The 144,179-nt window shown below is 38.7% G+C and overlaps 4 protein-coding genes across 6 annotated transcripts in view; all 4 read right to left on the bottom strand.

Moving 5' to 3' along the window:
- Positions 1 to 16,426: 16,426 nt before the first annotated feature.
- On the bottom strand, positions 16,427 to 16,951 carry LOC143850611 (uncharacterized). The gene has a single exon (XM_077359841.1). It carries the CDS (start codon positions 16,949 to 16,951, stop codon positions 16,427 to 16,429), a length of 525 nt encoding a protein of 174 aa, XP_077215956.1.
- Positions 16,952 to 29,673: 12,722 nt separating this feature from the next.
- On the bottom strand, positions 29,674 to 76,839 carry LOC143851776 (uncharacterized). The gene is made up of 7 exons (XM_077361260.1): positions 76,623 to 76,839; positions 52,857 to 52,987; positions 52,559 to 52,744; positions 51,956 to 52,051; positions 51,799 to 51,870; positions 49,418 to 49,534; positions 29,674 to 30,807 (listed from the first exon to the last, which is right to left on the bottom strand). The coding sequence occupies exons 1-7, from the start codon at positions 76,792 to 76,794 to the stop codon at positions 30,007 to 30,009; spliced, it is 1,575 nt and encodes a 524-aa protein (XP_077217375.1). The 5' UTR covers positions 76,795 to 76,839; the 3' UTR covers positions 29,674 to 30,006.
- A 29,924-nt stretch (positions 76,840 to 106,763) lies between these two features.
- On the bottom strand, positions 106,764 to 108,177 carry LOC143851016 (uncharacterized). 2 transcript variants are annotated; one of them, XM_077360333.1, is made up of 2 exons: positions 108,013 to 108,177; positions 106,764 to 107,900 (listed from the first exon to the last, which is right to left on the bottom strand). In XM_077360333.1, the coding sequence occupies exons 1-2, from the start codon at positions 108,157 to 108,159 to the stop codon at positions 106,998 to 107,000; spliced, it is 1,050 nt and encodes a 349-aa protein (XP_077216448.1). In that variant the 5' UTR covers positions 108,160 to 108,177; the 3' UTR covers positions 106,764 to 106,997. The 2 variants fall into 2 exon arrangements, with proteins under 2 accessions (XP_077216448.1, XP_077216449.1); XM_077360334.1 differs by having other exon boundaries at positions 108,009 to 108,138.
- A 15,840-nt stretch (positions 108,178 to 124,017) lies between these two features.
- The window catches only part of POK2 (phragmoplast orienting kinesin 2), a 20,648-nt gene continuing 486 nt past the window's right edge, over positions 124,018 to 144,179 (bottom strand). Inside the window, exons 2-39 of one of the 2 annotated variants that reach the window (XM_077359189.1) lie at positions 143,161 to 143,851; positions 142,574 to 142,729; positions 142,398 to 142,481; positions 141,743 to 141,862; positions 141,539 to 141,652; positions 140,852 to 140,944; positions 140,598 to 140,758; positions 140,436 to 140,510; positions 140,234 to 140,321; positions 140,088 to 140,146; positions 139,518 to 139,581; positions 139,342 to 139,407; positions 139,060 to 139,242; positions 138,064 to 138,168; positions 137,736 to 137,971; positions 137,581 to 137,650; positions 137,422 to 137,487; positions 136,976 to 137,035; positions 136,803 to 136,882; positions 136,591 to 136,672; positions 134,753 to 136,465; positions 134,233 to 134,298; positions 133,310 to 133,798; positions 129,784 to 132,498; positions 128,887 to 128,994; positions 128,617 to 128,783; positions 128,302 to 128,389; positions 128,137 to 128,211; positions 127,763 to 128,005; positions 127,546 to 127,644; positions 126,826 to 126,900; positions 126,483 to 126,541; positions 126,262 to 126,373; positions 125,753 to 125,863; positions 125,481 to 125,651; positions 124,963 to 125,028; positions 124,754 to 124,873; positions 124,018 to 124,331 (exon numbers count right to left, since the gene is read on the bottom strand). In XM_077359189.1, the coding sequence (XP_077215304.1) occupies positions 124,230 to 124,331; positions 124,754 to 124,873; positions 124,963 to 125,028; positions 125,481 to 125,651; positions 125,753 to 125,863; positions 126,262 to 126,373; positions 126,483 to 126,541; positions 126,826 to 126,900; positions 127,546 to 127,644; positions 127,763 to 128,005; positions 128,137 to 128,211; positions 128,302 to 128,389; positions 128,617 to 128,783; positions 128,887 to 128,994; positions 129,784 to 132,498; positions 133,310 to 133,798; positions 134,233 to 134,298; positions 134,753 to 136,465; positions 136,591 to 136,672; positions 136,803 to 136,882; positions 136,976 to 137,035; positions 137,422 to 137,487; positions 137,581 to 137,650; positions 137,736 to 137,971; positions 138,064 to 138,168; positions 139,060 to 139,242; positions 139,342 to 139,407; positions 139,518 to 139,581; positions 140,088 to 140,146; positions 140,234 to 140,321; positions 140,436 to 140,510; positions 140,598 to 140,758; positions 140,852 to 140,944; positions 141,539 to 141,652; positions 141,743 to 141,862; positions 142,398 to 142,481; positions 142,574 to 142,729; positions 143,161 to 143,850 (9,231 nt within the window). In that variant the 5' untranslated portion in view covers position 143,851 and the 3' untranslated portion in view covers positions 124,018 to 124,229. The remainder of the gene's footprint in view (positions 124,332 to 124,753; positions 124,874 to 124,962; positions 125,029 to 125,480; positions 125,652 to 125,752; positions 125,864 to 126,261; positions 126,374 to 126,482; positions 126,542 to 126,825; positions 126,901 to 127,545; positions 127,645 to 127,762; positions 128,006 to 128,136; positions 128,212 to 128,301; positions 128,390 to 128,616; positions 128,784 to 128,886; positions 128,995 to 129,783; positions 132,499 to 133,309; positions 133,799 to 134,232; positions 134,299 to 134,752; positions 136,466 to 136,590; positions 136,673 to 136,802; positions 136,883 to 136,975; positions 137,036 to 137,421; positions 137,488 to 137,580; positions 137,651 to 137,735; positions 137,972 to 138,063; positions 138,169 to 139,059; positions 139,243 to 139,341; positions 139,408 to 139,517; positions 139,582 to 140,087; positions 140,147 to 140,233; positions 140,322 to 140,435; positions 140,511 to 140,597; positions 140,759 to 140,851; positions 140,945 to 141,538; positions 141,653 to 141,742; positions 141,863 to 142,397; positions 142,482 to 142,573; positions 142,730 to 143,160; positions 143,852 to 144,179) is intronic. The other variant, XM_077359190.1, reaches the window with a different exon arrangement.

The following is a 144,179-nucleotide window of genomic DNA, read 5'->3' on the forward strand; positions in this document are numbered from 1 at the left end:
TTTCAGAGTTGACTGAAAATTATAAAAAATGATGGAAAACAAATCTGGACAGCATATAATTTTGAGGTTTTCAAGACATTTCAAAGCCAAAATCCACATCTAAGAAGCCTAGCTCTAAACCTTTGCATTAAATATATTTTTGGACTTGAGTTAATGAATATTAGGATCAAATTCCAAACTTAAAATGATAGAAATGAGAAAAATCAAGGAGATTTTCCATTTGAACCTTTGAAAATGGATGAAATAGTAAAATAACCATAACTTTTTCATTTCTAACCCGATTTTAGGTTAAAATATGTCAAATTGAAGATCTTGAAAAGCTCTACAACTTTTACGTGTATCGCTTTTTCAAATTATAACCGAAATTTATTGAAAAAGCACAAACACAAATCTGGACAGTATATATTTCAACATTTTGAACATCTTACAAGAGCATTTCTCATCAAAACCCTATATCTATTATGGATTTCACTAGATATTCATATCACACACATATTAACACATTCATTTTTTAATTCCAAAGCATAAGTCATAACACATCAGATCTAAAGATTTTTACAAAAATCATCCAAGAATTCACCATTTTAACCTAAATTTTCAGCTGACATCTTAAAATTTGCATAACTTCTTCGTTTCTTGGCCAATTTGGGCCATAATATGCCAAATCGAAATTGGCATATTGATGAAAATGGCAAAACCGAGACTGGACAGTACCTAGTTTTGCTATTTTCATATCGAAATTCAACAACAACTCAAAATCTGAGGCGAATTGCTTTAGATCTTCATATGAGACATGTTTTTAAACATATTTTGGTAGATTTTAGCCCTAGGTTGCTAGATCTAACCATTTAAAAGCATTTTCCACTTAGATTTTTTATTTTAAGCTAAATTTTCAAAGAAAACTCAAAACCTACTAACCTCGTGCTCTTCTTTTGGATCTCTCCTTGAAAGCTTCTTCTCCTCCTCATTTCTCTCTCTAGATCTCCTTTCTCTCTCTAAAACTCTTTCTCACTCTAGAATTCTCTCTCTAGAATCTACTCTCTCTCTCTAGAAAGCTTTCTCTCTTAAGCACAAACCCTAGATTTAGAAGAGAGAGCCCCAAATGAGGGCCCTTGATCTCCTATTTATAGAAAAAATGTGTTAATTTTTTACCCCCATAAGTTTCCCCAAACAACCATCTTTTAAGTATATTTTGTGCTTTGACTAAAAAATAGGTAATTTCAAGTAAAATTCTTCATGGGCAAATTTACAAGGATAATACACCCCACTTTCTGCTCTAGTACAAAAACTTGCTGGTTTGTAGGATATTTCACTCTCTTTTTGCACTGCAATTCTAACTCGGCTCGTCTTATTAGGCAATTCTTATCCGATTTTTTTTGAAATTTTACGAACACCTACTTGAGAACCTAACCGACCTTAGGGAGAAATTTGGAACCCTAATTCACTTATTTGGAAGATTTTCTATTTACACAAGGATATTTAGGGGCCGGTCAAAATGAGGTGTCTACAGATGCCCCTCTTTGGTAGAGCGTGCTTGTCGCTCAAATTCCAAAGCTGAACAAACAACACACTTTTATCGGCCCCAGATTGGTTAAAGAAAAAATAAATAAATAAAATGATTTTGTGAAGATTGAACTCTTAGAAGGATCAGATGCCTCAGGGGTCTCACTCGGATTAGATGCCTCAGGGGTCTTACACAAAGGGGATGCCTCAGCGGTCTCACACAGAAATGATGCCTCAGGGGTCTTACACAGAAGGGATGCCTCAGCGGTCTTACACAGAAGGGATGCCTCAGCGGTCTTACCTAGATGGGATGCCTCAGGAGTCTTACACAGAAGGGATGCCTCAGGGGTCTTAGAAGGAAAGAATAAATAAAATGATTTTGTGAAGATTGAACTCTTAGAAGGATCAGATGCCTCAGGGGTCTTACACAAAGGGGATGCCTCAGGGGTCTCACACAGAAAGGATGCCCAGGGGTCTTACACAGAAGGGATGCCTCAGCGGTCTTACACAGAAGGGATGCCTCAGGGGTCTTACCTAGATGAGATGCCTCAAGGGTCTTACACAGAAGAGATGCCTCAGGGGTCTTACACAGAAGGCGGGATGAGAATAGATTTTTGCTGGAATGGCGAAACAGACTCTTGATGGGTCGGCGAGACAGGCTCTCAATAGATGGTGAGACAGACTCTCGATGAGATGACGAGATAGACTTTCGATGAGATGACAAGACAAACTCTCGATGGAAAGATGAGACAGACTCTCAATGAAAATGGTGAGACAGACTCTCAAGGGGATTGTGAGAGAGACTCTCAATTGAAGGACGAGACTGACTCTCGATGGAATAGTGAGATAGACTCTCAATGGAATGGTGAGACAGACTCTCAATGAAATGGTGAGACAGACTCTCAATTGAAGGACGAGACAGACTCTCAAGGGGATATTGAGACAGACTCTCAATGGAATGATGAGACAGACTCTCAAAGGAATAATGAGACAGACTCTCAAGGGGATTTTGAGACTGACTCTCAATTGAAGGACGAGACTGACTCTCGATGGAATAGCTATCTCTTTCCAAGAATAATAGAGAGTGCATGATATGTGCTGAAAAGAGAATTCATGTAACTTGACGGGTTTTTCAGGTACTGACTCTTTTCAAAAGGTGAACAGCATTCTGCTTAGGTTTTAGAGACCGTGGGAGCTAATTCTAGACTCCGTTGGGGAAATTGATTTTCTGAACATTGACTTTGCTGAATATGATTTCAATTGAGGAATTTGGCTCAAAGAAATGTGCTAAAGCTTCTCTTATCTCTATCTGCTGAGAATAGCTATCCCAGTTATCTTTGTGTGCTTGGTATCTTTTATGACCTATAGGTAATAAAAGATGCCCTTAATGTGATGTACTTTCATGACAAAAGTCTTAAGAAAGCAGAACCAGGATAGGTAGGAAACTTTTGTGTTTGCAAGAGTTCTTTCTTTAGTTTAGTAATAGGTCAGTCTCCACAATGGCTAAGTCTAAGAATTTCCTTCTGTTACTGCTCACTGCTTGAGGCTCTGATGTCTTTGACGAGTCTAAACAAGATATCTCTTTCCCTTCTTTAATTTCTAAACCAGGATCTACTCTGGGTTTTTCTTTTTATTTCGGAAGGTATACACCCATTCTTTCCAGTGCCAGATGGCTTCGGATTTTGGAAGAAAACGAATACGAATGAGGAACAGACTTCCAAGGACTCGATCAGGAGGATTCAGAATTTTCAACAAACTTGACTCACTTTGAAGAGACTTAACATTTATTTCAAGAACTCAACTAACTTTTGATTCCCTCTCAGATCTGATATTTTATTATTTTTTATGGTAAGGTTAGTCGCTCTCAGAGTAATCTCGAAGACCATGTCAAGAGGCTCTAATTTTCTCCATCGGATTTTACGTCATGGTTATAACTCCCTTAGGATTGCTTAGTCTTAATGCTCCTAGTTTAAAAGGATATCACAGTAAGTCTCGCTGACACTACTCGGATTTCGAGATTTTGCTCTAGGTTGAGATTGCTTCTCCATCTCCTCGATTCTACTTTGATGGGAACTCATGACTATTGCCTTCCAAATTTTTGATCTTGCAGACCACTCATCTTAACTTTCACCTGCACTACTTGCACTGCTCAAACTTTGGAATTCTTCTTAACTGAAGAACTCCTTCTGAAACTCATCATCTCTCTCTTCATGGGAAGTCTTTGCCTCTGACTGGATTGCCTTCTTGAGTTTTCAATCTAGCAGACCGCTACACTTGCTTTTGCATAAGAAAGCCCTTTTGGTTGTCGACTTAGCAGGTACATGACTTTTACTTTTCTCTAGTCCGCCCTTTTGGGTTTTCAACCTAGCTGGTCCTCAGACTCTCGTTCTTTTCTTTTCATTCTGTTTTTGCTTTTCTTTGCCTTAAACCTTTACTCATTTTACCAGAAGGACTTTCTAGGTAGGCCTGGTTTCAAAAGGGTAGGATATTTCTTTGGCTCAAACGATTTGGACCGGATCTGGTCTTGCCAGATTGCCTACGTACACCAAAAATGGAGGATCAGATCTGTGTAATTCATTTTTTGGGGCTTGACAAAGAATGGTTTAGCTTTTCGCTTCAAAAGTTGAAGGGAAATAATTTGAATTTTATTCCCTAGATTGACCGAACCTAGCAAGCCAGGCTGCCTACGTACCCCTGAAAAACTGGGGATCAGGTCTGACGTAGTTCGGGTGCAGGGTTTATAATGTAGTTAAAATAATTATTTTTCTTTTAAATTGTTGGCTCAAATGGTTTACAAAAGGATTTTTAAACGTTTGGATTTTAGCTATAAAGGCTAAAACAATCAAGGATGGCCTCTTGGTGTTTTGGCGGACAAGCTTTTTGAGGAATAAGATTCAACGGCTTTGAATGTTTTTGTCGAGTAGTCTGGCGAGTTTTCAACGACTTCAACCACGGTGTTCCATTTGAATATATACTTATCTCAAAGATTTTGAATTTGTGATCAAGATTCCACCATTCTCATTAGTCTCCAAATAATGATGACGATTTCCATATTCAATCTATCTCATTGACTCCACCATCTGGATCTTTGATTTTCTTAAAGAGTTGTTGCATGGACTCATCCCTTCTCCTCTTTGTTTTTCTCTCATGCTTTCCTTTATTCTAGATATTTTCTTTCATTTGGACATAAGAATTGTCTCTTCTCTTGAAATATTCCAACTCGGAATTTTATTTAAAAGATGTGGCCCAAGTGCTCTTTAGGGCTCAGATCTATGACTTCATTTTCTGAAAGTCTTCACTCAATATCTCATCACCTCCACTGGATGCTTGATGTTCACTCTCTTGAGTTCTTGCTTTCGACTAAATGTCTAAAGCTGATAGAGTCTTGCTTTGCACAACGATAGGGCATTCACCCGGTTTATCCTTATATGATCAAGCAAGGCTACCCTAAACCCCTCTAAATAAGTTTATCAATTGGGAGATAAAGTTTTGCCAATCCATCTTTTCCGAGTTTCAGATTTCGATACCACTATCAATAGCTTCGATTTCTTCTTGAAGTGACTATGCTAGACGCTCTTCCTCTCGTTTGACCTTTTTCAGATCTCGAGGAGAATTTCGTCTGCGCTCTCATCCGAGAAGGGTATCTTTAGTTATTTAAACATTAGTTCTAAGAGTTAATCATAGAATATCAAAGATACGAAACCAACAGCTTTATTGAATTGAAGACTCTTAAGTATATCAGTAATTTCTTTGACGCGCCTAAATGGGCTCTACATTGGATTTGACGAAAGACTGGAATATGGACTCAATGAAAAGAACTAACAGACTTGACACACTTAGGACTGATATTGACACGACTAGACTTGCCAACCTTAAAATGAGAGTTGGCTAATACTCAACAAAAGACAGACTCTAAAAAACATGACACTTTTCCATGAGCAAGAGACTGGTAATGAAAGTTCACGCGTAACATGCCTTCCTCCATGATAACGATAACTACTGAGTTCGATCCTGTAGTAGAAATCTCAGAAAAGGTAACCCTACAAGACGTAGGTTAAGTGAAACAATAAAAGGCTATATTGGCAATATAGGGGAAGCACTAGATTGCCTGGATCAAATGTGTTTGGAAATGGTTAGTCTTTTGGAATGGTAGTCATTTGTTGAACTCAGACTTTTGAATTGGAAGTACACACACTAGATCAATAGTCATGGGATAAAAATTTTGAACAAATAGATATAAGAGCGATCTTGAGCATATTTATTGGCATTTTGAAATAGAATGTCAGAAAGAGACTGTCTATAAGGGTCAAAGGAAGATAAACAGTGATAATATGACCTACACCAACAGGGTCCCAAGGAATCCCCAATCTACTCCTTTAAGTCTCCTTTGGATATGACCGCTCTCTTTTGGGTATGAAAGAGTAGGAACAATAAACACCCTAATCTAAATAAGTTTTGAATCTCAGCAATAATCATGCACTCGTGAGATAGATGGGCAAAATATAACCAATACATTAGCGATCATGATATAAGAGTGGTACATCTATGATAAAAAAAATATGGATCAATTTATGTACAATAGATCAAGGAATAGATTATGACTAAAGGCCAATAATCTAATGATAATCCACAGAATGGATAAATATGAATAAATATTAGATTAGGAGGGCAAACCTAACTAAGAAGTAGACCCTAAACTAATAATCAAATAATGTGATGATAATCCACATAATGGATAGATATGAATAAACAAAAGGATCATGGTAAGGTAAACTCATGGTTTATCACTTACTTTGAAGGATAGAGGCTATACTCAAAACGTTTTCGGTAAAATCCGGCAGCATGACGGCCTTACAAAAGGAATCCCAAAGCTCAACATAAGGATATATGAATTGAAACTCAGTAATATGGGACTCTTAGCAAGGATACTTGCTTTCAAATAATGATAGCAAGATAAGCATACAATCGGTAATCGGAATATGGTCATTGAAGAAAGGTAATCAAATAAAAAACTGACTATAGATGATGGCATGTGACAATGGGTCAGATCTAACGATCAAAAGATAGAAGAATAGATCATGGCTATGAGAATGATGACTTAAAGACCATTGATCTGATCATAACTTGAATAATGAACAAATTGGTTGATTGAATTAGATAAAGGACCATAACTAAGAGGAGAGCCATAATCTAATAATTAATATATATATATATATATATATATCCTAACCAGTGGCACCAACCCAAATTCAAATCTAGGGGAGTAAAGGAAATCTTGACTCAAGACTGACTTGTGAGTGTACTAGACAACGCGGCGGGTAACCATAGTGTGACTTACCCTTCTACACTACATGGGCAGGTTGACTTCTATCCTAGGCTCACATATGTCTCTATCACACATGTTCGTCTAAGCACATGCACCTCCTAGTTGGGTTTCACTAAGTCAGCAAATATATTTATGTACATAATATATAAAATGAAAATATGGCTCCGGACTCAATCTACAGGGCATTATGCATATGACTATACTCTTGTTGGATAATACAAGTACACCTAGTATTATACAGAGTATGTTCACTGCTCACTGGCTGCTGCAGAACACAAGTACACCTAGTGTTCCACGGCCACAATACCGGCGCATAGCTTGGAAATAGATTGCAACGGTTCCATCAGGGTCATGACCTCCCATCTGGTACGCGCCGTATCCACTCCTGGGGCCAATTTATTTTGAAATTCATTTTTCTTAAAATAAAGAAGAAAAATTAAAAGAATAAAAGAATATGATAATGGATTCTAACGATAAAGTTCCCATTTAACTTAATTTTGGCCTAAATTTCTTCAAAATTAATTAAAATGGCATTTTAATATAGTTAAGCAATATCTCGAAAGTTTCCCAGCAGAGTCGCCAGCCTGTGGACTCCGATCCCGAGATTGATGAGGGGTGAGCCCCCAACTGCCTCTAGGATCTCCACATGTGAAGGAGAGCTCTACCAAGGAACTCTCGAAAGAGTGCCCCCACAGTATGAGTGGCGATGTACATGAGATACCTCTTGATTCGGGAATTAGTCCGGAACAAAGACGTACCTAAAATAAGAAAGAGTCGTCATCCAGGGAAGTCAGCCCTAGAACCCAAAAGATACTCAGTCGCAATGGATAACTAGAGATCAAAGGTCCGTGCCTGATTACGAGTTGGGAAGGTGTTAGGCATCCAACTCGCCCGAGCGCACTCGGTCTCTTATGCCATTTTCATTATCTTCAAAGAGTTTTGAATGAAAATCAAATGAAATGAGAACAGATATCCCTAAGAAGACGTCTACCAAAGCATGCATGACCCGGGGTTGGGTAAAAGAAAAATAAACATCCAAGTCTTAAGGAGAAGTGATATCAAAATCATCTTACATTGGAATGAACACCAGAATTCGTCGTCTCTCACAAAGGTGTAGAAAACTAGAGTTAATCCAATATTCAATAATCTTGCTACTTATCTCCACACATCACATCTAACATCCATGCCTAAAGAGAGTTGTTATCAGTATCATCTGTCATTAGAATAAACACTGGAATCCTCCGTCTCCTAGAGAGGCGTAGAAGACTAGTGTTGATCCAATATCAGATAACCCTGATATATGTCTCATCACATCTCATCTAATCCTAACTTATCACATCAAGGAAAGCAGTAAACAAACACATGCACATCTACAGCTAAACAGATAATGGCAATAATAATGAGCAGATATGATAAGCTAGAATAAGCAGGAAGGCAGTAAAAGAGCTACAGCTAAGCATATGAATGATGAGGTAAGCAGAGCAGTAAAGAGATAATATACTACAGCTAAACATGTGAATAAGCAGTAAACTAGATAAGATAAGCATGCAAATGCTACAGCTAAGTACGTGATAGCTACAGCTAAGCATGTGAGTAATCAAATAAGGAAATAATCTCAGTCTGAAAGAAAACACACTATTGTGGTCCTGTGTAAGAAACAGTGATAACCACAAATACAAACCCTAAAACACTAACAGCAAACCCTAAGACTCTAATTGTTTCGCCTGAATCTTGGATGGTCTAATTTTCATCCGAAGCCGCCTACGTATCCCCGCCTCTATAGGAATCAATGCCACGTAGTTCTCGCACCTATTCTAAACTACAATGCCTAACACATCTAGGACTGCTATCCTAGACTCAATTAACTAGACTTGACTAATTGTTAACAGCTTATTGAATGTGATTACTTAGGTTCCAGTTGTTTGTGAGTTTTAGGACTCACTATATGCTCTTACTAATGCAAGTTAGCTCTAAACTAATGCAGGTGGTTCCTACATCATATGTGTAACTACGTTGTGTCCCTAAGCAAGATATGGGCTATCTAACACATCCTATTCTAGTCATCAGTCGACGATGTGGATCGCCAACTAATCGGACAGAGGCGAGGACAGACCCTTAGCTAGGACAGACTCCTATACACTCAAGCAAACACATACAAAACAATCAAAACATCCAGGACACACTCCTAACTCTAAGACACCCCAAACATCTAGGACAGACTGCTAACTCTAGGGGAAGATCTTTTCAAAAATAGTTTGTGAAGTTTGGAGTGGAAGCTTTTTGTATTTTTGAATGATTTGAACATGTTTATTTTGAAAGGTTTGACTGGACTTTGGATAAAGATCCCAAGCTGCCTACGTACCATGTAGGAGGGGATCAAGCCAACGTAGTTCGGAAACAGATTTTCCTAACTACTCTCCTAATGATTCATGACATTTAAAATTATTTTCGATGTTTTTTTTTAGATTTTAATATTTTTACATTTTCAAGTGTTTCACCCTTTCAGCTAAAGGGAACCTATAAGACCACACTCTGTGATCCATAGCCTAGCGGAGTGTCAACGCTAAGGACATAATCCCTAGAGCTTAAAGGAAAACTCCCAAATAAAGACAAGCTCACAAAAGGAAAGGACAGACCCCTATACTCTATAAGGGCAGGACAGACTCATAACATCTATAAGGGTAGGACCGACTCCTATATTTATAAGTGTAGGACAAACTCCTGAACTTTGCAGGGGTAGGACAGACTCCTGAATTCTACAAAGGTTAAGACAGCTTCTTAAATTCTGCAAAGGTAGGACAGGCTCCAAAACTTTGCGGGGGTTTGACAGAATCCCATTACTTTATAAAAGGTAAGACTAGATCCTAACTCCTTATGATAGTAGGACAGACTCCTGAAAGACTGACTCCTAACTAGAGGACAGATTCTATACTAAAAAACGAACTCCTAACTAAAGGGTAGAGTCCACTCCTAACCTATAAGCTCTAAGGAGGGTGCTAACTAGACTAGAGAAAATCTCCTAGAAGAAGAGGAGACACAGAAGGGTGCTAGGGAGACTGGGCAACTCCCTTAAACAAAGAGGTGGGATCCAAGTATCCCTATCGTTGCCCTTGCGATGATAAATAGGATAGGGCAACTAACAGACCAAGTTGGTCTCCAAGTAATAGGGGGTACAAGTTGGGGTACAACTTAGAAAGGGTTCTATAAAGGCAAAGCATGTCTCCTATGAGTAACTTTCTAATGTAACTGAACTTGCCTCCTAACATCTCTTAGTTAATCATTTCTACATTTTTTATTTCAGTTTTGATTTTCACTTGCATGCATTTAACATTTTTGCATCACAAAGCATTACACAAAGCATGGAATTCAAGGCATCCAAACATAATAAGACTCAAAACAATTAAGTTAAGCATGAGTGAAAGCCTATAACATGTAAAAAAATATGGACAGCATGTAATTTTGAGGTTTTCAAGACATTTCAAAGCCAAAATTCACATCTAAGAAGCCTAGCTCTAAACCTTTGCATTACATATGTTTTCATACTTGAATTAATGAATATTAGGCTTAAATTCCAAACTTAAAATGATAGAAATGAGAAAAATCAAGGAGATTGTCCATTTGAACCTTTGAAAATGGCTGAAATAGTAAAATCACCATAACATTTTCATTTCTTACCCGATTTAAGATTTAAATATGTTAAATCGAATATCTTGAAAAGCTCTACAACTTTTACGTGTATCACTTTTGCACATTCTAACCGAAATTTAATGAAAAAACACAAATACAAATCTGGACAGCATGTATTTAAACATTTTCAACATCTTGTAAGAGCATTTTACATCAAAATCTTAGATCTATCATGGATTTCACTAGATATTCACATCACACACATATTAACACATATATTTTTGAATTCCAAAGCCTAACACATCATATCTAAAGATTTTCACAAAAATCATTCAAGAATTCACCATTTTAACCCAAATTTCAGCTGAAATATTAAAATTGGCATAACTTCTTCGTTTCTTAGCCAGTTTGGGCTATAATATGCCAAATCAAATATCTCAACGAGCTCTACACCTCCACATGAGAAATTTTCATGAATTTCAACCGAAAACTGATGAAAATAGCAAAAATGAGGCTGGACAGCACCTAATTTTGATATTTTCACATCGAAATTCAACTAGAACTCAAAATCTAAGGTGAATTACTTTTGATCTTCATATGAGACATATTTTTAAACATATTTTGGTAAATTTTATGCCTAGGTTGCTAGATCTAACCATTTTTAAGCATTTTCCATTTAGATTTTTTATTTTAGGCTAGATTTTTAAAGAAAACTCAAAATAAACTCAAATCTACTAACCTTGTACTCTTCTCTTGGATCTCTTCTTAAAAGCTTCTTCTTCTCCTTCTTTCTCTCTTTAGTTCTTCTTCTTTCTCTCTCTAAAACTCTTTCACTCTTGAATTCTCTCTCTCTCTCTAGAATCTTCTCTCTCTAGAAAGCTTTCTCTTTTAAGCACAAACCCTAGATTTAGAAGAGAGAGCCCCAAATGAGGGCCTTTGATCTCCTATTTACAGAAAAAATATGTTAATTTTTTACCCCCATAAGTTTTCTCAAACAACCCTCTTTTATGTATATTTTGTGCTTTGACTAAAAAATGGGTAATTTCAAGTAAAATTCTTCATGGGCAAATTTACAGGGATAATACACCCCCTTTCTGCTCTAATACAAAAACTGGCTGGTTTACAGGATATTTCACTCCCCTTTTGCACTACAATTCTAACTCGGCTCGTCTTATTAGGCAATTCTTATCCGATATTTCTGAAATTTTACGAGCACATACTTGAGATCCTAAGGGTCCCTAATTCACTTATTTGGAAGGTTTTCTATTTACACAAGCATGTTTAGGGCCCGATCAAAATGGGGTGTCTACAAGTACATATTGTAAAGAGCATGAAATTGATCACAACTTCTCAACACGTAGAACCTCCAAACCCCCAAACAAAATGGTATAGTTGAAAGAAAGAACAGGGTTATTCAAGAAATGGCTAAGTCTATGCTTCATGACAAAAATTTGCCTAGAATCTTTTGGGCCCAACCCGTTAATACGGCTTGTTATGTAATAAACAGAGTCATGATTAGACCCCATATACACATGATACCTTATGAGCTTTAGAATGATAGAAAACCCAATATTAAGTATTTTAAGGTATTTGGATGTAAGTTCTATGTCTTGAATATCAAAGATAACCTTCACAAATTTGATGCTAAATCCGATGAAGGTATATTCCTTGGATACTCAACAAGAAGTAAATCATACAGAGTATTCAATAGGAGAACACTGTGTGATGAAGAAGCCATTCATGTGAAATTTGATGAACTTAGTGAAGAGACCAAAAATACACATGATGAAGATGATTATGAGGTAATCCCCCAAGATACAAACCAAAATGAAAATGAAAATAAAGTGCAAGTTGATAACATTAATGAGACTTTAGAGACACTAGGCATAGAGAATCCTCCTAAAGAGGTTGAGGATCAAAGGAAAGGAAAAAGGATTTTATTTAATCACCCAAGTACCTAAATCATTGGTGATATCTCTCAAGGAGTTAAAACTAGGTCCCACTATGAAAATGTTTGTGAGTTTGCCGCCTTTTTGTCACACATAGAGCCCAAAAATATAGATGAGGGCGAAAAAGATGAATTTTAGATTGTTGCCATGCAAGAGGAACTGAATCAATTTGAAAGAAACAAAGTTTGAAAGTTAGTTCTTAGACCTAAAGACCACCCAGTGATTGGTACTAGGTGGGTCTATAGAAATAAGTTAGATGAACAAGGGGAGATACAAAAAAATAAAGCTCGATTAGTAGCCCAAGGTTATAATCAAGAAAAAGGTATCAATTATAATGAAACATTTTGCACCTGTTGCTTGGTTAGAAGCCATTAGGATGCTTCTTGCACTTGCTTGCCATAGAGACTTCAAGCTATATCAAATGGATGTAAAGAGTGCATTCCTAAATGGATTTATCATGAAGGAAGTTTATGTTGAACACCCTCTCGGTTTTGAAGATTTCAAATTCCCTAACCATGTCTATAAGTTGGACAAAGCTCTATATGGACTAAAGCAAGCTCCTAGAGCTTGGTATGATAGGCTTAGTTCCTTCTTATTAGACAAGGGCTTTGATATGGGCAAGGTTGACAAAACTCTTTTCATCAAAAGACAAGGAGATGACATACTCATTGTGCAAGTTTATGTTGATGACACCATTTTTGGATTAACAAATGAGAGTATATGTAAAGAGTTTGCCCAATACATGCAAAATGAGTTTGAAATGAGCATGATGGGAGAACTAAAATATTTCCTAGGTCTCCAATTCATCAATTGAAAAATGGCATATTCATAAATCAAGAAAAATATACAAGAAAATTTCTTAAAAGGTTTGGGATGGATAGCTCTTCAACAAAGCCCACACCTATGAGCACATCCACAAAACTAAGCAAAGATGATCTTGGCCCATCTGTTGATCAAAAGATATATAGGGGCATGATAGGGAGTCTACTATATTTGACTGCTAGCAGACCCGACATTATGTCTAGTGTCTGCTTATGTGCTAGATTTCAGTCGGACCCTAAGGAATCCCATTTACGTGTTGTCAAAAGAGTATTCAAGTACCTCAATGGGACTCCTAGTCTAGGTTTATGGTTTGAAAATTCCAAAGAATTTAACCCAGTAGGGTATTCAGATGCTGACTTTGCCGGATGTAGAGTGGATATGAAAAGTAGCAGTGGCACTTGTCAGTTTCTACGTAGATTTCTTGTATCTTAGTTTAGTAAGAAGCAAACTTTGTTGCCCTCTCTACTACTGAAGCTGAAAATATTGCAGCCGGAGCTTGTTGCGCACAAATCCTTTGGATGAGAAACACCTTAGAAGACTATGGTCTTAAATTTGATTGTGTTCCAATTCACTGTGATAATACAAGTGCGATCAATCTAACCAAGAACCCCATTCAACACTTTAGGACTAAACACGTAGAGATTAAACATCATTTTCTTAGAGATTAATCACAAAAAGGTGATATATCCATTAAATACATTAATACAGATGAACAACTTGCCGATATATTCACTAAACCACTAAGTAAAGAAAGATTTTGTGATCTTAGGAGTAGTTTGAATATATGGTCATTTCATCAAGCAAAAGAACTTGAATAAATTATTGAATGTCTATACATACATATATACTATGTACTTGATTGAATGTGTGATATTGACTGCATGGTCATGATGTCAACTTTAACTTTGAAAGCTACTCAATTGGTGCTCTTTACCTTCTTACTTATTAAGAGGGAGACAGTACATTCACTCCTAATCAAGACATCTAATCCGTTGTCTATATGCCTCATCAAGACCATGAACATGTCTACTTGCTTTATTGAACAATATTTATATAGGCATGTAGTTAGTTATCTAGGGGGATAGATGATTTAAAAAAAAGGGGTGATTTACGCCTGTATTATCTTTCCCCATTCTTTTTTAGACTAAAGGGGGAGAAGAATGGTAAATTGATTATGTTCAAGCATGTACTTACTCACTCTAGCAATCACATTTTATACACCATGCATATGTTTCCTCTAAGTCACTTTACATAGCTCTACCTATGCTTATCTCATGCTGAATGTTATATTCTAAACTCTTGCATAATTTCTCTCAAAATTAAGATTATGATAAGCATATATTGAGGGGAAGGCACAATTTACATAATTGTTTTATTAAGGGGGAGCCTCCATCGCCACAATCAATTTCGGGGAGAATGTAAGCCCAAGGGTACATCCCATTGATGTTTTGATGATCAACAAACCCAAATTGATGGTAGTTGGCTAATGGCTTGTCTAGTGTTGTGTTTTAGACAGGATATATCAATATCAACACTTGAAGCAAGAAGAACAAGGGCTCATCTTGGAGAAAGTCAAGTCTTGGTGGTCCTCCTACAACTCTTAAAGTTCATCAAAGAATCAAGGGAACCACAAGCACGAGAACAAGGTTGAAGACTATCTCAAGACAAGGAACGACTCATGCAAACGCTCAAGAAGATTGAATATCGAGAAGACTCAAGGTCCTTATATGTTATAATGCATTAGAGTCCTCTTGACACTTAGTATTGCATGATTTAGTGTTTTCAAAACTCATTGAAAATCATTTTTATAACTATAAAAATATATTTGAAGACACAAATCTAAAGGCTAAAGACTATGGCCCAAAGCCCTATGGACTCATATTTTAAAATCAAGTTTTCAAACCAGGGGCGGTCGACCGGGGACTCCCGGACGACCGCGGGATGATGGCTGGAATTCTAGCCTCAACCCAACTTAGGCGGGATAGGCTTCTAGAAATCCAGAAGTAATCCAGGAAGGTCTTGACGGGCGACCAAGGAAGCCCCGGCGACCGCAGAATGATTTTGAACAAAATATTTGATCAAACAGAAAGCCCTCGGCAGGCGACTGCGGATACCCCGGTCGATCGCGGCAGTTTGAATTTTGAAAATAAAAAAGAGCCCATACCTCGGTCGACCGCCCCCATCTGGAAAAATAGTCGTTGGGGCTTGCGCAGGTTACTTTTCTTTAACTCGTTTTTTACAATTTTGCTCCCAACGGTCTTAAACTTGCTAGGGCTATATATACCACATTAACGACCTTCTACACAACATTTTGAGATATCATTTATGAAACCCTAGAGCTTCTAACTTTCAAAATCTAAAGGATTCCTCTTCAACCTCTTGAGCATATATTTTTGCATTCACTACTTGTCAAGAGGATCTCCAAGAGCATTTAGTTTCAATCATTAAGAGAGTTATTGAGCTTTGAGAGTTGTATTTGCCTTTAAGAGGCTTGAGAGCTTTTGTTCTTTTCTTCCTTATCATTATTGTATTGCAAAGAGGAGTTTCATCCTTCAAGGCGGTGTGCAACGAAGGAGAATGTCCTCGGAGGAGGATTGTACAACAAGAGTTTGTTTCCTTTTGGAGGTGTTGTTGTTTGTAATGCTTGGAGAGACGGCGTATTGAAGTCTCGCAATAGTGGAGAAAATCCCAAGAAAATACCAAGTACTTGGGTAGTGGAGTAGGTCAAGTTGTGACTGAACAACTATACATCGTTGTGTACTCTTCTTACTCTACCTCTCCTCTCTTATGGTGTATTGGTAATCTCTTTCCTTTACTCGAATATATTTTGAACAAGGGATAGAACTAATTAGATTAATTTCACATTTACTTATAGTTTAAAAGAAAAATTGTAAAACACCCAATTCACCCCCTCTTGTATTGCCCTTTGGGATTTCAGGTATCCCCTCTTGATCAGTAGTTCGATTTCTTCTTTAAGATGCCTGCACTCATTGGTGTCGTGCCCATGGTCCTTATGGAATCGCAAGTACTTTGACTTGTCTCTTTTATTTCCCTTCGAGAGCATTTTGGCTGGCCATCTGATGAAGTCTTGTTCTTTGATCGCGGCCAGTATGCGAGTTCTAGACGCATTAAGAGGAGTGAAATTTTCTTCCTTCCTCTAGGGGCTTCTTTCTCTCCTTGGAGCCTTGTCGTCCCTACGTTACTTTGTAGGGTTCTTCTCTTCTTCAGAGGTTCTCCTCCAGTTCGAATCCAAGGCGGCCAGCGTTTCTTCTACAGAGATATACTCCTCCGTACCAGCCATGAGATTCATTAGGGAGTGTGGGTTTCGTCGAGCAACTGCTCGCCGGAATTCATTAGATTTGGCTCCAACAAGGAGCGCATTCGAGGCGGCGGATGGGTCTAAGTGTGGCACTTGAAGGGCTTCTCTGTTGAATCGGCTCACGGATGCTTTCAGAGGTTCGCCGTCCTCCTGTCTTAAAGCCATCAGCGACACCGCTGTTTTTCGTGGTCTCCGGCTACTCATTAAGTGTCGGACCAGATCATCCCCGAAATATACAAAATTGTCGATGGAGTTTGGTTTAAGACGTGCAGCTCCTGTTAGAGTGGTTGGGAAGGCCCTGCAAAAGAATCCATCAGAAGCACCATGGAGGAACATCATAGTTCTGAACGTCTCTAAGTGATCCAGGGGATCAATGGTTCCATCATAATGTGGGACCGGTGGCATTTTGAACCCTCTGGGTGTTGGCGCATGTAACACCCTGTCCGTAAAGGGTGGTTTGCTTGAGAACGGCCTCAGGATAGGCCAGTTATGATATTTTGCCAGTTCTTTGATTCGGTGATCTATTTCTACTAATCTTCGTAGCATTGGATTGGCTCCTCTTTTTGCTCGTTTGGCTAGTTTGTTCCTTCTCTCCACAGTGGGACTTGCTGCTGAATCTGAATGACTTTCTGAGCTCTTCCGACGGTGCCGGAATCTCGCCTGTTCTGCACGATCCTCTCTAGCTCGGTGTCTATGCACTCGCGAGATCAGGATCGGTGACGGTGATGAGGCTCTGTTTGTGCATGTCTTGTTTTGGAATGATGGACTCGCCTCGAAAAGGAGTGGCGGGTCTGGTCATGGAGGAGACGTACAGGCTCTTCCCTAGGGGGCTCAACCTTTCTTGTGCAGGTCGGGAAACTTCTGGAAGATGCTGCTAAGGCAATTGTTGGATCAGGTTCTTGTACTGATCGACAAGGGTTGTCATCTGTAGGAAAAGGGTTTGGATTTGCTCAGGTGTAGGAGCTGAAGCGGGAGTTAGATGCTCTGAGTGAGCAGGACTCCGTTCTGCTGTTGCTGAGGGAGCTACTACCTGTGAGGCAATTCGCTCGCTTTGAGCCTTGTGATGCGCTTCAGGTCGGACTGTCCGCACAGGAGGTACCTGAGCACTCCTCTATCCTGCCATTTATAATGGGACTGGAACAGCTTTAGTTCTGAGTCCCACGGATGGCACCAATCTGTTACGCCCAAAATCGGTAACAGATAATCCAGTGACAAAAGAGCTGATCTGGCGAGTCGAAGTCGCTGAAATGATTAAAGGATTGCGTCCTGCACAGAAGAGCACAAAGTCAGAAGACCGACCCAGAGTCGTGGCTCCGGATGGGCCCTTCAACACTCAAGTCAGTAATGGGCACAAAAAGGGAAACCAAAGCTTGGGATGGTGATTCTTTGGGATTTGGTCCCTTACCTTGGCATTTGTGATGGCTATTTATAGTGAGGGTCCAGGGTATTGGTTTACCCTTTTACCCTTAGGACAAGTGTCGGCCTGGTAGTGGGCCAAACCCCATCCTTTCTTTTTGGATTACCTTTTTACCCCTAGGACAAGTGTCAACCTACCAGTGGGCCATCAATTGGGCCACATGTCGACAACTGATTGGGGGTTACTTTTTATACCCCATCAAGTCCCTACTTGGCAAAATAATTGCTTAACAATCCCTAAGAAAAGCATATTATCTTAATAGTCCTACTTTTGAAAAAGAATTGCTAAAAGGTCCCTAACAGTAACATACGTCAATCTACTCCGTTAAGAAATTTAAAATGGCAAATTTACCCCCAACCTCCTTTTTAGCCCTTTTTCTATTTCCCTTCCAATATTTTTGAGAAAAAAATAGAAAATTGGCAAAAATTGTATTTATTAATAGGATGTGATCCCCACTTCCACCAAGATAAACATCCAAAGAAATCTAATCTGCTAGGATATCACCCCATAAAAGTCTCATTTGGGTTTTTACCAAGGAAAAACCAAAGATGTGTTATACGATTGATAAAAGAACCAATTCACCCAAGAGGGGGGGTGAATTGGTTAATTAAAAATTTTGGGCTTAATTAGTTTGATTATTAAAATTAAATTACTAATTAAGCATTTACATTCCAACCCTTGTTCAAATATTCAAGATGATGAAAGCTAGGGATTAGATGTTACTTTAAGCATGCATTCACTAACCCTTGTTCGACTAATACATAAACACAAGTTAGGTTAGAGATTACCAATCACCATACGTGCAAGAGAAGAAGGAGAAGAGAAGCAACCACAAGGAACACACGATTTATAATGGTTCGGTCTATCACAAGACCTACTCCACTCTTCCAAGTTTATCTCCTTGGGATCTCCACTAAAACTTAAGATTCTTCAATGGGCAAATCTCAAAGCCGTACACCAACCCCTTCAACTCCAAAGGGGACACACCCTTTCTGCACGAAGCTTTGCCGAGGGATCACACCCTCTTACAGTGATTCACCTTTGTTAACGGGCCGAATCGAAGACCCTCGGATACAAATGAAGAAGTAAAAGATAAGAACTCTCAATGTCTCTTAATAGGCGGATTACAAACTTTGAAAGCTCACAAACTCTCCCAGGAATAGATACAAATGTAAAGCCTATGGAGATCCTTTTGATAGAATGTAAAAGTCCTAGTTCAAAGAAGTTGAATCTTTCATAAAAAATTTGGTTCAAGAAGATAGGATTTGATCTTGCAAAAGGTTATTTAGAAAGGTTTTGATAGTGTATATATAGCCCACAAGAAAATATGACTGTTTGGGGGTAAAACTGTAAAAAACAGGGTTGAAAAATCAACCTGCGCAAGCCCGAACGGCTAGTTTTCCAAGCCGCGGCGGTCAATCGAGGCGCGGCGGTCGCCCGCCCTTATCGGGCTCTCTATTTAAATTTCATACCGGCGCGGTCGACTGGCCCTAGGGCGGTCGCCCGGCGAGGATGTGGGACCTGATCCCGCGAGAGGGTCGCGAGCGTGACATCACACTCTCTCTTGGTCTCTCGCACCCACGCGATTGGCGCGTGTCTTTTATTATTATTATTGATTACCCAACTAAGCCGGCAACAACCAAGCCATAGGGTGCAAACAAACGTGCAACCCAGTACCCACAAGGGCAATGGTAAGCCGCCGAGCCTAGTAAGGTGTGATTTAATTCATCCTTTCCGTGAACTTGGGATCACTCAAAGAATCTGAATTTCACACAAAGGTAAATGACAAAGTCGCCACCTAGATGAGGGATCTAGGACCCATAAATAACCAGAAATCTAGACTCGTTACCTGGTTACGAGAATGGAAGGTATGGGGAGTTACCACCACATGCACTATCTTCGCCTGATAATCCGGTCTTCGATTCCAAAAGTTAACTCTCTTGAATTTCTTTTAAATGGCTCATTTAACTCTATTGAAGTGCGAACAACGTGATATGCATCCTAAAATCTAATTTTAATGGAATTCCTAAATGTGTATCTTGATTTTCTTAATTTATTTGAATTTGACCAAAGTGAAAGTTCTCCTAAAATTCTAATTTGAGGGAAATCCTATATATTTTAATTAATTTAGTTAAGAATTTAGAAAAAACTAATATACAAAACCCCGCCATTTGTGTGTGGGGCCGACTCGTGATTGGTATGCCATCAAGCATCCAAGCTGCCTACGTACCCAAGCCTCACTGGGATCAGAGTTGACGTAGTTCGGTGCACCTGAACTAAGCTACTTATGCCTAACTCATCTAGGACACCGATTTATACTGGATTGACTGTTTTAACAGTTTGAGAAAAATTATTTAATTCAAGTTGAAGATTTTATTATCCTAGGACTTCATCTAAGATGCTATATGGTCCTATCTAAGTGCAAGTCGTCCCTTAGACTAATGCAGGTTAACCTACATCCTAGGTAACTAGGTTTGTCCTAGGAAAAAATTGGGTGACTAGTATAACTAGATCTATGGCACGGTTGCTATCCATAGCAAACGGTCGTGATGAGGCTGGACTCCTAACTCTATGACTCCCTAAAACCTATGACACAAAGTGACGTAAGTGTTCCTAAGGGGACTTAAAATGTTCCTACGATAGGAGACCGCAATCCAACGGCTCCTAAGACTTTGATTAAGTTAATTCAATTTATTGATATTGGTGATTTTTAGATCGACTGATTTTTTTTTCAAGAATTTTCGATTTCTAAATATCTAAGGGATACCAAAGGTTCTATGGTTTGCCAGTTTCAGCCTCAAATTGCAACCATGGATGGGAATCGTGCTCTCAACCCTTGTTTAATTTAGCACGTAAGTTATAGTATCTTATTGCCTGACATGTTTCTCAGGATTCCGTGGACAGTGGACCTCGGAGCCAATATCATACTATAATTTACGCACTCCAATTATGCAGGATTAATCGCAATTAGTATACGATTGTGGTTACGATCTCGGCAGTTAGACTATCGCGGTATAGCAAATTTACATGGGAGATCTATGAACCCTAAGGTTTCTGTTTCAAAAAAGTTGGAGATTAAATTCATGATGTAAAGTTAAGATTTGTTGGAGGTTTTTACTGACTTTTGTGTTGATTTGCTATTAAATTATGATTTATTAACATTAAGACCAGATTGCTAGGATTACACATAAACCCTAAGCAATTGAACTCTAAATCAGTTGAAATTTTTTCAGTAACAAGATATGGATGATTGTGGCATACTGGAATAATTTCATGAATTTTCATTAAGATTTGATATCAATCCCCGATTTTTTAAAATTCAAATCAGTTAATAGATTAACACAGCAACTTATAGCATATCAATTTCAAATTACTCCAAACTTTCAAAGAATAAAGATATAGATGATTATAGCTTACGTTGATCGCGATCCTTGTCTCTAGGGTTGGTGATCCAAGATATAAGCTTTGTCCAACCCTTTTATACGCTCCAAAAGATCAAAAGAATACTCCAATAATCCTTGATTGTGTGATGCCTTGGAGAAGAAGCAGAAAATCAAGAAACCCTTTTGTGAAGAGAACTTGAGAGAGATGAACACACTTGAAGAGATAGAGGCTTTTTTCTTTTCTTTTTTTTGAGGAGAGAGGAGAGAGAAAATTGGAATTTTCTTGGGTGGGAGAGAGAGAGGGACGATTATGGTTCTCCCTTTGTGTTGTGTGGTGTTTTCATAGAAAAAGGCTAGGGTTAAGAGAGAAATAATAGTTTCCAATGTGAGAGCTCCCATCTTTGGCTTGTTTCCAATTTTCCCCTCTTGCTTTCTTTCTTTCTTGTTTCGAAATTGGATTTGATTCCAATCTTAATTTCTTGTCAATCAAGACATGTTATTCACATTCCACATTGCTTCTTTGGAAGAAAATATTTTTAAGCAATCATTCCTCTTTTCCTTCTTTCCTTCTTTTCTTTTTTATTCTTTTTATTTTTCTTTTAACAAATATGATGTCACCATTGTGACGTCATCAAGGTTGAGTGCTCAACTTGTGTGGGTCAGCCATGTGGGGCACCCACCATGGTGGTCGAACCATATGGGTGAACCCACATGAGCTCCATCTTTGCGGGCTTTAGCCCAATGGGCCATTTCACATGGGTTTCGGGTTTTTCCGTAAAATTCAATAAAATCTTTCTAAATTCAACATTCTGTATATTGACCCAACCCATTTGACATTTATGATGCATCCCTAACAAATGATCGAACCATCTTTTTTTTTGGAAAATAACTTTTCGGACCAAAATGCCCCTATTTGACCATTAGACATTCAAATGCGACCAAAATACCCTCAAATTGGTACGCCCCTAATGGAAAAAATTAAAAATGGAAAGTCTTTGTGGTCAAACTTCAAAACTAGAAACTTTTAAAGTTGGGTCCTTTCGGTGAGCAATATCAAACAAGATCATTTGGTATCCCCTGAAAATACCCAAAATGTCCTCAACACTCAGAATTTCCAAATTAAGCGAAACCCCTGAGAAATTCTAAATTTAGCAGGTTTTCCAAAATTCAGGAAATCATTCATAATCTCTCAGACACATTTCGGGGATCAAAAGAATTACACAGGAAAAGACCAAATTACTCCGAGATGTATGAATTTGGTGAGACTAGGGAAATCCTTAGAAATTCCAAAAATAACATATTTTCGAAAATTTATGAACGGACTCAAGATTTCTTAGACACAACTTATGGACCAAATATGACATATTGAAAATGTCTAAAATACCCCCGAAGTGCAAGACTAAGAGAAAACCTTGAGAGATCTAAATTTAGCAGGGTTCCCAAATCTTACGAAATTACTCGTAATTCATCAGCCGTACCCTCAAGATGATTTTGGATACATGAGAAATGATTGAAATATTCATAAGATGATAAAAACGTGGAAGCCCCATGAGTTTCTAAAAATAGCAGGTTCCCTAAAATACTTGAGATTTTCGAGGATTCTTCTATCATACTTTAGAGATAGTCTCAGGCACACTAGAAATGACCAACACAACCCCCAATATACCAAAATTGGGGAAAAACCTAGAGAGTTTTTAAAAATAGCAGCTTTTTCAAAATTCGTAAAATCACTCAAGATTTCTCAAATATAACTCGGGGGTCAAACGGAACATATCGGGAATGACCAAAATACTCCTGTAGCGTAAAAATGGGCAAAAATGAGGGAAATCCTCAAAATTCTAAAAATAACAGGTTTTTTCACTTGCTTGGAAACTTGAACTTTCATCTTCCAGATACCATTGGAACACCCTAGAAATCTTTAGGATTGCGAATCAACTTCAGAATTCCTTCAACGAGGCGAAATCTACCCTAAAATACACAGATGCCTAATCCTGGTGGAATACGGACTCGAAACTTGACAAACTACCGAATCTTTTGCTTTTTAAAGTGTAGCAAAATTGGGGTGTCTACAGATGCCCCTCTTTGGTAGAGATGACGTAGTCATCAAATGCCAAAGCAAAAGTGACAGAACCATTTTGCGTAGCTTTAACCAACAAAATATTCACAACTTGAAATGCAACCTAAATGCTTCCTAATGCAAGACCCTAGATAAAGTCCTAGAATTAGAAAGTTAAAAGAATCATTTACTTTGAACACCCTGAGTTTGGTGGTTCAAAATAATGGGAAAAGTGGATTCAATCTGACTGCCAAAAATTTCGCTAGTCAGAAAGGGACGCAACGCCGTTTTCGAATGGGATTGAGGAAACGAGAGATCACTTTTGAATGGACCGAGAAAGGATGAGATACTGTATTTGTACAGTTCCCAAAGAAAATGAGATACCACATTTGTATGGATCCCAAAAGGAATAAGAGACCATTTTTTAATGGACTAAGAAAGGATGAGATACTGTATTTGTACGATTCTAATGAAATGAGACATCATAATGATATGATGCTCAGAGATCATTTTCAAAAGGGCTTGGAAAGAACGAGATACTGTATTCATGCAGGTTCAAAAGGGATGAGAGACCATAGTCGTATGGACTCAAAGAGAATAAGAGACCATTTTCGAATGGACTGGGAGAGAATGAAATACCGTATTTATACGGACTCTAAGGAAATGAGACATCATATTTGTATGATGCTCAAAGAGAATAAGAAACCTTGATTCTGAACATCTGAAGGACTTTATAAGTATGATAGGGCTTTTCAAAGAATGGCTTAAGGTTGAATAAAGATTTCGACCGAATCTGTGAACAAGTTGCCTATGTATCCCACGGTAGGAATCAGGTCGTGCGTAGTTCAGGGCGAATGCCCCTAGTTTGAAGCTAAATTGTTTTTTCTTTTTGTTCTTTCTCTCTTTTTTGTTTCTTTTTGTCTTCTTTTTTTCCGATTGACTTCCTTTTTCTTTTTCTTTTTTTTTGGGACAATTGAATTTCTTTTTTTTTATCGACCGAACTCGGTTTGACCAAGCTGCCTATGTACCCCAGCGTAGGGATCAGGTGTCGCGTAGTTCAGGGCAAATGCCCCTAGTTTGATGGGTTTTAAAAGGAATTTTATTCAAGCTCAAAGGAATTTTATTCATTTTTGAATCTACTCAGATAGAATGAAATACCGTATTTATTCGAATTCTAAGGAAACGAGACATCATATTTGTATGATGTTCAAAGAGAATTAAGAGACCATTTTTTAATGGACTCAGATAAAATGAAATACCGTATTTATACGAATTCCAAGGAAATGAGACATCACATTTGTATGATGTTCAAAGAGAATTAAGAAACTATTTTTTAATGGACTTAGAGAGAATGAAATACCGTATTTTTACGGATTCCAAGGAAATGAGACATCATATTTGTATGATGTTTAAAGAGAATTAAGAGACCATTTTTTAATGGACTCAGAGAGAATGAAATACCGTATTTATACGAATTCCAAGGAAATGAGACATCATATTTGTATGATGTTCAAAGAGAATAAGAGACCATAGTTGTATGGACTCGAAGAGAATGAAATACCGTATTTTTACGGATTCCAAGGAAATGAGACATCACATTTATATGATGCTCAAAGAGAATAAGAGACCATTTTCAAATGGACTCAGAGAAAATGAAACACCGTATTTATACGGATTCCAAGGAAATGAGACATCATATTTATATGATGCTCAAAGAGAATAAGAGACCATTTTCGAATGGACTCAGAGAAAATGAAACACCATATTTATACGGATTCCAAGGAAATGAGACATCATATTTATATGATGCTTAAAGAGAATAAGAGACCATTTTCGAATGGACTCAGAGAAAATGAAAATGTGGAAACCCAATGAGTTTCTAAAAATATAAGGTTCCCTAAAACACTTGAGATTTTCGAGGATTCTTCAGTCATACTTTAGAGATAGTCTCAGACACACTAGAAATGACCAACACAACCCCCAATATACCCAAATTGGGGAAAAACTTAGAGAGTTTCTAAAAATAGCAGCTTTTTCAAAATTCGTAAAACCACTCAAGATTTCTCAAATATAACTCGGGGGTCAAACGGGACACATCGGGAATGACCAAAATACCCCTGTAGTGTAAAAATGGGTAAAAATGAGGGAAACCTTGAAAATTCTAAAATTAGCAGGTTTTTTTACTTGCTTGGAAACTTGAACTTTCATCTTACAGATACCATTGGAACACCCTAGAAACCTTTAGGATTGCGAATCAACTTCAGAATTCCTTCAACGAGGCGAAATCTACCCTAAAATGCACAGATGCCTAATCTTAGGTGGAATACGGACTCGAAACTTGACAAACTACCGAATCTTTTGCTTTTTAAAGTGTAGCAAAATTGGAGTGTCTACAAAGGGCAATCTGTTTTGAATTAAATTCTACTCAAAAACACTATCGCGGTCGATCGGCCCCATGTCGGTCGCTCGCCAAGACCAACCTGGAATTGTTCTGTTTCGATAGAACCATTTTCACGGTCGCCCGGCTCTCCCCGGTCGACCTGCCCGATGAATTTCGAGATGTCCTGGAATTTCTGGTTCCATCCCGCGGTCACCCGGCATAACCCGGTCGACCTGCACTGTGTAAAATTCCATTTTTAACTTTAAAATCTAGAGGCTTTTAGGCCATGGTATTTGGGTTTAAGTCCTAGGTTTTCAAACACATTTTTGGGCGTGTGTTTGGTTTTCAAAAATATAAAAACTTAAGTATGAAAACCATTTGAAAACCTTTTGAAAGTGCTTTTAACATAAAATCAAGAGGACTCCAAATACATTCTAATAGTGTATACCATTGAGTCTTCCTTGAACTTCTTCGGCTTGAGAGAACATCTTGAACTCTGTTTTGGCTCTCGTGACTTCCTCCAATCTTCAATACATGTTGTGAGGTACATGAGGTGTCACCATGGCATGTTCAACTCTAAGCTCCTTCTTGACACTTGCTAGGGGAACTTGTAGGATCTTTCATCTCGAGCTTCTTGACTAGATCATCTCCATATTGTGATGTCTTCATTGTAAGTGCAAGCTCTTTGTTCCTTTGATCCTTGATCCACAAGCCATGTGTTGAGAAGAGTTGTGTAATGGCGATTATGACATGAAATTCCTGTATATAACACAACACTTCAAAGCAACACATTAGTCCATAGATGCTAATCAATTTGAGTTTGCTAATCATCAAAACAAGAAGGTAAGGTGAATGATTAACCCATAGGAACCGATTAACCCATAGGAACCCTAGGGCTTACATTAACCCATTATGATAAATACACCCTCTAAAATTTAACAAACCATACACCTTATACATCAGGCCCCAATTTTTTATAAATACACCTCATACAACTTTAACAAAATTTAACCCTGGAGACACTCACCAAATTTTTACACGTTGGGACCGGGTATTACATGCATGGTCCGCAGAACCCCTTGGCTGACACCGAGGCCCTAATTTAGGTGTGCAACTCATGTCAATTTTTGGGAATTCGGGTTGAGGTTTTACCTTAAAATCGGATCGGGTTCAGGTTGAATCCTACTCGATCCGACCCAAGTTGTGCACTAGGGCTCATTACCTTGCATGAGTTCAAAAATATAATTTCCCTCAAAATTAATCAGTCATATAATTTCCCTCTTAAATTATTGAATGAAAAAAAGATAACTTTATTTACACATTAAGATCAAGATCAACAATCTTGATCTCAATCATTTTGAGTCCCTGTTCATTTTGGATTTTGAGAACTGATTTTGCATCTAGAACTGTGTTGGAAAGTTGCCTTACTTCCAGCCAGTTTACTGATTGTGATGGAAAGACAATATAGTAATGGTTTTAGGTTTTAGAAAACCATAGTATATAAAAGCCGAAAGTACTCTTGTGTGAGGAGCCACCGCAAGAGGTTGGGCATGAGGCTCATTGTGTGTCCAGCTACAGAGAGAGAGAGAGAGAGAGAGAGAGGGGGGAGGGAGGTCAGTTTCTTCTGGGGTTCCTCTTAGGGTTTCTTCTCGGGTTGTCTCTTGGTAATCTTCTCTAGGTTTTCTTCTTGGTTTATTCTCAGTGTACCATCTCAGGTGATAGAAGCATGGAAAAGAGTTGTGGGTTTTGGGTTTAGTCCATTGTAATCCTTGTATATTATTTTCTCATAGTGGAAGATCGTGTTTCTCGCCCGGGGGTGTATGGAGTTCATCTTGTGGCTTATTTCTTGTTTTACTTTTATGTTAATGTTTTCACGATCGGATTGATTTGACTGGCGGATTTTCTCAAACATACAGATTTTCTCAACAAATTGATTATTGGACTCAAATTTGGGTTTAATTTTCAGGGCACAGCTTATTTACATTGGTGCCCATAAATGAATGGTTTGGATCATCGGATAATGTGATCCCACTGTATCGCATCTTACTAGCCTGAGTAGAGCTATGCAATCCAATTCATACTCTCCACACTCTCTTTTCTATATAACAGTGCACATTAGCTCTGCTGATTATTCTAAAGCAAGCTATTGATTGCACTGTTAAGTTGTCTTGATCAGTGTGCTTTTTTTAGAAACAATAATAATAAAATAAAGGGACTTTTTCCCCTTTTTTTTACAATAAACCTATTGAAATTCGAAACAGTAAAATAATAATAAAATAAAGGGGCTTTTTCCTAGAAATTTCTAATATGTAAAATATGGGATTTGCAAGCATCCATTGCTGAAGGCATTTCGCAGATGGGCCGTTGCATGTGAGAGCAGCCACCTCATCAATGAAGACATAATCTGCTGAAAAGTGAGCATGTGTGGCTGCTCTCACATGCAACAGCCCATCCATGAAATGCCTTCTGCGATGGATGGACGCTAGAAAATCCCGTAAAATATATTCTGGAATCATCAGGAATCATGATTTACCAAAAAATTTATCCTTTTTAAAAAATATTTTCAATGAGTTTAAAAATACTACTTGTGGGATTTGCTAGGAACCATCGCAGAAGGCATTTCGCATATCACATATGGTCTGTCGCATGACAGACCAGCCACCTCGTGAATGATGACAAATCTGCTGAAAAATAAGCCATGCGACGGACCATTTGCGAAATGCCTTTTGCGATGGTCCCTACCAAATCCCTGCATAACTATATGGTGCAAACTCACGCACGTAACAGGGTGCGACATAGTTGCCGCCTTACACTGTTTGGTTGCATGTATTTTACCTCTGCATTAATAGTGTCAGTAGTCAACAAGGAGGAGACAAGCAATTAGATTTACTTGGAATTTATAGAGGTAAGTAGTGTTTGGTTGTCAACATGAAGTGTTATGGGATGTCATTACTAATATAGAGAGAGAATAGGAATAGGGAAGGGAGAAAAATTATAACCTTAGCTATATTTCCAACCGAATAAGGGGTTTTACCTGGTAGTTTCCTGGGATGTCAATTTTATATTCGCAATCAAACAAGGGATGTGTTTTGTTCCGACGACAGCCTCTTATAACATCAGCAGTTGTTGGATCAAAAATCAAGGTTGGCACCATGGCTACGTGCAGGTACGGGCGGGCACCATATAAAAATCCTACTTATGTTAATTTACATTAGAAGATAAACATTTGTCATAACAAAAATGCCCTTCGAGCAACTCAAAGCATGATATTTTTTTGGGAAATGATTTCAGCGCTCAAATGTTTTGATAAACATGCGCTCACTTTTTTATGCGCTCACTTTTTTGTCCTGTAGTATTTAAAGGACTTTAAGAGCTTTTTGAGAACCGTAATATCCTCTGACATCCCTTTAAATACTACACGACAAACAAGTGGAGCGCATGTTTATCAAAACACTGGTTGAATTTAAAATGTTCTTGAACATGAGAATTTAAAATGTTCTTGATTTCAAGACAAAAAACTGGAGCGCAGAAATCATTTCCCTATATTTTTTTTCCAAAAAGTTTTTGTTTTTTGTATCACTATGAATTTAAAATGTTCTTAAACATGAGAATTTAAAATGTTCTTGATTTCAAGACAAAAATCATGATTTTAGAAGTGATGAGAGGGCAATTTTATACCAAAAAAAAAAAAAAAAAGCAGGGGATTGATACAGTAAGTACTTTGCAGATTAGGACTAATAGGAAAACCCCCCTAAAATAAAATACCAAAAAAGACTAGACGAAATTAAATTAGTAGTTTATTACTAAAGATGGATTTGTATGGTTTCCACAAGTATTTTTCATTTTCTAAAGGAAAAATACTAGAGACAAAAGAGCATGCTAGCTTCAAAATACTAGAGAATCTATTGAACTCCATTTCATACCGGTGTAAACAACCAACTATTCCTGCTACAAAAGGTTCTTAGAAACTCCTAAACATGATTTGAGGATTTAGAAACATGTGAAAATAAAGCCTACAGTAATACCAACTTGGTACTTGATAAACAACATCTAATCCATGATCTAGTAATTTGCTAAAGAGAAGAAAACAAAAAGATTTAAAAGAAAGAAAATTAACAATATTGCCTAAAGATACATGAACGAAATAGAAAATTCCAAACTAGTTACCCTGTTTTTACTTAAAATGAGAACCCAAAACAAAAAGAAATCCCTTAATCAGTACCTTCAACTTTGAGGATGAGTGGTTTCCTGTGTGGCTGGGGCAGAAGCCACAGTTCTTTCACTGGTGTAAGCCGACTGAGAATACACAGTGGATGTGGGTTGTGGCTGTGGGTGTCCATAAGCAATAGGCTTAACGCCCTGAGTATACGGATACCCACCTTGTCCATAACCAAGTTGCGAAGTTGGGGGTGGTATATGTGGCTGTTGCGGCCCCGCATAACCTGTCTGAGAAACACCCATCTGATCATAGCCCGGCTGAGGTGGCAGTAAACCTGAGTAAGTCTGAGAAGACGTGTATCCAATTGGAGGAACATTTGGCTGTTGAATGTATTCATACAAGTGAGATGGTGGAGCACTATAAGGTTGGGATGTGGTTGTTCCATCCACAGTCAAAGATGGTTTTTGTTGATCATGTTCTTGGCCTTGGGCTAGGGCATCTTGCCCGTAATTTTGCTGTTGGTGAGGGTAACTTTGATCATAAATATAGTTAGTGTCTGGCACTGTTTGAGTGTAACCATAGTTAGCATTGGCCGTAGCAGAACCCGTTTGAGGTTGTTGTGTGTAGTAATCGTAGCCGACAGTTTGTTGAGGCGGTGGTGGGGCCGTTGAAGTGGGTGTTTGATCCCATCCAGTTGGTTGCGGAAAGCCACTGTAATATGGAGGGGGTGTAGGATATACACCTGGCTGTGTGTAGTCATACCCTGATTGTTGCATTAGAGAGGGACCTGGTGGGGCCCAGTTTCCAGGAGGGCGATAAGCCTGCTGAATGTAATTAGCTGACATCGATGGGTTTCTTACGCGATTCTGCATTTGAAAGACATAATCGGAAATGCCGAAAGTTAATCAGCAATCATAACTGAATAATAGCACTCAAGATTGCTTCTGGTGGAAAAAATTCAAGCAATAAATGACGAATTACATGGTTTGGCATGTCATGATAAATGACTCAATAATGCACAGTAGCTCTTGAAAAGTTAACTGATCAAGATTAAAGACCACCACTGTGATGTATTGAATGAATGAATTCTATTTCAGGTATTAGAGATTCAGTGGACCACCACAATCTAATGAATAAAAAAGAATCTAAAAAGATCAGGAAGGAAAAAAAGAAGAGATAAAACTAAAACCCGTGAGGAAGAAAAGAAAAAATGATGAAAGTGCAAATATTTAAAAATAAAGATGAAATAGCAAGATGCAGCAGAAGTGTGCATAGATCTAGCCAGGACGGAAAAAAAGAAGAAGCAACAATTAGTCTTAAATCTTTATCATTTTAAAGAAGAAAAATTGAAAAAAAAGAAGAAACAAAATGTTTTGGATCAGCTTGTAAAACCAAATAACTGTTAGGGTAAAAAAGACTAAATAATGCCTTCTCCAACAGCTTAAGCTTTTGGAGTAACTGGTTGATTCTCAATAACAATTACCCATTAAAATATAGCATATAAACAGTCAGTAACTGCACAAGAAACGGTTTTATAAGATGCTAGCTCTTAAGACAGCTTCCTAGCACATACGGAAGACTTAATGCTCATGCTAGCTGGCTTGAAATCCTTCAAGGTAGACCTTAAGGAACCCTAAAGGTAGACTTGGCAAAAAGTGACCCGGACCCGCGGGTCCACCCGGCCTGCCCGTAATATATGGGTTTGGGTCACGTCGGTTTGGATCATCCTTTAGTGTGGGAATAAAAACAGCAGCAAAAAAAAAAAAAAAAAACTGGATGACCCGCGGGCCCACCCGTCCCATACGAGTGGGGTCTAGGTTCACAATATAGTGACTAGTAAGATTCCAGGTCATTTGTGACCTGGCCCCATACCACCCGGACCCATACGGGTTGGGTGAAACCTGGCCTGGCCCACCCGTTGGCCAGGCCTACTTAAAGGTAGCTTAAGGCAGGCCAAAGAAGATTTAAAAGGCACTAAAAATTATTGCACTCGAGTCTTGCTAAAGTGGCATAAGTCAGAAAGCTAATTGTCACGAGGAAACTAGTTGGTTTCCCGTGATAGGCGCATGTGTGCCGTGGTGCCATGGAGAGCCATGCTAGGCCCAAGGTTGGGACCATTGCCCAAGCTACCTGGCTATTGAGAAGGCATCGAAGGTGCTTGGTCAGGGCCTATAGGGCCACAAAAGGTTGCTTCATCCCCTTATCCCAGTAGGTTGTGTGCCAAAATCTTAGTGGTGGCTGAAGAGCCATGCGGGGACCTGGCATGTGCACAGGGTGCCACGAGGAACTGTGGTGCAACTCATAGGTACCCTAAGAGAGCATTGGGTGCGGGCTGTGAGTTACCCAAAGGAATGGGGGTGTGACCTAATTGTCAAGAAGAGAAAAAAGAGAATCAAAACTTAAATCCCAAGAGGAAAAAGAGCAAAAAAGGGGAAGTACAAATATTTAAAACTAAAGATGAAATAGCAAGATGCAGCACATGTATGCATAGATCTAGCCCGCCGTAAAAAATAATTGACAATTAGTCTTAACTCTTCACCATTTAAAAAAAAGAAAAATAATAAAAAATGAATATAAAAATAATAAAAAATTAGAGAAGAAACTAATTTATCATGAAGGAAGGGGAGAGGGCTATGGTGGGTTTGAAGGTCTTGAAGCATGACTCAAAATATGATTGAACATCTCCGGCGTGGACGCTTTTTCTCCGGTGAGCTAGAGGGAGTGTCTCCTTCTCCGGGGGAATGGTTTGTCCTCTGAGCTTGTTGATCATGTTGACGATTCTCTCTTCCAGTGATAGCTCGTTAGGAGCGCTTCTGGGTCTTCTTCGTCAGTGTCTTCTTCTGTTTTTTTTTACTTCCTCTCCTTCACCTTCTTCTCCATCTTCCTCTTCGTCTTCCCATCTCTTTTCCTTAATCTTCTCTGAGTTTTCCTCCTCGTCTGCGTAGCTTCTTTCATTCTTCTCGGTTTCTTCTTCATCATTTTCTTCTTCTTCTTCTTCTTCATCTCCGTTGTCTTCTTCGCCCCCTTCATCATCTCTCTCTTCTTTTCCCTCTTCATCGTCTCTCTCTTCTTCTTCATCTCCCTCGGTTGTCTCTTCTAAAGAGGTAGTCGCCTCTTCCCAAAACACCTCTGGTTCTCCAATTTCTTCTTCAGATTTAGTGGAGGAAGAGGCGCTAGAGTCGGAGGTTGTGGTGAAATCCAGTATGTGTATCCCTTTGCATATTTTCGATTCACTGAAATCTTCTTAGGTTTTTAGCTACTGCTGGGGGTTTAGGGCCCAAGCCCTTCAAGTCTCCTCTCTTGGTGGAATTGTTGTCTGCCTGTTTGATAGGCGGGGGTTCTTCTGGAAATATGACTGGTCCTGGAGCTTGGAACCCTCCTAGTTTTGCTAGTGGGCCTAATTTAATCCCTTTAGGGCGTGTGGGAGAAGTTGAGGATGATCTCGCGTGGGTGGAAGCTCGCCGGATGAAAACTGGGTGGTTGCTAAAGGTAAGAGAGCCAAGAGGGTTGATAGGGTAGCGAACAGGCGTAGGGGTGTTGGTTTTGGGGATTGGAGGTGTTGTAGATGTGGTTTCAAAATTTTCAAAAAAAGATTGGAGGTGTTGGATGTGCAAAAAGGTCTGGTCCAATAGGGATTTCAATTTCCCTCCTCAACAAAGAAGGGCAGAATCATGTTCTGGATCTTTGGGAGGAGTAGCACCAAACTTAAGCAAAAATATGAGGGTTTCCCCAATGACCTCCAAAGGAGTGGCTTTTAACATTGAAGTGATTCCATTGATTGATCAATCAGTAATGCGGATTTAGGGATTTGGGGGAGGATCAAGGTGGGGTGCTCTGGAAATCTTCAGGCGATGGAGTTATGGCTTTCGTGTCGAAGTGGTATCCCTGGAGATGTAGTTGTTTACAAGATTTCCGAACTGGAGATCTTGATCACTACTCCGGTAGGTGCTAACAGAACAAAGCTTATGGAGGTATGGAAGAAGGCTGTCAATTCTCCTTTCACTGAGATCACTTTGTGGGTTGATAAATTTCCGATAGAAGGGAGTAATCAATGGTGGCTTATTGAAGGCGTACCGCTGGAAGCATGGTGTGAGGAGAATTTAAGGAGGATTGGGGAAAGGATCGGAAAAGTGGTGGAGATGGATTTGTCGTGTCAAGCGGGATTTGGGTATCTGAGGGCCAAAATGTTAATTGCTACAGAAGGGAAGCTGGGGAAGGAATTATCTTTCCAAGTTTCTCTAAGGGGTTCTAGCAGATGTAAGGGTTTTCCAGGAGGAGGAAGAGAGGGATAATGTTTCTGAAAATTGTAAAGAGTTAGCTTTTAGGGATAAATTGGGGTATATGGAGGAGTCTGATTGCTCTCAATCCGAAGAAGATAACATTGAGAGGGGTTTCGATAGATGGAAACGTTGCAGATGGAAGCTGGATCGTTGCAGAGGTGGGCGGAAGGATAGAGGAGGCTCAAGTTAGCAAAAGGTGTTATCCATCACCTTAGGGGGGCGCAGGTTAGAAGTCCAACACTTGGCGAGTTTTTTGAAATTCAAAATTCTTTTTCTCCAGTGGGATACAGATGGAGGAGTATTGTGGAGGGAAGCCCTGCTGAGGTGGCAGTTCTGACACCCACATCTGCAATTGATAGTTATTTCGACTCATTTCAAGATTTTTTGCCTAATTGCTTTAATATTAGGAGCCCGTCTTTTTCAAAGAACAACTGGGCCTCAAATTTTGAAAGCTCAGTGGGCGAGAATGGCTTGGTGTATGGACCCTTCAACAAATGATTCAATTCTTGGGCTGGGAGAAAGCCCATTGGATTTTTCTCCGGAAATTCAAGGTAATGGGTCCTTGCTCAACAAAAGGATTTTATCTTGGTCCACCCTTGGTAACGGCGTGAGATATAGAGGCTCTATCTCTGTTTCTAATCTATCTAGTTCTTCTGCCTGAAGTCGTGAAGTCGTTGTTGGGGTTTCTTCATCCAAAAGCTATCAAGTCTGGAGAATGGCCCTAGAGGAGGTTGTAACTTGTTTGAACTTTGAAATCGAGGAGGAGCTCGAGGTAGGGATTGATTATGAAGGTGGAGAATCAGGGGCCTCATCAGGTAATAAGAATGTAGGGTTTCGAAGGCCAGAGGAGAGGCATCCTGGAGGGGGGAGTTTTTGTGAAAACTCCATAGAAATGAAGAATCTGTTTCTAAGGGATGAAAGGGGGATCATGTTTAACTATTATGTGAAGATTAGACCTGAAGAAATTGATGGTGGGCTGTTCTTTATTAACCCTATATATAACTTGTTGTTCAGAATGGGGAAGAAAACTTATGGTTTGGAAAGTCTCTGTGCTAGGGCAGAGGGAACCAAGGACTCAAGATTTATGGTAAAATCTGTAGGAAAAATTCATTGTTCATCGGAAGCTAATGGTCATCGGAAGCTAAAAGCAATGGCTGTGTTGGGGCTGTGACTAAAGAAGTGGGGGTGTCGTCTGAAGCTGTTTGTGGCCCTGAAAAATTGTGGGAGGTGGAGTGGGGCTCTTCTGAATTTCTTCCAGAGTTGCAATGTGAGGAAACCTTGGAAGGTCTGAAGGAAAGGGAGATGTTGGACTTTTTTATAAATCATACGTTGAGTGTGAGCAAAGAATTGGGGGTTGTGTTTGGTGGGGAAGAGACGGTCTTTAAGGATCAAATAGAATCTGCTGAACAAAGGGATTTGGATGCTCAGGCATTAGCGCATCGGACTGAGGAACCAAGTAAAAAGAAAGATCGGGAATTAAAAAGATTAAAGTCAGGGGTAAATTATGGTGAAGGTGGGAGTGACGATGGTGCCATTTCGGGTCGTAGAGGAAGGAAATCAGGAGGGAGAAAGGGGAGGCTCACCTTAAAATTTTGTTCTTAATGAAGATAATCTCTTGGAACTCAAATGGATTGGGGGTTCAGGGGAAGAAGCTTCAAATGAAGGAGACGATTAAAAGGGAGAAACCTGATTTGATACGTATTCAGGAAACTAACTGGAAATTATTTCTAGAGAAATTATTAGGGGTTGTGATGTGAGATCAGAGTGGGATTTTGATTTTATCCCCTCTGTGGGGGCTTCTGGAGGCATTGTGGTAGCTTGAAATGAATCCAGTTGGAAAAAGGTTGAAGTTTGGAGAAGGAGATTCTCAATATCAGTGGCTTTTAGCAAGGTTGGAGATGCATCCAATTGGTTATTTTCGGGGGTTTATGGTCCAATTCTTCGGGCAGAGAAGGAAGCTTTCTAGGTGAATTGAACCGTGTTAGAAGTTTGCGTTCTCATCCTTAGTGCATTGGAGGAGACTTTAATGAAATAAACTCTATAGGGGAGAGACTGGGATCCATCAGATCAAATCAAATATGAGGGCTTTTGTAAATTTCATTGCCATTATCTGGATCGTTTTTTACGTGGTCTCGAGGTGAGAGTCGTAGCCGCTTAGATCGTTTTCTATTATCAGCTGAGTGGTTGGCTCTAGTTCCAGATGTTTTCCAGCAAGCTTTTATTCATTCGGTTTCGGATCACTGCCCAATATTGCTTGACCCAAGGCTGGAATCTTGGGGCCCGCCCCCTTTTAGATTTGAAATTGCGTGGATTGATTACCCTCAGATGGTGGATAGGTTAGAAGGATGGTGGAAGTCTTGTTTGGTGGAGGGGCAAGCGGATGTTGTAATAGGAAAAAAGTTAAGATTTATCAAGAATAAACTTAAAGTATGGGAGAAAGACAAAAAAGAACAGATGTCTGTGAGAAAGCTTGAGTTGGAGTCCAGGTTGGTGGAGTTGAAACCCTTAGAAGATAGTGGTTGGGGGGGGGGGAGGGGAGGGGGGAAGAGGAGTGGGAGGAGTTAGGCCGATTGAAGCAAGAACACCAAGCTATTCTTCTGCATGAGGAAATTACTTGGTGCCAGAAGTCTAGAGTGAAGTGGTTGTCAGAGGAAGATTAAAATACAGCATTCTTTCATGCGATGGCTAGTGTTAGAAGAAGAAATAATAGAATTGAAGTGCTAAACGAGAATGGAAGCATGGTTTCTAGCAAGGAAGGTATCTCTACATCAATAGTGAATTTTTTCTCCTCTTTGTATGCTTCTGAGGACATAGTCCGTCCAAATCCGGAGGGAATTGAATTTGAGAGTCTAACTCTAGAGGAAAGTTCTAAGTTGGATAGGCTTTTTAGTGAAGAAGAGGTTAAAACAGCTCTTTTCTCCATGGCTAGAGACAAGGCTCCTAGGCCAGACGGGTTCTCCATTGCTTTTTTCCAGTCCTGTTGGTCTTTTGTGAAGGGTGATATTATGAGTTTTTTCAAAGAATTTCATGAGGGGGCTAGTCTTAATAAAGGCACGAGAGCTACATTCATAGCCTTAATTCCTAAGATGGAGGGTGATTCAAAAGTTTCAGAGTTTCAACCCATTAGCTTGGTGGGTTGTCTTTACAAGATCCTAGAAAAAGTCTTGGCAGATCGTTTAAAAGTGGTTCTTCCCAATATTATCTCCATTAGTCAAAGTGCTTTTGTAAGCAATAGGCAAATTCTGGATTGTTCGTTAATTGCGACTGAAGTTATTGATTCTTATTCAAGGAATGGAGAACAAGGGGTGGTTTGTAAACTGGACTACGATCGTGTTGAGTGGGATTGCTTGGACTATATTCTTGGGAAAATGGGCTTCAGCAACAAATGGAGAGACTAGATTAGAAAGTGCTTGTCATCAGCGTGGTTTTCTGTTTTGGTTAATGGATCTGCGAAAGGCTTCTTCAAATCTTCAAGGGGTCTAAGGCATGGGGATCCTCTATCTCCTTTTCTTTTCATGATTGTTGCGGAAACTCTAAGCAAGTTGATTCAGAAGGGAAGTGAAAAGGGGTCGATCGAAGGGTTGATCGAAGGTTTTTATATTGGGAAGGATGAGGATGAAGTAACAATTTTACAATTTGCAAATGATACTCTTCTTTTTAGTTTGCCAGAAAAGATTAAATTATTGAACTTAAAGGCAATTCTTCGATGCTACGAGTTGATATCCGAGCAGCGATCTAACTTCCTAAAGTCAAGGTTATTTGCTATAAATGTCCCTTTGGAGGATGTAAGGATATATGCTGAAATTCTAGGTTGCAAGATTGATGCTCTTCCTTCTTCCTATCTTGGACTTCCGCTGGGGGTGGGCAGACCGAGTAAAATTCTTTGGGAACCGGTAGTGGAAAGAATAGAAAGAAGATTGGAGACCTGGAAGAGAAACCTTGTTTCAAAAGGAGGGAGATTAATGTTGATAAAGTCGGTGATATCTAATATTCCAGTTTATTTCCTGTCATTATTCAAGTGCCCAGTAAGTGTGGCATTGAGGATTGAGCAGATTCAAAGGAGATTCCTATGGGGTGGAGCAAGCATCAAAAATGGAATTCCACTAGTTAAATGGGACAAGGTTTGTGTTCCAATAAAAAAAGGAGGTATGGGCATTAAAAGAATTAAGGGTTTCAATAATGCCCTATTGAGTAAATGGCTTTGGAGAGTTGGGGAAGAGGAGCTTTCATTGTGGGTGAGGGTAATTGGAAGCAAATATGGGTATCTTTTAGGGAATTGGGAATCTGATGACGCTTATGAGAAGAGGGGAGTTACATCTTGGCGGGATATTCTTGGTTTAAGGCATGAATTCCTAAAGGGTTGTTGCTTCAAGGTGTATTCTGGCCATATGATCAGATTCTGGCTCGATGCGTGGTGTTCCGAGGATCCCTTGAGCTTGTTATTTCCTGATTTATTTTTGGTGGCTGCAGATAAGGAGGTGCTAGTGTGTGAGTGTTTTGAAAGAGTTGAGCAGAAGGTAGTATGGTGCCCGAGATTCAAAAGAAACTTTTTTGAGAGAGAATTGTCCTCCCTCTCGAATTTGTTTGAGGTCATTGAAAAGTGCTATATAAAAAGATCGGGAATGGATAAAAGAATTTGGACTTGGTGCCCTTCTAGTGTTTTTTCAGTCAAATCTTGTTATGCTCGACTGATTATTGGCGAGGAGGACTGTTTATCGGCGAAGGTTTGGTCATGTCATTGTCCCCCAAGAGTAGGCTTCTTTGGATGGTCTATAAGTTGTGGTCGAATTCAGACTATGGATTTCCTAAGAAAAAGAGGAATGTGGTTAGTAAGCCATTGTCCATTATGCTTGCAGGATAGTGAATCCATTGATCATTTGTTTTTACATTGTAGGTTTGCCAGAGAATATGGGGTATGATTCTGTCGAGATTTGGTATCCATTGGGTCTTTCCAAGATCAATCGCCCAACTGCTTAATTGTTGGGATTTTGTCCTTTGGAAGAATAAGGGGAAGGTTTTATGGAGGATTTGCCTTTTGGCCTCGTGGTGGTCAATTTGGAAGGAAAGAAATGGAAGAGTTTTTTAAGGGAAAGTTAAATCAGCTTATGGGGTTTATTTGAGAATAATTGCAATATCCATCCAATGGGCGAGGAGCATCCCTATGTTTTGTTGCATCTCAGCCTTCGATCTATGGGAGGGGTGGCAAATAGTCTGTAATGAGGCGGCAGTCAAATCTAAGGTAATTCAAAAGTAGATTCCTCCTCCGATTGGATACTTCAAGCTAAACTTTGATGGTGCTAGTTTTGGGAATCCAGGCCCGTCGAGAGTGGGTGGCCTTCTCAGGAACGATGATGGTCGGGTGGTATGGGCTTTCTCTGGCCCCTGTGGTATTACAGACTCTAATGAGGCGGAAGTAAAAGCTGCTTTTTCGGGTATTTTACATTTGGACAAAGAAATTCTGGATAAAGTGATAGTAGAAGGAGATTCTTCCAATGTTGTGAGATGGATTTCGGGTTCTGCTCCCCTCCATGGCGGTTTCTTAGCATGGTTGAGGAGATCTCAGACTGGGTGATGGGATCATCTGCCTCCTTTGTGCATATTAGGAGGTCTGCTAATGGAGAAGCGGATTTTTTGGCCAAAGCGGGAATCACTAGATTGGGTTTGGAGTGGTTTGATTATATGCTGCCATAATTGTTATTTTAATGTTTCTTTTTTTCCTCTCCTTTTATTTCTCATTGTGGACCATCTCGGTTCCTTTTTAATATATTGCCATTTCAAAAAAAAAAAAAAAGATCTAGTGTATTCACACAGACTACCCAAACAAAATACACCACAAAAGATCTGACGCTTAGGAAGAAGGTTGTTTTTCTCAAATATTTGAGAAAGATAACTCAAATTCTCTCTAGAAACCTTCCCCAAGGATTAGAACAAAAGAAATAGGGGGAAGAAACCTCCTCCTTGTTGTGGAGTGGAGGCTTCAAAGGTTCCGTGGTGAGAAGAATACAGGTTCACAAAAGTATTTAAAAAATCGTGATCGAACAAGAACTTTCCCAATGTAAAACCAAGTCTACTCACAAGTCAATGAATGACGTGGTATGCTATTGAACTAGGTCAAATGATAAACTCGTGAGCTTCTAAACAGTGGTTCATGAGATACATACCCAAAGATTCATAAAAGAGAGAGACATTTGCAATTTTTCTTTCTCATTTACAACCCGCAAAAGGTTGTCTCATCCCCTTACCGAGAAGGATGGGCGACAGAACCTTGATGGTGGCTGAAGAGCCATAAGGGACCCAGGCATGTCCAGGAAGTGTCCCGAGGAACCGTGGTGCAACTCATAGGTACCCTAAGAGAGCATTGAGTGCGGGATGTAAGTTATCCAGTGGAATGGGGGTACGACATAGTTGCCAAGAAGAAAAAAAGAGAGTTGAAACTTCAACCTCGAGAGGAAAAAAGGCCAAAATGGTGAAAGTACACATATTTTAAAATAAAAATGAAATAGTAAGATGAAGCACATGTATGCACATATCTGGCCCGAAACAAAAAACAACCCGACAATTAGCCTTAAATCTTTTATCATTTTAAAGGAAGAAAAATTGAAAAAAATAAACAAATATAAAAATTAGAACTAGTATATTCACACATAGGCTAGCCAAAATACACACGCCGCAAAAGGTTAGATCTACGAAGCACGGGTACTCTCCGGAGGCCCACGCACCTGTATCGGGTGCGGATGCGCTTGGGTACTCTTTGGGTACACACCCAAACAACAAACAAAATGAAAATCCAGTTTGGGGGTTTGGGTATGTATCGGGTACATTTGGGTGTGCACCCGGTACGAATTAAATCGAAAATTACAAATTTACAATAGAGGGGCTGTCTCAATTAACAGAACCGGGGTGGTGGTTGAATATATCAAAATATCTAACAACTTAAAAGTTATATTAGATTTTGGTATGGAACAATCTTCTTTGTGGGTAAAGATGATTGGTAGCAAATATGCCTTCTTAAATGGGAACTGGTGCTCAGATGATTCTTATAGCAAGAAAGGTGGGATTGTTTGGAAAAACATTTTGCGGTTCAAGCAAATATTTGAGGTGGGCATTCAGTTTAAAGTTTACAAAGGGGATCGTATAAAATTTTGGATGGATGCTTGGTACTCTGATGAACCCTTGAAGGCTCTTTTTCCTGATTTGTTCTCGGTGGCTTTGAATAAAGATGTGTTGGTGTGTGATTGCTTTGAGAGGGTGGACACCAAGGTGGTTTGGAAGCCAAGCTTCAGAAGGAATTTTTTGACAGAGAGTTAAATTCCATTTCTCGGTTACTTCTTTTGATTGAGAATTGCTATCTAAAAAGAAGTGGGGTGGACACAAGAATTTGGATCTGGGATCCATCCGGCTTCTTCTCTGTGAAATCCTTTTACTCTTGGTTGGTGCATGCTTCAGGTTCCCCTCTTGCAGCTGAAGTTTGAAAATTCCACAGGCCTTCATCAGTTTCCTTTTTTGGTTGGGCAGTTTGCTATGGGAGGATTCAGACCATTGAATTTCTTAGAAGAAGGGGTATGTGGCTGGTAGATTATTGTTCGCTTTGTATGGAAGAAGGTGAATCTATTGATCATCTGTTTATTTATTGCAAGGTTGCAAGGGAGATTTGGGGCCTCATTCTGGATAGGTTTGGTATATGTTGGATCTCCCCAAACTCTATACCAGAACTTCTGTTGAGTTGGGATTTTGTGCCTTGGAAGAAGAAAGAGAAATTGCTTTGGAAGCTGTGTTTGATAGCTTTGTGGTGGGTTATCTGGAAAGAAAGAAATTCGAGAGTTTTCAATGGAGTGGCTAAGTCATCTTACTGGTTATTTATGAAAGTTATTGCTTTGGTTATTTTTTGGGCCAAGAGTCTTCCTCAGTTTCAATTTGTTTCAGCTTGATCTATGGGAAGGCTGGAGAATTGTGTGTTGGGAAGGGGTGAGGAGAGAGAAGATAGTTCAAAGATGGGAGGCACCTCCTGAAGGGTATCTGAAAATAAACTTTGACGGATCTAGTTTGGGTATTCCGGGCCCGGTTGGTATAGGTGGCCTTGTTAGGGATTCTGCAGGGGTGGTGTCTTGGGCTTTTGCTGGCCCAATTGGTAGAAGCGATTCATCTGAAGAGGAAGTAAAAGCGGCTTTTCAAGGAATAAAACATCTGAGTATGGATATGTTTGATAAAGTGATTGTGGAAGGTGATTCTTCTAACGTAATCAGTTGGTTATCTGGAAAGATTGCACCACCGTGGAGATTTCTTAGCTTCTTTGAGGAGATCGTTGATCTTGTTTCAGGTTCATCCATAGGGTTTAAATTTGTTAGAAGATCAGCCAATGGTAAAGCTGATTCCCTTGCTAGATCAGGTGTCATAAAGAGGGTTTGGAATGGTTTGATTATCTCCCTCCGTGAAATGTATTTTTAGTCCTTTTGATGTAACTTTTCTCTTTCTTTGTATTTTTGTGGACCATCTTGGTTCCATTCTTTCAATATATTGCCATTTCAAAAAATATATATATTAGATTTTGGTGAAGTAATATTAGATTTTGGTGATGTTAATGTTATATGATTGTTCTCCAATTAAATTATTTGAATTCTTTAACGAAATATTTAATTTTTTTAATTTTTATAAATATATATTAAAATGTAAAAAGATATTATATTTAACGTGCCCCCAACGTACCCGTATCCTTTTTCTTTTCTTTTTTTAAATACGTATCTATGTACCCGTATCGTGTCGTACCTGCACCCCATACCCGCATCCATGTTTCATTGGGTCAGATGCTTTGATTTGTTAGTCGGAGGAAGAAAGTTGTTTTTTATCAAATATTTGAGAAAGATGCCTCGAATTCGCTCTAGAAATCTTTCCCGGGCATTAAAACAAAAGAAGGGGGAAATGAGGTTTATGAAACCTCCTCATCATCATGGAGGGGGAGGCTTCAAGGGTTTCCTGCTGAGAGCAAGACAGGGTTCACAACCGTAATTAAAAAATCGTAATCGAACAAGAACTTTCCCAAGGTAAAACCGAGTCTACTCACAAATCAGTGAAAGTATGTTATTTAACCGGCCTAGTGAAAGCATGTTATTGAACCGGACCAATCAAATGATTAACTCAGAGAGCTTCTAAACAATGGTTCACAAGATATGAACCCAAAGTTTGTCACAAGAAAGAGAAAGATGTGCAATTTTCAAGTACGTTTTTTACTTTTTTCTTTTCTATTACGATCTGTAGATTCTTTTGTTCTGCATTAGTTCTAATCTATATTTCTGCAGGGTTTATATGCAATTCGTATTTGAGTTCATGGATCTACAATTCTATAGGTCCACAATTCCGCTTTCCTACAAGCTTCCATGCCTATATGAATAATTGTGTTTTTTCTTTGTTATTTATTTAAAATTAGATTCTTTTGTTTCTAATTTCTAATGGTTTTGGCGGCATTCATGTACCGGGTTTTTAATCTCAGAGGGTTTCATTTCACCAGCAATCTTGATTCTTTCTCAATCATCTCCTACTAAATTCCTATTCATTTCATAGTGAATTCAACCTCGTTTGACATGTGCTTAGATTTATTGATTCTTCTCTTAGAATTTTGGGTTTGTTCCGCATGTTCACAGTGTTTCTGCTTACTGCCCCCACAACCCAACCCCCCTCTTTTGTTTCCAAGTAACCAAATGAAAGAAACTAAAGCATAAAATAAAAAACGGCTTTCATCTGCTTTATGCTCAGAAGCCCATCAAAACCAAAACCTAGCTGAGATTGATAAACCCCTAACTCAAAACAACCAACAAAATCGTACAAAGCAAAATCATGCATAGAGGCCACCAAATAAAAAACCCAAAAAATACAAATCAAGTGAACAAACAAAACCCAAAAGAAAAAAAATCCTCAGACTACAATATCAAAAAGATTAAGGTGGGGATAAAGGAAACTAAGCATCAGGACTTTGAGATTCAATGTAGTTACAAAGAAAGCAAGATTGCAAAAACCCCAAATATTGGATCTTTAAAGTTTTGTTTTTTCTAGGAAATAATCAATACTTGAAACAACCAAACAAAACACACACAAAAAAGTAACAATAAAATTTAATTGAACATTAGTGATCAGTCGAATCAGAGAAAATAGATTAAAGTTAGAATGTGGAAATTGAACATTCAGCAAAATAACGCCATTCAAAAAAAAAAAAAAAGATTCAGCAAAATAACAGATAAAATAAAAGGGGATTTTATCGATAGCTTCCATGGATTCTTAGGTGCTCATCTCCACCAAGCACCAAGAAAGGAGCTCATTACAATATATTCTATGTACGTCTAAACCCGGATTGTAGAATTATACTATATATTCTATCAAACCTTTCTGTGTGGATTCTTAGGTGCTCATCTCCACCGAGCACCAAGAAAGGAGCCCATTACAACATATTCTATGTACGTCTAAACCCGGATTGTAGAATTACACTATATATTCTATCAAACCTTTCCGTGTGGCATTTCATCGAAAACAGGGCAAACACAGTGCACTATCAAAAAATGGTTTACAACCAGCTACGATCAGAAAATCACCTACGCAATATAATTAAACATGGATTTGTAGGTGCTCAACTCCACCGAACACCAAGAAAAGGAGCCAATTACAACATATGTCTACACATTCATTATTCTCTTTTTCTAACAAATGGTTCTTTTTCTTCACAAACCCACTAAGAAAAATTGTGATATTCTCTATATGTCCAAACCCAAACCAATGTCCCCATTCTTGCAAATGCTATGCTAAATCTCCAAGACCCTATATTATCCATAGCTATGCTAATCAGTTTCAGAGCCTAAATATTATCCATAGTTCATTGAACCCTATAGGAGGATACGAACAGAAGGAAATTTGGTTCTGATGATGTGGGTTATTAAGGCAAAGGATCAGGCATTGCTCAATCTGATATCCTGCAATCCAAACAGGGATTAAAGAAATAATTATGTAAACGGAATTTTAGAATGAACCAATAATAGAGAATATGCCCTAATTTGAGACGCATTGAGAAATCAGGAACATAGTTGACAGAGAGAAGCTAAAATATAACTTCCAGATTTTGGGTTTTAGAAAATCCGTTCATGGCGCCCTAGCTCTTAGAACTAAAAGTGAAGAATCCCCTAAAATGCCAAAAAGGAAGTAAAACCTGAGAGCATAATTGATTTTTACCTTTAAACATAAATCCATAAGCAGAAGAAACCGGCAGGACGTCTTCTAGATATTTGAATCCATACCCAACTACAAGAAGGATCTCTGAAGACCTAATAAATGACCCATCTGCAAGAAAGACGAAGCTTAAAGACCTAACAATGGCCGAAAATGACAGGAAGGACGGATAGGGACGATGGCGGTGGGAAAAGTGTCTTGGACTCTTGGAAACCCTAGGGTTTACTCTCTCTCTCTCTCTCTCTCTCTCTCTCTCTCTCTCTCTCTCTCTCGTTAGCGGTGAGAGTGAAAAGGGGTTAGGGACTTAAAAGTTTTTCAGAAAAGGGCAAAAGAGAGAGAAACTGCAAAGTAATTAAATCAAGATATAGGGACAGAGATAAACATTCAATTAAGATTTATGGATCAACTCACAAATTATAGAAATTTCTATTGAGAACTTATCTACCGTAAAAAAGAATGAGGACATGAGAGAGGGGGGGGACATGAGAGAAAATGTTACCTTTCTGGGTCATGGTGGTGCTGAGGGTGAGCGTGGTGATGGTAGTGGTAGTGAAGATGATGTGATCCGACCATTGGATCTTTTTATTATCGTTGATACCTTGCTTATTTCTCATGTTATTTGATTACATTAGTTATTTTGGACATTATTTTGGACCTAGATGTGGGGGATGTCCACATCATCTAGGGCCCACCCTTGCACACACCACTTATGGCTTTCCCTTTTGTTTAGCTAGTTTTTCCTATTATGCCCTTGTGCTACTAATTCTTCTTCTTTGTGAGTAGGGATATGGCAGTCTTTTCACTTTCATTTAAGTGAGCTAACAAAGGGGCCCACCAACAAAGCAATATAAAAGATATAGCAAGAGGAGAGAAAACCTAGTTTTGATGAATTAAAGAAAAAAAACAAAGAAAGGAGCCGCATGTCTCCCCTTACTCCACGCCATGGGCATCCCCTCTCCCCTCTCCCCTCTCGAGGTAGCCTCTTCTTCCCTACCTCTTCACATCTTTCTCTCTCTCCCTAACATTTTCTCTCTCTTCGTATCTCCCTATCCCTCTCTCCTTTCTCCCTCTTTCTTGATCTCTCCATACCTCTTTTTCTCTCTCTCACTCGAACCCTCTCTTTTCTCTCTTTCTCACTCGCAATCTCTCTTCTCTCTCGATCTCGAACTCCCTTTTTCTCTTCCCTCTGTCTCTCTATTTCCCCCCTCTATTTCACACACTTTCTTTATTCTTATCTTGTTACCTTCCTCTCTTCTTGATTTCCTTTTCTTATTATCTTCTCTCATACTCATTTCATCCCTTACTTGGAGGCACTGCTTTCGAAACGCGACCACGGGCTTCCCCCCCATTCTCTTGGTCTCTTTGCTAGCAAGATTCAAAGTGAAAGGACTGCTGAGTTTTTATGGTGAGATTGTTCCTTGATTTCAGCCCTTTTAGGACCCCTTTCGCCTTTGGAAACCCATATGAACCTTACCCATAAGTTACCCTAGCATATTTTGATCCTTCTGTCATTTTCTAATAAATTTTTGGGCCCTAGATCTTTCTTTTATGTTATGGACAGCAATGAATCAGCGAATAAAGTCAGTTATTTGAGCCTTAAAATCCTATCTTTTAGTCATTTATTTGATATGTTCAATAAATGCTTGAAGTAGAAGTATTTATCATTGATGGTCTGTTGCTTACCGTTCATTTCATGCTCTATTTATGCTAAAATTTACCATTAAATGTTTCTCTATTTGTTTATGGGTTATGGATGCTTGTATAGATATGAAGATTTGGTCCCATTGAGCTCCTAAAATCCCGGTAGTTATTCGAGAGCCTCCGGGTTTGCACCAAGAGAGGACCAAGAGGGCGTAGGAACAACATGTTTGAGAATCCAAGCTACGATTTAGGATTTTCCTTAGAAGCACGAAGCGGGGGCGGGGGCGGGGGCAGGAGCGGGAGCAAGGGAGCGTGGGGGTCTAGAAGAATCTAAGATTAGGAGCGCCATGGGAGCGCCTGTGTAGTATTTTCTTTGTCATTCAAAATTCAAGTGCATCAAAAACAGTAATTTGTAACCATATTCATAAATATGTTTCAAAGTTTAAGTACATCAAAAAGTAGCAATTTCCAAGTTTCCGACCATCATCATATATATTTCAAAATTCAAATACATCAAAAAGAAAAAAAGTAGTAATTTGTAACCATCGAAGATCTAAACCGTTCATTTATCGGGTCCAAATGTAAATACATATTTGCCCAAAAATAATCTCCATAAGATGATCCTAACCCTTCAATTTGTAAAGGTTTAGAATGGCTGTGATAAGAAAATTGGTTTTTAAGTTAGACTAATCTCAGTCATTGACACAAAAGTGGATGGCAGAGATTATAATAATAGATGTGATTCATTTACTTTAGTAAGTCTCAATTGCCTATAATACATTATTATTAGGCAAGTTTAAGAAAATAATGAGTGCCCTTATCAAATTAACGGAGTGCCAAATATCATTCTTAAAGAGGAAAGATATTGGGAAATCAAGAAGGGAAGTGACATATTCGCCCCCTTTTTATACTAGGGACATCCCCCTCTAGTGTAAAACTGTAGTCATAAATACACTGTAGGTGGCTGTTCCAAGTAAAAAAGGGGCTAATATATCATTTCCCAATCAAAGAATTAAAGAATAGTATTTCCGTTCCAAACTTTTCCATAGATATTCCTGCATCCCAAACCTGGCGGTGTTGAATCATTTCCCTTAAATAAATTCTTTACATTTAATATTCACAACATTTATATTGATCACAGCTGGCAAGTGGACGGTTCAGATCATATTTCAATGCTCTCATGCTTTGCATTTAATGTAAGGAAAGTGGTATATTCACCCCATTGTCTTACTTGGACAGCTCTCTCTAGTGTATTTATGACTGCTCTTTGACACTAGAGGGGGCTTTCCCAAGTACAACAAAAGCCTTAAGTGTGTTCATGACTACTCTTTTACACTAAAGGAGCTGTCCCAAGTACAACAAATGGGTGCCTTCCACGGGTTTCAAGCTGCTTTTCACAGTTTTCAAGCCGCCATTCACGCATGCCAAAAAAAGCCTGCCTTTCAAGTCACGCATGCAAGAAATTTTTAATAAAAAGCCAGCAATGAAAGATATCCAATCACAAGGTTTAGTTCCCTCTTCGAGGAGTGCCTATATCAAATAAAAGATAGTATTTTAATATTCATTAACAAGTGGGGGTGTCTTTATCATTTAACAGTAGTGGATTTCCAGAGTACCATTTATTAGGGCTTTCACTTTGGACTAAGCAGAGAGCGATGGAGTATTCAGTCCTTCAAGATTATACTCATCTCTTCGATCTTATCATCTCCTTTAGGGATTATGACAAGGGGTGTGTGAACTTCATCTCCTTCAATAACGTCATTTCCTAAACATTCCAGATAAGATTCATTGCTTTTCTTGTCTTTTCTTTTTTATCATTTCTGTGTTTTTTTTTTAGACTTTGGGGGCACGATCCTTAGCCGATCCTTGGGGAGGAGCGCGGAATCGCGGTTCTCACATGGGAGCGGCACCCATGTGCACGATTCCTGCTTCTAAGGGATTTTCAAGACTCAAAACCCAAAAAGAGTAGAGAGCCTCGTTTCCTTTTTAAGGTTTTCTATGCCCATCCGACGAAGAAGAGGGTTTTCTAGAGAGAGAGAGAGAGAGAGAGAGAGAGGTGTGTAGCGGGGAAATTCCAAAGTTTAGCGGGAGTCAATTGTCCCTTTTCACGCGAAAGTCCACGCGTCATTATAATAGAATTTTTGAGAGAAATGAAAAAATCCAAGCCTTTCTCTTCTGCTATATAGATATATATCAGCATGAATCAAAATGTTAATGCCAAGTCTTATACACAATTGATTCTAATTTTCACATAATTTTCGATTCTCATCTAAAAGCATCATGGAACAATTTGAAAGTATATCTATTCTCATGTAAAAAGAAGCAATTCATAACATAATCAGACTCACACCTCACTAATGATTTCATTGATCAATTCTTTGGCAGACTCAATTTGTTCCATTGTTCCATTCATATATATTGTCCTTTCAGTCGATGTGTCACCGGGTGGAAGATGTAGGGGTATGATCTGACAAAAAAGAGCAGCAGGAAGAAATAAATAAATTAGAATTGCATGCAAGTATATATAAAGAGAAAAAAGTGGTGTTAATGTATTTGCATAAAAAATGGACATGATTTCCCAATTACAAATTATTATGGTAGAAGCGCAATTTACAAGTACATGGTGGTGAAGAAATACAGCAATTTACAAGTACGCTTGCGTGTTCATGCAAGCAACAGACAAAATGATGCAAGTAAATTCACTAGGAATCCACCAAAGTAGAAAACTTGCTAGAGAAAGAACCAACACAAACAATCCAATAAATCTAACAAAAAATGCTAGAAGGAGATAAAACAACAATATATTCTATCAAAACATGTCAAAATAGCCTTAGTAGGGTAAAAAAATTAAATAGAAATCACAAAAATATTCCAAAAATCAAAATGATCGAGCCTGCCAATATTTGTAACGAATTGAGCTTTATTTTTCAGTCCATTCTAGCAATGTGGAATCCTCCTCATGACACATGTAGACATCAATCATATGGATTTCCTTGAGCCCCTTTTCTACTTCACCCCTTCTTTTTCTTCTAACATATGGCTTCAAAGTTTTCAATTATACAAGGGGATTATTTTCTGCATCATTCCCTATAGGTTGGAAAGAACTGTAGATTAGATCAAACCAACAAAAGATTACTCCAAGTATTTTGGTAAGAAAATAATTCTCAAACATTAGGACGAAGTAGGATAGTTATTTCATAGTTGATTTAAGATTGTTTTCCTTGATAACAAGCGTAAGGTTTTAGATTAAATACCATTAAAAAAAGGTTTTTAGATTAACTCAGTATCTTCAGTTTTTAGCTGATGGGTTGTCCTAGGACAATTGTTTGTTCTTCATTAATACCATTATCCTCAGGCACAACCTTAACCTCCACAAAATAGCTTTTCCCTTCTATCTTCAAGCTAATAAATGGGGGCAAATTCTTCCAAGTGGTCATGGTCCCAAGATAATTTAACTTGTAGGACCCGGCCAAAGTATTTTCCACTAGCTTTGAGCGATGGATATGTCCATGCATGTAGAGGAACATCGTAAAATCTACTCCATATAAACTTCGTTCCTAAGTTGAAAGCTTAATTCCAAGTTTGGAGGAAAGAGACATGACCCCCAAAAGCGTCTCCTCCACAACGTAGGATCCGAGATGCTTGGGTTTCCGATTCGAAACAGAATAGGACCTCCACTGGGCCGATCTTAAAAGGTTTCGGGAGATCTGGAATTTCCCAAGATTTTTTGGCCCATTCCTAGACCACATCTAGGTTCCATGAGTGCCTTTCATACAACCTACTAGACATCACTTTAGGATTGTCTTAAGTTCCAGTGACTCAACTGTGGGGATGTGAATTTCAGGAAATCTGCTATAGATTCCGGCACTTCAGGCTCCTTCCCCCCTACTAGTGTCTAGAGAAACGCCCTTCCCAGGGGGTCCTAAATTTTTTTCTCATATTACACTTCTGGCAACAGTGGCGTTGACCGAATTTGTAATACCCACAGTCATAGCAACGCCAATGGTCTGGAATAGTCCTATTTCCTTCATACCTTCTATCAACTACTCTCCAATTGCCTATAGGATTGGTACGTGCTAGACCAACCCTTTTGTGGCGATGTCCGGAGCGATGCATTAATAGTTTTTCCTTTTCCGATGAGTATGACACTTTTTCTGCATCAATCCTTCTGCAGTTTCAGCACTTGAAGGGCATCTAGAACTGAGTATCCGGCATCAATTAGATCTAGATATACATCCTCCAGACCCTCTACTCTGTACCCACAACTACAATAGCCCCTTCCACTAGAGTTTCCCAAGTAGGGCACACCCGGAGGTCCCCCCCCCCCCCCAGCGGTGACCAAAGTAGTCCCGCACCATCATTTTCCTTGAAAAAGACCAACGTAGTTCCGACGATCCCTAGGGTAACATCCTCTCAACTCTAAAGTCCAGAGGAAAGGGATGCTTCTGATATTAGAGCCAAAATCCAGCATAAGCACCACATGAGCAAGTGCATCAAAGTAAATAAAAAAGGTTTCCAAGATTGTATCTTATAGAAATTTTAAACAATTAGCTGAAAAGTGGTTACAATTATCTATCTATAAAATTTACAGGCTTCAAAATGCTACAAGGAAGCCCTATAAACTCTTCCAATCTGAATACTACAAGTGTCAGTGACTGCACCCATAGTACTCCATTTAGATACAATTCAAAAGAAAAAAAAGGACTCCATTTTACAAAGAAAACAACGAACCTGAATACGAGCTCCAGACCTGCTCTGCATGTTCTTAATGGTCTCACCACCCTTACCAATGATCAACGCAACCTAAAAACAGCAGTTTATGTGCATTTCAAAATCTTCCAATAACACTGCTATTTTTTACCAACATGAAAATATTAAAAAAGGTTACCTTGTTGTTCGGAACCTTCATTGAAAACTGTTCGGTTCCATGTTGCATGGGAGTAAATCCCCGAGCTGCAGTTGAACCAGATCCTCTAGTATCCGTCTATACCAATAAAGATAACAATTTTTTTTTATGATCACCAAAAAAGAAAACATACTTCATGAAAAATGACAAAAGCCTTTATATTTTGACTACCATTAAATGCTAACAAGATTAAAATAGTAGGGGTGCAACTCGGGTCAGGTTCAACCCGGATAAAAGTCGGGTTGGGTCGGGTTTCTTTCGTGTCGGGTTCGGGTTGAGCGCTTGGGCAACCCGGCCCAAGTGTAACCTGACATTTTTATATTACTTTTTAAAAGTTTTGAGGTTGTACATTTAAAGCTTAAAACCTCAGGTTGGGTCAGGTTGGAACTCGGGTCGGGTCGGGTTCAGTTTGAAAAAAATGGTTCCTCGAGTTGGGTCGGGTTGAACCTCATCAAGTTGGAACTCGGGTCAGGTCAGGTTCGGGTTGAGTAAATGGTTCCTCGGGTTGGGTTCGGGTTGGCCTCAACCCGGCCCGACCCGAGTTGCGCCCCTATAAAATAGACAATTTTGGTAGCACGTTTGCACCTCTGAAATTACATCCTTGATTAGCTGCTCCGCCCGGGTGATTTGCTCTGTTGTACCCGTCAACTCCACCTCCCTTGTCTGAGAATAAGGGTCAGCATCCATATCTTTTGTTATTTGAATTTTGGCCCCTGACTGAAGTTGAAGATATTTTATAGTTTCTCCTCCTTTCCCAATAATCACACCAACCTAAGTGACAAGAAGACAAAAATTTATTCGTAGGAGACGAGTTACAATCAACACAATGAGGACATGATAAATTCGAATATAAGGTTAAAATGACAGCAAGATAAACTGGTACCTTGCCATTAGGTATATCCATTCTTTTTGTTGTGCCATGGAAACTGTAATAGGGACCTGGTTGCGAAGCAAAAGGAACCGAACCAGCTTGCGCATTTGCGATTGGTTGGCTTGAAGGTTTTTGTGCAAAATCTGGAAAAATATAAATACATAGAATACTATTAGAAACCATCATAGGCTATGATAGAGGAGCACTTATACCCAGAAAAAAACGGATGTAGTCCTTTTACTTTACACTAATCACTGACAAGTGGATGTATACCCAGAAAAAGTGGATGTATGGAGGATGTATCCTAAAAAATTTTCTTGACCCTATTCTTCTTTTTCTTTATACATATATTTCCTTTCGGAACCCTACATTTGTCTGTGCTGATTGCACAACAGGATCTAGTGTTTTCTCCCTTCTGTAAGCAGAAACCCATGTGGTTTTGTACCTCGATATGTCAGGTTGATATTATTCCTCTTTCATTAATCGAAACCAAAAGAGGAATTATGATAGGACCTTGTCCTATTGGTGGATGATGCGTTCAAGGCTTGTGGAAGACTATTAAATGATCAAGTGTGAAGAACCCAGTGATCGACCAGATCCAACAATAAGTATTCTCCTCCTAATCTGTTGAGTGCCCTAAGTCTGGTGTTTATATATTGTCACTCAGCTGAAGTGTCAAGACATCTGCAGGGTGAAATTCCTTCCCCCTCTCTCTCCTTTTCTGACTGACGACAGTGCCTTGGAATTATCAAATAAACAAGCTGGCCAACAATGCCCTTTACCCACTACATCAGGTCCCACTAAAGAAGGTTTCAAGGTGAAGGGTATTCATCCTAAACAATCACCTAGGTGTGCTAGGCGTGCTAGTTTTGCACGTATTTTGACCAGGAAGGGTAGGTTTGCGAAGCCTGGGAAGGGTTTGGGAGTTACTAAGCCTAGGACTTCTGGACTATCTTTTCCTAGGGCATTTCTAGGGTCAAAGTCCAGATCTTGAAAGGTGAAACCTGGCTTAGCATGGAACCAAAGATTCGAAGCGGAAATGTCTGGCCACCATGGGGGGTACCCTTGTGGAAAATTACCCATGAAAAAAGCGGATGCTTTCAAGAAGCTTACTTCAGTGGAGCTAAAGGATAAAAAGGAAAATATTCCAGCTACCCAAGGCATGTGCCGCTTGCGGATGAAGGTTGGTTATCTGGGGTATTCCAAGCCTCTGGCTTGGAAGTGTTTTGATGGTGCTTGAGGAATGGGATAGCATCGAAGAAGGTTATATTTATTTTTTATTGATTCTGACATTGGTACTGTAGAGATGTTGCTAAATGGAGAATGATCACTCTTATTTAAAGAAAGGAGTAATTGAGATATCAGTTTTGGGACAAGCACCAAAGGCACTTTAAAAATTTTCATAAAGTATTCAATTTTTGAGGTCTTTTATATCATGGGAAGTCAAAAAGGTCTCCTCGAGTTGGGATTGATGGCAATGAGTACTACGGCGCCATTAATGCCCATTTATGGCAGGATGAGATCTTTGTAAGCCACAATGAGTGTGAGTTTAGTCACCTAGTTCTTGGTTAGTGGCCATTCTGAGGCGGTGAATCACCAAAGTAGGAATAGCCACCTCTCTCTTTGCTTCCCCACTAAATAGTAAGAGTAGAGGAAAAGAAAACACACAAGAATAACAGATGAAAAATTTGAACGATACCTCCATAGCCCGGTCCTCTTCCTCGAGTACTCTAGTGTTGGGTCGGAAGAGGAAACGGTCTGTGAACATAAGCGAGATGGAGGAAACTTTAAGCAGGATAAAAGCTATGGTCTGCAATGAAGAGTTAGCTTCCAAATTATCGCCAACGCCCAGAGAAGTCATTAGGGACTTCTTGAAGAGACAATAGAAGCTTTTTAAAGAGGCGGCTAATGGGAGGCCGGAAGTATTCTTTAGTGTAACTGGGTCGCGTAATGTTAAAGAAACTCATTCACCAATGCATAAGCACCCCTTCTTTACCAAGGTGCTGACGGATGAAAAGAACTTGAGGCTTCTACAATGGGAAGGAGATAAGGCGTCGGGGATTCAGAAGTTGGAGGCTATGATCAAACGGAAAAGAGCATCCGAAGAAAAGGACCCAAACGTTGAGGAGCTCTCGGCTATCAGTCTCGATGATGAAGTCTTTACATCTGAGATTGAACGACTTCTGTTGAACTTACAAAAATGCTCAGCTTAAGGGGAGCTTACTCAAGATCTTTAGCAGAAGCTTGTACAAGTTTTGACAAGTATATATCAGAGTTTTGAAAGGTCTTTCAGGGGTGTTGGTATGGAGGTATTTTGCTTTTTAGATGGTAATAGTTTTCGAATGATGTAGCTTGATGGATGGGATGATGCTGAAGTGTCAAGGATTTTTTGGGTTTTTCTTATGGCCGAGTGGTGATCCCCTGGATCCCATACGTTGTAAATCAGAAAGGAACTTCTGGTCCCTAATCTCTGTAATTCTCGTATGAGTTATAATATATATCTCATTTTTCAAAAAATATATTGTCACCAACCTATTAGTGTGTCTGGAATTCATCCAGACATACTCGCAGCCTTCTCTTGTTTGATCTGAGGCATTCTATTTTGCCACTAAGGTGTGTAATAGTAAGCCTAGTCTCACAGAGAAACCAGGATTATAAGTTAACTCAGTGTAAAGATGAGTGGACCCAACTATCTTCTACGGACTAACTCTGAAAAGGCGGCTCTGGGTGCTAGAAGAACATTAAAAAAAAATTATTGACATGATTCTAATATTAAGTGTGGATAGTGGCTTCCAGAGAATTATCAAATTATATGTAATAATAGGATAGTATGGAATCCCAAATGAGCGTGCATGTAATGTTCCTGAATATTGTTAAAGAAGAATAGGAGATTATGCATCACACATTTTTTTTGAATGGCTATGCATGACACATTCTTCAAATGAAAATATTTCACAATATGTATCTTTCAAAAAAATCACATATGAGTTGTTCGAATTCATAATATCTTCAAAAAATTCATAAGGAAAAGTAGTTTTTTCGTAATTGTTATATATCGATACCTCATCTTTGTAGTTTTTTCCGTAATTGTCATATACAGGTACCCGTTTCGGTACTTTTTTTCATAATTTTGCAACTTTCAAGCACTCTTTCCGTAATGTTGCTCCAAAACTTTAGTACGTAATGATTATTATTGCCCTTTGTCCACTTCTTTCATTCACAAAGCATAAAGGAGGGGGGTAGGATTGAAATTATGTGGCTTTAACGGGTGCCTTTGTTACAAAGCATAAAGGAGGGGGTAGGATTGAAAATATGTGGGTTGAATGGGTGCCTTTGTTAAAAAAAGTCAAAAAAAAGTGATGTGTAATTCTCATAGAATTTTGGGAGAAATTCAAATAATTCTCTCATTTTCTCTTCTGCTATATAGTATATATATATATATATGAGGAAATGGTTAGTGATCACAAACATAGGTGAGGCCACATTATTTGGATGATCAAAATGAGATAGGGTGTGCCCAAAAAATCAGCTCCATAGGATCATCCCAACCCTACGATTTGTGGAGTTAAAAATGGACGTGTATAAACCTTCACAAATTTGTCCATATTTTGCCTCCACAGTTTGAAGGGTTAGGATCATGGTTTTAAATTTCGGTGGAGACTGAAACCAAAATTTGGCGAAATTTAGAATTTCGGCCTTTACCAAATTTCGAAATTTCGAAATTTCAAGAATTTCGGTTGGAAATTTTGAGAAAATGTAAATTTAAAAAAAAAAAATATGTTCCAAAATTTCAGCCGAAATTTCGGTCGAAATGAATTAAATATTCTTTTTTAATTATTACCAAATTTCGACCGAAATTTCAGTTTTTGAAGGGTCCGAAACTAGTACCGAAACAGAAATTTTAAACCATGGTTAGGATGATCCCATGGAGCTGATATTTTGGGCGCACCCTATCTATATGAGGGCCTATCAAATGAATGCTTTGGATCATCCAAATAATGTGGCCCCGCCTATGTTTGTGAGCTCTGCTCAGATAAGCTTATCTGAGCAGCTGCTCACAAACCATTTCCTATATATATATATATATATATATATATATATATATATATATATATATATATATAGAGAGAGAGAGAGAGAGAGGAATAAGATTGTGCGCTCGACCGCACTAAGCTTAGGTGCGGTCGAGGGCCCAAAACTCATGTGGGCCCACATTGTTAGGATGATCCAAAGCATTTATTTGCAAGACCCTTACATAGATAGGGTGTGTACAAAAAATCAACTTCATAGGATCATCCTAACCCATCCAAAAGTGGAGGGCAAAATGGACAAACACTGTTTGCCACAAATCTGCCCATTTTTGCCCTCCACTTTTGGAGGGGTTAGGATAATCCAATGAAGCTGATTTTTTGTACACACCCTATCTATGATGGGGCCTTGCAAATGAATGGTTTTGATCACCACAAAAAATATAGGACCCATGTGTTTGGGCCCTCAACCGCATATAACCCCTGTTTTGATCACCATGAATGGTCGATCGCACACTCCTTTTCCTCATATGTTGGATATATGTATCAGACGTTGGAGGAGAAAAGATAGAGATGTTAGACATCTGAGGACTAGGTGGGGGGATCTCAAAGGGAAAAAACTAAAGATGTTTAAGGATATAGACTACTTAAAGAATGACCTTGGAGTCTTGACGAGGGGACTAATATTATGTGGAACGGGATGTCTATTTATATTAGGAAAGTGGCTAGTGTGGTACTTAGAGAATCTAGAGGAAGTGGGCCGCCGTCTAAAAACACGTGGTGGTGGAACAAGGAGGTCCAAAAGGCGATTAGGTCTAAAAGAGTGTTATAAATGTCGTCTCAAAAAAGAGTGTTATAAATGTTTGCATAAGTGTAGAAATGAGGAGAACATTGAGAAGTATAAATTAGCTAGAAAAGAAGCTACGAAGGCAGTAAGGGAAGCTAGAGGAAAGGCATATGAGGATTTGTACCACAGGTTAGGGACGAAAGAGGGCGAAAAAGATGTCTACAAGCTTGCTAAGATGAGAGAAAGGAAGAGCAGGGACTTGAATCATATAAAATGCATCAAAGACGAGAATCAAAGATTCAGAGTTGCACTAATTACCGGGGAATTAAGCTAATGAGTCACACCATGAAGCTCTGGGAGAGGGTAATTAAGCATAGACTAAGAAAATAGACTAAAGTGTCAGAGAATCAGTTTGGCTTCATGCCCGGACGATTGACTATGGAAGCTATCTTCTTGATTAGGCGGTTAATGGAAAGATTTAGAGAAAATAAAAAGGACATTCATATGGTTATCATTGATTTGGAGAAAGGGAATGATAGGGTTCCCAGGAGTGTTATGTGGTGGGTCCTTAAAAGGAAAAAAGTGCCTACTAAATATGTTGATGTGATTAAGGATATGTGTGATGGAGCAGTAACTAGTGTCAGAACCATGGATGGCACGTCTAGTGAGTTTCCAATTACAATAGGACTGCACCAAGGATCAGCTCTGAGCCCTTATCTTTTTACGCTAGTTATGGATGAGCTTACGAAGGGTATTCAGGATGAGGTGCCGTGGTGTATGCTATTTGCAGATGACATAATATTAATAGACGAAACCAAAGGAGTAAATGCTAAGTTAGAGTTATGAAAAACTACTTTGGAATCCAAAGGTTTTAGACTGAGTAGGACTAAGACAGAGTATATGGAGTGCAACTTTAGTAATGTAAGGAGACAAGGATGTAGTAAATGTGACTGGACAGGGGGTACCAAAGATGGATATCTTTCGCTATCTTGGTTCAATTCTACATAAGGAATCAGAAATTGAAGATGATGTTAACCATAGAATAAGAGCAGGTTGGTTGAGGTGGAAGCTTGCCTCAGGAGTTCTATGCGACCGTAAAATCCCTACCAAGTTGAAGGGAAAGTTTTATAAGACAATTGTGAGGTCAGCCATGCTGTACGGCTCAGAATGTTGGGCCACCAAGAAGCAGCATGTGCATAAGATGTGTAGCGGAGATGCGAATGCTTAGATGGACGTGCGGCCACACAAGGTTAGATAGAATTAAAAATGAAGACATTCGTAAAAAGGTAGGAGTAGTACTAATTGAGGAGAAGATGAGAGAGCACCGCTTACGATGGTTTGGACATATCCAACGTAGGCCTTTGGATGCTCCGATGAGAAGAGGCGACTCATGCGAAATTGATGAAGTAAAAAGAGGTAGGGGCAGACCGAAAACAACTTGGGTAGAAACAGTGAGGAAAGACTTGATAGCTAGAAACATAACAGAGAACATGACCTTGTATAGGATAGAATGGAAGAAAATGATCCACGTAGAAGAACCCAACTAGAGCCGAGATTAGAGCCGAGTAGATTCCTTTCACCTTCTTCATGAAATTTTTCTAAAGGATTCATTTAGCCAACCCCAACTAGTTTGGGACAAAGGCTTTGTTGAGTTGAGTTGAGTATATATATATATATACACACACACACTAGTGGGACCACCGTGCGATGCACGGTTTGGGTGTTGGAAGATTTTATCAAAAAGAAAGGAAAAAGTTTAATATAAAAAGTGCAATGGGGTTTGATAAATAAGTGAGTGCTTTCACTTGATATCATAGAATTATAAGGGTGTCAACAATCCCAGAACCCACACTGCCCAATGTATCCAACAAATCTAAATGTTAACGGGCAGGATTTGCGAACAATAGGATTCGAACATGTCCATCGGGTTGGGTGTTGGAAGATTTTATCGAAAAGAAAGGGAAAAGTTTAATATAAAAAGTGCAATGGGGTTAGATAAATAAGTGAGAGCTTTCACTTGATATCATAGAATTATAAGGGTGTCAACGATCCCAAAACCCACACTGCCCGATGTATCCAACACATCTAAATGTTTAGGACAGGATTTGCGAACAATGGATTCGAACATGTCCATTGGATTCATATCCTAAGGTCAGAAATTATGGAGTATAGATGCAAACCGAGGGTGCCGGTGCATAAAAAATACCCTCATATTTCGTTCATTTGTAATTTTGTAATATTTAAAAATTATACTCAGAATGGCAAACAACATTTTTTGGCATTTGTTACGTTTTTTTTTTTGGCATTTGTTTTGATGATGTTTCTTCTCACTCTTTATCTGAGGTTTCTTCCCTCTTCCTGCTCCTAATCATAATCTTTAACCTTGTAAATTTGAGTCCAATAATCGGTTTGGAATTCCGATTAATAGATAGATTCGGGAGTGATTATTGGAAAAGAATGGGGGTAGATAGATACGTAAGTAATCTGACTATGAGATGTTATAAAACGCGAGAGATCTGGAATTTTAAAATTGTAGGAAACAATCCATATCCAAATTCCGTTATTTTAGGAAACAATCCATAATAGCAATCTGATTTTAAGGTGCCGTAATAGGAAATTTGGTGTTTATTTTTGTGCGGTAAATCAAAAGAGGATGCCACGTAGGATCAAACGCCAGATGGGGGGACTGCCCACGTGGGCGTGAATAGTGAAACCCCCATCCTGCTATATTATAATATATATATATATATATAAGAAAAGTGTCTAGTCGGTCGACTAGAGAACTTTCTCTAGTCCGCAGACCAAAAACACAGTGGGCCCACATTATTTAGATGATCCAAAGCATTCATTTTATAGGCCTTGATTTTTTGGGCGCACCCTATCTATGTCTCATTGCCCATCAAATGAATGCTTTGGATCATCAAAACAATGTGGGCCCACAGTGTTTTTGGTCGGCGGACTAGAGGGCCCATTATTTATATGATCCAAAGCATTCATTTTATAGGCCCTGACATAGATAGGGTGTGCCTAAAAAATCAGCTCCATAAGATCATCCTAACCCTTCGATTTGTGGAGGTTAAAATGGACAGATTTGTGGAGTTTATATGCGTCCATTTTAACCTTCACAAATCGAAGGGTTAGGATGATCCTATGGAGATGATTTTTTGGCCACACCCAATCTATGTCAGGGCCCATCAAATGAATGCGTTGGATCATCCAAACAACTTAGGCCCACTGTGGTTTTAACCTCCACTGTCCATTTTTAACCTCCACAAATCGAAGGGTTAGGATGATCCCATCAAATGAATGCTTTGGATCATCCAAACAATGTGGGCCCACTGTGTTTTTCGTAGGCGGAGAAGGTTCTCTAGTCAACCGATTAGAGACTAGAGAACCTTCTCTAGTCCGCCGACCAAAAACACTGTGGGCCCACATTGTTTGAATGATCCAAAGCATTCATTTGATGGGCAATGACATAGATAGGGTGTGCCCAAAAAATCAAGGCCTATAAAATGAATGCTTTGGATCATCTAAATAATGTGGGCCCACTGTGTTTTTGGTCGGCGGACTAGAGAAGGTTCTCTAGTCGACCGACTAGAGACACCTCTCTCTCTCTCTCTCTCTCTCTCTCTCTCTCTATATATATATATATATATATATATATATATATATATATATGAGGAAAGAGTTAAGGAACATTGGAAGCAAATCATTCTAGTCCTCAGACATTACGGAAAATGGAACACCAGAAACAACCCTCTCCCTCCCCTTTTTCTCCCCCGGTAGGTCTAAGTCGGAAAAAGGAAGCGTCCTACGAATCAGTTGGACCTGGAGGAGTTTCTACTAAGAATTAGGGGCATGAACTACAACGAAGAACAAGCGTCAAAGTCCTCTCCAACTCCTAGGGAGAAAATGGGTGAATTTATAAAAAGGCAATGAACTCTATTTAAAAGAGAAGCCAATAGGAGAAGAGAAGTCTTTTTCAGCTTGACTAGGACTTATAATGTGAAGGAATCCCATAAGCCAATGCATAAACACCCTTTCTTCGTCAAGTTCTTGATGGACGAAAGAAGAGAAAGGCGGCAGAATTGGGAAGCGAAGAAAGAGGCAGGGATTCGGAAATTGGAAGAAAATATCTACGTGTAAAGGCGTCGGAGAGTAGGACTTTTTAAATAAAGCGGATGAAGTGTCGGAAAAAGAAACACTTTTTTGACGAAATCAAATCTCTTCTTGTGGAGCTAGAGAAATGTTCAGGCTAGGGGTGTTTCTTTGACGGTTTTTTATCTGTTGCTCGGATAGATGTAAAAGGAGCTTCTTGGGCGTATTTGTCTTTGGTTTCACGAACATTTGATGCTTTGTTAATATCGGTGCTAACAAGATAAATGGGATTTGGCTTGTAAAAAAGGACTGATGATATAAACATATGCTTTTGGGGCCCCAAAGTAAAGTTTGTTGATGGCATGGTGAAGGAAAAAAGGAAACTGTTACTGTAGCTGAATTTGTTTTGTTAGGTTCTACCCTTCCCTGGTTTCGAGTATGACCGGTCCAGTTTTATTGATATCTTGTAATGTTGGACGGGACTCCTGGTCCCCAATGCTTTTCTAATATCAATGAAAAACGTCATCTTTCAAAAAAAATATATGAGGAAAGTGTTCCATCGAGCTCAGATGAGCTTATCTGAGCTCGAGCTCAGATGAGCTTATCTGAGCTCGAGCTCAAAAACACATGTGGCCCCACATTTTTTGGGTGATCCAAAGCATTCATTTGGAAGGCCCTTCCATGGATAGGGTGTGTAACAAAAATCAGCCTTCTGGGATCATCCTAACCCTGCCATTTGTGGAGGGAAAAAATGGGCATAAACATAGACACACAGTGTCTGTCCATTTTCCCCTCCACCTTTGATTGGGTTAGGATGATCCTATTGATCTGATTTTTGGTACACCCTATCCAGGGAAGGGCCTTCCAAATGAATGCTTTGGATGCCGCCTAAAATGTGGGGCCACGTGTTTTTTAGCTCGAGCTCAGATAAGCTTATCCGAGCTCAAGCTCAAGCCATAACTTAACATTGTCCTCTTCGATGAGACCTTCACCCGGAAAGACCGGCTAAGTGTCATGTCCAAGTGCTGCCCCCGCGGGAATCTGGGCAGTGGTCATAAACTCGTAAGGTCCATGACCTGAGAACCACAAATGCATCAGGAGTCAATTCAAATTAGCACTGTAAATCCGTTGTAAATTGACAAACAGATAGTACTTTGTCACTTTTTGAAAACACTGTGCGCTTAAGCTCACCAACCTTACGGTGCGCTTAAGCGCCCAATCACATGGGTCCCACATTTTCTGTGGTGATCCAAACCATTCATTTGCAAGGTCCTATCGTAGATAGGGGGTGTACCAAAAAACAGCTCCATAGAATCATCTTCACCCCTCCATTTGTGGAGGACAAAACTGGGCAGATTTGTGGATGGGTTAGGATGATTCTCCAAAAAAGGATGGGTTAGGATGATTCTATGGAGCTGATTTTTGGTACACCCCTCATCTATGTAAGGACCTTGAAACTGTTGGTGCGCTTAAGCTCACCAACCTTATGGTGCGCTTAAGCGCCCAATCACATGAGTCCCACATTTTCTGTGGTGATCCAAACCATTCATTTGCAAGGTCCTATCGTAGATAGGGGGTGTACCAAAAATCAGCTCCATAGAATCATCCTCACCCCTCCATTTGTGGAGGACAAAACTGGGCAGATTTGTGGATGGGTTAGGATGATTCTCCAAAAATGGATGGGTTAGGATGATTCTATGGAGCTGATTTTTGGTACACCCCCCATCTATGTAAGGACCTTGCAAATGAATGGTTTGGATCACCACAGAAAATGTGGGACCCATGTGATTGGGCGCTTAAGCGCACCATAAGGTTGGTGAGCTTAAGCGCACCAACAGTTTCCCCTATATATATATATATATATATATGAGAAAAGAGTTTCTACACACTAGTGTAGATAAGTTATCTACACACTAGCTTAAAATACGGTGGGGGCCACATTGTTTGGGTGATCCATAGGATCATCCCAATAAGTTATCTAGACACTGACTTAAAATACAGTGGGGGCCACATTGTTTGGGTGATCAAAAGCATTCATTTGATGGGCCCTCACATAGATAGGGTGTGCCCAAAAAATCAACTCCATAGGGTCATCCCAACGCTACAATTTGTGGAGGCTATGCAAGGGACCATCAAATGAATGCTTTGAATCACCCAAACAATGTGGCCCCCACTCAATGTGGCCCCCACTGTATTTAAGCTAGTGTGTAGATAACTTATTTACACTAGTGTGTAGAAACTCCTCTCTCTCTCTCTCTCTCTCTCTCTCTCTCTCTCTCTCTCTCTCTCTCTATATATATATATATATATATATATATATATATATATATATATATATACTCTCTCTCTCTCTCTCTCTCTCTCTCTCTCTCTCTCTCCCTATATTTATATATATATATATATATATATATATATATATATATATAGTTTCTACACACTAGTGTAGATAAGTTATCTACACACTAGCTTAAATACAGTGGGGGCCACATTGTTTGGGTGATCTAAAGCAATCATTTGATTGGCCCTCACATAGATAGGGTGTTCCCAAAAAATTAGCTCCATAGGATCATCCCAACCCTACGATTTGTGGAGGTAAAATTGATGTGTATGACCTTCATAAATCTATCCAGTTTTTGCCTCCACGGTTCGTAGGGTTGGGATGATCTTATGGAGCTGATTTTTTGGGCACACGTTATCTATGTGAGGGCCTTAAAAATGAATGGTTTGGATATATGAGAAAAGAGTTTCTACACACTAGTGTAGATAAGTTATCTACACAGTAGCTTAAAATACAGTGGGGGCCACATTATTTGGGTGATCCAAACCATTCATTTTTAAGGCCCTCACATAGATAGGGTGTCCACAAAAAATCAAATCCATAGGATCATCCTAACCATTCGAACTGTGGAGGCAAAAAATGGACTAATTTGTGAAGGTTTAAATGATCCTATGGATCTGATTTTTTGTAGACACCCTATCTATGTGAGGGTCTTTAAAATGGATGGCTTGGATCACCCAAACAATGTGGGCCCCCACTGTATTTTAAGCTAGTGTGTAGAGAACTCTCTACACATATGTGTAGGAACCGTTCTCTCTCTCTCTCTCTCTCTCTCTCTCTCTCTCTCTCTCTCTCTCTCTCTCTCTATATATATATATATATATATATATATATATATATATATATATATATATATATATATATATATGTTATTGGTGAAGCCTGATCTCAGTCTAATCTGGAAAGTACTGTACACTTTACCCTGACTAAGCAGTTATACTGGGGGTTTTGTACTTTCATGAATTAGGGTTTTTCTTTATTGTAACACGTTTCTGAACGCCATATAAAAGGGATGTGATATCAGGAGACGCTACGGAGAGGCATGAGGGTTTGTAATCTTTTCTTCAGAATAGTGGAATCATTGGCTTATCGCTCTACCGTGGACGTAGCCCATACCAAACTGGTTGGGTGAACCACGTAAATCTATGTGTTCTGTGTGTGAATCTTTCATTTATCTTTGCATCGTTATTCTGCTGCGTTGTTAATTCCTAACAATATACTATTAAAAAATCCCGTGCGATGCACGGGCCGACAAAGAACTGTACAAACCACATCATAGGTTGATCCAAACCGTCCATGTGATGGAACACAACACCAATAGGTTGTGCCCGTAAAATCATTTCCATAGGCTGATTCTAGCCCTCCAATCTATAGAGGTTTCCATAATATGTTGTTCCTCTTAAGGTGCCCGGAATTCGTAAATATTTTAAAGGTCTGCGGAATTCGTAATATTCTCAAAAAATTAATAAGGAAAAGTAGGTTTTTCGTAATTGTCATATTTCGATACCTTTTCTTTGTAGTTTTGTCCATAATTGTCATATACAGGTACCCATTGTCCGTAATTTCCCTCCAAAACTTTAGTAAGTAATGATTATTATTGCTAGCTTCTTTCGGTACTTATTATTGCTAGCCACCTTTCAAGAAATAGTATTTCCGTGCAGTTTTTTACCACATCTAATAAGACAAATCTCTGAACACATACAATTGCAATGGATGGGCGAGACGTAGCCTTTGGAGAAGGTGGCTAGCAAATCATGATTCGAAATTACCAGCGACGTGTTAATTCCACAGTTTTTTCAAATAATTCCGAAAATTCAAACCTTTTCTCTTCTGCTATATATATATATATATATATATATATATATATATATGGGGAAGGTATTTGTGAGCGGCCCCTCATATAAACTTATATGAGGTGACGGCTAGAAACACGGTGGGCCCACATTTTGGGGGTGATGCAAACCATTCATTTCATAGGCCCTGACATAGATAGGGTGTGCCCAAAAAACCAGCTGCATAGGATCATCCCAACCCTTTGAACTGTGGTGGTGAAAAATGGAAAAATTTGGGCAAATTTATAACTGCCCATTTTCACCTCCCCAGTTCGAAGGGTTGGGATGATCCTATGGAGCTGACTTTTTGGGCACACCCTATCTATGTCAGGGCCTATCAAATGAATGGTTTGGATCACGCCAAAAATGTGGGCCCACATGAGTTTCTGTCGTCACCTCATATAAGTGAGTATGAGGGGCCACTCATACTCACTTTTCCCTATATAAATAAATAAATATATATATATATATATATTTTATATTTGTTTCAGCAGAGAAACAAGAGTCTAAGTGAGTACTATAACACTCTCCAGTGCACGCATATGGGGAAACTTGAATGTGTCTAATCAAATGATATATAATTGTTGAGGAGCCAAGTTGCAAAATTTCTATCATGTATCAACCCCGAGTATCATTCAGTTCATGGACAGATTCTTGTGAATATGGAACTTCCCGCTCAACAATTTATATTTCAGCCCTCTAGCGCCAGCTGCGTCTAGTCTTAATGTTTGTGATGTGTAGGCTTTGAAAACATTCGTGATTAGAGATGGAGGCAAAGGATTTGGTGGTATCGGTAGAGGATGAGTTGGAGGGGCGGCAAGAAATGCATGTCAGAGGAGAACAAAAATAATTGTAGGGGCATTTTGGTCAGTAGACCAATTATGTATGACTATCAATATATTGTCAGTATACATAGTTAATAAAGGAATTGAGATGACTCTATTGTCAATATAAGTAGCTAATGAAGGATTTGAGATGAGACTCCATTTGAGATCTCTCCACCTCGTTGCTCTATCCTTCTTCGCATTATTTCAAGCTCATATTCTTTATATGCTATCAGAGTGGGACGATCAAGATCATCAATGGCAATCCTATTATCTTTCTAAAAAGTATTCCTTTCTTACTTTTCCATTGACCACGAAAACCTTAACTCTCTTGTTCTCCTCTTTCATACTATTTTCAATCCAAAATATCTCACCAATCAATCTTTCCATTTATCTGATTTTCTTCTTTCTCAAATTTATTTTTTTTTTTTTAAAAGAAGAAACTCTTATCTTCTTCCACCCAAGGTCTTCACCCTTTGCTCACCCCTATTTCTCTCCTGCCAACATAATCCTCATTTACGTCTTCAACATAGTTTTAAATTTCGGCCAAAATCCGGGACAGAAATTTAAAACCGAAACCAAAATTTAAAATTTTCAGACGAAATTATAAAATTTTCACCGAAATTGTGGAAATTTCGTTTTCGCCTGAGGCCGAAACCAAACTTTCAATCCCTGGTCTTTGAGTCACTTAATTAATTTCTTTCGTTTCTAGTGGGCTTTAGCATCATTCACTTAAAAACAGATGCATTTTTGCACCCAAACTTTTAAATAGGTGCATTTTAGCACCATTTTGAGAAAATTCCAACAAACGTTCATTTTTCTGCCTCGTGAAAGCTTTTGAAACCAAACCTGCTTTTGCTATTCCATTTCTCAGTTCCAACCCTATCCGCCCTTTCGACTCTATTTCTCGTCTTCCTCTTTCATCTCTTATGCACTTTTGCCTCAACTGTCAAGTGCTACTTTTATCTTTCCTCATCACCACCTCTTTTACTATCTCCAATGGCCTCTTATCCCACCTCTTTATTGTCTCTTCTATCCTAACTAGTTAATATCAAGCATTCTCGCAATAATTATTTCCTTTGGAAAGGCCAAATTCTCCTAGTTTTGTGTGTCTAGGTATCCTTGATTGCCTAGAAGATTTGTTGATACATCCTTGTGAGTTTATTAAGGTAGAGAAAAATGGCGGTCATACTAGAGGAGATCCGAGTTCGAGCTAGATTGTAACCCAGAATATGATTCTTGGCAAGCCAAGGATCAATTGTTTGGGGCGTGAATTAACAAATCTTGATGTGATCTCTGATCGTAGTTTGTGAAAGGCACTTCATTCCTTCTACTATGAGAAATATGAATGTTGTATCATGCAGTTACGGATTGAGCTTCAGAATAATCAAAAAGGAAAAGCATCCCTTCATGAATGAAAGGTCTTTTTGATCAGTTTGTTGCCATCTAGCAAACTCTTGATGAGCGTGAAAGGTGAGCAACAGTCTACAAAGGCTCAGTGATGATTGCTCAATATGATCAACACCTCTATTTTCACTTGCATGATTTTTCTAACATTCTCTAAGCTTCGAGCTCTACTCATTCACCACAATAGCCTTATGCCTGAATCTAAGGTCATTCAAAAGATTCCCATTCTACTGACAGATTTGAGGTTCTCTACTCATCCAATGCACATAGATGCGGTGGTGTTGGACGGCGACAAAAGTAGTGTTTAGAGAGTATATGATGGAGAATATGTGATTGGTGGTGGGAAGGTGGGGTGATGGAGGGGTTGTGCAGCTGGAGGCTTGAGGGGAAAGGGTGAGGGAAAGGTGCTGGTGAAGAGATGGAAGGGGTTTTGGTGCGGGCTGGGGTTGTGCGGTTGGGAGAGGAAAGGAAGGTGTTGGTGGAGAGGTATGGTGGTTGTGGATTGAGGTAGAAGGGTTGGAAGTGGTGCGGTTGGAGGGTGGGGGTAGGTTGCGATTGAACTCAAATGGAGGGAGAGGGTTAGCCGTGGGATTGAGGGAGAGGGGTGGAGAGAGGGAACAAGGGAAAGTGTCTTGAGTGAGGGTGTTAGGAGTTCTGTGGTCAAGGAGGGGTGAATTTGGGTGGTAAGAGGGAGCAGCTGGGTTTGCGGGAGAAAGGGAAAAAATACGGCATGAAAGAGAGACTGAAAGAGAATACCCAATGTGGGCAAGGTTTTTAATTTCGTTTTCAGTTTCGGTCATCAGCGAAACGAAAACATTTCAGTTTTGGTATGAAATTTCAGCCGAAATCTTGTAAAATCACAGAAACATTTTGGTACAAAATTACGGTCGAAATCCAGGTAAGATTCTTCACCACTAGTTTTGTCTTTTTAGTTTTTGTCATTTTTCTAGAGATATCTTAAAGGAATCTCATCGTTCTTCTCTTTTCTGCTAGTGGAGTTGATTTTTGTTAGCGTTTCTGTCAAATGTCGGCATTTCGATAGAAACATTGCTTTTGTTATCTGAAAAGTTGCATGTTACGCAAATTTCGACCAAAACATTAACGAAATCACATTCTTGTTCTACGCGGCAATATTTTTGTACTTAAACCAAGTGGTTCTAGGTTCAAAACACTAACGACATCCCGAAATTTTAGGCAAAATCTGGTATTTTTCCGAATCCAGGAGGATTTCATTTCGTTAGCGGCTGAAATTGGAATGTTTCGACCGAAAATAAAATCATGCTCATAGGCTATGGTGTTTACTATGCTATGGGGTTTACTAAGCTTGGGGGCAATGTTCTCAAAAATGGATAAAGGCCTTAAATTTATAGACAAAATAACCCTCCTAGAACTAATAAAACTTGGACTTCTAATCTAACTTGACAAGACTTATTCCACTAATTCTAATAGAACCCAAATATTTATTTATTTTGAATGGTAATAGAACCCAAATATGAACTCAAAACAAATTATAACTTAATCAGAACTCTCTACACGGGAATCTCCTACCAAACAAATTAGAACTCTTAATTATAACTTAATTAGAATTCTCAACATGGGAATCTCCTTCCACCAATAGACTACTAGGCTTTTTTTTTATGATGGGTCCTTGAGGTCACTTATTAACTTAACTGGCTAATTACGAATGACTTAATTGCCTTTACACTAATACACTTGTGGGCCCTACTTTAAACACTTACAACTTAAAGAAACCAAGTGATATTGATGGAAAAAGATCGTGGTGCCCCTACTTGTTTTTGAATGATGACCGTGATACCCGTAGTATAACTTAAAGGACTTAAAAGACACATAAATTACACTTAAAACTTAAAATATGGGTCATAGGATGGTCATCATCATGCATATTTTAAAATTACACTTCACCACCGATCTTCTAGCATCTCCGGACCATATCTGGCAAGGTTTTAGCTCCTTTTGAGTCATATCATCTCTCCCAAATGAAAAGAACTTTACTCCAGAGATTTGAAAGTGTGATGTATTGTAGAGCTCGGGGTTGAGTAGTTGAAACTCTTCTAACGACGATCAATGTGCATTCAGACAAAGGACGACCTCTCCACTGGATTAAAAACTTACGATACCATATTTGACGAGATAACTGGACTAGGTGATGAAATTGGGTTGTCAATGTGATGACCAGAATAGGTAATAATTTCCTCCATGTTGAAAATTGGACTACTTCCCAGGTCGTCTGGAAGCTCTAGCAAATATGCGTTGGTGTTATTTTTTCCACAACCTTGTAGGGGCATGCACTTTTGGAATTAAGCTTTTTGTAGGTGCCTTTGGGATACCGCTCTGGTCTTATCAGAACCATAACCATGTCACCTTCTTGAAATTCGACAAAGTGATGATGCAAATATGCGCGTCTTTATGTTTTGTTACTAAGGTTAATTCATTTACGCATCTCATCATGTAATTCGCACATGTGCCTTGAGAATCTCTCAGCCTCAATACTTGTTCTAGCTTCTTGCGATAAAGGCACGAGATCAATTGGATGTTGGCGTTGAATCTCTGTGACGACTTCAAAAGGACTTCGCCATGGGGATCTATTGATTGAGTATTTTAAGCGAACTCAGTGACTGTAAATATCTGATCCCACATCATGACATGATCACCTACTAGACAACAAAGTAAGTTGCCCAAACTTCGGTTCACCACCTCTGTTTGGCCATCGGTCTGCGGATGAAAGAAATCTCAGTACTGAGAAACTTCTAGAGTGCAGCAAAAGAAACTAGTGAACTTTGTCTAAATCTGACACAATGGTTTTTGGTGACCCATGCAGTCTCACAATTTCCTCATGGAAAAGTCTGGCAATATGAACCACATCTGATGTGTTACTACAAGGGAGGAAGTGGGCCATCTTGGAGAAGCGATCGATTATTACAAAAATCAAATCATAGCCTCGTATCGTCTTTGGTAAGCCTTTGGACAAAGTCCATGCTTAAGTCTTTCCACAGTTCATGTGCAATTGGCAGTAGAGTGTATAACCCGATGTTATGCTTTCGTCCCTTTGCTAATTGACAGGTTCGGCACTGTTGGGTAATTTCGTCATGTCACTCTTAAGGCTAGGCCAAAAGAACCGATTCCGACCATCACAATGGTCTTATCTCCTCCGAAATAGTTGGCGATTCCTCTGGTGCATAATTCTCACACTGCTTGGTCTCTAAGGGAAGTGTCAAGAAGGCAAAGGCGAGTATCATGGAAAAGATAACCATCATGCAACGAGTAGTCTGTGGCTCCCTATTGTCGTCCGGCTATGAGATCGCCATAGATCGTGCTGAAATCCTTGCAGGAGGAGTATTGTTTCCTTAGTTGATCAAACCCAACAACATGCACTTCCATAGAGTGTAAATGTAGAAGACTCGACTTAGAGAGTCCACTCATGCTCGGTGTTTGATGATGAAGATATATTCTTGTAAGAATTCCACCCATTTACTATGTTGATGACTCAAGCTTCTTTTGGGAGTTGAGATATCGGAGTGCTTGATGATATGAGTAAAGGACAAGCTCCTTCAAGATGAGATAGTACTACTAGTAGCATAGTGTTTGGACTACTGCGTAAAGCTATTTGCCGTAGGTAGCGAACTTTTTAGCCCCGTTGATCTTTCCACTATGGAAGGCAATGAGATGTCCTTACATAAGTACTCCTCTAGTCCGATGTTGGATGCATCACCAACTCACTTCAAAGACCTTGAAAAAGTCAGGAAGTAGTAAGATGGGGGTTCTCAGACATCATTTGCTTTATCACCTCAAAGGCATTGGTAGCCCCCTTCGACCATGTGAATTCTTCGTGGAGTCGATGATAAGGATCATGATGGTGCTTAAGTTATTAATGAATCGCCTGTAATATGTAGCCAAACCATGAAAAGTCCACATCTCATGCATGTTAGGGGGTATAGGCCAATCCAGTATAGCTTCCACATTTTCAGGATCAGCTTTAACACTTTCATTAGATACAATGAACCCAAGAAAGATAACAGTATGGGTCATAAACGAACACTTCTTCATGTTAGCATAAAGTTTCCCCTCACGAAGAGTCTTTAATACTTTTTCCAGATGAGTTACATACTCCTCTCGACACTTACTAGAAACGAGTATATCATCAAAGTAAACAATGACAAGGAGTGTATCTTTTCTTATCCAAACAAACTTGTTCGACCTTACAAACCTAAACTTGCATTTAGATTTGTAATGTCCAACTCTACCACATTAATAGCATGAATAGTCATGGGTAGAGGGATGATGTGAACTATAAGAGTGATTTTGATTACACATGTTTTTGTTCTCTTCTTGTAGGCTTGATGTTTTCTAGCCTAAGCTCTTCCTTTTCCAACTTCATCTCTTCTAGCTTATCTTCTAGATGTTCAATTTCTATAAATGTTTTTATCGAGCGTTTTACAATTGTTTTACCGTGCTTTTGTTCTCTGTCTTCCATGTAGATAAATCATGGACCTGGAAGAATTGGATGATTGGATCCACAATTTCTATTCCGGGGAAAGTCTCGACTTTAGCCGATGGTTCACCAGTCCATTTGAACAGTTCTTTCCTTTACTTTCCTCCATTCAGATCGATTGGAATATCCTCAGAGCAGCTGCTCGGTATTGGGATAAAGACAATCATGTCTTTCGATTCGGATTAGAAGAAATTTGTCCCACCTATGAGGAATTTTGTACCTTACTTGGGGTATCAGAGGAAAGATCCTCTGTTAGGCCTATCATCAGGCCAGGTTATATACAACGAGGCAAGCGACTTTTCTGCATCCGAGGGCAGGACCCTTTGGACTAACTCGAATCTGGTGGTAGCTGCTGTGGAGATCTATTTTGGTGAATAATGATGACCCTGCCACCATATCCATCATGTCGTCGAGTCGTGAGATCAGGAACAAGTACTTGATGGCGATTTTGTTGATGGTGCGGTTGTCCGCACACATCCTCCAGCTATTGTCCTTCTAAGTGTCAACAATGCTGGAACGGCACAAGAGGTGAGGCTTTCACATATCAAACCCTTGTGGAGAAGTTCATCTACTTGGCGTTTTACTTCGGCATGCTCAGTGGGATTCATATGACATGCCAGTAAATTGGGTAGATGTGACACTGGAACAAGGTTTATGGCATGCTGAACGTTCCTCATGTGAGGTAATTCATCAGAGAGCTCATCGAGAATCACGTCCGAGAAGTCCTTTAAGACTTTAGCCATCTCCGGTGGAAGATCACATAATAGTTCGTCAACTGGTTCATTGACTTCTTTAGTGATAACTGCGTAGACTACGCATGTCTCCTTACTCTCTAGCTCAAATTGCTTCTGCGTGAGAAAGTGAAGCGGTTCCTCTTTGCGGGAGCCGTAGGTTTTACCTTTGCTCGAATTTTGGGGCCTTCAGAGGGCAACAGCTTTAGTATCATCTTCCTTCGTTATGTAAGAACAAGTTCACATTTGCATGTTCGTTGTGGTAGACAATCACGGTCGTATAGCCATGGGTGCCTAGAATAATATGGCCCATATGGGTGACGTTCATAGGAACTACGTCACACCAAAATAGTATCTTGGCACAACCCGAAGAAAATACTAATAAGGGTGTGCTGTGTTACCAGAATCATAGTATTGTCTACCCATGCAATCTTGTATGGCAAGAGTAGTCTTGGAGATGACGTTCATGGTGTGTCCCCCATCAATGATGAGCTTGCAGATCTTATCGCCACTCTTAACACGAGCATGAAAAATAGCAGTACGCAGCCAGTCCTCCTTACATTCTTCCTTTGGTGCAGCTAAGATGCGTCGAACCACGTAGGCCAAGGATGGGTCAATATCTTCCGGAAGTTCGTCCTCCTCTGAGAATTCTTCCGGTTCTAATGCGAGGTGAAAGATGACTTTCGTTGTCTTCTTCATCTACAGTGATATGTAGGCTTTTGGATGGTCAATTGAGATAAAGGTGAACCTTTCCACCATTTGAGAAGCAAACGATGCCAGTGTTAGGCTTTTGAGGTGGTCGACTCATGGGTGAAGCTGCAGGTATTGTGAATGCCGCCCGTGGAACATTGGGCTTATGCTGAGTAGCATTAGGCTTGGATGTAGGCCTACGGCCTCGAACCATGGCTGGTGACCTTCTGTTGCTCATATCACCTTGTGGTGTGAACCGTTTATGGCGGGTTACCATAAATTCTTCTCGATCTTCTGAGCGGGATCGTATATACTGTAAACTGCTTGATCTCTGCTCCCGGTCCATTATTATAATATAAAAGGGTTAGAACAGGGCATTCAGACGTGCGGCAACGCAGATATCACGTCGTTCTCACTCAAATAACCCGTGGATATCATTTCCAAAAGTTGAAGTGCGACTTCTAACCGATTGGTACTTGGAAGCTGCTCATAACACATTAGTTGTGCTATTAGGACCAGTGGAAAGCTCTTCAAAATCATCATTGTTGTGCACGATGTTGGGGCGTTGTGCTTTTCGGTTCATCTCCTCTTACTCACAGCTCGAGATTGGTAACTCGGTCAATATATTAGTGACGGCATTGTATATGTCTTGAAGGGAAATATCACAGTGTTGGTACGTCTGACCACTTCTATTAAACATATGAGAACCAAGGCTCAGATACCAAGTTGGTGCCAAAAGACCACTTGAGTGGGGTTTAGAGAGTATACGATGAGGAGTTGATGACTGGTGGTGGGACGGTGAGGTGTGACGGGGAAGTTGGGCATCTAGAGGCTTGGGGGAAGGGTGAGGGAAAGGTGTTGATGGGAAAATGGAGTTCTTTCCGCTTATGCTTTGGCTGTTACTTTGTCTCAACCCTACCTGTTCTTGTGAAAGATATGACAGAACACAGTTCTAATCAAACAGAAATTAAAGAAGAAGAAGAAGAAAAGCGTAGGAGAAATATGAAGAAAGCAGTGAGTTAATTCGAGGAAACTCAGGCCTCCAATGTATTGAAGCACTCTATGTGATTATTTCCTTGCCCAATAGCCATACGAAATCTACATCTTATAGAAAATAGAGAGAGCAAATTAGGAAATATAGATCAGCGGAATAGGGAAAAGAGAAAATAGAAACCTACTGCAACATAGAAATCTAATTGTAAGAAAATAACCTAAATAAGGAAAAGTGATTTTAGCATACCAACGGGGAAGCTCCTAGCAAGAAGTGTAGCTTATAGGAATTTATATTTTTTAAGGAATTTGGCGCCTTCACATGTAGGCATGAGAATCTGAACAGCATTCCACTACGACTATTTAATGCACAATTTACGGTTAGGGTTTTCGTATAAAGCCACTCTTCTAAACCAAAGGCCATCCATAACTAACCATGAAGCACAAAGCATGCGCTTTTGTAAGGGAATCTTGACTGTCAGAATTTAAGGGTGATAGATTACGTAATTAGTTGGATTGGGCAACTAAGCCAGACATGGTAATTATGTTAGAGTAAGATGTTTCTATCTTTATCTCATTCCAAAATAAATCCTTATCTTTCCATGTTTATCCATTGAATTTTTGTCACGTGCCTAATTGGTCGTAATACAAATAAACAACGAAAAAGACAGAAAAAAGAGGGGGAGAGAGGTTGATTCTAGGCAACCGGAAGAGGGTCAATTCGAGAGGAACGATGACTCTCCTAAAACAAAGTCTCTGTTTTGGCTGCAAAATATGTTCATTCTCATTGAAATACAAAAACTTAAATACAAGCAGAAAGAGAGTTCCACATCATCAAACCATTTACCCGCTAGCATGATACTTAATAAAAACTAATACCCCAAACCCTAACATAAATAATGATCTGATAAGTACTTTGTAACTACAGCACATACACCATAACCGATACGTATCAGTTTTCTATATGAACAGTCATCAGGGTGTGTTTGGTTGGACAAAAACCTGGATAGTATAGAGGTTTTGCTTTGTATTTGGGGCCACGTCAGCAAAATCTCTAGTTTCGTTGCCCATGTAGCATCAAAATCCCTGGAGACCGACAAGATTCATAGGTAATTATTGCTGATGACGTGGCATCCATGTCCCCTCCTTATCTTCAAAGCCAAATTCTCCAAAAAGGTGGAATTTGGCTCGGAGAATGTTGCTTTTTCTCTTTATCTCTTTCTCTATCTTCTCTCTCTATACTGGTAATGACACTTCCTCTCACTACTCTACGACGTTGGAAACCAAACACTACTTGTCACTACTCTACAATGTAAATTCTAGGTAAATCAAACGTTTGTCTCCTCCCTATTGACTACTTATACCACTAATATACAAGGTAATTACATATATCCAAAGGGATCCTTGTAAATCATCCAAGAAAGGGCGTTTTGAATTATTATTTTTTTCAAGAAAATGATGGGACAGAGATGTGGATTGGATTAGATGAACCCTAGAAATTTTGTTTGGGAAAGATGAAGAAGGAAATGAAGGGTGGAGTTACCAAAAGTGGGAGGGGCTTCGGATAGGTCTTCGAAGCGAGGGCGCTTCGTCTCTGCATCGTTTACAAGGCGTGCAACGATCTCTTGGGCTTTCAACTTGGCGAACTCTATCTCTTCTAGCTTTCTCTTGCTGCTACTGTCACCCTCTGAACTCAACTGTTGTTCTTCGCCCATGGGAGAGTCACTTCTAAGCTCTGAGAGAGAGGGGGGTGCGGGGGGTTTGTATGAAGTTAAGGAGATTTTATATGGTGTAAACCCTTATAGTCCCTTATTTTTCTAAAAAGTAATGTACGGCTTACACCATAGGATGATCCAAACCGTCCATTTTATGGGCCATGAGATAAATAGGCTGTGCCAAAAAAATCATTTACTTATGATGATTTCAACCCTACCATGTTTCCACAATATGCATTTCCTCTAGATCGAAGGGCTATGATCATCATATGGAAATGACTTTTTGGGCACAACCTATTTTATGTTATGGCCCATCGAATGGACATTTCCATAATATGCATTTACTCTAGATCGTAGGGCTATGATCATCATATGGAAATGAATTTTTGGGCACAACCTATTTTATAAAAACAATTCCTTTCCAAATGATTTACTCATGCCTTAGGACTAGACCTGGCAAAACCGACCCATGCCCGCGGGTCGACCCGGCCCACCCGCAAATTTGCGGGCACGGGTCTGGGTTTTAGTGACCCGCCAAAATGTGACCCGCGGGCAACCCAACCCGCAAAAACATGGGTTGGGCCGGGTCAACCCGCGGGTACCCGCGGGCTTTTTGGTTTTTTAGTTTATATTTTTTCTTTTAAAAAACCTAACTTAGCTTATTAGCTACTTTACTACTTACCTAGGGTTTCTACTTTCTAGTTTCTTACTTTCTTTCTTCCTCTTCCTCGTTATTTCATTTTTGGTTTTTTCCAAACCCAAACGACGAAGAGTCGAAGACACGGAGAAGGCGACGGCACCGGCCACCCCTCCACCCCATTCCCAAACTCACTCCCTCACGAGTTACACTCGGCCGAGTCATCGCCCTCTCTCAGCCTCTGCCTCTCTGCCGAAGCACAGCTACACAGCCGCACAGGTACTCTCTCTGAGTCTCTGTCTTCGATATTTTTGCTTTTTTTTTTTTGAAAATGAAAATTTGAGAAAATCAAATATCATTGGTTACCAATTTTATTTTCGGTTTTTCCCAAACCCAAATATCATTGGTTACCAATTTTTATTTTTTTTGGGGGTTTTGATTCATTTGTCTTGGTTTTCTTAAAGTGGTATTTTAAGAAAACCAAGACAAATGAATCGATTGGTTTGTGTGGATTAGCCGATTAGATCATTGTGGACTTGAGTTGTGGTTACCAATTTTTTTTTTTTTTGGGGGTTTTGATTCATTTGTCTTGGTTTTCTTAAAGTGGTATTTTAAGAAAACCAAGACAAATGAATCAATTAGTTTGTGTGGATTAGCCGATTAGATCTATGTTTTCTTAAAGGGGTTTTGATTCATTTGTCTATGTTTTGCAGATGGAAGAAGAGAAGACAGTGAAACAAATGAGAGGGACAATGGTGCCTCCAGCACTTTCTGTTGCTATGCTCATTCATGGAAAGTTGAGGATCGGTCAGGTCATCAACAAACAACAAAAACCAAGTCTCCAAACTTGCGTATGGTTCAAAGGTACTCAAAAAGAGGAAGAACTGCTGCTACTGGTAGTGCTGCTTGCATGTGATGATGAATGTGCTTGCTGTTGTTATTGGTACTGTGGTGGGGTCAAGAATGTTTGAACCCAAGAGAGAGAGATTGTTCCATTGTGTATTCCTTGGGTAACAACACATACTTCATAGTGAAAATTTCTAACTTTTGATTTTAATTTTTAACTACATGTTTGAAAGACCTGTATTTGATCCCAACCCTCCGATCTGAATGTTAGGGGGTTGATCACTTGATCCTAACCCTCTATAGATCGGAGGGTTGGGATCAACCTATTGAAATGATTTTTGGGGCACAACCTATTTAGGCTGTGGGCCATCTAATGGACGGTTTGGATCATCCCACGGTGCGGGCCATACCCTACTTTTAAGTTTTAACATTTTCCCAAATTAAAAAAATCATTTAAATTAACCACTGTTTGAATTTGCGGGTGACCCGCGGGTTGACCCGGCCCACCCGCGGGCCGCGCGGGTCACGAGATTTCTAACCCGCAAAAATGCGGGTCATTTGATAACCCGACCCGTTGACCCGCACCTGCATGACCCGCGGGTTGACCCGGCCCGGCCCACCCGTTTGCCAGGTCTACTTAGGACCCATTTGGATTATAAAAAAAACATTTTTGATGGGAAATCTTTTTTTAGGAAAATCTTTTCTTATCATGTTTTAGAGGGAAATAATATGATTATGGTTCATTTAGAAGGAGATTAGAGTAAATTGAAGGTACCTCTAAGTAAAAAATAATCAGGGTTGGTTCAAGTTATATTTTTATTATGTAAAAAAATTAGGAACATTTAGAAGTATTTTCCCTTTCCAAACTTTTCCAAACAATTCCTGCAATCCAAATATTAGCATATATTTAGGGAAAAATTTATGAGAAAAAAAATCATTGGAAAGTTAATTTTTCAGTGTTTGGCTCAATCATTTCTTCATGAGATATTTTCCAAAAACCAAAATTTTCCCATTCTCTAGGAGAATTTGCTTATGCTAGACATTGGAATTCCTCTTCCAATGGAATATTATTTTTAAGGAATTTTTTTCTAAAATTGTTTTTCCTTAGATCCAAACAGCGCGATAAAACTCAACTCACGCTGGTTCAAGTTACTTTTTCATGTGTAATCAAACAAATGGATGTGATGTTGCCACCTCTAAATTTATCTATTTCGTTCACCTACATTGTTCATAGAGGGGGTGACCGTGCACATCCACGATCAATGGTAAATAAAAAAACACACATTTTTGGGTCAGAAATGTTTGTGAAATCAAGACCGTTGATCTTGTGGAAAACATTTGGTGTCCCACATGGTTTTGGCCACATCCCATACGGCATCTAGCACGTACGATAGAAAACTACAAAAAGCAATGTTAATTTACCTTTTTTCAAATCCAAGTTTGACTCTTAATCCTTAGATCCTTAGCGCAAGTGCTAAGTAAGCAAGTTACCTTATGTAATGTTAAAAAAAAAAAGGGGGGGCGGGGGGGGGGGAGGGAATACAGATACACCCACTCAACTATGGCCAAATTCCACTTCTAACCCCGTGGTATCGAAGGTACCAAAGACACCCCCTCAACTTTCTAACATTTTTAAGTAGACCCCCTGACTTTTCACCCTATAGTTCAAAATTTATCAAAGACACCCCCTGACAACTTCTTCGTTCCCGTCCACCCTGTCACATAACAAGCATTATTGAAAGTTGAGGAGGTGTCTTTGGTACGTTTGATACCACGGGGTTAGAAGTGGAATTTGGCTATAGTTGAGGGGGTGTATATGTATTTCTCCCAAAAAAAAACACAAGGAACATAACGTCAAGTAGAAATGAACAAGGTCTACAGCACGATCACTATATCTTTTGATTTTTCTTTATTTCTCCTCTATGGAAAGAGGGGATGATACATGGTATACCTAATCGGGTCAACGAGACGTACGTAAGTCGACATAGCCCCATGTATATGTCCTTTGGAGCTAGAACCCATCAATAAAATGAAATGAAATAATGGTGAGCCCTATTAGTATAGGGCGATGAACATGGCTTCAAAGTGTCTATACAAAGCCCTACTCTTCTTCATTTAAAGAGGCAATGCACGGAATTCTTAATGAGACCTGATGGATAAAAGGCTTAGTATCATCCCAACCTTATTCATTGAGCTAAAACCAACCATAGACCCCTCTGATCTGCTAGAGAAGCTACAAGTTGAACACAGACATGACATCAAGAGGGAACCCAATAGAAGTGGGAGGAGAAGTAGTAAGGCAAAAATCGTTATTGCATACTCTCTATACTATGAAAAAAGTTCCAGCATGGCTGTGGAAGCGAGAACTCTTTTAGACTGGGCTCAAAATATGTGCATCCTTTGGCATAAAAAAACATCATAGTTGAAGGGGGTGGCAAAGCAATGATAGACTTCATTGAAGGCAAAGGGAATATATGTTTCACATCTGGCAACATTCCCTATGGAGATTTGATTTCTTTCCTTAGGCACCTTTTTCTGTGTTGAATTTGTTTCCGTTATGTTTTAGCCTAAATTACCTAGATTCTCTTGTTCTTCCTGTGAGTGATAAAGAGATTCAAAGTGTTTTATTTTCTATTAAAGCTCAAAAAGCCCCAGGGCCGGATGGCCATTCGATCGATCGGCTCAACCGGATTAGGGTCTTACCTCTCGATCTTCAGGGAATTTGGGGGGCTTGCCTTCCCGATCGTCTAAGAATTGACTTGAGAATTGGGCTTCGCCGCACCCTGTTAAATGCTTCGCACCTTTGGCAACGGCCGATTGACTTTCTTATTTAGTTGGAAGTAATTATGAGGTACTTGCCATCTTTCTCAAGATGGAGTGAGGAAGTTAATTTGTATTTATTCTCATAATTGAAGGAATAAAGGCAGATTTGCAACTTGGTTAAATTATGGTTTACAAGAGGGCACCCTCCCCCCCCCTCTCTCTCTCTCTCTGGGTAATTGCCATTTGATAGGTCTAGAACATATCATTTGGTATTAGAGCAATCGATTCTTGGGCATGCCTAGGAAGAAACAAGGTGCCACAAATCTGGAAAAGACAGCAAAGAATCCCATAATTACTTCCTACTAAATAAGAAAGTCAAATTACTAGGTAATTTTGGCTAAAACATAAAGGAAACAAATTCAAAACACAAAAGGTGCGTAAGGAAAGAAATCACGTATCTATAGGGAATGTTGCCAGATGTGTAACAATATACCACGGTAAGTTAAATACCTTTGGCCAAAGCTACAGGCACACTTAGGTTTCCTCTTCCCAAATAGTTTTCATCAATACCGCAAGAACAACTCTGTGGGGGGTGCCCTTGGGAACACGGGATGCTCTACAAAAGAGAACCGGTTATGCATAGCTTGGGCTGAGATGCCTCCTAACGGGAAAGGGGCAGCAAGATGTGATGCATTTGGCTTCCCCAACCTTTGCTCAAAGACAAAAAATCGTTAAGGCTTTCTTTGGTATTTCTCGTTTAGGGCTGCATCCGGCTTTGCTTTGAAGCTAGGGCTTGTCCTCCTCTTTATGTTCTCTTGCATCTATAAAACTTTGAGGTCCACCATGGGGCCGCATTCCTCTATGGGTTAAAAAAAAACGTATTCATTGAGCTATAGTAAGATGTTGCAAGTAATGTATGCAATTGTCAGGGTTGAAAAGTCTAAAACATACATATAAATTATATTTATTTTCTGAAACATCAAAATTTTAAAGGGATTTGCTAACGACCATCACAAACGGCATTTCACAGATGGGTTGTTGCAAGTATAAGCAGCCACCTCAGACAAAATTTGTTGAAGAGTGAGGGCTTGTTCGGTACCCATCGCGATAATGCGTTCTGCCATTTAATTAGGTGCGGAGAATGAAAATAGCTAGGAATCCCAAGAATCTTGTTCTACATCCCTACCCGAAAATGTCCGTTAATAAGTTTTCTCAATTTTACATAGCTAAAAAATAGGATTTCGTAGAGCGACTTCGAGTCGCTTTTGCCGATTCTCATTTACTTGTTTCTGCCTGATTTTTGTGGCAAAAATGAGAAGTGTTTCCAAACATGCCGTGAACCTGTGTGGCTGCTCTCGCACACAATACACCATCCGTGAAATGCCTTCTGCGATGATAGCTAGCAATTCCCAATTATAAATAATATAAATTAGTATATGTATATGTAGTGATTTGCTAGGTTCGCAAAAGGCCTTTCGTGGGACAATTGTGTAAGCATGTGATTTTTCAAATCTCTCTTTTTAAAAAAAAAAACCCAAATGCATTTAAGATTTCAAGTACGTACAACCCATACCCCAACTTCACTTCTCCGAAATTTGTTTACAATAACAAATCCACATCTTCTTCCCTAAAATTCTAAAGCAGCACAAATATCTTTCAATCAAACCCATTTTCATGCATAATACTTAAAAAACCCAATGGAATTTTTTTTAAACCCTAATTGATTCTCCCAAAACAATAGTTTTTACCATCCCTACAATTCTTCAAACCACAAAAATCACAAGGTGCAATCCCATTACAAGCTAGCATTCAAGCTCTCTCTCTCTCTCTCTCTTAAGATTTTTACATTTTCTTCAATTTCATTCTTCACTTTCTTGGTATACACCCCTTTTTTTTCAAGATCGGTCTAATGATAGTTTGGCACGATGATGATTCCAATGATGAATCCATGTCTAGGGAGGTAATGCGTATCCTTGTGATATTATATCTCCAGCATGGGAGCCGAGGAGTTCGGCATTCCCTGGATGGTGGAATTATGGTCAGTAGTAGGGACAAAAAGTGGAAGAATTCCCAGTTCAAAATCATTGTTGATCTCAAATATCATCCAAACTTAACACAAATTTGACCCAAACAAGCTTGCAATTATAGCCCTGAGCTTGCTTACCTGAGATCCCTGAGATCGATCCCAAAAACCAACAAAACAACAGAAAGCTAGCTAGTTTTTGAGCCCGATCAACATTTGTTGAAAATTTCAAACATTTTATTAATGTATGAAAATAATTTCGTACATATTTAAAATGTACAAATTCTAGAAGTTTGATGGAATTTGTTCTGTACCGAAATTGTATTCATACACTCCCAATGTATACGAAATATCTGTACGAAATCCCAATCGTACGAAAACCAGATCTGTAACTAGTTTTTGAAATTTGTGCGGGAATTTTCTCACTCATTTGTGCCTATAATTAGGCCCTAATTCTATTCCTTCAAGGACTTTTGGACTTTTCAAAAACCTTTTTGGATTTTTTGATTTTTCATTGAATTTTCTGGAAATTCATCCCTTTTTGAGAAAAGAGAAAGGAAAACCTTGTCGGAGCTCGCCGGAATCTGACCGGAAAATTCGCCAGAGAGATTTTAGAGGGAGATAAATATTCTAAAGGCCTTGTTCGATCCCCTCACTCGAATTCTCCGTCGAATTGGCCAGAAAGATTGATTGAGGAATTGAAGTGCCACTATTAAAGTCTTCCATTCTCCACCATTAAAGTCTTCACAAACAGGTTTTCTTATCTTTTATTTTGGATTTAGTACAGAATAACAAGAATTGGGAGGAAACCTAAGAAATTTAGGGTTCCAAACCCTAATTCTCAAGGTTTTTCTCCAAATTCTAGTAGAATTAGGTTAATTTTCTCATTTCTAATTTTGTCTATTCAAATTTCAGTGAGATATAATACTGGAATTTGAGAATTGTGGACAAAGTTTTCATGATTCCCAAAATTTCCCAAAAGAACTCAACGTAATTTGAATTTTACAAGAGATCAAGTAGGTAATTGGTAGAATTAGGTTTCCAATAATCCCTAATTTCATAATTAGAATTTGAATCTCAAAATTTCTAGAGAATTGTACAAGAATTCTTGGAAACTGGAATTTCATATGAATAAATTAGTAATTTTTGTATGATTAAATTCGTATGAAAATTCAGTTTCTAGGAAAAATTTCAAATTCAAAATCTCACGAAAAGTCATAAGAAATGATGTTTTTTTTTGTACGAAATTACAGAACAAGATCAATTCTCTATATGAATGCCTATTTGGGCAACCAAGAGCGGGGTGAATTGGTTGGCTATTAAAGATTCTCCCTCTTAAGAATTTTTGTGAGATTGGTTTTTGAAGGACTTAGGTTATAAATTTCACTTAGACCTTTTGACAAACACTTGATGGGTTATTTTGAAAAACTTTGTTAAATCTCTCTTTCAGGCTTTTTATCAAACACTTGGTGAGTTACTTTTGAAAACCTTGTTGATTATCTCTTTAAGGCTTTTATCAAACACTTAGTGGGTTACTTTGAAAACTTTTGTTGATTATCTCTTTTAGGTTTTTTATCAAACACTTATTGCTTTGAAAACCTTTGTTGATTCTTTCTTTTAGCCTTTTTAACCAACACTTAGTGGATGAATGAGGTTAGTCACAAAGATAAAAGCCAAATACCACAAGAAGATAAAGAAATGAAAGAGAGAGAGGTAGAGAGATACGCACAAGGGTTTCTAGTGGTTCGGTCTAAACAAGACTTACTCCACTCTTCTCAAGTTTTGTCTCCATGAAGTAATACACTAATCATATTTGATTACACCGAAGATGGCTTCACGTCTTCTCCACTTGCTTACGAAGATGGCTCCGCATCTCCGAACACTCGCCAATACGTAGTCCAAGGGTTTTAACTACGTTCCCTTTCCACTATTACAATCTTTGAAAAGTTGGAATGTGTTGTGCCTTCCTTAAGGCTAATACACCTCTTCAATACAATCTTCTTCTTCTTCTCAAAAGGATGTACAAGTTTGCTTTGGTGAGGACTTCTTCAATCTAGGGTTTGGATGAGCTTGAGTGATTTTTCCTTGAGTAGATGATGGCCTATGAGAGCTTGAGTTAAACTTTCTTCAATATAGATGGCATGTAAGCTTGAGAGATCTCCTTCAAAGCGATTGCAAGATTAAACCAAGGAAGAAGATGAAAACTTGAAGAAAACTCTTTGAAAACTTGAAAACCTTAAGATAACAAGTAAATTTGATTTTCAAGAGTGCAAGAAGTCATTCAATGCTTCATTAAATGTCATATATATAGGGAAACTCATTTGTGACCGTTCAAGGGCAATATGGTAATTTTCCTAGTTCAAAAATCAAAATTTGAAAATCCCCAACAGAACTTTTTTAAGTCTTACACGTCTACATAGACATCTAAGAATTTCCAGGTTATAAAATTGTGTTTCCTGGCTTTGTAGATTGTTCTGTAGAGCTCTACCCAATGATCTATAAATCTCCAGGTTGTATATATTTGACGATTTTTGTCCGTTTTTCTTCCACTTTTAATATGACTCAAAATGAATTTTTGGAGAATCATTAACATAATAAATTACATGTTTTGAGGATGTTTTGACCCCATTAAACACGATTAAACTCGATGAAGTCAAGTAAGTTCTAAGGTTAGATTTTGAGTCATCGAGAAGTCATTTTCAAAACAATTTTGAAAACTCTTGCAACCACACTTGAAATTTGATCTCAAATCAATCTATATTTGTGTGATCCCTTGATGATTTATCCTTGACCTTCTCGTTCATGCTTGGCTTTGATCTTCACTTTGGCTTGGCTTGCATGAGGTTCACCTTGATCAATCTTTACTCCTAGCTTTGAACCATGGTCTTGATCTTTGAATAGGCAAAACTTGAATTGATCTATCATATACAAGGTTTGTCTTAGTCCATCTTCCTTGATTGATCTTGACTTGCTTTTCGAGTAATGTTGCCTTGAATTTGTCCTTCTTGGTACCTTTCTTTGTGTGAGCATTCTTATCAAATGTAAACCATTAGTACCAACATACTTTGATCAATTTGGGTTCGTTGTCATCAAAATCATGATTAGGGTCACACTAGGGAACCCTTGGGCTAACACTATGAAATTTCAAGAGAGAAAGCTAAATACTGAGAAATTTCAATAGATTCTTTCAAAACTTGTAGATATGATTTATAAGACCAGGGTTTCCTGGGCGTGAGTGGTGCCTAACACCTTCCACTCGCGAACCTAGCACAACCTAGTGCTTTGGTTAGATCTAACCCTTTTACAGAGTCAATTAAGGGTACTGGCTCATTCCTAGGTAGTGACTCTACAATCCTTGTCATATTTAGTTCTAATGAGGATCTTGATTTTTTTTCCAAAGGGTTTTTCACAAAACTTGGGAATTTCATATCATTTCAAAAAGATATAAAGAGATCAAAAGTGTCACGCCCCTTACACGGGAATCCTTGAGGTATGTGACAGGCGTCACACGTTAGAAAGGCGAACCTGGGAAGCGTGCAAGGCCTCTAAATATATAAAAATCCAGACAAGCATGGTAGAAACATAATATTCACTAATAACTAAAAGACAAGGAAATAAAAAAAACTTCTTTTCATTTATATACAAGCTTCTCAAGGTTCCTTTATACAAATAAAAAGAAAACAAAAACAAGTACATCGTCATACTCACTCTGGATTGGACACTCTCTCTACCTCAGCCTAGATATGCATGCCTCGGAACGAACAGATCGAAAACGGGGAAAGCCTCAAAGTCTGAAACGTGCAAAATCAAGCACATTAGCACAAAGCTAGTAAGAAATACAGTAATCTAGCAGTGTATCACTAACTGCTATTGATCAGAATATCATATAATATCATATAACATTTTCATGTTCAAGTCAAGGCAGAACTAAATATAACAGATTTATCTGATAAGAAATATATCAAGAGTCATGCTCAAGTTCATATTCATATTCAGATTCAGATTCAAAATGACATGTCCAGATATACCATCGGCGGGTCCATATCCAAATACACCATTGGCAGGTCCATATCCAGATACACCACTGGCTGGTCCATAATGCAAGTGCATATTTTCAGACATATGGTGTATATAAAAGAACCATATCAAAGAATGTATATACAGACTAAATAATAAGCATAAGCAGGAATAACCAAACAGACAGAAATCAATCAAATCACAGGAACGGCCAGACAGACAGAAATCGATCAAACCATAACATATATATATATGTATGTATGTATGTATGTATGTATATGTACAAATATACCTATGCATGTACACCCATATATACATACATATATATGTATATGCGTTACTAACTCTTCTTATTCACATCATCAAGTTTTTTACTTGCTTAGTTTGCATAACAGGTAATGCATACTGACAGATACTATATCACTTACTAGGAAATCACTTTATCCTTGCATTTTCTCTTTCTTTCATCTTTCTCTCTTTCTTCTTGAAACCCTACAATATTGGGGTTTTCCAAATCAATGCCTTTCTTAGGTTTTAAACACCAAGTACAAGTCATATAAAGTGGTGAAACCATGATTCAAAACCCAAAACATTCTTTAAAGTGTAGAATACACATATACTGGGTCGTGGTATACTGGCCTTGGAGGTGTACCAGCCCCACAACTGCACGATATAAACTGCAGAGGGATCTCGGTGAAGCAGAAATCCATATTATTGGGATTCTGCACCATCTAAAACAAACTGGAAATTTTGCTCTAGGACAAAGTTTTAGAAAATCATTCAAGGAACAACTTTGTCTTCTACCGCTCCGGCCAGAAGTTCCCTAAAAATAGCCGACAATCTGCTGTTACAGCAAACAGTTTTTTCAGAAAACTGAAATTTTGAAAGTGAGTTTTGACACACTAGACATTACTTTTGGAAAAATGCATACATTAACAAAGTTTTAGGAAATCTTATAAAGAACAACTTTGTCTTCTATGGATCCGACCAAATCGGGCCAGAAGCAGCCCAAAAGTTACTCGACGAGACAAATTTTCAAAACTAGAAAAAATTAACACATTGAATGCCTGAAACTTAAAAAGAGCATGACTCATCATTTGGCCAAATTAGGGTCATAATATGCCAAATCGAAGATCTCGAAGTGTTCTACAACTTTATATGATCCATTCCTTTCAAATTTGACTGAAAATTATGAAAAATGATAAACGAATCTGGACAGCATGTAATTTTGACGTTTTTCAACATCTTGCAAGAGCATTTCACATCAAAACCCTAGATTTATCATGTATTTTCTTAGATATTCACATTACACACATATTAACACATATATTTTTAAATTCCAAAGCCTAACACATCAGATCTAAAGATTTTCATAAAAAAGATTCAAAAAATTCACCATTTGAACCTGAATTTTCAGCTGAAATCTTAAAATTGGCATAACTTCTTCGTTTTTTAGCCAATTTTGGGTTATAATATGCCAAATCAAAGATCTCAATGAGATCTACACCTTTAAGTAGAAAATGTTTATAAATTTCAACCGAAAATTGAAAAAAATGACAAAAATGAGGCTGGACAGTACCTAGTTTTGCTATTTTCTCATCGAAATTCAACTAAAACTCAAAATCTGATGTGAATTGCTTTAGATCTTTATATGAGACATATTTTTAAACATATTTTGGTAGATTTTAGCCATAGGTTGCTAGAGCTAACTATTTTAAAGCATTTTCTACTTAAAATTTCCATTTTAGGCTAGATTTTCAAAGAAAACTCAAAATAAACTCAAAGTCTACTAACATTGTGCTCTTCTCTTGGATCTCTCCTTGAAAGCTTCTTCTCATCCTTCTTTCTCTCTCTAGATTTTCTTCTTTCTCTCACTAAAACTCTTTCTCACTCTAGAATTCTGACTCTAGAATCTTCTCTCTCTCTAGAAAGCTTTCTCTCTCTCCCTCTAGAAAACTCTCTCTCTCTCTCTCTCTTAAGCACAAACCCTAGATTTAGAAGAGAGATCCCCAAATGAGGGCCCTTGATCTCATATTTATAAAAAAAAATGTGTTAATTTTTTACTCCCATAAGTTTCCTCAAACAACCCTCTTTTATGTATATTTTGTGCTTTGACTAAAAAAATAGGTAATTTCAAATAATACTTTTCATTAACAACTTTACAGGGATAATGCACCCATCTTTCTGCTCTAGTGCAAAAACTGGCTGGCTTACAGGATATTTCACTCCCCTTTTGCACTACAATTCTAATTCAGCTTGTCTTATTGGGCATTTTTCAACGGATTTTGACGAAATATTAAAGGGACCTACTTGGGATCCTAACCTATCCTAGGGTACAATTTGGGACTCTAAATCATTCATTTATTAGGTTTTTATTCAAAACAAGATGTAAATGGGTTCAGTCAAAATGGGGTGTCTACAGTACCATCACCTTTAATTAAAACATCTAATTACTTTGGTTTCTAGCCAACATCTTAACCATGGTAAGTCATATGTGCTTTGAAATGTTATATATATATATATATTATATGCACATATTTAGGGGGAGCATGGTCTGCTAGGTAGTCATCTAATTTGGCATCACGTGATTACCCCTAGCAATCATGCAATTGTAGCCCAATGGTTATTTTTCAATCATTCACCTCTAAATCCCTTAGTGTCTGTATGTTTGGACAGCTCTCTTTGATTCATACTTTGTATGAGTCTCTAACAAAGGGGGAGCTATACATGTGCAATATATGTCCTTCTCTATCTTATCATATGTTATTTGATATGGGTATTACATTCTATATGATAAGTGCACTCATTTGAAGCCTCATTTTTTCATTTGAGTTTGGCTCTTATCTTGTATTTTCACTATGAGACTATCTCTCATTTATGACAAGTACCCTTAGCCTGAGCCTTAATGTCATATCATTGTAGGCTTTATACTTCTCTTGGATGGACTCATATGGTATCATCTTTTCCAATGATAAGTATCATGTTCTAGAGTTTAAAAAATCTCTAGAACTCTCCTTCATAGGATAGTGCTTGAGATGTTCATCTCATTGCCTATGAAGTGTGTCTCTTATCATGAGTTTTTGAAGGAAAATATATCATTCATCATGATAAGATCCAATGGCTATACTTTTACAGTTATATCTATAGCCATTTGTAGACACCCCATTTTGACCGGACCCAAGTTCGCGTTGTTTGCGCAAAATCTCATCCAAACAGTGAGTTAGAATCCCAAATCCCATCATAAGCTAGGTTAGGGTCTTGCCAAGGCCCCTGCCAAATTTTGTCAAAATCCGAGCAGATTTGTCAAATAAGACGAGCATTGTAAGGTGTATGATATATCAAAAGGGGGGGTGAATTATCTACAATAGGGGGTGCATTAAGCATATCGCGGGCTGCCCATAGGAAGGAAAAAGGGTAAATATGTTATTTTTTTGCAAAGAGGGGGTGACTTAGCCTGTTTTTGTCGCGGCATTTTCGCGCGCTCATCACTTTTGGGTGCGCCCATCAAATAGGTAGTGCCAATATGGGTCTTGCTTTCTTTGTATAAAAGAAAAATCCAACAAAAAAAAGAAAGAAAAAGGAGAGCTCATTTTCGTGAGAAATTCCAGAGAAAAAGAGAGAAAAAGAGAGAGGAGGAAAGAGAGAAGAGATCTTCTCTGGTTGCTTTGATCGGAGCTCCGATCTGCTTATTCCTTAAACCCTAACCCTCTGTATTTCTTCCCCGGCTAAGATTCGATCATTTTCTGGTGAGATTACGGCTGAAATTTTGGCCACTCCCTCTTCTCTGTACGAATTTGTTTTATCCATTTCTTTGGAGCTTTAGTTTTGATCTTCATTTTATCAAACCTTAAATTCAAGCTAGGGCTCTAATCTCTTTACCTTTCTTCTCTGGCAATCCGATCGGATTCCGGTCTACTTCCGGTGATATTTCCGTTTTCATGTTATTGGTAGAAACCCTAAGTCTACCTCTAAATCTTAGATCTAACCTTGCAAATTTCGGATTCAAGCTTTTACTTGCAATCAACCTTAGATCTCATCGATCTTCACCTTCTCTGATCGGTATCTTTTTCATTTTCAACCTTAAAACCCTAGATTCAAGGCCTCAAAGCTAAGAGCTCGAGCTTTCTGAATTTCGATCTTCAATTTTTTTTTAAAAAAAAACTCAAAACATTGGATTTGAGCGCACATAACTCAGATCAAAGCGTTTTAGGGTTGAGTATTTCTCTTCATCAGAAATTCTCAGATTCAAGCATTTGTGGTCATAAGAGTTCAGGTAAGAGAAAAAATTGTTAAGATTGATACGCTTTTTATTATTTTATTTTGATTTTTGTATGCTTTGCTTGTTTGAGTCATGGATCTAAATTACTGTTGATTGAAATGGTTTGTTAGTCATATTTGAGTGTTCATTTAAGAAATATTTATGAGATCTTAGCATAGATGAATAATTTATTCTTCTGATTGCCTTTACAAGTGAATCTGATGTGCTTATGCTTTGTAATAGATGCTATTTTAAGCCTTAAACTGGTGAGCAAGGTTCAATCCTTGTATTGAGATAATCACTCTGGTTCCTTGCATTATAACTACTGGATTTTTTTTTAATACTCATTTCTTTTATACATCTTAAGTGGTTATAATTCTAGGCTTATCAAAAACCCAGTGTACCTGCATACATTTGAATGCTGTTAATTATTTTGGGAAATAGCATGTTCAGGTTTTAATCTTTCTGTTATCCCTTTATTTGTTAATTTCTTTTGATGACTGAGTATGGGTGATCGTAAATTTCTTCGAACCTTTTGATTGGCAGCCACCTCACTATTTTGATGTGTAGATCCTACTTACCACTTTGGTATTCACACCCTTCACCTTATTTTTTTTGTGTACAGCCCTGTTATAACTTAGGTGTTCGTATCTTTCACTTCACTGTGATATCTGTGGTATAATGACTGTATGAGTCGAATGTGATTTTTTCATTGTATGAGCTGATGCTAATGAAGGTATGAGTTGAATGTGATTTTTCATTATATGAGCTGATGCTCCACTCGTGTATTCCTATAAGCAATTGTCTCATTTTGAGTTGTTCATGATAGATCTCTCAAGTTTTAATGTGACTTTTCAAGACTTTATTCCTTGTGTTATCCAGTGGAGGTTCTTTATTCACATTTAATATAGCAACAGGTTCTGTCTTATTTTACTTTCCATCACACGTTTTGACAGATATCTATACTTTTCATGTTCTGTTAGTGGAGTTTGTGTCATTCCTTGTTGACTTTGTAATTCCTTGTGTACAAGCATATATTCCTTTAGGGTTAAGCTTCACTTGATTTTTTTTATATAACATTTTAGAATCATTTAGGTTAATTGGGGGACGTCGAGTCATTTATGGATTCTTTGATTGAGTCCTATTTTCACAATAATTGTTGGTCTCTTCATTGTAACAGATTTATTCAAAGGAGAAATTTGGTTCACAAGCATGACTATTGGTATGTTTCAGGGATAAATATTCCTTGTTGACTGACATTTGAATGCCTAGTGGGAAATGTTAGATATGTTCAGTTTGTGTCATAAATTCTTAATCTTTTGTACCATCCTCATAGACCCTTCCATATTTCCTCTCTGTAATTTTTGGTTGGGTGGTGTATGATGAAGGTTTGATAGAAATGGTTTTTAATTAGAAGCACTGAGTTCTTTTGTCTCATTTGGATTATAATTAGTTGTAGCTGACTTTAAGGAAAATTTTAAGTTTGGTTAATTGTTGAGAAATCAGCGAGACATAATTTGGCTTATGGCATTAGCATCATTAGAAATGTATCTGTTAATAGCCTCATTATCCAGCCTTGATAACAATATTGGACTCATTTGTGTTGCTCTCATATCCAGGATACTTATTTCGATGATGATATAAAATCTGTCTTATCAATTATATCAAAATTGTCTGTGGATGCGCTTATTACCTTCATCATACTATTTTGATAATAATTCTGGGTCTGAAATATTCATAATACCATGCGCACATTGTACCCTGAAATAATTGTGTTGAGAAGGTTTTTATTGTGTTTGTATTGCAGAGATATGGTCTGATTATAATATTAAATAACTTGAGAAATTTGCTTTGATGCTAAAACTCTATATCTTAAATGCAAGCATTCTAAACTTTCCCATTTTCTTTAAGTAGAAATTTTTTTTGGACAGCATATGATAGAAAGATTATATTCAATGTGATCATTCATTCGCCTTTGTTGTGTTACAAAAGAGAGTTAGACGAGATCAGTTCTTCTTGTCTAAATACCTCTTCCAGTTTGTTGAATCCTTATGATGATGAGATAGTGTAAGCCTTTATTATTATTATTATTTTCTTTTTTATACCATAAGAAGAGGAAAATGCATTTCAGGCTAAATCATTGGTTATAATAAATTTCTGCGAATTGCATGATAACTTGTTAATTAACCTTGATGCTTATAATTCAAACCCCTTCATACCTTCAAGGCCCTAATTAATTTTGTATATTCATTTACAGTTCATCCCATGTTTCTTGCGCATTAGATTAGTAGACCTTGTTTTGTGACTATTGCATTTTAGATTAATGGGTGTTTTAAGATTTGTAACTATTGAAGTAAGATAGTATATGAACAGGTTATTTGTCATTTGGCTAGATGTGCACTAATGGTAAGAGATATAATGAATATAATGTAATAGCAATTTAATGTTAAGGGTAGATGTTTTGTATAGATTTGAGGCATTTGCCGGTTAATTGAAATCTTTCATGTTAGGGTGTGTAGTCTGATAAGTATCTCTTAGTGATCTTGGACGCTTAACGAGATGACCTAGACGTTCCCCTTTGTGTGTATGTGATATTTGATTTGGACATTATCTCTTCGGTAGATGATTCCCCTTTTGGAGACAAGCTATGTCTCGGTATAAATAGCCTATCATTTTAGGGGACTTGCTCAGTCCTAGTAGAGTTTCCCCTCTTTTTATCATAGTAAACTTGCCTAGTCTTTTAGACGCCTTTAGATATTAGTAGCCCCGTTCATTGCTGAGACAATGAAAGAGTCATCTGGAGCCCCAATAGGAGACACATTCCGTCTCATTAGGCAATTTTCTCAAGGAGACAACCCTTGTCGTTAGAGCATATCCTTAGGGAATTTACTTTGGTCTTAGTTGAGAATGCTCATAGGAAGCATGCCTTGCCTCATTGATAGAGCCCATATTTGGAGACAAGCCCTGTCTCATTTAGGGAGTTCCCCTTTTAGGGGGCTTACTCAGCCATATATTAGAGCGACTTCTTTTGGAGAGTCTTCAACTCGTTTGTCATTCTCTTTGATCTTTTTTAGAGAATCTTTGACTCATTTGCCCTGTTTGCGGTTTTATTAGAGAGTCTTTGACTCATTCATCCTCTGTTTTAGTAGCTTTATTAGAATCTTTGACTCATTCGTCCTTTTGATAGCGTTACTAGATAGTCTTTGACTTGTTTTTTCATCTCCTTAGTGTTATCAATAGTTAGGAGTTTCTCCTTAGTGTTATTGTTGCCCTTCTTCTTTTGAGACTAGCACAGTCTCATTAGAGCTTTGCCTTTTGGAATCTTAGATTGTTTCCTTGTCTTTGACATTAGTTTACCTGGTTTAGGGGTTTCCCCTGTTAGCCCTAGGGTTTGGCCGTAGGGTGTTGCTTTTTATATCCCCTTAGGTCTTTGACCAAAAGGGTGAAAATATCTAAAAATCTAAAAAACATCTTAAAAATATTTTAAAAATCCAAAAACATCAGAAATTCGAAATCCAAAAACACTTGAAATTTAAAATCCAAAAAACACAAGAAATTCAAAACTTGAAACATTCGAAATATCTTAAAATCCAAAAACATTTGAACTGGAAAAATTCAAAATCATTTGAAGTGTTAATTTTTAGTTGTAGTAGGAGAGTTCGTTTTGAACTACGTTGGCTTGATCATCTTCCACGAGGTACGTAGCGCAGCTTGGGATCTTTATCCCAAGTCCAGCCAAACCTTGTAAATAAACTTTGAAAATCTTTCAAAAACCTTTAAAACCTTATTTTCAAAAGATCTTCCTCTAGATTTAGGAGTTTCTCCTAGATAGAGAGTTTTAGAGTTAGGAGTTTCTTCTTGATGGGTTGTTTGATTATTTGTTTGTTGTGTGCTTGTTTTTAGAGTTAGGGGTATGTCCTATAGTTATAGGAACGCCTCCATCCGGTCAGTTGGCGATCCACATCGCCTACTGATGACTAGAATAGGATGCGCTAGTCCACCATTTGTTTTCCTTAGGAAGCGCAGCCTAGTTACACATAGGTTGTAGGAACCACCTGCATTAGCTTAGGGCTAACCTGCATTTAGCTATGGCATATAGGGTGTCCTAAAATCTACAATTCACTAAAATCTAAATGATCGCTCAATAAACTTTAATAACTAGTCTGGTCTTTTAGATCGAGTCTAGGATAGAGGTCTAGGCGTCTTAGGCATCATAGCTCAGAATAGGTGCGAAGAACTACGTGACTCTGATTCTTGTGGAGGCGGGGATACATAGGCTTCTTTGGATGAACATCAGACCATCCGAAGACTCGGGTCAAATCGTTTAGAGTCTTAGGATTTGTTGTGTTGTTATTGTATGTTTTGTTGTGTTTTCTTACTTTCTTGTACTGATTTTATACCTTTAGCTGTAGTTTGCATGTGTATGTCCACCAGAACTTAGACACCAGTTATGCTTGTCACTCATAACTTAGTTGTGATTAGGTGACACATTTTTTATTTTATTTTATGTGTGATTATTTTATCCCCGAGTCATGCATGATTAGGTAGACATCTTCTCGGGGATATTTCGTTCCAATTTCATATGATTTTCGCCTAAAACTCTTCAAAGTTAATAATAAATGGCAAAAGAGACCAAGTGCTTGCACTCGACGAATTGGTGGTGCTTTTCAGACCTTCTCCATTCGTAATCAGGCACGAGCCCATTTGTATTTCTGGTTATCCATTGTATAAAGGATTTGATTTTGGGGTTCTATGGCCTATCCATGGATGGCGACTCTGAGTTTATTTCAGGTACGTCTAAGTTTGGGAATTTATCCTTGGATCAGGAGGTATCTAGTTTGTATCGCCACTCGTACTATGCTATGAGGGTGGCACAGTTTCGAGAGTTCCTTGGCAGAGCTCTCCTTTCATGTGGAGATCTTAGAGGCAGTACAGAGACTCGTTCCCTCATCATCTCTTCGGATCGGGGTCCACACCATTATGTATTGTCATGCCTTACCTTATAGGTTCTATCAAAGGCCAATGACAAATTCTTGGGAGAGAGTCTATTCTTTGAGTTGATAAAATATTAAAAATATTTTTGAGCTTATCATGTCCCATCATCTTTTCCAAGATTTTAGCTTTGAAGGACTCAAGTTGATTGATTTCAGATAATCAGTCCTTCATAGCTTGTCTAAGGTACTCGTCTCCTTCTTTCATGCCAGATGTAATAAGATGGTATATGTACACAATTTTTCTTTGTCAAATCCTATATCCACAGTGAAGGATGAACATAGACTAAGAAAATTGAAGATTCATAGCTGGCATGTGCATTTCCTGAATCCTACCAATGATGATCTTTTGATGAAGGAGAATATTTAAGACAAGTACTTAATCCCTCAATCCAGAAAGAAAGAACTTGCATGGGAAGCTCTAATCTATCTATATGTAGAGTATTGTAGAGATACTCTAAATTATTTTGGAAAAGAGTTCCGGACAGGATAATGCGCAGTTCAGTTTTACTTCTTTCGAGAGATTTCCAAATACCACTTTTATTATTTCGAGGGATGTGGTATAAAATGAGTATCAACCTTCCATATTTTTAAACTTATTCTCTCAAGTAAGGAACTGCTTATCATGCATTATGCCTGATTTACAAGAGTTTAAATGTCATATCCTTATTAGCTTTATGGGTCATAGGAGTGATTTATAATATCTTGACATTCCTTTTATCTATGCACATCCTCAAACATAAAAGGGTCTTTCACTGTCCTTCCATATGTCTATGTTTGATTGTGCTTATCATGTATGCTTCACTTTGGACATCTCATACTCATGATAAGTAGATTGGGAGAGAAATTATGGTATTATACTAAATCTCTTCCATTTTTGGTTCATGTATATAGCACTTTATTTTTGTCTTATCTATATATATATATATATATATATATATATATATATATATATATACATGTCCCATTATTTGCCATGGATATGCCATTTACTTTTCTATTCTTGTATCCATAATCATTTGTGTATCAGACTATATTCATTACATTTGATATATCTTTTGTCTGATACTCCTCCATTCCCATTCTCAAAATGTAAAACTCTTTTGAATGGATCTACTATGAATTGTTAAAGGTGTAAAAAGGCAAATCATTTGTCCTATGTGCTTGGAACTATTACATTTAGATTATATGCACATAGTCAGGGGGAGCTTTCACTTTAATATATGTCAATCCTAAGGGCAAGCAACTTGTGGACTCAAAAGTTTTATTATAGTTCAGAGCATGACCTTGCTCTGGAAGAGACTTGTCTGCACTTTGCAAAGAAAACTCCTATACAATTGTAGCACAAGTGTTTAAATCAATCACCTTTTTCCATCATAGTGCCTTGTCATGCCCTATCACATAGGTTTCACCTAGGGCCAATGCCAAACTCATAGAGGGAGAGCTAAATGGTCATATATTTATGTTTATATTAATCATTATGATATGCTTACATAATCTATTAGCCCCATAGTTGTGCTTAACTGTCAAATCTTTAAAAAAAGGGCGCGGGGGGGGGGGGGGGCTTATCATGCATTTCACTTTTGTTTTATTTTTTGATAAGCATTCTATGAGCTTCAATGGTATATTATATACTATATACATAGCTTAGATAAGTTATCATTCATCTTGATGCTCAATTTACACTTTCATATGTAAAATGCTTCATTTTTGCTGTTGCCAAAAGGGAAAGAGTTTTTGGAATTGATTAGGTAGTGCATATTTTGTATGCACCATATGCTTTACATTCATTTATTATACTTATGCATATAGTGAGGGAGAGCATGTCTTCATTCTTTATAGTATTTAATGCTTATTCATCTATTTGTTTAATATCTCCTACCTTCCTAATCAATTTGCTTGCCATCATAAAAAAGGGGAAGAATGGTGGCCCCCCCCAGAGAGAGAGAGATGGTGGCCCCCCTGAGCGCTGCAGAGCAATCGGAGGTTCTAAGAATAAACGGAAACAGCTTCTTCAACAAACAACGATTCGCAGCCGCCATCGATGCTTACACCGAGGTACATACATCATCTCTCTCTCTCTAGAATCCTAGGCCTTGTAGGCACCTGGCAGCAAATCAGAGTGGGTTTCTCTTGGGTAAAGAAAGAGAGGGAGAAAATGGGAGGAGTAAGAAGAAGGGGGTTTCTTGGGTCTGAAGTAGGAGACGAAAAAAAGAACTGGTTTAGGTATTGGGTTTGAATCGTATCAGAAGGACGCGAAAAATGGTGGGTTTTTTAGCTTGAAGGAACGAAGGGCATGAGGTTTTGGATCTGATTTGGGGTGGTTTTGTTACAGAGATTTGGGCATTTTTTATGGAGGCTTGGATCTGTGATGAGGCATGGACAAGGGAAGAGAGGGTTAGATTTGGGCAATATCTGTGAGATTGGCTGATATTTGCTGCAGGGATTTGGGTTATAAGGGTTTGAATGGTGTCAATAGTGTGTGAAATTGAGATGGGTTAGTTCTTCCTCTTCCCTGATTCCTTGTCCCTGGTTTTAGTTAATCTTAGATAAGTTCCATTGTTTGTTTGTATCAAAGCTCCGTTTAGATCAGCCATGGATGCCCTCGGATCAGCAGCCATGGATGCTCACGGTCTGTCATCTCTTGATGGTTCTGATGGGGATTCCCTTCCTCATCAGTTTGGAGGTTTAACCAACTGGTCACCGGGGCTTCATCTTGTTCAGGAAAAGGGCGGGGCCATGAAAATCAACTCTGAAGAGGAGTTGGCACAGTTATGCAGCTCCTCCAAATCTGACCTTCCTCAACTGGTAAAGCTCAAAATTGACTACACGCCCTCCCCATCTAGGTCTCTTCAAAAGCTTCGTACCCAAATTTCTAATGGGGAGCTTAATTGCATTCAAGCGTCAGTTCATGAGAAAATGCAATTTTTAAAAGCTGTTGATAAGGAGATTCATCTGTCTTCCTCCTCAACTAAGAAAAAGAAAGGTGCGAAAAAGTCAAGGAAATTGGCGAAATCCCATATTAAGCAGCTCATTGAAGATGGAGAAGACATTTTCGCCTCTTTCGATGACCGTTTGAAGCATCTCCTGGGGAGAACCAAATCTTCCATTTCTGAAGATGAATTCTGCATTCAGCACTCTGAAAATCCATCTTCAGAAGAAGATCGCGAAACCGCCATCCTGGAAAACCAGCAGTTTTTGGTTACTGCTGATGGGAAGATGGAGCAGTGCTTTCCCTCTCTTGTCACCTGCACACCCTCTCCTCCATTCAATGCAGCCCCCAATATTGACTTGTCTGCATTAAAAGTCTTGGGAGGCATAGATGGAAAGGCCAGCTACCTCCTTTCCTTGGGAAAAGAAGCAAAGGATCATGCTCCCTCTTGTGTGCATCATGCTAGTGGGCCATGCCTGCACAGTAAACCTGCAGCCTCACTACCTGTTGGGCAAGATAAATCCGTATTAAATGCAAAAGAGCCCCAAGTCAGTTCAGCTTCTACTCCCAAGCCTAGTTCGTCAGATCCCCTTGGGCCCATTTCAGCTGTTCCCGATCATCCTTTGGACGCTGATGGTCTTTTGAAAGACCCAATTGCTTCCCACCCCATAGCTAGCAGCTCCTACCCTTTGATTTCTTCTAACTTCGATCAGAGCAGGGATCTTCCAATCTCTGCGCCTAATCCAAGGAACTCCATTCTTGCTCCCGGAAACGGTAAGAATCTGACTCTAAAGCCACCCAGTTCTACCCCAAATCAATGGAAAAAATTGTTCTCAAACCATGACCAAGGAACTGTGCCCACAAAGTTAGATCTCATCACCCCTGCTGCCGAAGAACAAGAAAATTTGAAGATTCATTTTAATGATGATGAGACCCTGGAAACTGAAGCTAAATGGGCGAATTGTCTGGTTGGGTATTTTATTGGCAGACGACCCTTCTTCAGTTCCCTTCGCGAATCTCTCTTGCGAAGATGGCAGATCTCCGGAAATCTACAAATGTACTACCTTGATCATGGTTTTATCATATTCAAATTCTCTTCTGCACCCGATTGCACCCGAATTCTTGAAGAAGCTGGGCAACATTATGGAGGCAGACCCTTGATCCTTCAAAGGTGGGATCCGGATTCCTCTTTGCATAAGAAGCAACTTCCTGACATTCCCATTTGGGTAAGGCTCCCGGGGCTTCATCTAAAGTTTTGGTCCCAGCATTGTCTAAGTAGAATCGCTAGTTTGATAGGTAAACCTCTGTACATGGATACCCAAACAGCAGAAGCTACTCGGCTTAATTACGCCAGAATGTGCATTCAAATCAATGCTAAACAAGTCCTCCCATCCTCTATCACTCTCAAAACCTCCTCCAAAGAAATTATCCAACCCATAATTTATGATTGGAAGCCGATGGCTTGCACAAATTGTTGGGATTTTAGTCATTGCTTGGAAGATTGCCCTGTTTCCATTCCAACCCATTCTAGGAAGGAATGGAGACCTGTTTCCAGAGTTGTTGAGGGTGTACGGAGTAGTCCCATAATTCCAGCTCTTCCTGAATCAAATCCTATGATTGGGTCTAAAGTTCTCAAAGACAATATCCTTTCAGCTCAAAATGAAGAATATGCCCAAGTTAACAGTTATGCGTCCTTAGCAAATTCGGAAGAGGTTTTTGATGGGAAGGATTCATTGGCATGCCTCTCAAAAGAAGACCCAGGTAAGGGCATTGTCTCCTCTCCCTCCACATCTAAGGGAGGATCTTGGCAAACCATTTCAAAGAAGAAAGGAAAAGCTTTACCACCACCCCCTTCTCTGCCAGGCCAAAGAATCCCCTTCAAAGGGCTCATCCCCGGATCTTACAAGTCCTAAGTGGGGTCTGGACCTCTTGCTTTTGGGTTCGTGTCCCCTCTGTTTGCTGTTGGGCTTTGAAATTCTGTTTCACTTAGTTGTTGCTTGCTTGTTGGTTTTTGGCCGTTGTTCTTGATTTGCTTTTGTCCGTGCTGCTTTGCACTTAGTCTGTTCTTGTTTCCCGGTCGCTTGTGGCTTGGGTGTGCTCTTGCTCTATCTTTGTAATCTCCATTTTTTCAATATATCTGGTCGGGGTCTGCCTAACCCCAGCTTACCCTTTTCAAAAAAAAAATAAAAAAGGGGAAGAATGTAAGCCCAAGGGTTTTCATGGGTTCAGACATTCACCTTACCTAATTGTTTTGATGCTAGCAAACTAAATTGATTAGCATTTATGGACTAATGTGTTGCTTTGAGGTGTTGTGTTATATACAGGAATTTTATGTCATAATCGCCATTGCACAACTCATCTCAACAAATGGCTTGTGGATCCGCACACATGATGATCAAGAGCTTGCACTCACAGTGAAGACATCACCATTTGGAGGATGCTCAAAGTTAAGAAGCTCAATTTCAAATCCCACAAGTTCCCTATCAAGTGTCAAGAAGAAGCTTGTAGTTACGCATGCCATGGTGACACCTCATGTACCTTTCAACTTGCATTGAAGAGTGGGGGAGAAGTCACAAGTGCCAAATCAGTTGAAGAAGTTCACTCACAAGCTGAAGAAGTCCAAGAAAGTGCAAAGGAGCTGATACATTCCAAGAAGACTCAATGGTATTCATTTTTAGAATGTATTAGAGTCCTCTTGATTTTATGTAGAATGCACATTCAATAGGTTTTCAAATGGTTTTCATACTTAACTTTTTATATCTTTGAAAACCATATACACACCCAAAAATGTGTTTGAAAACCTAGGACTTAAGCCCAAAGACCATAGCCTAAAAGCTCATGAACTTTTAAAGTAAAAATGAAATTTTATACAAGGCCGGTCGACCGGGGTGTCCCGGGCGACCGCGACAAGGTAGCTGGAAATCCAGCACTTGCCGGATATTGGCGGCTGGTCGACCGGGGTGATCCGGGCGACCACGGAGGTGTTCCTGGAATGCCAGGAACAATCCGTCATAGGTTTGGGCGGGCGACCGCCAAGGGCCGGTCGACCGGGATAGGTTTTGTGAGCTGAATTTTTGAGCAAACAGGTAGCCCTCGCCGTTGTTTTACAATGCGTCCGATAGGGGCGGGCAACCGCTGTAGCCCGGTTGACCGCCACGGTCTGGCAAACTAGCCGTTGGGGCTTTTGCAGGTTGATTTTTTCAACCCAGTTGTTTTACAGTTTTACCCCAAAATGATCATATTTTCAAATACACTATATATACACTATCTAAACCCCTCTAAACAAGATTTTTAACATTTTAAAAAGATCAAATCCCATCTTTTTGAGCTTTACCTTCAAATCAAAAGCTAAAACCTCTTTGAGCTTGTATTTTCACATTTTATCAAGAGGTACTCCATAGGGCTTTCATTTACTTATTTTCTTTGAGTGATTATGAGCTTACAACTTTGTAATCTGCCTATCAAAAGGCATTGAGTGTTTTTCATTTTTATTTGTTCTTCATTGTTGAGGGTCTACTCTTCAGCCTGTTAAGAAATGTGAAGATGTTGTGAGGGTCTTCTCTTCGGCTCGTTAAAAATGTGAAGACATTGTGAGGGTGTTCGATTCGGCCCGTTAAGAAAGCTGAATCAAATAAGAGGGTGTGTCCTCTCGCAAGGCTTCGTGCAGAAAGGGTTTGTCCCCTTTGGAGATGGAGAAGGTGGTTGTAAAGCTTCGAGATTGGGCTTGAAATCTCATTTTAGTGGAGTACCCAATGAGCTAAATTTGGAAGAGTGGAGTAGGTCTTGTGATAGACTGAACCACTATAAAAATCTTGTGTTCCTTGTGGATGGCTCTTCTTCTCCTTCCCTTGCACGTGTGGTGATTGGTAAACTCTAACCCTAACTTGTATTTATATGCTTAATTGATCAAGGGTTAGTAAATGTGCTTGATCAGTTTCTCTAAACCCTTAATTTCACTAGCATACCTATTTGAACAAGGGTTAGACTAATTAGTGCTTAATTAAGTGGATTAACTCTTAATCTTCCACATAATCAAGCCAAAAAAATTTAATTGTCCAATTCACCCCCCCTCTTGGGTTGTCACACTTGGATTTCAAGTTTGAAGAAGTCTCTATATGTGAGGCCATTTCCACCAAATCCAGCAATCTTTCGTACAATTCAGAGGCCGGTTTTTAATGCCCAACTGAGCTAACGCAGTAACGCTAATGTCTCAAGCATGGAGTGTGCGTTTACTGGGTTGGAGAAACTCACTATCGATCTGATGTGTTCCTTGATGAGATTTATAATTCTGGGAATGGGTGAGGCTTTACCTTCCATTTTTATTAAGCACTGCTCCTTCCATATCTCCCAAATGTTAAAAATTGTAGTGGCCCTTGTGAGGAAACCTGCATGGCTCTTTCTCTCTGTAGAGGAATCCCCGTGCGCTAGTCCTTAATTACATAAGAAGAGGAATTGAATTCAAAAAGTTGACAAAGAAAGTAATTTTAGGAATTTTAAGACCTTGTAGTACATTTCAGAGAGAGAGAGAGAGAGAGAGAGAGCCGAACTAGAAGAAGAACCATAATGGAGAATACCAAACCTATACCATCACCAATGTGGATCTAATCCTGACCATGACACTCACCAGGGGACTAAGATTGTCACAGTATTTGTGGTTGGTGGACCTAGTGAAATACCCCCACTCGAAAATTCGTTCCCCTCTCCTGAAGACGGGGCGTTTTTGTCCGCTAAGAAACCATGGAGATTAGGGATTCTATTAATTCCCTATAAATACATCATTAAGCAGTCTTTTGGGAAAACCTAACCCTAAAATCACACGTTTTCTCAGCCCCAAGAGATCATGAGCAAGAAAAGGAGATCAGAGAATCTGTCTTGGGGAACGAGAACGCAATCTAAGGTAAGAACTAAGATCTAGAATAAGTTTTGATCTTTAGAAACCTTAAGATTGTGTTACAAATTAAGCAAAAAGATTTGTTTTGGGAATATGATTGTGTTTGGGATGATCTTCATGATAGATCTTGGAGTCCTTGGGGTTCACTACGTTCTTGAATCCCCAACGAACCCAATATCAAGCCGTTTGGCAGTGAGAATTGAAAGTTGTGTGACTTTTGCCCTAGATCTTGATTTCTTTTCAAATTGTTGTTCGACGAATCTCTTGCACCTAGTTTGGTGTAATGGAACCCTTTCGTTACAAGGAATCCATCGGATCCAACCTTCCGCAAATCGGAGGCCAAACGAAGAAGATTCGGCTAACTGTGGTTAAACAATTTATAGATTTGGAACCTCGTGACGTTGGCGACATTTCCGCAATTCATCTAGTAGTTTAACTAATTTGATTTAGACAGTGAGTATTAATTTGGTTATGTGTTTGAGACCTTATTGATTATTGTTATGGGTAGAGAAGGAGAGAGTGTGAAAAGCTTGTTTAGTAATGGCTACCTTGGATATTCAATATTATTTATGAGTTGAATAGTTGTGAATGGCTTTGATATTTGTCTTTTACCCTTGTATGCTTATAGAGGTTACTTTGTAGGTGAACGGCACTGTTATGTTCTCAACCGTGTATAAAGTTTGGGGGCGTGACACCCAGAGTCAATGTACTAGGATGAAGGTGTGCCAGACTGATGACCATCTTATAGTGCGGATGTTGAGGAAGCGGATCAGAGGGCCAGCCTCCATGACCAAAGTCATAACAACTAAGGGTAGAGTTTGGGACAGGGCTAGCTGTACAATTAAAGGAGGCAGTATGCGGACCAGATGAAGGAGAGTAGGAGCGAGAAATGTCATTACCTATGCCATAACCACTCACAATTGACCCATTGTTGCCTTGGCGTTTGGAACTCAAGCCAGACAAGGAAGAATGAAAGCAATACGAGTTTTAGGGGAGGCAATGTCTAAGAGAGACAAGGCTTGCATTTGTATCCACACTCCCTGGCGGTAGCGAACAACATGGAAATTATCTAGAGATCTCGGAATGAGTAAGGTTGAAGGAGACTGCATGATAGAGATGCCTAAGTGGTGAGGTGGTGGTGGATGAGACTGGGACAAGAGAAACTAGAATTTGTGGAGCATCAGAGAGGGTGGTAGGAAGTATGAGAGAGAGAGAGAGAGAGAGAGAGAGAGAGAGAGAGAGAGAGAGAGAGAACCCATGGTGGACTCAGACGTGTTAGATTTGATCAGAACCCATTTGAAAGAGATGATCCTCATCAAATCTAACTCCCAATAATCTAGCATAGGTAGCCTAATGTAACATCCCAATGATCCAACAGTCAGATCTTAACAGATCTGATCTGATTTAATCTGACAATAAGGTGCCATAACCAAGATAAGTACAGAGAAAGGCACGAATACATCATTATACATGATATTTCAAAAACGAACGACAAATCTTATCTACATATATCCATACTGTAATCAATTTTTTTTCTTTTTTAAGTGCTTAGTAAACAAGAATAAAATTGCACCATGCTTTTTCTTTCTCTCTAGAACTAAGATATAGATTTCCTCATTGGTGTCCGGGCTTATGACATGCAAATTTCTCGATACTAGGCACATATGTTTTAGTACTGAAAAAGAATATAACTGCAAGTTTCATGTGGAGTCATGCACGACCAAATACAGTCCTCTACGTAAGGCTGCACCAGAACCCTGGCAACTGCAAGAATCAAATCAAATTTCTGTTCTGGGCAAAACCCTCCAAAGGCTGCTTTAATCTTCCATTCACCATTTCTCATAGCATAACAGCAAAGGAATCTCAATGTACCACCCATCTGCATCATCTGGTTGTTCTATCCAAAAAGAACCCTAGAAGAATGTGCGGGCAAAGAAGAGGACTGACCTTCTAGTTATCTCAATTTCTTTTGTTCTAATATTTTTTCTGAAAGGTACATAATCTGATATTGAAACTAAAAAATTACAAAAAGAGAGAGAGAGAAGTGTTTCCAGGACTGACCTTCTAGTTATCTCAATTTCTTTTGTTCTAATATTTTTTCTGAAAGTTACATAATCTGATATTGAAACTAAAAAAAATACAAAAAAAAAGAGAGAAGTGTTTCAATTATTCCTAACTCTAAGGCCATGTTTGGCAGCCATGAATTTTTTTTCATGGAATTTAAGTTTTTAAGTTGTGGGAGATGGGCAAGGAGGGTCGGATGGGGAGAGCTTAAAGAGGGCAGGAGTGAGGAGAGATGCCAAGAAGCCGAAAAGTAAGTAAAGAAAAAACTCTATCGATAGAGTTTTTTCTTTCCTTATTTTTTTCCTCACTCACGCCCTCTCAATTCTCACTACCACTCTTCCTCTCCCTCTACCTCTCTCACCACTTTGTTATCTAATATTCCTTGAAAAAAAACATCAAAGTTTCCAAACATGGCCTTCGAGAATTTACCCAAGTGATTTGAAATATGGGATAGAATTTATCAAGAAATCAATGAAAACCAACGATATTTTATGAAGAAAGAGGGGGAGATGCAACATGGGTATTTCTTTTATCTGTCAAAAACACTAAAAAACACCTCCCATTTTCCCATCCTTTTCATTTCTTTGCTCTTAGTCCTTGATACAATCTAACAAGCTAAAAACATACATCAAAGCACACACAAGAAAACACAAAAGTAAAAAAAAAAAAGAAAAAAAAAAAGAAAGAAAAGAAAAACACTACAACCAAATTCATATTTTGGAGCACAAACAACAGAAACGACGACATTAATTAACTGTGGGGTAAGAGGATGAAGAAGGTTTTAAGGAAATGCACCATTGGTTGTGGATAGATCAGACCAAGAAAATGGAGAATTCCAGTAACCCAATTCTCCTCCAGTTATGGGAGCAGGTTCCAAGATGGATGGAGTAGAAGAAGAAACTGTATTGTTGTAAACTGACTGAGAGTGGTCTGTATGGTAATTGGCAGATGATCTGAGCCTCTGGTAAAGGTCTTGCATTCCACTGTTCGGGACTTCCCCCAATAAGATGTTGTGTTGTTGTGGGTGCTGATGTTGACTGTTCCTCCAGAAAGAACTGGGTAGCCCAATTGGAGCTTGAGCTAGAGGATCCAAGTTAAGGGTTAGACCATTTAATGCACCTGACACTACTGCTGACTCTGAACCCATATGTGATCCAATCATAACCCCCTCATCCTTGATCATAACAGAATTAGGGTTAGGGTTAGGGTTTTGGGTGGCTCTCAATAAGGCCAATAAATGTGAATTCTGCGCCGGGGACGCCCATAGAATGGGGTTGGATGGGAGCTCATGGTCGAACCCACTTCCAAAATTCGGGTTAGGGTTAGGGTTAGGGTTAGGGTTAGGGTTAGGTTTGGGTTTTGTGGTGTTGGATTTGCCGTTGGGGGTTGAGATGGTCACGCTCTTGTTCTTGCGGCAGCCTCCTCCGATCGGGATGTTGCGAAGTGCACCGCCTTTCGTCCAATAGCGTCGGCAAGTCTTGCAAAAATGGCGGGGTTGCGTGAGGTTGTAGTTGTTGTAGTAGCAGAATTTAGTATTGGATGAATCACATCTTGGGCACCTCAGATTTTGTTGATCTGAAGAAGATGAAGTTGAAGAAGACCCTTCAACTATTCCACCATTAGTGGATATTTTCCTCTCTTCTCCTCCACCTAAAAGCTCTTGAATCATCTTTTCTTCTTCTATCTACGACACCCCAAAACAATAAAAGAAAAAGTGAGTTTTTGAGAGGTGAAAAAGCCAAGGAAAGTAGATTTTGTACTGTATATGAGAAATGAGAGGTGGGAATAGAACCTGCCCTTGTGAGTTGAGCTGTGTGTTTTTTCTTTCTTTTCTTCTTTCTGGTGAAGTGATGAAGTATAGGTTTTTGTAAGTGAAAAAGAATAGAGTGCAGGTAGGGAACTTTAATATAGATGAAGAAGAAAGAAACCACCTGTCTACACATGAAAGTGGTTTTTGAATGTGGAAAGTGGTTTTGGAGGGAAATAATAAAGTGTAACTTTATTTCATGAGCTATCCTTCTTCTAACGCTTTGTTTCCCATAAAAAAATCAATCAATCATAATCAGAAGAGAACGGAGCCATTTTAGGCATACTATTGAAACTAGGGGCACAACTCGGGCCGGGTTGAGGCAAATCCTAGCCCAACCTGAGTACCCAAAACCTCAACCCTAGCCCAACCCAAACAAATCGTAGGGCCCAGGAAGGTCAACCCTACCCCATCTGCGTTTAAATCTCTCAACCCTAAGCCAACTTATCTAATCCAAATTTTCAAATTGGGATGGGTTGGATCGGATCGGGTTTGGGTTATCAGAGGGCGAGAAAAGATAAAAAATACGAAAAAAAATAAAAACAATCTTACCATTTTGAAATTGCGATGACAAAAGGGGATGGGTCCGGGTCAGGTTTAGGTTGGGTCAAGTTGCCCAGGTATTTAACCCTAACCAATGAAAAATAAAATCGAGTTAGCTTTTCCCAACCTTTATCCAATCCAACCCTAAGAAATGGCAATGCAACATGAGGAGCTGAAATCGGGTTGTACCTTCGGGTTCAAGTTGAGCGTGACCCAAGTTGTACTCCTAATTGAAACCATCATGGGGTCTTTTTGAAAATATACTTAATTATTTTTAATGTGGAGAGAATCAAAGTGCTGTTACATTTGGGTTATTTTCTTAGTATTTTATTATTATTCTTGGAAGTGGAAGGAGCTAAAAAAATATACTATGAGGAATAATTGTTAGGGTTTTAAAATCATATGTTAAGAGTTTGGAGGTCATAGGAAGAAGAGTAGTTTTCTTCTTGAAGATGCTCGTTCAAAGAGAATGATTACAACTTCAAAGAGAAGGCTTATCACGTGGAAATACGTGTAAAGCTGATGTCCCATGTAGAAAGGCACTGCCGAAACTTATGGCTTGAATTTAGTCATTCCCCACATAAGGAAGGTGACTCCTCCACTCGTGTGCTTTAGAATAGATCATAATGTTTCTAGCTTGATGATCATATTTACGCGTGTGAGTGTCGTAAATTCATCATGGCCGTCCATCCACATGCGTTCATATGATTGCACGGATGAATGCATGGGTGTAGCTGTTAGAATATGTGAGATCTCATAAGATCTCATTGGTGGATTGTGTGGAGATCTTACTGTTGGATCATCTTATTATACTAAGCAAGTTGGCTAGTAGAGGTAACCTAGATAGATTAGGAAACTTAGATTAAATTAGTAACTAGGTTAGATAAGAATATTCTACCAATATCTCTTTCCATGTTTATCATGATCTTCTTTCTATGTTTATCATCTAAGTGCTCTATATAAGCACTACTTGATTCTCTTGTAATTACATTCAAGAATCAGTGAAATCGTAAATTTTGTCATGGTATCAGAGCATAACGATCCGTTGCCTTGAGCACAACAAAGAGTATTGTCTTCCTCCGGCGGACGGCCGATGTAGCCGTCCGTCCGGCTCAAATTTCTTCGTCTTCTTCCGCTCTCTCTTAAAAGCTCTACTTGTCAAACCATAAGTCTAGCCTCTGTCACTTCCTTTATAACTCAATTTACATTATGATTTCCATGTGTTTCCTCTTATATTCAAATCTTATCATTCTCCTTGAAACAAGTTTTTTTGTCCCCCACTATTAATATTTGCACCACCCTTTTTTACACTATCCAATGTTTCTTATGATCTTGAAGTTCGCCAATAATTATTTTTCTCGGCTATCATTGCCGCCCACCTCTTTGTTTTTTTTCTTCATTGTTGCCTATTCCAACATTGGTCCACCCATTTCTTGCTCATTTCGGCATTGGTCTATAGTGACCCATTTCAACATTGGTCAATTGTAACCCATTTCTTGCCCATTCCGGCATTGGTCCAAAGTGACCATTTTCTTGCCCATTCCGGCTTTGGTCCATAGTGACCCATTTCTTGCCCATTCCGGCATTGGTCCATAGTGACTTATTACTACTCGCCCATCAAGGCTTGAGTCTTGTCTAGCCTATTGAGGCTATGATTTATTCTCATCCATCTCTTCACGGCAAAATACATTCGGCAACAACATCAGGTCATATTCATCATCAAACTTCAGCAGTGCACTTCAATCAAAAGATTCTCTTTCCTTATGGGGAGAAAATTTTATTTTCTTATTGGGAAATTTCATTGTAATCAAACGTATGAGGATTTTCAATCCACATACGTTTGAGGGGGCATGTTAGAATATGTGAGATCTCATAAGATCTCATTGGTGGATTGTGTGGAGATCTTACTGTTGGATCATCTTGTTATACTAGGCAAGTTGGCTAGTAGAGGTAACCTAGATAGATTAGGAAACTTAGATTAAATTAGTAATTAGGTTAGATTAGAATATTCTACCAATATCTCTTTCCATGTTTATCATGATCTTTTTTCTATGTTTATCATCTAAGTGCTCTATATAAGCACTACTTGATTCTCTTGTAATTACATTCAAGAATCAGTGAAATCCTAAATTTTCTCACGTGTAGGCATGTATTTAAAACCTAACTGTTGGAGTCAATGGTATTCAATTGAAGACCCTGGAAGCCCTAGCTCAATATGCATTAACTTTAGTTTAGATAGTTAAAGAGAAGTAAGATTAGTATATACTAAACCTAAGCGATGCATAAAATGTGGCATGGAACAAGTCCCTTATTCTTTAACTTCTATTTTGGTCGTTTTATTTGTAGCCTATTTCTAGTGATCAGATTAATCTTGTTTGTTTGGCTTGATTTTAGTAGTTTTTCGATTACCTATCTAATGAAACCCAGGATCATGCGATTTGAACATGATTTAACAAAGTTTGGAGAAGCAAGATTAATTAGTATATACTAACAAGAAGTAACCAATGTGTATGCTTACATATGTGTGTGTGTGTGTGTGTGTGTGTGTGTGTGAGAGAGAGAGAGAGAGAGAGAGAGAGAGAGAGAGAGAGAGAGAGAGAGAGAGAGAGAGAGAGAAGGGGTGCCAATATATCCATTTTAGGGTAGCTACACCCATGGTTTCAAATTTCGACCGAAATCCGAAATTTCTGATTTCGGTTGGTACCGAAATTTCATATTTTCAGATCTTGGCATAAATTTTGAATGAAATTGAATCATTTACGCCGCAATGACAAAAAAATTAATAAAAATTCGGTTTCGGTAGGGCCCGAAACCGAAATAAGAATCCATGGATACACCTATGGCTTATTCGTGATCTGTTTTCAATTAGGCTTTGATTTACGAGGTTCTGAATACAACCAAGCATTTCTAACTTCATGGATACATTAAAGGATGAGGGATCACATGGACATTTCCTGAATATTGACAGAACAAATATCAATATTCAGGAAGAGATCGAGGATCACATCAGGATCCAATTCCCTTATCGGTCGGATCCTTTTCGGAGTGCTTAATTTCTGAATCCTATCTTATAACTCTAGGTCACAATTCATTTCAAATTGGACTGTCCATGGAGTGTCCTAGGTTCTATTTATCGCTGTACTTAGCTGGGGCTTCGGATTAGGGGATGGAAGAGGGAAGAAACTCAAGAGAAAGGGGAAGAGTCATTGAAACAAAAAAATAAAATATTATTTGCTATTTTTAGTAGGTTTTTTATTCAAAAACACCCCTCATGAACGACATAAACGAAAGAAAATTCGGCCTCCATTTAGATCTTAGACGCTCTACAAAATTTAGTGGCTACATTTGGGTCACTATCCGAAATAGTTTTGGATCCGATATGGTGATTTGGACCCAGTTGTTTTGTCCAATTACTGTCCATCAACGTTCGAATCCTTTGGATCCATTGGACTGTCTATGTCCATTGACACTCCTATATATATATATATATATATATAGAGAGAGAGAGAGAGAGAGAGGTGGGGCAACATGGCTCAGATATTTGCAACGAATGGTCTTTGAGGATTTGGAAATCTTGTTTCATGAAGGTAGATTAAGTTGATTGCTTTGAGATAGTAATTATCTAACAAGACAGACGTTATTAGTAATTTAAACCACACTCACTCTGATTTCAACTTTTTTCAGAAAATCTCATAATTCTTTGTGTGATAATTACACTAAACGTTAATTTTTGGAAGAGGTGCAATCACCAACTTTTGTTGGATGACAAAAATTCTGCTTTTAAAGCTTTCTCACAGTTTTTTTTTCTTCCATCTTTTTAATTATATATAAAAAGAGAAGGTTTGTCTCTCACGAGACATTAGAGGGCGTACCCAAGGAAAGTTCTATTAAATGAGTTAGAAGTACAATCATTTCTTTATATTTTGGGAATGATTAAATGTCTCTTTTCCATTTTTTCCCTACATATTTATAAGAAAAGGTAGATGATATTTCCACCCTTTTCTCAACATTTTCACCCCTTTCTTTTTGTCTTTTCCTAATAATTACTTTAAGGCTCCGTTCCTTTCGAAGTAAAAATGGATGTAAAATTTGTTTTATCTGTGATAAAACAAATTTTACATCCATTTTTACTTCGAAGGGGAACGGAGGTAAAACAAAAGAAGGTGGAAAGGCAACCATTTTTAGTAAAGCAATAAGAGGAGATGGAAGTGCTTGAAAAGGGGGTGGAAATATCATTTCCCTAAAAAAATATTTATCTAAGAAAGAGGAACACCGCAAACAACAAGTGCTAAAAGCCCATGAAAACTATTTTGCAGAGAAAATGAGGAAAAGTGAAAGAAAACAAGAGAAACTATCTTAGACAAAAGAAAACAATAACGTCTCAATCAAGGGAGGGGATTTGGAGAGAAAACATGGGAAAGTAAAAGAACAAAAAAAATATTCCCAAGCTATTCTTTCTAAAGGCACCCCTGCTCCTATGTCCTAAGTATTTTGGATCATTTGATTCCTTTGTTTTCCCTATCTAGTGTATCTCAAACATAGTGATTGTGGTTTTCATTGTTAAATGTAACCTCTTTCTTTTCATTTAAAACCATGGTTGACCATGGTTTTAAATTTCGGTTTCTATATGTATTTTGGCCCTCCAGAAATCACCAAATTTTGGCCGTAATCCGGAACACAATAAAAAATAATATTTTATTCATTAAAAATTTTTGGCCAAAATTTCAGAAAAATACCATATTATTTAAATAAATTGAATTCTAGAAATTTCGGTTGAAATGACAGAAATTCCGAAAATTAAGGCCGGAATTTCGGTTTCTGTCTCAATTGAAATCCGAAATCTTGGACTAAAATTTCAGCTCTGAAATTGAAAACGATGGTCTCAACCAAGGTTTTAAATTTCGATTTCGGAATGTGTTTCGGTCCTTGCCGAAACTGAAATTTCATTCGAAATCCGACGAAATAAAAAAAAAAAAGCTTGATTTTATCGAGCCTGAAATTTCAGGATAATATTAAATAATGAATGAAATATAGTTTTTAACATGATCTTCCCTAAAATTTCAGACCGAAATTTTGGTCGAAATAAGTAACGTTTCTGAGCTAACGCAATTTTGATTTCGGCGTGGACCCAAACCCGAAATTTTGGAATTCGGTCGAAATTTAAAACTTTGGTCTCAACTGAAAAGTGAAATCACTTCATTGATAGAAACAAAAATAGGTTGAAGAAGAAGTTGCCATGTGGCGGGGTAGTAAGTGGGTCCCACTCGTTGTGGAAAGATACCTGACCGCGCGTGCCGTCCGGAACGCGAGATGTATACGAACAAGACCGGCTTTATTGAGTTGAGCGGGCAGCGTGCGGGCAGTGGATAACGACTAGAGAGAGAGAACTGAGTCACTGACTCGGTCTCCTTCTTACGTAGAAAGATGAGAAGAAAATGACGGGCAGTCTGGGCAGGAGGGAAGAGAGCGTCCTCGAAGGTAGGACAGCTCGGTCAGTCCCTGTCAACCGCTTTCACTTTTCTAGTCTTCTAAGACTTGGAGACTCAGATTCCTTCTAAGATAACCGTTACTTAAACGTTACATCTCCATGCCATGCACATATATTCATTCATGCATGCATTGGATAGACTATAGACATGGTGCAAAACAACTTATACAACGCCCATGACATGACATGACATGATAACGTACATGCATGGATGTGATGCCCACATTCCCATGTGGGTCCCCCTTTTGTCAGCCCTTTAGGAGACACTACAGCTTTTCTAGGGTTTCCCCCATCAATTTGTAAGCTTTGATAATTCACCTTTGTTTATGATTATAGCTCTCTCTCAAATCAAAATGGAATTTTATATGTGGTCCTTTGGAACAAAGAACATACTTTATGATTCCTTTGTTTCTGCAAAGATCTAAGATGCTGTATTCCTTCAATTAAAATGGACCCAAAACACTCTCATAGTGGGTTTCACTTTTAAGACACTCTCATAGTGTTTTCATCCCTTGGATGGCCTGAATTCAATGATAGAAACACAAACATCTTGTCCATTCAAATTTGGTCAAAGATAGAAGGGAAAATAACCTTTTTTGAATTAAGGTGTATTTCTCTTGGGAACATAAGGTCTTTTTGTAAGTTATTAGAGATCCAAGTGACATTTTTTGTTACCTTAGTTAAAGGCCATGATATGAAAAAAGGGAGGTTCAATCAAAAGAGGAAAATTGAGGGTTTCCTCTCATATGATTCCCTAAAAATACCCCATATCAAGAAACATAGCTAGAGTGGTTATCTGTGATGAAAACTCCAATGGTGGAGTTCACCTGACAAAAGGTGGGATGGGTAAGATCCCTTCCTGATCTACCATAGGCATGTGGGCAGATGCCTATTGGACAGCACAACAAGCGAAGATCGAGCGATGATGAGAGCAGAATTTCAGTCTGACATGTTGGAGGACCCCATGGCCCAATGTGGCTTGAGCCAAGTGTGTCCTCTAACCAAGACACAGGATTTGAGGTCTAAGGGAAGTTAGGTTAGAAGCCTCCATTTTTACATAATCTAATCTCTCTCTACCATTAAAATAATCTTTTCAACTCTTTTCAACAACAATTCTCCTTCTCCGAGGCTTCAGTTTCCATGTGAAGATCCTATATCTTGTGATCAACATAGATGTATCTGAATCAACTTCATTGAAAAACTAGAAAGTCATCATACCCATCATATTTTGTTCTCTTAATCCACGTGCTACTACTACTACGTACTTTTCATTAACCAATGATATTAGAACGACAAACATACTTCTGACTCAACTGAAAGAGGACTAACAGCAAGCAATTCTCACTACTACACCAACTAAAAGGCAAAAATGAGATGAAACACATTTTTCGAATGTTGGAAAAGTTATTAAAGAAGCAAACGAAATACAAACAAACTGGTTGAGAAGGAGAAGAGAGTTGGGGGGTGGGGAGGGATACAAATAGCTAGTGAGGGGAATTGCATACAATGTTCACAGAGAAGTCCTCATTAGGGAGGTAGAAAATCAAAGACCTCCAATCTATGTCTTTCGGCCCCAACTCTAGCAAGTCTATCCGCCTCATTATTAGCCGACCTTCTGACATGTTGAAAGGAAACATCATAAGTTGCCGCTCGATCCAAATTCTCATCAATAAAGGGGGGGCTATTCTCAAAGGGTGTGAGTTTTCCCACCCTCAGACCTTCTTATGACATTGCAAGAATCGCCTTCAGTTATTAAACTATCCATTTCTCTAGTCTCAATCAACCTAATTCCTTGGAAAAAACCCTCACTTCTGCTTCATTGGAGTCCATGATTCCAATCGTTCCCGAAAAAGGCCATCAAGTGATCATCCCTTAAGAGACAAATGCCTTCAAGGCCGGGATTTCCAAAACTAGATTAATCAAAACTAAGTTTTAACTTTTCCATTGGAGGTGGAGTCCAACTTGGAGTCTGCATCTCCTGTACACCCTAGCATTACACATCTTGCCAACACCTCCACGAGAAATCATAAGAGATAAATTTGGAAGACGGGATAACTTTAACCCAAATCACCCGGCCAGATGGTGGCTAAGAGAACTACTCTCCATAAGATACTTCCCTTTTCTTGCCATGGGTCAAAGAACCAAGATTTTAGGAGGTCCTCCATATTTGATGGAAAGACCTAAGAAATGTCAAATATCTCTGTAGGATACGACTTCATACCTAAATAAATGGTCCACAGTTTCTCCAGCATCCAAACAAAGCGAGCAATGATCCACAATTAGGAATCTTCAGATTCGAAGGTGATTTACCATAAGGATCTTGTCCAAAAAAGCTGTCCATCCAAATGTACATACTCTACAGGGAGCTTGGATGCTCCACACTTTGGTAATATTTGGGATATTGGGGCAAAGTGCAATATGATTATAGAACAACTTGAAACTGAACTCCTGAACACCGGATCCAAACCCGTTTCCAAAGTGTCCATCAAGTGGGCTACTCTACCAATCTCCATGTCAAAAAAATACATCCTAAAAAATATTCCTCCACGTTACATGCCCCTACATGGCTCCACTCTTTTGAAACAATCTTCAACAAAAGTCTCCTTATTCCGAGCCACCATCATCCTATGGAAATGATTTTTAGGGCACAACCTATTTATCCAGTGGCCTTCAAATGGAAGGCTTGGATCATCGTATGGAGTGGGCCATACCCTACTTTTTAAAAATCACGGGTTCACAGGGCCACCTATCATATAATTTCTCATTAAATGGATACAGGTGAACATTATTAATGTTGTTCAAAGTATATAATAAATGTAAACACATATTGTATGTAAGTACAAAGGGAACATTCTTCAGCCACTTCAATAGAAACCATTAATGACGGATGCAGGCCGTGTGACCCCTGCCTAATAATTACTATAGGATGTCACCGGGTTTTCTTATTGCCAGCCAGAGAGATATAAAACTTAGGGTACCAGAAACATGGTATAACATGCCAATAATAAATTATATAGCTAAGAAAAGTATTTCTAAAAATATTTATTAATAATTTATAAAAGAATATAACAAAAATAAAGATAAAATATAACATGTGAAGGATATGCAATCTAATTGCCATTTGGTGGAATTTGTATGTAAATTGCTGTCTAAAAAGCCCTTAGGCCATAATTTGGATATTGAAGTATTAGCATAGGTAGCACACCATCTTTTGTTAATTTTTTAAATAAAATAAAGGGCACAAACTATACTCTTTTCATTTTAATCTACCCACCAACCTGAGAAACTTAAATTAAAAGGGTGCCAATAACAAAAATAGGGTTGCAAGAACCAAATAAAACAAATAACAAATCCCAAATAAGAAGCCTTGTGAGCAAGAAAAAGAATGCTATCAGTAGATACAAAGCAAAAGAGAAAGAAGAAAAGGTCACAAAGACCATGACACAGCAAATCAGACAACAGTCCATACCCATACCCATACCCATACCCATACCCATACCCAAAGCCCTTCTTATCTCAGCCCCCCATGACAAAGGATATCCAAAGATGAGATTGAATTCTTGCATCTGCTGACAAGTGCTAGACATGCTACATAGATTTCTCAAACAAAAATGGAAGTGGGTCATTAGCCAGTCCAAGGAATAACATGTGGGTCCCAAGGGAACCCAGCAAGATGCATGAATCCCATGATCGTTGCTCTCAGTCCAAGGGAAAATGATATTTCCACCCCTTTCTCCAGCATTTCCACCCCCTCTTGTACGTCCTTTTCCCAAAATTGGCTGCATTTCCTCCCCCCTTTTGTTTGCACTTTTCTGAAAATAGTCATTTACAGGAGGAGACAAACAAAAGGAGGTGGAAATATCATTTCCCTAAATATGTTAAACTATAGGATTAGATAGCCATGAAAACTTTATAGGCATTATTCAAACGTGTGACACGCCATGATGTTTAAGGGCATTATCATACCCTATAGAAATTGAAAAGCAACTCCGAGTTCACATCACCTTTTGAAGAATCCAAATACTCATGTCTGAAGATCCACGGATTAAAGTTTAGAGATCAATGAATTAAAGTTCTAAACATGATTAGTCTACCACATTGTCACAAATGTCTCGAGGATTTCTCGGGAAGGGTGTATCTCGAGATATTTTAATCGTTTTTGTTATATTCAGATTTGTATTGAGAAAAAATTGGGAAAATAAAATATTTAATATATATTAAAATATAATTTTTTGGAAAAAAGTTAGAACAACAAATAATATTGGGAAATTATTGGGATAATTCCATGATATTTGCGTAATATCTTTGCGATAAAAATAAAATACGAAGATATCTTGGTTATTTTTTAAAATCCCTGCAAAATTTTGGGATTTATTCGTTTTATGAAAAATCGCAAAAATCACAAAGTTTGAAAAAAATATCAGACGTTTATGAATGTATATGGTCTACCAAAAGAAACATTCTTAACTACACATTGTTAAGCGAGTTTTTATACGATGGCCGACCGGGTAATTTACAACGGTTGCCACCTAGCCCTTGATTTTTGACGGTCGGGCATCATATAAATTCTCTTGTTAAGCACCCCCAGCTTAAAAGTATAGTAACATATGGAGATGTTGATATATTTCTTAGAGGAAGTATCCGATCTACGCAACCAAATTGGAGGACATGCGATCTTTTTTATCATTATTTAATGAGGATTAGGGTTTTAGTAAGGTGGTTAGTTCATGGAAGGTAATCCTAGGTGTGACTTAATTTATGATTGGAAATGGGCCTTTATGGTCTTAATGTTTTGGGGTCACATAAAGACAATCTTCTGAGGATTGAATGGTAGAATGTGATTACTCTTTCAGGATTTCTCAACCTGGTAGTTAACAAATGATCAACATTGGGCCTCACATGGGACATGTGCGTAAGTAATCAGGACTGTTGATCAGGTCCTGATTACTTACATCACGAGACGATCCACATGATCTGTCACGTCCCAAACCCAAGATCAAGGCTCGGCATGAACAGCCTCGCACACGTGCAAGGCGAGCCTCACAAGCATATAAAGGCATTTGATATCACAGGCAATACTATCACATGTCCAAAATAAATCCAGGCATATATCAAAGTGTCACGCCCCGAACCAAGCCATACAACGGGCACGTGACAATGCCACATACTTGCAAGCGACCTCACAAATATGCAAGGCAACAGTAAGCATAGCCACACAGCAGAATAATATCATCCATCCATATATTCAATAAACGAAGATTAATCAACTATAAATCCCCAAACCAAACAATAATTAAATCAACGTGGTTCTCACAACCCAACCCAAATAAAATAAGCAATAATCATAGCATTGCTTATAGTACTCACGAAAAACAATAAATAAAACATAATGCAAACCCAAAGGTCCAAACGATCTAGCCACGCTCGAACGCTCGAACTCTGAGCCTCCAGGCCACGATCCTAGCTAACTCTCAGGATCTGAAAAATATCATCAACAATCAGCTTTCTCCTTGTATGTTTAGATGAGGATCCATGACAGATCCGGGTGATGGCGTAGATTTCTGTCCCTGTAATCGCTCGGCTGGTAGAGCTTCACCACTTATAGACCTGCGCTCACAGAGAAAGCGTTAGGGGTTCTGGAGTTGTGGCTCTGGGAGGCCACTCTGAGGCTCAAGTCAGAAATATGCACCACATGATAAAACCGGCAAGGATAAAACCATCGGAGCTAACTAAACGTGATTTAAAACATTTTACCTAAGGGAGAGGAATGGTGGTTTGTGGTGGCGATTAGCAGAGAAGAGGAGCAACGAGCTAGCTTGAGGGAGAGGTAGGAGATTCCAATCTCTCTTGCGGGGAGTCTTCCTTTTTTTTTAGGGAGATATATTCTTTGGCTCGGTGAATGCCCCACGTGTCTTCTTAGGACTAGCCAGGAAGTGATCGTGACTATATATCATATATGTGCCAGCTGGACGGAGATGATTGGAGAGCATGCTTATGCGGTCAGAGATCTAACGGCTGCCGGGGACGTGGCCGGCAAGTTCATGGGGAATGGCCTTCAGAGGAGTTCGAGGTGAGGCCATGTGAGTCGTTGGCTGGTACGGTGACACATATCATGATCTCAGAAGGGAGTGCCGATTTACCCCTAACATATTGCCCCCCACTTCCTTGGCCTCTTCACGGGTCGAAGATGTAGATTAGGAGGGGTCGGTTGAACGTGTCGTCTGTAGTAGGCGGGACATTCTTGGACTCAAATGGTTCAGTATCTGATCATGGGAGTCGCATGGCGAGGTGGATCGGTCGGTTCCTTGGCGAGAAGTTGGAGAGTCAAAAAGCAGGAAGTCAAGTTGTAAGGCGAAGAGCTGAAAAGTCGCATCACTCTGGGAATTTGAAACGGTAGCCAGAGTACTCAATGACGTGACGGGAAAGGCCAATGTCATAATGATGCGTTAGTCTCGCCATGCTTCACAGTGTGCCACATGTCTTTGTGGCAGCGATTCCGAATAGTCGAGCTCTTCCTGAGAGAGGCCAGATTGCCAATTTAAGGAAGCCATCATTTCTTCTTTTCTCTGTATCTCTGAGTGTTTCTTCCTTTAAGTCTTTCATCTTTCTTTTCTAATTTCTTTTCTCCCTTCTTCAACACTCTTTTCCTTTCTTTCATCATTCATGTCTCGGGGATCCAATTCTCATCACCAATAAGTGGGAGAAATTCCCGTCATCGAACTGAGCTCTCTTGCAGATAGCAGCGGAATCTCACTGGAACCTGTGGCCAAAAGGACACGGGAGGGAAATAGAGACTGAAATCCCGATAAGCAACCCAAGAGGAGGGGTGAATTGGGTAATTAAGATTTATGACCAAATTTAATTAATATTTTGAAAACATTACAAGTTTAAATCTAACCCTTGTTCAATTAAGCAAAAATATAATTGAAGGTTAGATGTTACCAAACACCCAAAGGAGGCAAGAAGAAGATCACACAAAGATTTAGAGTGGTTCGGTCACAAACGGACCTATTCCACTACTCAAGTACTTGGTCTTTCCTTGGGATTTTCCATCACTAAAAATGAGATTCCGCACGCCGAATCTTCGGGCTTTACAATGAACACCGCCTCCAAGGGAACAAACCATCTTTGCAACCGCCTCCACGAAGAACAAACCCTCTTTGCACACCGCCTCCAAGGGAATCTCTTCTCTTCGCTAACCGGATTCACTTTTGTTGTTGGGCCGAATCGTAGACCCCAATTACAATGGAAAGGAAGAAGATGAAACCCACTCAATGTCTCTTGATACGCTAATAGAAACAATAAAAAATAGACATACCCTAAGCCTCTCATTTTCATTTTGAAGATGACTCAATTGTTTTAAAAACTCAAAATTTTCATCTTCAAAGGATTTGGATGAACTTGCCATGTTTTGAAATCTCAAAACTTGGGACTCAAATTCACCTAAGTGACCCTTAAGGGTCTCATTTTCAAGCCTTAAATCATTTTCCAATTGGGCTTGATCTTGAAATTTTCTAATTTGAAAGGTTCAAGTTCTTTTTCAATTTGAAAGTTTCAAATCCTTAAAACCTTATTTTTAGATATTTGCAAATTTAAAGTATTGCACACTTCATCATAAGACATTTCATTTTCAATATCACTACTAGAATTTGAACTAGAAGAGTGATGTGAACTGACCTCCTTTTCTTCGATAATTGCCATGAAGCATACATTTGGGTCTTCTTACCGGGCCGAGATGCAAATATTTGATTTTTCCTTATTTGAGCTCTCATTTGATGATGAACTATTGCTCACACTAAGCCCGTCTCAATTTGCCGCGTGTGATCTATGCTTCTTCTTCCCATATTTTTTCTTCTTATTCTTCAGGAGAGGGCATTCCGGCCTTATGTGTCCGGGCTTGCCACATTCAAAACATATCATTGGCTCATCCTCCTCCTCCTTCTTCTTCTTCTTCTTTTCTTCTTTCTTATCTTTCTTCCCTTTCTTTTCTTTCTTCCTCCCATCTTCTTGAATCTTTTGAAGGCCTTCTTCTCTTCGTTATCGGCACTTGTGGATGTTGAGGAAGATGATTCCTTTGCTTTGAAGGCAAAGGATTTTCCTTTATTTTTCTCCTTCTCCAAAAGCTTCTTGTTTTCTTCCCTTTTCTTCAACTTCATCTCATGGGTGATGAGAGAGCCAACTAACTCCTCCAACTTCAAATTGTCAAGGTCATTTGATTCTTCAATAGCAGTGACTTTCGCATCCCATTCCAAAGGTAGAGACCGAAGTAGCCTATTTACCAACTCAAGATCTGTATAAGTTTTACCTAATCCTTCAAGCTCATTTACAATACTAGTAAAACGTGTATACATGTCCGAAATATATTCATGATCGTGCATGGTGAATGCTTCAAAGTCATTAACTAACATGTTTACTTTGGACTTCTTGACTTGAGAAGTTCCCTTATGAGTGGTTTCAAGGGTCATCCAAATCTCCTTAGCCATTTTACAAGTGGAAACCTGATTGAATTCCTCGGGAGATAAAGCGAAAAATAATGTGTTCACAACTATAGCATTCAAGGCGGCCCTCTTCTTTTCGGCGGCCGACCACTTACTTCTTGGACCGGTGGACAAGATACAACCATCTTCAATCATTTCCCACATTTCATAATCCAAGGATTGCATAAAAAATCATCCAGGTTTTCCAATACTCGTAATTTAAACTATTAAAATATGAGGGTCTCGAAACGGATTGGCCTTCGGCATATCCGGATAGGGTTGCCATTATCTTTTCTCTTTTAAATTTTTGATTTTTTTTTTTAATATAACGATCAAGAAACTTTTCAAAAATTTCTAATTAAGAGCCTAATGCTCTGATACCAAATGAAATCCCAGGGGTGATGGCAACCCAAAAGGGGGGTGAATTAGGTTTCAAAAACTTTTTCCAAAATAATGCGAAATTACAAACAAATGGGAAAACTAACCCTTAAGCACAAGATAAAGTAAAAATCAAATGCTCATGCAAAAGAGATAAAGAAAGAGTGCACCGTGATTTTTAAGTAGTTCGTTCCAATCATAGGACCTACTTCACTCCACCAAGACTCTTGATGACTTCACTAAATTCGATTCCCTTAACGGAGGGGAATCAACCCAATTACAAACTCTGAAGAAAGCTCTGCGTCTCCCGCACACTCTCTTGAGATGGCTCCACATCTCTTCACACTCGCCCAAATACACTTATTGAATGTTAAAAGAAAGAAAAACAAAGTCTCTCACACAAGGGTTACAATAATTGAAGAAGATATACAGAATGAAGCCTATGATCCAAATCCTTAATCTAAGATTAGAGAGGCAACAACAAGTTTAAGTCACTCTTAATATGTTCCAAGATAGCAAAAGAGTGTTGGAATTAGATTTAGAGAAGTTTAGTTCAAGTTACTTTTTCTTTGTGTAATCAAACAATGGAAAAGCAGGAGATTCTGGAATACTTTTCCAGAAAATTTCTGCAATCGGTAGAATTTCTGCAATCAGTGTTGGTCTTTTTGTTGTTCAATATATTTATTCTCTTCTCAGTAGGAGTTGTGTCTAATATGATGGTTTTGAAAGGGAAATGATATCAGCACAATCATGTTTTGATATTTTCACTAACGCAATCTTGTCTTTTATTATTGAAAGAGCTGTCAAAAGGTTATTGCAGTTCCCAAAAAGCTCTTAAAAGACAATTTTTGAAAAAAAAAAAAAAGACAAGCTGGGTCTGAACAATTATTAAAACATGGTTGTGCTGATATAATTTCCCTATTGAATTCTTTTACATTACTCTGAGAAATGTAAGTGATGTAAGGTTATTACAGTTCCCAAAAAGCTCTCAAAAGACAATTTTTTTTTAAAAAAAGACAAGCTGGGTCTGAGAAATTATTAAAACATGGTTGTGCTGATATAATTTCCCCATTGAATTCCTTTCCAAAACTCTGAGAAATGTAAGTGATGTAAGAGAAAGGACAAAACTTTATTTCCAACGAATTATAAATGCAAGGTTACAGGTACAAAAGAATCAATGAACGAGCATAATTCAGAGAGGTAGCTCTGATTTACAGACAAGCCCAACTCAAACATCAAAATCGCTAGCAAAATGCTAACAGTTCTTGTGAAAAACACCTTCCTTTTATGCCCTGCAATTAATAGGAGGACAGAGATCTGTCACAACCTTCTAGGTGTAGGACAGTTCTCGTTCGTCCTCGAGCTTAATGGTGAGGAAAGTCGGAGCTCGGATAATCGAATTTTTTCACTGGATATCTTACCCTGCAAAAAGAATAAACACATTGTTAGTATGGTATTTCAAAATTCAGTTGCATACCCTTTTATCAAAATAATATAGAGCTCCTTATGGCTCTTTTCGCTATCTAGAAGAGCAGATTCTATGGAGATTAGTTCTCTACGCTATAATTTGACATTTGTAGGAGAAAAGGAACACGCACCTTTTCGCGGGGAAAGAAAGGCGAATTATAAATGAAATTAAAGTGGACTTGGGCCCTGTTCGTTTGAGATTATGATAACCTATAATGACTGTTTGTTGTCATAATCTAGAACGAACAGGGCCTTAGTCTCTTGGAGAAGAAATGAAAACGTGATAGTGTTTTACATTATAGGCAACATCATAAGAAATTAGAAAAGTCATTTTGGAAAGGTCAAGGATAAAAATATCACTTAAGTGAGCCCATCACCTTGAATTTCAAATCTAGAAGCTCACTTTCCAAGGATGTAATCCGATCCTTGAGCTGGATAACTGCTTCTTCTGCCACAGAAGGGCTTATATCCGACATTGGCCTCGTTACTCCAGCTGCCTGCAATATATTTGAAAGCATAATCACTTGTAAACTTTCGGTGAAAGGCGCATGGGACAGAGAAAGTAGGAATCAAGAATTTACACCACCTTTAAAATGCTGGTACACAAGCTCAATAGTTTCTGAGCCAGTTGGACCCGCTCCTCTTCACTATCCTGTTCAAAACATATGAGGATTTTAGGCCAGCATTTGTCACAATTCACAACACATTGAAGCCAATCTCTCAACAGACAAAGTGTTCCTTGAGGTCTGTTAAAGTATAAAAGATTAAATAACGCCATCGCCAACGGCTTAAGCTATAGGATTAATAGGTTGTTTCACATGGTATCAGAGCAAACAGCAAAGGTCCTGAGTTCAAAACTCCTTGATATTTAAAATCCACATGTAATGGCCAACCCAAAAAGAGAGGCCACATGTGCCACGTGTAGGCCAACCCTAAAAAGAAGGGTCACAGGTGAGGGGTAGTCTAAATTTATAAAAGATTAACTAACGCCATCTCCCACAAGTGAGGGAGGGTGTTAACGCCATCTCCAACAGCTTAAGCTTTAATTGGTTGTTTCAAAAGGACAAAGAACACCAAAAGGATACCTCTTGATCAGAAACCAACCTGTAGTTTGTTCTTTAATCGTTGCTCCTCGTCCATATCAACATAAGGATTCTTTCCACAAGAAGCACGGTAACGGGCAACCTCTTCTTTCACGCGTGAGAGAAGACCCTCTGTTCTCTGAAGCTTAGCGCTGAGGTCTTCGTTTTGAATTTTCAGTGAGTTGTTTTCCTCCTGTTGCATGGTGGGTAAGTCATGCTAAATACTAATGACAAGTGAATTCAGGGTGGAATTACTAAAAAGGGGGAGATAAAAATTGAATGAAATTTACATGCCTTGATTTTTGCATGGTGATGGATACGCTGCTGGAGGTTTTGCTGTCCAGAGAGCTTCTTCACTTCATTTTCAAGTTCCATGACCTTCTTCTTATGATTTGCGTTGTCCACCTGCACAATTTTTTCAGGCATTTTCAAGTGGTACATACAGACCAAAGAAGATCTATCTTTAACTGTGACTTTAAGCAACTCGTAAGCAATGTTTTAAATGTCAGTTTCGGCCACAGCCAAAAGATTTCAGTGGAAATTTCAGTCCAAATCTTGTAAAATTTTGACAAAAATTTATTTCTTTTTTTTTTTTTAATTTCCACCGAAATGTATAAAATTTTGGTGGAAATCTTAAATAAGGGTGAAAAACGAAATTTCGGTTGAAATTTTGAATTTTGATGAATTTCTGGGAAATCATGTAAAAATCTGATTCAATGTGCTTTCAGCCAAAATTTAAAACTATGCTCATAAGATACAAGTTTGTAGTAAATTGAAATGCATAAAAGATTAGTTCTTCAGACCTTCAACATTTCATTTTCTGTTGTAAGAAACTGATCGCGCTGCCGAAGCTTTTCAGATGCAATCTGTAGAGCCACCAACTCCGCATGTCTTCGATTTATTTCATCTAGCCACCTACAAAATAAAAGTTTCAAACAACTGAGTCATGCTATAAAATAAAATACAACATTCATAAAACAGAAAATAGACTGGAGTAACAATTATTGATTGGTTTTGAGCCTACCCTTGCCTCTCTTCAATAAACTCATTGAGCTGCTGCTTTAGCTTGACCACCACCTGGTCCTGAAGCCACATATTTCTCAATAAAATTCACAAGCAAGAATTTAGACAGCCTTGATATAATGATGAGAGGAGTTCTAAAGTGAAGGGCGCCCTTCCAAAAAAAGGGATGAAAGGGCGCCCCCATTGGTTGTAACTTACCAAAGTACATTTAATGTTCTTTGACTTTTCATCCCATTTAATGCACTTTGGTGATTTTCCAACCAATTGGGGCGCCCTTTTATCCTTTTTTGGACGGGCGCCCTTCAGTTTAGAACTACTCTAATGATTAAAGTAAAGAAGTAGACCTTTACTAGAGATTCTTCACCGTGGATTCGAGCCTTGTCTGTTATCTTTTGTACTTGTTGATGATCGAAAAGTAACTGACATTAAGAAAGGGAAAAGTGGTAAGTATGAAAGTGTGAAGGCTTCATGAATAGAATATGGGTAGGACATGAAAAATAGATAGAATGTATATCTATTCATCTTGTCATCCTAATCACATATACAAATCATCTTAAGGCACAGAGCAATTGTCCTCCACTTAGACTTTCTCTATCTTATGTATTAAGAAAAAATTGTAACATTATCCTAATCACATGCCCGCTGTTACATGAATTTTTAATAAGAACCCAGCCAAATGAACCACCTCAATGGTCCCTCCTGCTCTGAGGCCACGAGTCTCCGGACTGGGATTCTTAACTCCTACGCTTGGCCTTGCGTCCTTTAGGCCCTGTTTGGATTGCAAGAAGAACATTCTAACAGAAATATTTTCTTGGGAAATTTTTTACTCTCCACAGTTTTGGGGAAAAGGAAATGATTGTGGTTAATTTAGAGTGATATCATCATAAATAAAAACTCAACAGGGTTGGTTCAAGTTATCTTTTTTGTATGTAAAATAAGTAGGAAATTTTAGAAATTTTTTTCCTTTCCAAACTTTTCTCGAAATTTCTTGCAATCCAAACAGGGCCTTATTTCAATGAACATGAATAAACTTTTAAGGAATGATTAGAGGTTGATCTTCTTACAGCATAATTTGTCATATCCAGCTTAACTCCCAGCAAATCACGAATGACGTCATGTGTCATGCTCTCTGCAGCGGCTAGTCTGGTATTCAACATAAATATCTGGAGAGGATAACCGAGGGAGCTCATTAATTTGTCGTAGGTGCATCCTCACACATTGGCAAGGTGAAAAGAGAAAAATACAAAATGGATGAGCAGCAAAAAATATAAAAAAAACTACCTCCTTCTGTCGGCTTGCTAGTAATGCTTCCAGTTCTTCTATCCTATGTCTCCCTGCAATCAATTCCTCTTCCTTCTCAGAATTTATTTGCTGTGCCAAGCCCAACCCAATGCATTTAAATGGGGAACCAGAACCCCTAGACTTTACAGAAGTCTTCTCTGATCTGGTTGTTGTTGAGCTTAAGACATGGGATAAGACTGGTTCAGATTTGACTTCTTGTGCCATGGATTCCAATGCTTTGAACTGTTTTAAGTTCCAAAGTCTAATTAGTTGCAGAAAGTAAAAGATAGAAAGAGAAACCATGCATACTACCTTTTTTATGGCCAATTTAATATGAAAAGCAAATGCCCATTAATAATTTAGTGGAAGTCTACCTTTTGCTTGTATTCGCGTGCTTGTGCCTCTGCATGGATGTTCAGCTCAGAGATATGTGCTTTGCACTGGACAATCTGTGGGAAAAAAAATAAACTTGCTTGAAAAAATAAGCAATATGAGGTTAGGAAGTGTCAAATTCTAATATGTTCACCCAATGGTCACACCTCTGCATCCTTCTCTGCCACACTCTTCTCAAGAAGTTGTATCTGCTTGTGGGCTTTTTGAAGATCGATCAGTTTCTCTTCGGAATCCCTGCATAAAAGCAAAACATAATTATGCATATATTTTGATCTGTAGTATATTTTATGCCCTGTTCGTTTCAGATTATGACAACCTATTATAAGTCCAAAACCTATAATTGGATTCAAAATTAAATTTAAATTTGAGTCCAATTTAGGGCTGACAAACAGTTTTCATAATCTAAAACGAACAGGACCTTAGTAACTTAAGACAATAGGTTGTGATGGCTTCAAACCAACCTGGGCATGTCATCACCTCCGCCTCTTTTAATTTTTTGAATTTCTGAGTTCAAAATTGCACCAGAAGTTTGCACTGTCAGCATTTGATGTCTCACTGCCTGAAGCTCTATCTCCAGCTCCTCTCTCTGCAAACGTTGCCTTTCAGCCTCTCCTTTCACAATCTCAACCTAATAAAATGGAAAATATAAGCCATTCGAAAAAATTACATACTAAATAAAGGCAATGCAGAATGAGATTCTGAACATAGGACCAACTATTGAAGAAATTCACCTTGTTTTCCAATACATTCACAGTACACTCCAGCTCTTCAACTGATCTCTCTAGCAGCTTAACTTCTTCTTCCTTGTCTTCAGCATAAGTCTTTCTTGCCTCAGCTATCTGAGAATGATTAAACAAACACACAAGGATTACAATTTCAGTTTCGGTGTCGGTTTTGGCACTGAAATTTTGGCTGAAATACTGAAATTTCGGCAGAAATTCAGTAATTTATAAATAAAAAAAGAGCAACGGTTTCTACACACAAGTGTAGATAAGTTATCTACACACTAGCTTAAAATACAGTGGAGGCCCACATTGTTTGGGTGATCCAAACCATTCATTTGATTGGCCCTCACATAGATAGGGTGTCCACAAAAAATCAGCTCCATTGAATCACCCTAACCCTTCAAACCATGGAGGCAAAAACTGGACAGATTTGTGAAGGTTTATACACGTCCATTTTACCTCCACAAATCGTAGGGTTGGGATGATCCTATCTATGTGAGGGCCAATCAAATGAATAGTTTGGATCACCCGAACAATATGCCCTCCACTGTATTTTAAGCTAGTCTGTAGATAACTTATCTACACTCTGTAGAAACCGTTTTCTCTAAAAAAAATGGTGATGTTATAAAATTTCAGAAATTTCAGTAATTTCGACCGAAATTTTGTAACATTCAAAAAATTAGGAAAAAACTAAATAAAATTGGAATTGACCGAAATTTCGGAATTAATTTCGGCTGAAATTTGGGCCGACACCAAAGTCATGTACTTTCGGTGTCAGCCCTGGCCGAAATCCGAAATTTTGGATTTCGTTCGAAATTTTAAACCATGCAAACATTGAGAAACAAACATGACACAAATGAAGAACTTAGGGATAAATTAATGAGCAACCAAATCAGAACATACCTGTCGAGCTTCTGTAGCAATAGCTTCATTTTCTTCAGCAAGAGCCTGAGCCATGTCTACCTGCTCTTTCAAGGCAAGTATCTCAGAATCAAGTGAATTCCTTTCCATGGTAACTTTGCTCAAATTATTCTTCAAATCTTCAAGTGCATAATCCATTTGCACAAGTGAAGAACTCATTTTGAGGAGTTCCTCGTCTAACCTTTCATTTAACTTTGTTTTCTCTGCTAAATCCTCCTCAATGGAATGTTTGTTCGCAAGGAGGTCTTCCATCTTAGCTTTCAACTCAAGGTTTTCATCTGACACCAGTTTTAGTGAACCGTGCTCTCGGGCAAGCTCCAATTCAAGAGCCGAGATAATGTTAACTTTGTCCTGCAATTGAGATTCTACCATCTGGCCACGATTAACAGCCTCATCCAGTTCAGTTGTTCTCAATTCCAAATCATTTTCCAGTGATTCCAAAATGACCATCATTTCTTCAAATTCATCCTTTTGGTCCTTTGCGTTAGAGGCCGACTCCTGCAATAAGCTCAAATCAAATGACATGCCTTTCAAGATTTCGTCTTTTCGGGCCAACTCAGCATGGATTGCCAACTTCTCAGACATCAGTTCCTTAGCGGATATCTCCAAGCACTCAGACTCTGCCATGAACTTAGATGCCCTTTCTTCATAATCACAAATGTCTCGAAACATTTTATCTAACAATGTAATAGTTTTTTCATCCTTCGCACCGGCAATCGTACCCACTGCTTGAACTGAATCAGAACAGTGCTTAAGATTCAAACTAAGCAAGGTGAGGGCTTCATCCTGCTTTTTCTTGATGAACACAAGCTCATTCTTCAAGGAATCATTCTCTCCTTTCAATGCTTTCATTGTGTTAATTTGGTGTTCAAGCTCCTGAGTTTTCAAATCAAGCTCCTTAATGGTGACAGAATAATAACATTGAGCTTTCTCCAAGTCTGAATTTTTCATGTCTAGATCAGTCTGTACACTGGCAATGCAACCTTCCAAGGAGTAAATTTTGTCCTGTAACTTGCAATTTTGCTGATCAAAGGCAAGTAAGCGGCTGGAAGAATATTCCACTTCTGAACTTTTGCCCCGTAAATCTTCAAGGACTCTGGAATGTTCTGCCTTCAAATTTTGCACCTCATTTTTCAATACCCCATTTTCGTCCTCCAAAGCACTAAGTTTGCCACTCGTAGTGTCCTTCTCTTGCATATCTTCAATAATTCTTTCCATTTCAGTCTTGAGAACTTGAACTTGAGCTGACAATCTTTCTTTAGAGTCTATGGCATCACTGAGTTGGCCTTTTAATGTACAGTTTTCACAAGCCATATTACTCATTTGCTCAATCTGAATTTCCATCTCTTGGCTTTTTGATTCAACCTCTTGAAGGGCAATGTTATAAGATACTTTAACCTCTGTCACCTCTTTGATTTTCTCATCCAGGCTGTTCTGGTTTCTGCTGATCAGATTTTGTAATAGGCACACTTCATCCTGTAAAAATTTTCTTTCGTGCGAAAATTTTTTATACATGATTTCCATCTCAGATGTAATGTTCCTAATTTTCTTGTTGGCATTATCTGAAACTTCTCGAAGATTATCCATTGAAATTTGTTTCTCCAATTGCTCATCTATCATAATAAAAATCATTTGTTCACAAATTCCCTCAAGGATTGCACTAATTCCAACTCGGTCCGTTTCCAACTCAACTGTTCGATTTAACATCTTATTTAGTTCTAAAATCTTCTCCTTCAACTCTGATGCCAAGATAAGCAACTCCAAGTCTTTAGCAGACAAGTCTATCATAATAAGCTCATTCTGATCCAAAAGAGTTGTTAAAGCATTTTTGTTACTTAGGTCTAACTCTTTCATCAACATAGCAAGTTCAGAGCCCATAGAATTTGACCTAGCCAACATTGTCTCTTCCATCAATTGTAAATCCAAAATTTTTTTCTCGAACGAGCTTAGTTTAGCACTGATTTTTCCTGCCTCATCTTCTTTTCTCGTGATGCGATTGAAACTGTTTTTGATATCAACCAGTAGCTTTCCCTTGAGAATACTACACATTTCAAGTTCTCTTTTTGTTCTAAAATTGTGCTCTCTCAACTCAGCTATAACTGAGTTTGACTCACACAGACCATGATGAAGGAACCCATTTTCTGCATTGAGCCCAGTTACCGACTCCAACAAAATTCCAATATGACAGTGGTGTAGCACAGACATGGCACAATCTTTGCCAATAATTTCAGACCAGATGTCCTCTAACCACGTTCTTGTTAAATTCGTAGAGTATAGAAGCTCATTTTTCAACCCTTGAATATCATAGATGATTAACTTGGATTCCTCATTGAAAGTGGCCTGCACTTCCATAAGAATATCCTCCAACACCTGAACGAGATTCCTTGTTTCTTCCAAATTTGAATGGAACTGCTTTTCTAGATGGTCATATTGTTGTTTTTTCAAATTATTACAAGACAGCAAGCTTTGGACCTCAGTGGTTAAAAAGTCTCTCTCATTGGTTAAAGATGCTTCGATTTTTTTATGCCTTTCTATCTCAAGTTTTGCAGAGTCATTTGCTGCCATCAGAGCATTTACCATTTCATCCGCTTCTTTCATAGTTTCTTGAGCCTCCATGAAATTAGCGAGCAGACTCGAAGCCTCAGCAGTTTTCTGGGCTGCAACCACCCTTGTATTACTAAGCTCAAGCTCAAGCGCCTGCACAAAGCCAATACAAAGGGATGAATATCTGCTACTGAAAACATTGAAGTACAACAGGGAAGAAAAAAAATGAAACAAAAAACTAGAAAAGAATCGAAACTATATCACCATGATTTGTGGACACGGACACGAGAGTGTCAGACACGCAAACCCCAAAATTTAGAAACAGGGACACGACTAAAGTAGAAAGTATATATCACCATGATTTGTCGATACGGATTCGTGTGTCAAGTTTTGACATGGATACGAGTTACATCTAAAAATCTAGAAATGGTGGCACATACATATACATAAAATTATTGATTACTATCATAATTTGTAACAATATAAATATGCTATTCATTTAATAAACTAATACATTTTAGAATTAATCAACTATGATCGAAAACAAACATGAGATGATCAAATAACAATGTATTCATCAATTTAATCTAGTTCTCTTCCATCTCCAATCTGAGTTTGTTTAGGGTTTTAGGTTTAGAACAGGGGATAAAACAACAAATATTAGTTAAAGAAGAACGAAAAAAAAAGTTTATAATAAAAGAGGTAAACTCAATATTCAATAATAAAATAGAATGTCACGCTTGACGCAGTACAAAAATGTGTCCACGCGCCCACATTAACTCTAAGACTCCTCTAGTAGTACATTTAAGAGCGACCAAAGGAGTGTCGACACGTGTGAACACGAGTGTCGTGTTGGACACGGCAGGACACATGTCGGCAATAAATTTAAAGTGTCGGCTAAATCATAGCTATATCACAATCCATCCTTTTGAGTTCAACAAAGTAGGGAACATCATATTTTTACCTCTTTGGATTCTTTTGCTTTGCGCCAACATGCATTAGCTTCATCCACCATTTCTTCGACTGTTTGCACCTTCTGATCAAACTCCATCGTTCTTGACTCGAACTGTTTTTCTCTGTCACACATCTCTCTTTGCAATGTAAGTAATTGGGCTGCAAGACACTCAATCCTTTTCTGACTCTCTTTCTCAGATTTCTTTACCTCCTCTTTCTCTGCAAGTAGTTTGAACATTTGGGCTTGTACGGCCCTTAAGCTGTCAAGAGCGGACTCTATTTCCTTTTTCAGAAGAAGAATGGTGAAATCTCTATCACACGAACTTCCTGAAGCCTTTCCCAGGTCACACTCTTCCTGTTCACCGGAGTGTATATCATTCGTGTTCTTAGTTACATTAAACAAATAGCATTCAGCCATTGACGACACTGTACTACTACATGCCACACTAACATCATGCAACTCTCTGTCACCGGGGTCTTGAGTTGTTTCAATCTCAGCCTGCAAACCATCCAAATACTTTGTGTTAAAGTATAAAAGATTAAATAACGCCTTCTCCCACAGCTTAAGCTTTGGGAGTAATTGGTTGTTTCACATGGTATCAGAGCAAAGGTCCTGAGTTTAAAACTCCTTGATATTAAAAATCCACATCTAATGGCCAACGTAAAAGAGGGGCCACATGTGCCACATGTAGGCCAACCCTAAAAAAGAGTGGCCACACACATGAGGGGGGGTTGTTAAAGTATAAAAGATTAACTAGCGCCATCTCCAATAGCCTAAGCTTTTGGAGTAAGTATTCGTTTCACAATATCCAATGATGATTTAAACTCCATTTACTCAAATTCAACGCAGAGTTTAATAACAGAAATCATGAGGGGCTTATCAAAAAACAAGATTTTTTTTGGGTCTGCAAAAAGCAAAAAAAATTTGCTTACCTTACCCTTCACCCGACCATCAGGCAACTCTCTGTCACTGATGCCTTGAGTTGTTTCAATCTCAGGCTGCAAAGCATCCAAATACTTTGAATTTATACATTTAATATCCAATGATGATCTTGTTAAAGTATAAAAGATTAAACAACACCATCTCTAATGGCTTAAGCTTTTGGAGTAATTTTTTGTTTGATGTGGTATCAGAGCAAAGGTCCTAGGTTCAAAACTCCTTGATATTAAAAAATCCCCATGTAATGGCCAACCAAAAAGATGGGTCACATGTGCCACGTGTACACCAACCCACAAAGAAGGGGCCACACGTGAGGGGTGAGTGTTAAAGTATAAAAGATTAAATAACACCATCTCTAATGGATTGAGCTTTTGGAGTAATTGGTTGTTTGACAGATCTCAACTCGATTGATTCAAACTCAATGCATAGGTTTATGACAGAAATCATGTGGGGCTTATCAAAAAGCATGTTTTTTTTTGGGGAGTACGCAGAAAGCAAGAATGTTTAGCTTACCTTACCCTTAGTATCTCCTCCTTCGCAAGTGAAATCTTTCTTTCCTGGAGTCTCTACTTTTTCAGGTCCTCCAACCAGTTCTACAAACTCATTCATACATGAACTGAGTGTGGATACACCCATTTTAAACTCATCTAGTTTCTCCTTCGTTTTCAAAAGATCATTAGAAATTCTTGATTCAGCACAATCTCTCTCGACCTTTTCTAGCTTTGTTTCCACAACTCGAACACATTCCTTCTCTTCAGCAAGTTTGAGCTTTAGTTCCTCTATGTTTACCTCGGACCCTTCTAATTGAAGTTTTAGAGCCTCAATCTGTTTTTCGGCTTCAGCGGTCACAACAGACTTGTTAAGCTGGATCTTTGTTTGCTTCAACGCCTCTACATGAATCAAATTTATCTCTGACAATCTTTTCACTGTCATGAAAGCAACAGTTGCACAAATCTCAGCTTTCCTAATCTGATCTTCCCCAATCTTAATCTTATTTTCTAGATCATCTATAATCAACATTTTTTCAGTCAATTGTGATTTCAACAAGAGAACTTCTTTTCTTCTCTCGTCGCTTTCTTGCTGTTGTGACTCAGTGATAGCTAATGTTGCCCCTCTTAAAGACCTCAACTTCCACTCCATATCATTCTTAATATTTTGTGCATCCTCCAAACACTTTTGTAGTTCTTCAATCATCAATTCTTTTTCGGATATCGTTCTAATCATCCTCTCAACCTGATCGCCAATCCAAGTCCTCCTTTGAGGGAATGACGCAGCAATAAAATCCACCTCATCAGAAGCATCTTCAAGTGCCACGTGTCCATCAGCAAGAACGTCGGCAACCTCACATGATAACCTTTCCCACTCTTCATTTAACGACCTTATTTCCTCATCTCGCTCATCAAGCAGTTCACCTAGCCTTTCATTATCATGGGCCACTGAGCACAGCCTTCCCCGCAGCTCTTTCAATTCATTTTCCAAAAGAATTAGGCTTTGTTTCATCTTTAACTCTTTTGTGTTACTATTGTCAACTTGTTGTTGGAGTGTAGCAAGCTCTTCCTGTAGGCAAACAATCACCTCGGCCGTTTCGGCCTCCACTTGACTACGAACTTCATCCATTTCTTGTTCGTGTGATGTTTGAGATACTTGATCACTTTGGTACCGCATGTTTAGTCTCCTAGCCTTCTCAAGGGACTCTTTCATTCTTTTCAGTTTCGTCTGCAAGGGGGAATCCTCACCTTCTGAATTCTTCAAAGGGTGGTCCCTTAGCTGTTGATGTTCAGAACCCACTTTTTTCAAAATCGTGATCTCCTCCTCCTGTTTAGTAATAATCTCAAAATATTGATTGATACTTTCTCTCAGCTCCTCCAACTCATTGATTGAGAGAATTTGCTGGGATTCAAGAGCTTCAATCACAGATTTTGCCTCCTTCAACTGATTCACTGCATGTTCATATTGTTTGCTGATTTGTAAACACCTTTCATTTGCGATCTTAAGGTTGTTATTGACATATAAAGCCTTTTCTTCTGCCTCACCGCGAGACAACCTCTCTTCTTCGAGCATGCTCTTTAGTATATCCAATTCCAGTTGCAAATTCATGATTTCTTCTGCATGTTTCATTATATTTTCATTTTCATGTATCTGTTCTGCTGCCTTTCCTTGAACTGCTCCATGCATAAGTGTCTCAAAAGTCTGATCTTCTTTTGTGGGGAATCCCAAAAGGGGGTCCTGAAAAATTACGGTTCGCGCCCATTAAAAGAATTTTCAGAGTTGAAAGAGGGAAAATACAGACATGAAAAACTATTAAGAAAATATGTCTTCACTAGGTTACTTCAAGAAGATCAGGTGTTCACCTTCTGGGGTTTAACATTGGCATCATGATCATAGAATGCAGATTTAAGGTTGTTTAGTTGATAATGCAAATCATCTATCTCCCTGTGAACAACGAAAAAGAGCACTCTCATGAAAGCAGGGTGTGAAGGAATAATTCAAGTTCCAAATATTTCATATTTACAAATGAAATCCCAGATTCAATTGAAACCAAAAAGGGCACAATTATTATTACCTTGTAAGTTTTGCATTAATTTCTAAGCAAGAGTTAAAGTTATTCCGGCAGTCATCCAACTCTTCACGGGTCTTCTTTAACTAAAACACAGAAAATTATGAGAAAAGTATGGCTGTGAAACATGAGAGCAAGAACAAAGGAAGATAAATGTTGGAATGTGGGTCATATCAAACCTCAATGTACAACAGATCTTTTTCTTTAGTAGCACTAGCAAATCCAACACGTGCAATGTCCTGTGCACATGGAGAGTATATTATCTGTTAAAGTATAATAGATTAAATAACGCCTTCTCCAATAGCTTCAGCTTTTGTAGTAACTGGTCGTTTTCACATGGTACCAGAACCTTGGTTCTGGGTTCAAATCTCCTTGATATTAAAAATCCGCATCTAATGGCCAACCCAGAAGAGGGGCCACATGTGCCACGTGTAGGTCAGCGCTAAAAAGAGAGGCCACACGTAAGGGGGAGTGTTAAAGTATAAAAGATTAAATAACGCCTTCTCTAATAGCTTAAGCTTTTGGAGTAATTGGTCGTTTTCACATTATGAATGACCAAATGACGGCTAACATGGTTTACAACCCAAAACGAGAAGAAGAGAAGGTAGGTTAGATGTCAACCAACCTGGGGTCCCATACTCGACTTTGGGTGTTTATCCAGTCCAGGTTTCCCTTCAAAGAATTCAAGGAGCTGCAAATACAGAACTCGGTAGTCATAAAGTTTCTTAAAACTACACAAATGAACAAAAGAACTCAGAACATAATCTCAGACTTCCATAGAGACCTGATCACGCAATTCAGATACTTCTGTTAAAAGAATCTCTCTCTCTCCTTCTGTGTAGAAGTCCTGAAACCTATAAGAATTCAACATATAGAATAGTGTCATAAATATGTCAATTTTTCTCTGAAGAAAGTATACGCATAGGCTTACGGAGTTACCTTCTAAGTTGGTCTAGAAGCCTGATATTTTCTAGTGCGAAACGAGTTACTTCTGGGTTCTTGTCAACACGTGTTTGAAGCAACTGAATTTCATCACTTAGAGCACTGTTCTGTTCCAATAAATATGAATCTGCCGGCATTAAACCACCCAGAAGTGACTCCATTCTGCCAATCTTATCCTCTCGAAACTTCAGCATCATTTTGGTACACCTGGTGTCCTCCTCTCTTTGGCGAACCTATAAAGCAATGGAGCTCACAAATTAATTTAAAAGCACACAATTAGGAATGCAACAAGGTTTTCTATCCTGCTTCAAGAAATCAAAATTACCAAGCGGTTCAACTGTTCAATTTCAGCTTCAAGTTGCTTGACAGCAGTGTCTGCCATTTGTTCTCTTCTCAAGGCCCCAGCCAATATCGTTTCCAATGATTTTAACTGATACACAGAGGAAAATCCCCACAATTGTTTTCATCGGAGATTTATTGCTCCTAAGAATGTAAATGATGATAATAGAACAAGCTCCAGCCCATTATTAGATAGAGAGGAAACAAAATGTCAAAGAGAAAAAGAATGACTTGAGTTGCCTTTATTTATGTTTTGGAATGGTGCATGACACAAGTTGCCTCTAGTGAAGGCATTTACCAAGTTTCTGGAAACTAAAAAAGCTACAAATATGTGGAAAGCAAGAGATAATATGACAAGAAGATGGTGAGAAGGAGAGAACAAAGACATTTTTCAGTCTCTTGAATTTTTCTACTACCTGATTCTTGAAGAAATATAAATAGATAATGTGCCCACAAAATGAAGGGTACATCTTGAATTTCTAAAGTTTAACAACAAAACAAATCCATATCCTATTTAGCTTCGAAGACATTAAACAAGCTACACAATAACGTGTGTATTTATCACTAACATCAAAATAACTGGAATTTAAATCTCAATTTAAGCTGAGGTCAACCAATCAACATAAATCAAAATTTGAAATTTAGACTAAATTCTTCCTCAAGGAATCTTGTCACTAACCAATTAATCCAAAGTTAAATTTCAAGCATAATTCACACTCGCCCAACCCAAGTGACATGTAAGAGACAGTTCTGAATCCAACAATTCATTATATGCTCATAATAATCTTTTATGTAAGAAATTATTCAATTATGGATGAAATACAAATAACAAGCACTATTTATTTTGGCACTCAGCAAACTGAGCACCGTTTCCTAATTCTTAGGAAACTAAACCTTAGTTACAGTAATAGGTCCATCAACTAACCTTGCATTATTATTAACAAATAGCAATTAGCTTAACAGCCAGTATAAAGCATCATACCTGTTTAGTGGAAACTCTTACAATGCCCGGAGATGCACATCCAGACAAGTCATCACTATTCCCACTAGCTGTTTCAAGCATATTATCTTCAAGGGCAGCATCAACTCCGGAATCTCCAAAGATTGTTGAGCGAAATGATAGAGATCTTGAAACATTTTGACGCTTGAGAAGGGAGAGCTCCTCCTGTTTCGCAAACCTCAAGTTAAATTTTAATTTCACACTTTTTAAATTTTGTACTCCACTCAAAATGTGTATGCAAGTTATTATAAGATTCCATACAACCTTTAACAGGCGTATCTGGTGTTGCAACGTGACTATATCTCCTGAGGCATCTTCATTCACCACAGCCTTAAATTTGAAGAAATGAAGTGATTAGATTAAACACATTGCTGTTGTAATGAAAATCAGCCTAAAATATCATAGGAATTCAAGCATTAAGCAATGTTAATTATACTTACATTGTTCTGAATAAGTTTTGCGCGCTGAGCAAATTTTAGAGTACTCAATGTTTCTCCAGCACAACTGCAAGGCCGATAACGGGGACTAAATGTGCAGTAAATGATGGTAAAATTGAAATATATTATGTAAAAGTGTTTCTGGTCGACCGACCAAATGACTTATCCGGCCCGTCTACCAGAAATAGAGCAGGACCCACATTGTTTGGGTGATCCAAACCTTTCATTTGTTGGGCCATTGCGTAGATAGGGCGTGTCCAAAAATTCTTCTCAATAGGATGATCCTAACCCTCTGATCCGTGGAGGTATTTATAATGTGCTGTCAATTTTAAAACTCTGTAAATCGGAGGGTTAGGATCATCCTATGGAGAAGATTTTATGGGAACGACCTATCTACTACAGGGCCCAACAAATGAAAGGTTTGGATCACCCAAACAATGTGGGCCCCGCTCTATTTCTGGAGACGGGCCAGATAAGTTGTCTGGTCGGTCGACCAGAAAATGTGGACCCAATATATTAAAGAAATTATTAAGTGAAAAAGGTAGCAAAACATGCACGGCTAGTGCTACACACCTGATCGATGGACTGACATTTGCAATAACCATAGTTTTTGAATTCCCACCAAGGGAGTCCTGTAATACATTTGACACATGACAGGAACTAGTAAGATACAAGAAACAACAGAAGTAGAGGTCAGAAATTTTAAATTAGAAGTTAACCTGAAGAAGAAATGTCAGCCTCGAATCTCTATAAGGAACATGGCGTTGCTTACCATGTGCCACATCAACTAGAATCATTATAACATGACTGCAAATACAAATACATAGGAACGATGATGAGTGGGGCCATAAGTACAAAATATATGAATTATACATGTAAGAAGCAATTTTGACATAATAATGACATAAAATATGCAATTACCCGAGTGTTGATAAGGATTTGTTGATGTTCGCAGCTTCCTTTAAGCGCTCACCTTCAGCACCTGATGTTTTCTGCCTGTTTTGGATAGTAAATGGTCAAATTTTCATCTTCCAACTATGCTCAAGGCAAATAACTCAAACATGCTAAGGACTCTCACACTACCTTTCTGAACCTGCCAGATCTACAAGGTTTAGTCTTGCAAATCGTAGATTAGTGGCAGAATCTTTTTCCCACTGGCTCTCAATCACACATGTAAAAACAGAATGTGAACGGCTACTTTCACGATTCATGTTTGTTGCTGCCACTTTCCTATTTGCGGCACCCTGATGAGAAGGTCCAATTCATGAAAAATAGGCCTTTGTGGGTGATAAGAGCTTCTAAACTAAAGAGGGAGACAAGGATCAAAGATTGGTTACCTGAAGCAAAAGCCTAAGAATATCATTCACAGTTTCCACTTCAATTTCAGTAAGATTTTCAACATACACGCCCTTTTTGGTATCCTCTCGGAGCTGCAAAACATATGAAAAGATAAATTAGGCACGGTATTTATGTCATTAGGGTATTCCACAGATACAAATACTTAAATTTAGATACTTCCCAGTCGTATGTGCGGGTAAGATTCCATACACATGCAAATTATATTTTTTGTCCCCCGTCCCTCATCAAAGATTTGAACCCCTCGCCAAGTATTTGAAGCACCACCACCACCACCATCCCAATTCTCATTGAAACCAAAGTAAACCTAACCATTGGGGTGTGAGCCCAACTTGTGTATCGTTTAATAAAAAATAGAATAGCCATTGGGCTTACCTACTTATTAATTTATGGTAAAATACAAACCTACAGCTAGAAATGCAAAGACATAGTCTTATAAATTTATCAGTTTACAAAGGTAGAACACTGCAAACCTAAGGAAAATTAGTCATTTCAGCAATACAAAAGTGTGGTGATACTTCCTACATTATCCTTGATGTACTAGTTTTTAAAGAAATCAGGATTTAGAAGATCTGTCTTATGGGATTACAATCAAATATGACCTCATATTAGTACTCCAGTAATGTAGCTTACAACAAAATACTAGAAAATCAGTTTAGGAATCTTACAAGCAGATTAGTGGATGAGGGATCGAGAAGATCCGTAATCTGTTCATTGTAAATTTCCAAGAAGGAACACTTGCAGTTATACTTTAATTTTTCATCCCTACGACTTTCCTCTTCCTGCACTCCAAAAGATAGAAGGAGAAAGTCCGATTAGCAACACTTTAGATGGAGTTCCAATGGAATTGAGAAATAGTGAGAGAAACTTACCGCTCTGATTCTTGCAAACAAGAACTCGAAGATGCGTGGTGTCATTCCACGATCAGTACTGGGCCTTACTTCCAACTCATCAATCTCCCCCAACATCGTGTACGTTTTCCCACTTCCCGTCTACAGCCACAAACACGCTCATAAAAGGGTTAGTAGTGTTGAAGTATAAATGATTAAATAACACCAACTCTAACAGCTTAAGCTTTTGTAGTGATTGGTTGTTGAACATGGTATCAGTGGGTTCAAAACTCCCAACTCCTCAAAGTTAAATGTCCACTTGTAATGTCACAACCCAAAAAAAGAGGGGCAACACATGAGGGGAAATGTCTAAGTATAGATGATTAAATAACACCAACTCTAACAGTTTAAGCTTTTAGAGTAATTTGTTATTTCACAAGAAGCAGATTGATGACTGTGAGAAACTAAGAAGTTAAAAGAGAAGCATCCATTCTTAACAAGATAAGGGATCCCAAATGGGATATGCATTAAACTTTCACAATGACCTCCTCAATGTAGGATAGATGTATGTATGCTTTTTTTTTGGACCCTTTTTTGCACCACTACTACACAACCAAAGTGTTCACAATTATGTTGCTAGATTCACGGAGACACAATGAGATATACAGGTATAAACATACAAAATTTAAAGAAGTACCTGGCCATAAGCAAACATACAACTATTGTATCCAGACATACAATTCTCTACCATTGGCAGTCCCGCAACTCTAAAGAGCATCTCCTGAATAAAATTTGAACTTTCAAAAAACATTCAAGCAATAAAAGCATGATAACAAAGCTCTTTCCTTGTTTTGATCACTTTTAGATCCAGACCTGGTTGATTGTTTCACATGCCACATGGTCAAATGTAAATCGAGTTTCTGTTTGCCCAATCCAAGTAATGCTCTGTGCACTCTCCTGCTTCAAGCATCGATTGTAACCGTGCACGCTCCTCTCCATGCTATTAAGAGGACGCACGCGAATTAAAACCTGCAAAAATTCAATGGGCATCAATTTAAGCAACAACTAGAAATCTGTCCGTTGCTATTTGCATTACTTTGCAGTATAAAAATGTGGGCATATAAATGATTAAATAAAACCATCTCTAACAAGCTTAAGCTTTTGGAGTAATTGGTTGTTTTTCGCATGGTATCAGAGCCATTGCCTCATGGCAGGTCCTGGATTCAAAACCCAACAACTCCTTGATATTAAAAATCCATGTGCATGACCAGCCAAACCCAAAAATGAGGGGTCACACGTGAGGTGGAGTGTTGAAGTATAAATGATTAAATAATAACATATCTAACAGTTCAAGCTTTTGGAGTAATTGGTTGTTTTTCACAATAAATTATATCAAAGCATGCCAATAATTGAAATACGGAAGTATACTCGAGAAGAAGAAATGAAACAAAAGAGCTTACTTGGACATTGTGATCCATCCAAAAAGATGGATCCTCTCTCAGCTCGAAATAAGGAACTTCGACCGTATTAACAATCATAGATGGAACAGATGAGAGTGCAAACCCCTTTGACATTGCATAAAAGTTTGCGGTGCGAGTTGCCATTGGAGGCTTGGTAACACTCTTCGTCGGTGTACTCTGCGTCGAACTACATTCAGAATGACTTGTCATCGCTCTTCCTCCAGTCCTAACAGAACGAGGAGTCATAAGACCCGAATTTCCAAGACTAACACCTCGACTTGGCGGTGGTGGCAAATGACCCAAACCATGGCATACATCAATCTTTATGTCATCCCGTGTTTCAACACAATTCGAACCAGATTCATTCTTTTGTGCCCACCCAAACCTAGTCCTCCCGTGCATTGTTACACCCAGTTTATCTGGGGTGCGAAATGGGACGGGACGATCGTAAACCTTGACTTTGTTTTTGGAGGGTGTTTTATCTGTCTTGGTTTTAAGGCCTAATTCTTGTTCTGGGTCAGGTTTAGGTTTTTGAAAACTCTCCGAAATCGCATTCAGGGGAGCCCTAGAAGAGTCACCAATTGGTTGAATCAATGAAGTATCTGCCGGATTCAATGGCAAATTCTCATTCCCCTCTGTATGGGAATTCTTTCCGGAATTCCGTCGAAAGATTCTTAAATCCCTCATCATACTGATAAAAAAATGAAAAAACAAAATCAGAAATCACATACTGATCAAAAAAAGAAAGAAAATCAGAAATCACTTTTCGTCAAAAGAATTTCAAATCCCTCAACATACTGATCAAAAAAATTAGAAAATAATATCATAAATCACAGACACAAAGGCGTAAAAAATCCTAAAACAATGAAAACTCATAAATGAAGATGCGGATTTATTCATGAATTAAGGCTATGTTTGGATTGCAAGAATTTTTCAAAAAAATTTGGAAAGGAAAAATATTCCTAAAATTTCCTATTTTGTTTGAACACAAAAAAGATAACCTGAACCAACCCTATCCA

This window comes from Tasmannia lanceolata, unplaced genomic scaffold (assembly GCF_043159265.1).
Source record: "Tasmannia lanceolata isolate RefF3 unplaced genomic scaffold, GAP_Taslan_0.1 ptg000018l, whole genome shotgun sequence".
Lineage (NCBI taxonomy): Eukaryota > Viridiplantae > Streptophyta > Magnoliopsida > Canellales > Winteraceae > Tasmannia > Tasmannia lanceolata.

Excerpts from the sequence above, each read along its gene's own strand:
- LOC143851776 (XM_077361260.1), bottom strand. The coding sequence starts at position 76,794 with ATGGGCGAAGAACAACAGTTGAGTTCAGAGGGTGACAGTAGCAGCAAG. Across the intron at positions 52,052-52,558 it reads TCAAGGATGTAATTTCAGAG|ACGGATACTAGAGGATCTGG; the intron begins GTGCAAACGTGC and ends TTATTGGTATAG. Across the intron at positions 51,871-51,955 it reads TGAAGGTTCCGAACAACAAG|GTTGCGTTGATCATTGGTAA; the intron begins GTAACCTTTTTT and ends TGCTGTTTTTAG.
- LOC143851016 (XM_077360333.1), bottom strand. The coding sequence starts at position 108,159 with ATGTGTAGACAGGTGGTTTCTTTCTTCTTCATCTATATTAAAGTTCCC. Across the intron at positions 107,901-108,012 it reads ACACAGCTCAACTCACAAGG|ATAGAAGAAGAAAAGATGAT; the intron begins GCAGGTTCTATT and ends GGGGTGTCGTAG.
- LOC143850611 (XM_077359841.1), bottom strand. The coding sequence starts at position 16,951 with ATGCCACCGGTCCCACATTATGATGGAACCATTGATCCCCTGGATCAC.